This window comes from Chlorocebus sabaeus, chromosome 16, assembly GCF_047675955.1.
Source record: "Chlorocebus sabaeus isolate Y175 chromosome 16, mChlSab1.0.hap1, whole genome shotgun sequence".
NCBI lineage: Eukaryota > Metazoa > Chordata > Mammalia > Primates > Cercopithecidae > Chlorocebus > Chlorocebus sabaeus.
Window position 1 is genome coordinate 1,530,953 of NC_132919.1, and position 137,615 is coordinate 1,668,567.

At 53.2% G+C, this 137,615-nt stretch overlaps 5 protein-coding genes and 1 non-coding gene across 15 annotated transcripts in view; all 6 read right to left on the reverse strand.

Moving 5' to 3' along the window:
• Nucleotides 1-8,985: 8,985 nt before the first annotated feature.
• On the reverse strand, nucleotides 8,986-66,647 carry SLC43A2 (solute carrier family 43 member 2). 3 transcript variants are annotated; one of them, XM_008009796.3, is made up of 14 exons: nucleotides 65,400-66,647; nucleotides 64,330-64,531; nucleotides 53,611-53,818; nucleotides 51,946-52,001; nucleotides 49,721-49,797; nucleotides 31,364-31,456; nucleotides 29,614-29,747; nucleotides 29,323-29,525; nucleotides 28,848-28,994; nucleotides 22,996-23,134; nucleotides 19,208-19,340; nucleotides 14,705-14,778; nucleotides 13,072-13,195; nucleotides 8,986-12,227 (listed from the first exon to the last, which is right to left on the reverse strand). In XM_008009796.3, exons 2-14 carry the CDS (start codon nucleotides 64,487-64,489, stop codon nucleotides 12,066-12,068), a joined length of 1,710 nt encoding a protein of 569 aa, XP_008007987.1. In that variant the 5' UTR covers nucleotides 64,490-64,531; nucleotides 65,400-66,647; the 3' UTR covers nucleotides 8,986-12,065. The 3 variants fall into 3 exon arrangements, with proteins under 3 accessions (XP_008007987.1, XP_072860666.1, XP_072860667.1); XM_073004565.1 differs by lacking the exon at nucleotides 65,400-66,647 and adding an exon at nucleotides 64,724-65,378; XM_073004566.1 differs by lacking the exons at nucleotides 64,330-64,531; nucleotides 65,400-66,647 and adding an exon at nucleotides 58,137-58,359.
• On the reverse strand, nucleotides 53,238-53,341 carry LOC119620385 (small nucleolar RNA U13). Its single transcript, XR_005236917.1, has one exon. It is a non-coding gene; the product is annotated as a small nucleolar RNA U13 (small nucleolar RNA).
• A 3,954-nt stretch (nucleotides 66,648-70,601) lies between the features above and the next one.
• Nucleotides 70,602-83,000, reverse strand: SCARF1 (scavenger receptor class F member 1). 3 transcript variants are annotated; one of them, XM_008009790.3, is made up of 11 exons: nucleotides 82,569-83,000; nucleotides 82,184-82,245; nucleotides 81,842-81,943; nucleotides 80,471-80,996; nucleotides 78,210-78,428; nucleotides 77,673-77,801; nucleotides 77,402-77,505; nucleotides 76,558-76,678; nucleotides 74,841-74,962; nucleotides 74,609-74,755; nucleotides 70,602-73,487 (listed from the first exon to the last, which is right to left on the reverse strand). In XM_008009790.3, the coding sequence occupies exons 1-11, from the start codon at nucleotides 82,784-82,786 to the stop codon at nucleotides 72,628-72,630; spliced, it is 2,610 nt and encodes an 869-aa protein (XP_008007981.3). In that variant the 5' UTR covers nucleotides 82,787-83,000; the 3' UTR covers nucleotides 70,602-72,627. The 3 variants fall into 3 exon arrangements, with proteins under 3 accessions (XP_008007981.3, XP_008007982.2, XP_072860665.1); XM_008009791.3 differs by having other exon boundaries at nucleotides 73,264-73,487; nucleotides 74,609-74,718; XM_073004564.1 differs by lacking the exon at nucleotides 70,602-73,487 and adding an exon at nucleotides 73,494-74,468.
• A 123-nt stretch (nucleotides 83,001-83,123) lies between these two features.
• On the reverse strand, nucleotides 83,124-87,100 carry RILP (Rab interacting lysosomal protein). 2 transcript variants are annotated; one of them, XM_008009787.3, is made up of 8 exons: nucleotides 86,460-87,090; nucleotides 86,295-86,388; nucleotides 86,086-86,192; nucleotides 85,734-85,970; nucleotides 85,287-85,429; nucleotides 84,804-84,926; nucleotides 83,879-83,962; nucleotides 83,124-83,593 (listed from the first exon to the last, which is right to left on the reverse strand). In XM_008009787.3, exons 1-8 carry the CDS (start codon nucleotides 86,679-86,681, stop codon nucleotides 83,416-83,418), a joined length of 1,188 nt encoding a protein of 395 aa, XP_008007978.1. In that variant the 5' UTR covers nucleotides 86,682-87,090; the 3' UTR covers nucleotides 83,124-83,415. The 2 variants fall into 2 exon arrangements, with proteins under 2 accessions (XP_008007978.1, XP_008007979.1); XM_008009788.3 differs by lacking the exon at nucleotides 83,879-83,962 and having other exon boundaries at nucleotides 86,460-87,100.
• Nucleotides 87,101-87,570: 470 nt separating this feature from the next.
• On the reverse strand, nucleotides 87,571-119,881 carry PRPF8 (pre-mRNA processing factor 8). Its single transcript, XM_008009786.3, has 43 exons — nucleotides 119,758-119,881; nucleotides 119,448-119,558; nucleotides 118,515-118,683; nucleotides 117,403-117,567; nucleotides 117,096-117,314; nucleotides 116,754-116,966; nucleotides 116,213-116,338; nucleotides 116,010-116,115; nucleotides 114,895-115,085; nucleotides 114,585-114,704; nucleotides 114,312-114,501; nucleotides 114,036-114,155; nucleotides 113,789-113,923; nucleotides 112,175-112,304; nucleotides 111,585-111,781; nucleotides 111,121-111,327; nucleotides 110,823-110,986; nucleotides 110,545-110,671; nucleotides 110,239-110,431; nucleotides 109,772-109,959; nucleotides 108,750-108,988; nucleotides 108,368-108,514; nucleotides 107,978-108,188; nucleotides 107,665-107,781; nucleotides 97,905-98,152; nucleotides 97,611-97,790; nucleotides 97,268-97,403; nucleotides 96,990-97,159; nucleotides 96,695-96,824; nucleotides 96,425-96,571; nucleotides 96,081-96,241; nucleotides 95,603-95,794; nucleotides 94,769-95,006; nucleotides 94,501-94,629; nucleotides 93,547-93,660; nucleotides 93,293-93,466; nucleotides 92,259-92,452; nucleotides 90,698-90,937; nucleotides 90,461-90,602; nucleotides 88,590-88,730; nucleotides 88,351-88,490; nucleotides 88,045-88,247; nucleotides 87,571-87,893 (listed from the first exon to the last, which is right to left on the reverse strand). The coding sequence occupies exons 2-43, from the start codon at nucleotides 119,545-119,547 to the stop codon at nucleotides 87,739-87,741; spliced, it is 7,008 nt and encodes a 2,335-aa protein (XP_008007977.1). The 5' UTR covers nucleotides 119,548-119,558; nucleotides 119,758-119,881; the 3' UTR covers nucleotides 87,571-87,738.
• Nucleotides 119,882-131,085: 11,204 nt separating this feature from the next.
• TLCD2 (TLC domain containing 2) overlaps nucleotides 131,086-137,615 on the reverse strand; it is a 9,693-nt gene continuing 3,163 nt past the window's right edge. For 2 of the 5 annotated variants that reach the window (XM_073004568.1, XM_008009785.3), the window contains 5 exons: nucleotides 137,439-137,597; nucleotides 133,685-136,007; nucleotides 133,416-133,498; nucleotides 133,102-133,184; nucleotides 131,086-131,795 (listed from right to left, as the gene is read on the reverse strand). In XM_073004568.1, the coding sequence (XP_072860669.1) occupies nucleotides 131,343-131,795; nucleotides 133,102-133,184; nucleotides 133,416-133,498; nucleotides 133,685-134,007 (942 nt within the window). In that variant the 5' untranslated portion in view covers nucleotides 134,008-136,007; nucleotides 137,439-137,597 and the 3' untranslated portion in view covers nucleotides 131,086-131,342. Of the gene's footprint in view, nucleotides 131,796-133,101; nucleotides 133,185-133,415; nucleotides 133,499-133,684 lie in introns of all 5 variants that reach the window. The other 3 variants (XM_073004569.1, XM_073004570.1, XM_073004567.1) reach the window with 3 other exon arrangements.

The window sequence follows — 137,615 nt, forward strand, 5'->3', positions numbered from 1 at the left end:
AGAATAGCGTGAACTCGGGAGGCGGAGCTTGCAGTGAGCCGAGATCAAGCCACTTCACTCCAGCCTGGGCAACAGAGCAAGACTCCATCTCAGAAAAAAAAAAAAAAGTCGACCTGACATCATGTCATCTTACCCTTCCAGGTTACAGCGCACGTTCTAGAAATATGCATATTTCTTACAAATGCATAATGCCAGGGCCGGGGGCGGTGGCTCACACCTGTAATCTCAGTACTTTGGGAAGCCAAGGTGGGTAGATCACGAGGTCAGGAGATCGAGACCATCCTGGCTAACACGGTGAAACCCCGTCTCTACTAAAAACACAAAAAAAATTAGCTGGGCATGGTGGCGGGCGCCTGTAGTCCCAGCTACTCGGGAGGCTGAGGCAATAGAATGGCATGAACCCAGGAGGCGGAGCTTACAGTGAGCCAAGATCACACCACTGCACTCCAACCTGTGCGACAGAGCGAGACTCTGTCCCAGAAAAAAAAAACAAAAACAAATGCATAATGCCATTGTCATACTTAACAAAATTAATAATGATTTTCTGATGCTGTCTCATCCCCAGTTCATATTCTAATTTCCCTGCTAATCTAAAAAATGCTATAGTTGCCTTTAGAGAAGTTCAGTATCCAGGCGAGGTCTCTGTATTTTGTTTTTCATATTTTATTTTGAGTTATGTTTTTTCCATCTTTTCCAATAGCAAGTTTGCTGCAGGTGTCCATAGGGGTTAGAGGCAGGGTCACACCACTGTCCAGCTATGCCCCGCTGTAAGCCAACAGTCCCACCCAGGAGACAGACTCCCACTGCCCTGGAGTCCCAGGCCTCCACTTCCTACCTCTGTGACCTTGTGCAAGTGACTTCACCTCTCTGTGTCTCAGCATCTTCACTTGGGAAACAGGGAACATGCCGGTACCCGTGTCATGGGGCTGCTGAGCCTCCTTGGATGAGGCAATGAACATAAAGCAGCTTTGTGCAGTGAGTGGCATATTTCTTTATTATTATTATTATTATTATTATTATTGAGAAAAAGGTGTTTCGAACAAGGAGGGATGGACACTCCTGCCCCTCAGAACTACCTCTAGGCTGGTCACAGTGCCGCACACCTGTAATCCCAGCACTTTGGGAGGCCGAGGTTGGGTGGATCACTTGAGGTCAGGAGTTCGAGACCAGCCTGGCCAACATGGTGAAACCCCGTTTCTACTAAAAATACACAAATTAGCCAGGCATGGTGGTGCACGCCGGTAGTCCCAGCTCCTCGGGAGGCTGAGGCAGGAGAATCCTTTGATCCTGGGATGCAGAGGTTGCAGTAAGCCGAGATCCCACTACTGCACTCCAGCCTGGGGGATAGAGCAAGACTCTGTCTCAAAAACAAAACAAAACAAAACAAAACAAAAAAACCGACTTGTGCATTTCTGCACACTCCAGGCTTAACAGAGGAAAGAAACAAGCAGCTTTCCGGTGCTGTGGATCTCCCTCTCTCTCTGTGTCTCTCTCTCTGTGTCTGCCTCACTCCCTCTCTGTCCTGTCTCTCTCTCTCAAGCTCCCTCTCTCTTCCTGTCTCTCCTGTCCCTTTTGTATCTCTCTGTCTCTCACTTGTGTCTCTCCGTCTGTCCCAGACTGTCTCTCTCTGGACCTCTGTCTCCCTGTCTCATTCTCTCTCTGTTCTCTGTCCCTCCCTCCACATCTCTGTCTCCCTTTAAGACTGCCGTCTCACCTCTGTGGGCTCTGTGTTTCTGCCTCGCTTTACCTCCCTTCCTGTCTCTCCTCTTTGGGCCTTTCCCTCCCCCTCTCTCCCACTTCCTGTGGTCTCAGTCTTTGTTTTTCTCTTTTTTTTTTTTTTTTTTTTTTTTTGAGTCGGAGTCTACAGGCGCCCGCCACCTCACCCGCTAGTTTTTTGTATTTTTTAGTAGAGATGGGGTTTCACCATGTTAGCCAGGATGGTCTCGATCTCCTGACCTCGTGATCCGCCTGTCTCGGCCTCCCAAAGTGCTGGGATTACAGGCTTGAGCCACCGCGCCAGGCCTGTTTTTCTCTTTTTTGAGACAGAATCTCGCTCTGTTGCCCATGCTGGAGTGCAGTGGTGCAATCTCACGCGCCAGGCCTGTTTTTCTCTTTTTTGAGACAGAATCTCGCTCTGTTGCCCATGCTGGAGTGCAGTGGTGCAATCTCAGCTCACTGCAACCTTCATCTCCTGGGGTTCAAATGATTCTCTTGCCTCAGCCTCCCAAGTAGCTGGGACTACAGGCACCCGCCACCACGCCCAGCTAATTTTTGCATTTTTTGTGGAGATAGGGTTTCACCATATTGGCCAGGATGGTCTCAATCTCCTGACCTTGTGATCCTCCCGCCTCGGCCTCCCAAAGTGCTGGGATTACAGGCATGAGCCACTGTGCCTGGCCAATTTTTTTTTTTTTTTTTTTATAGAGACAAAGTCTCATTATGTTGCCCAGGCTGGTTTCAACCTCCTGGGTCCAAACAATCGTCCTGGCTTGGCCTCCCAAATTGTTGGGATTATAGATGTGAGCCACAAGGCCCTGTATTTCCTCCTATCTTTGCAGCTATCTCCTTTCCCCTGTGTCTGCTGTCTGTGTTCTATCGCAGTCTGTTTCTCTCTCTCACTCCTTCTTCTTTGTTTTTTTGTTTTTTGTTTTCTTGTTTTTTTTTTTTTTTTTTTTTTTGAGACGGAGTCTTGCTCTGTCGCCCGGGCTGGAGTGCAGTGGCCGGATCTCAGCTCACTGCAAGCTCCGCCTCCCGGGTTTACGCCATTCTCCTGCCTCAGCCTCCCGAGTAGCCGGGACTACAGGCGCCCACCACCTCGCCCGGCTAGTTTTTTGTGTTTTTAGTAGAGACGGGGTTTCACCGTGTTAGCCAGGATGGTCTCGATCTCCTGACCTCGTGATCCGCCCGTCTCGGCCTCCCAAAGTGCTGGGATTACAGGCTTGAGCCACCGCGCCCGGCCTGTTTTCTTGTTTTTTGATATGGAGTTTCACTCTTGTTCCCCAGGCTGGAGTGCAATGGCGCGATATCGGCTCACTGCAAACTCTGCCTCCCAGGTTCAAGCGATTCTCCTGCCTCAGCCTCCCGAGTAACTGGGATTACACACACCTGCCACCACGCCTGGATAATTTTTTGTATTTTTAGTAGAGATGGGATTTCGCCATGTTGGCCAGGCTGGCCTCTAACTGCTGGGCTGCAGTGATCTGCCCACCTCAGCCTCCCAAACTGCTGGGATTACAGGCATCAGCCAACACGCCTGGCCACTCTTTCATCTTTGTGTCTGTGGATCTCGCGGTTCCAGTCCCCAGCATGGTTTCTCCTGGCTGGTTGGCCCTTGTTACTGCGTCGGTTATCGCCAGCCCTGTAACCCATCTCTGGGTATCTTGGGGAGACTGTATTTCACTGTTTCCATCTTCTGTTCTGCTCTTCTCCCAGCCTCTGTCTTAGTCTATTTTAGCTTCTTTTCTGTTTATTTCTGTCTCTATCTCTTTTTACACTTCGTCCCCCAAATATTTATTGAGCAGCTATTCCATGCCAGGCACGATTCTAGGCACTGGGGGTAGAGTGGGGACCAAGGCAGAGCATGCGTCAGACTTCGAAAAATGTTTTTTCTAGTGGAGACACAGACAGCAGGCAAAACAGAGAAGCACGTGACCCTGGCTGCCCAGCTCATCCCACGGGGCAGGGAAGTGTTGGCCAGGCCAGTATGGACGACATAGCGAGACCACATCTCTACAAAAAAAATTTAAAAAAATTAGCCGGGTGTGGCCAGGCGCAGTGGCTCACGCCTGTAATCCCAGCACTTTGGGAGGCCAAGGCGGGCAGATCACGAGGTCAGGAAATCGAGACCATCCTGGCTAACAAGGTGAAACCCCATCTCTACTACAAATACAAAAAAATTAGCCGGGGGTGGTGGCGGGCGCCTGTAATCCCAGCTACACAGGAGGCTGAGGCAGGAGAATTCCGTGAACCCACGAGGCAGAGCTTGCAGTGAGCCGAGATCGCACCACTGCACTCCAGCCTGGGCGACAGAAAAAAAAAATTAGCCAGGCGTGGTGGCGTGCTCCTGTAATCCCAGCTACTCAGGAGGCTGAGGTGGGAGGGTCACCTGAGCCTGGGAGTTCTAGGTAGGGTGAGCTATGATCATGCTACTGCACCCCAGACTGGGTGACAGAGTGAGACTCTGACTCAAAAAAAAAAAAAAAAAAAGAAAAAGAAAATGGGGATATTTTATATAAAATTCAGTCCTTCCAGTTTCTTTTCTTTTCTTTTCTTTTTTTTTTTTTGAGACAGAGTCTCGCTCTGTTGCCCAGGCTGGAGTACACTGGTGTGATCTCCACTCACTGCAAGCTCTGCCTCCTGGGTTCAAGCAATTCTCTTGCCTCAGCATTGCGGGTAGCTGGGACTACAGGTGCCTGCCACCACACTTGGCTAATTTTTTGTATTGTAGTAGAGACGGAGTTTCACCATGTTGGCCAGGATAGTCTCGATCTCCTGACCTCGTGATCTGCCCACCTTGGCCTCCCAAAGTGCCAGGATTACAGGCTTGAGCCACCGCACCCGGCCTCCAGTTTCTTTTGGGAAAAAAAAAAGTCAGATCTGGCAACATTTGGCTGATTCCACATGAAAATAATCGGTTGGAGCTTTGTCACGGCTTTCCCTGTAGATGGGGTTGCAATTTCCAGGCCCCTCCAACCCCCTTAAGGTCCTTGTATGTTCCCAACATGGAGGTCAAGGTCTGACTACCCTGTGTCATTGCAGGGCTTATGCTGTGGCTCTGCTTTCTTTCTTTTTCTTAGACAGGGTCTTGCTCTGTTGCCCAGGCTGGAGTACAATGGTGCAATCTCATCTCACTGCAACCTCCGCTTCCCGGGTTCAAGCGATTCACCTGCCTCAGCCTCCTGAGTAGCTGGGACTACAGGTGCGTACCACGACGCCCGGCTACTTTTTGTGTTTTAGTAGAGACAGGGTTTCACCATGTTGGTCAGGCTGGTCTCGAACTCCTGACTTCAGGTGATCCAAGGAGGCCTTCTTTATAAGCAGAATTCACCAGCAGCCTTGGCCTTCCCACCCAATAGGCCTGTTGCTCTGCCCTCCCACACTCCTTCAAATGGCCGTGCAGATCAACCAGCAAATGCAGCCTGGGAGGGGTGAGGGTCAGGAACGCATCCCAGTCAAGGGACAGGGAACCTGGGCACCAGACAAGAGTCGAGAAATGTGTGTTTTAGGGAAAAAGAGACACAGGAGCCAAGGAGGAAGCCGCTCGCAGTCATTCTCAGCATACGTTTATTGAGTGCTTACTGTGTGCCAGGAAGTAAGCCAGGTGCTAGAAACAGCAAAGGAGCAGGGAAGAGGCGAGTCCGCCACTGGGTTGACCCTCGTTAATACAAGGTACGGATTAACCCTTCGGGCTCTCTTCCGAGGGCCTGGGCCAGGTCTTGGGGCCGCTCCTGCCTAGGTGTTCTTTCTAGCAACAGAAAGGGATTCATCGAGGTAAGACCCTTGCCCTCTCCTCCATTCAGGCAGAGGCACACAGGCAACTCCTACACACTCCTCCAAACGTGTACACATCCTGACATGCCCGGATGCATCTCGTACTTACACACACACACACACACACACACACACACACACAGAGGCACGGTCACGTGGTTGTATGAGGATGCAGCGTACAGGTGCCGCCTACGTGACCGTGCCTCAAGTTGCCCCACTCAGCAGAAACCTCACTCTGCAGAAACCTGTCTACCAGCGATTGATTATCTCGAGCAGCTATTTGGCCAAGTCTTACCAAAATGTGAAATCCACAAAAGAAAAGTGAAGAAGAGAAGAGTTTCTTAAGGCGTTGCTCAGAGAGGGCTTCGGAGAAGGGCGGGGTCAGCCGATATAGACCTTACTTTTTTTTTTGTTTTTTTTTTTTTGATATGGAATCTCGCTGTGTCCCCCAGGCTGGAGTGCAGTGGCAGGATCTCGGCTCACTGCAAGCTCCGCCTCCCAAGTTCAAGTGATTCTCCTGCCTCAGCCTCCCGATTAGCTGGGACTGCAGGCGTCCACCACCACGCCCGGCTAATTTTTGTATTTTTAGTAGAGATGAGGTGTCACCATGTTGGTTAGGCTGGTCTCAAACTCCTGACCTCGGGTGATCCACCCACTTTCGGCCTCCCAAAGCGCTGGGATTACAGGCGTGAGCCACCGCGCCCAGCCCAGACCTTACTTTCTTGACTTGGCCACAAGTCTGTCCTGCTCAGAGCTGCCTAAAGTGGCTCTCCTGTTCTATGGGCTTGGGTTCAGGGTGGTGGCCCTTTCGCGGTCCCAGCCGCCTTCTTCCTGGGCACTGAAAAGGATGCTATCATTGTTAAGTGCCAGGCGTCCCACTGTGGGGTTCTTCCCTGCGTATCCACGTAGCCACGCCACGCAGGCATTCTTTCTTCCCTTTTGCAGACGATGGCACTAAAGTTCAAGACTTGCCCAGGGCCACCAAGACAGTCCTCTAGCCTTTGGTCCTCCCTCCTTGCCTCCTCGGCGTGGGGTGGTGGAGCCTTAGTCTGAGAAGGGTCGAGGTCTGGGCGCTGCCAGTGGCCCTGGCTCAGCCTCAGAACTGCCCGGGAGGGGGAGGATGGCTAACTTAACGAGGACAGGCAGGGAGAGGGCTGAGCTGCGGCGGGCCACTCAGGTGGAGGGTGCTGCACTTCCTTCAGTGGCCTTCAGGAAGCTCTGTCCTCACCCAGGGATTGGGGTGAGTCAGGGCATGGGGAAACAGGCTTACAGAGCCCACCTGCTCACCCTGACCACCCCACCCCAGGGGGCCCCAGGCTCCTAACTCTCAGAATCCCACGGTCCATATTGGCGGAAGACGGGCTGGCACCCTTGAGTTGGGCCCCTGGTCGTTGAAGGGGAGCTGCTGCTGAAGGAGCCCTGACGGCTGATCCTGTGGAGGCTTCTCAGAGCTCCTGGCAGGAGCCCCTCACCGTAGGAGGCCACAGCACGTCCCCAGCCTCTCCCAGCTACGTATCGGCTCACATTCACGCGGCTGCCACACGAGTGCATCGGAAACTCCACTTGGCTGAACGTGTTTGTGCTGCTGTCTGGGACAGTCTTACGCACATAAGCCCAATACTGGATGTCCCACCATTTTCAGCCCTGGGGCCTACGGCAAAGTGACACCTTCCTCGGCGTACACCACACGGGGCCATGACAAGGACGGTTTAAAGGCAAGTTCTGACCAGGACGACGCTGGGTGCAAGAGGGGACGGGGACAGAACAAAACAGAAAGGATCCACGAGGGCCTGCAACTGTGTCTTTGGCCCCAATGAGGGTTGGGACCTTGTGTATAGGTCCAGGCAGCGGGAGCTGCAGACAGAGGCCTACAGGGCTTGGAGAAGGCTGACCACAAAGAAATGCCTAGACCCCAGAGTCTAGTGAGGAGAGGGGCTTGGGGCAGTGTTCCCACAGCAGATCCAGCCCCTTCCTCACTGCTCAAAACCCCAAGGGCAGGGAGCCCTTCCTGCTCCTTCCCACCGGAGCCTGGAGGATGAGGGGAGATGGGAGGCCCGGCCGCTGGTGCCTGCTCCTTTGGTCAGCTGCCGTCCCTTCCCCATCACAGGGCACTTGTCTTACTGTTGGGGTCACGAGGGAATTGCTCCCCCAAGTACCCATCAGCCTCCAGGGCCCAGATGATTCCACGCAGTAGCTCTCACCCGCCTCCTCTGAGAAAGCTCTTGGCTCCCAGAAACGGAAAGCATGCCTGGGCCTGCTCCCCTTCCTTGGGCCGTGGCCCCCCTGCCACAGAGATCCCCCCGCCACAGAGGTCCTCCCCGGCCACAGAGGCCCCCCCCGCCACAGAGGCCCCCCTGCCACAGACGTCCCCCTGCCACAGAGGTCCCCCCCCGCCACAGACATCCCCCTGCCACAGAGGCCCCCTCCACCACAGAGGCCCCCCCTGCCACAGAGGTCCCCCCTTCCACAGAGGTCCCCCCCCGCCACAGAGACCCCCCCCCGCCACATTGGTCCCCCCTGCCACAGAGGCCCCCCCGCCACAGAGGCCCCCCTTCCACAGACGTCTCCCTCGCCACAGAGGTCCCCCCACCACAGAGGTTCCCCCTGCCACAGAGGTCCCCCCCTGCCACAGACGTCCCCCCTTCCACAGAGGCCCCGCTTCCACAGAGGTGCCCCCCGCCGCAGAGATCCCCCCCTGCCACAGAGGCCCCCCCCGCCACAGAGGCACCCCCCGCCACAGAGGTCCCCCCGCCACAGACGTCCCCCCCGCCACAGAGGCCCCCCTCCACAGAGGTCCCCCCTCCACAGAGGTCCCCCTGCCACAGAGGTCCCCCCCGCCACAGAGGCCCCCCCCCGCCACAGAGGTCCCCCCTTCCACAGAGGCCCCGCCACAGAGGTCCCCCCCACCACAGAGGTCCCCCCTTCCACAGAGGCCCCCCCGCCACAGAGGTCCCCCCCCCCCGCCACAGAGGCCTGGTGGCCCCTGAGCTGCTGCTCCGAGTGAAATGTCCCGATCTAGAGGGCCCTGGCTGCTCCAGTGACTTAAGACCCATATGTGAATCCTGGCTCCATAGCTCTAGGCCTCGTTTTTCAGTTGTAAAGCAGGGATGATCGCATCTATTTAACTCCTAGATTGTTATCAAGTCAAGGGCAACAACAGGAAAACATGTCACCTGTCAGCTCCACACAAGGCAAAGTAGGATGGGTGGCCCCTGACTAGGGGCTGGGGGTGCAGGGGCCACCCGACCCATCTGGCCAGCCACAGCCTCTGTACCCTGCTCCCACTTTCAGGCCTCAGTCCCCAAGCACTGCTGGCCCTGGACTGTTTTCCTCACTCAATTGATTTCTCAGTGCCTGCTTCTTCCCAGTAAGTGCCACACCCTGAGGGTGGGTGGGAGAGTGACGCTCCAGTGCCCACTTTGGCCGGGACTGGGCACTGCTGGGGACAGCCCGGGCCACATCTTCCCCATCTCAAGAATGGCTTTTTGGCCGGGCGCGGTGGCTCATGCCTGTTATCTTTGGGAAACTGGGGTTGGAGAATTGCTTCAGCCCAGAAGTTCCAGACCAGCCTGGGCAAAATAGCAAGAACTCGTCTTTATGAAAAAGAAAGAAAAAAAAAATTAGCCAGGCCATGGTGGCACACACTTACAGTCCCAGATACTTAGGAGGCCGAGGTGGGACGATCCCTCGAGCGAGCCCATGAGTCAGAGGCTGCAGTGAGCTATCAGTGGCACCACTGCACTCCAGCCTGGGTGGCAGAGCAAGACCCCAACTCAAAAAAAAAAAAAAAGGTCAGCCTTTTCCCAGCTGGCGGCACCCTGGCTAGTTAGGGTTTCCCCGAATCTGCACTCCTGTTTGATGGCGGGTCTCAAATGCTGGGAGGCAGAAGAGTCACTGGTCAGTGGCAAGACCTGGAGTCTCCATTTGGAACCAGCACCCGGGAGCCTCTGCTGGGGGTAATGGAGGAGCCACACGTGGAGGCTGGTGGCTGTGGTGGTTTGAGCCATCCCTCAGCAGCACAGCACACCCGCTCCTGGGGAGCCACTGAGCTTATGAGTGTTTGGAAAGTGCTGTCAGTGCTGGCTGTAAGGAAACAGGCTTGACTTTAATTCAGCCTTTCCCAAATTTCACTATGACACTTTCTTGAAAATTAGAATAACCGGCCGGGCGCAGTGGTTCACGCCTGTAATCCCAGCACTTTGGGAGGCCGAGGCGGGCGGATCACGAGGTCAGGAGATCGAGACCATCCTGGCGAACACGGTGAAACCCCGTCTCTACTAAAAATACAAAAAAATTAGCCGGGCGTGGTGGCGGGCGCCTGTAATCCCAGCTACTCGGGACGCTGAGGCAGGAGAATGGTGTGAACCCAGGAGGCGGAGCTTGCAGTGAGCGGAGATCATGCCACTGCACTCCAGCCTGGGCGACAGAGCGAGACTCCGTCTCAAAAAAAAAAAAAAAAGAAAATTACAATAACCACTAACATCACAAAACGAGTGTTCTCAGCAGTGGACATGTTGATCTAGTTCTCCTTTTTTTTTTGAGACGGAGTCTTGCTCTGTTGCCCAGGTTGGAGTGCAATGATGCAATCTCAACTCACCGCAACTTCCGTCTCCCCAGTTCAAGCGATTCTCCTGCCTCAGCCTCTCAAGTAGCTGGGACTACAGGCGCACACCACTACGCCTGATTAATTTTGTATTTTTAGTAGAGATGGGGTTTATCCATGTTGGTAAAGATGGTCTCGTACTCCTGACCTCAGGTGATCCACCCGCCTCGGCCTCCCAAAGTGCTGGGATTATAGGCGTGAGCCATCGCGCCCAGCCTTTTTTTTTTAAATATTTGAGTGAACTAAAGCCTAGGAGATGTGTGTTCCAGGCACCCAAGCTGTTAATGAGGAGATTGAATGTGGCGTGGACCTGCCCTTTCCTCTCCTCCTTTCATCCCCCTTCCCCCCCCTGCCCACATCCTGAACTGCTCTGAGCCTGCAGCTCTCCTGGGCTCCCCCTACCTCCTGAACACAGCGGGAATCTTCAGGGTTGTGGAAGGGCATAGGGATGGAAAGCGACCAGGATTCGCCTGTTTGGCTGGGAAAATCGGCAGAGGAGGGTGGCTGACACTTCTAAGGTGTCTGCACGAGCCCAGTTTGTCTTGGGGTGGCGGAGTACAGTCTTTGCCTGGCCCACGGTCCCTCCCGAGTCAGCAGTCCCCCAGAGAGACGAAGAGCAGCTGGGCACGGCTGGAGCTGGTCGGTGGCAGAGAATCTTGTCCTGCCTTTTCTTCTCAAGCTCAAAATAGGCACATGCAGCTATTAACTGATATGCTAGAAGGGGCATCCCTTACCAGGAGGAAAATGGATTTATTGCTTTATAAAAAAGAAGTCTGATAAAACTGAAGAGAAAATAACTAAAAATCCAAACATCAACTCACCCCTCTAAGCACGCCCAGGAGGTCTCAAGACACACTTCTGGGGGCAGTCAAGGTGGGTGGGTTGGTGGGCCAGGCAGACAGGCCTCCCCCCCCCCGCACCGGCATCAGCTCCAGGGCCCTGCGCAGCCTGCCGGCAGGGGGTGCTGTGGGCCTGTGGCCTCGGACAAGCTCCTGGCCCTGCACCAGGATGGCTCCTCGGCGCTGGCCCAGCCTGCAGGCCTGGCGGCTCCCGCCTGGTCAGTGGGGATGAGGGCTAACTCCTAGAGCCCACCCCGACCCCATACACCCCTTGGACCCACCCACATCCCCACCCTGACCTGGACCTCCGTGTCTGCTGGCCACAGCCTTGCGTCTACCCCCACAAAAGCAGCTGTGTGTATGTAGGGGGTGCCCTGGCGGCGGTCCTCAAATTCCCTTCAGGTGGCAGACAGGAACGAGGGTGGCAGTGGAAACGTGTCCCCGGCGTAGGCCCTGGGGGAGGAGGCAAGGGGCCACTGGCGACCCTCGTCCACCCAGCCCACTAAACCCTCCCCAGGGTGTAAACCAGGTGGGGCTTCTCCACCGGCCTCCAAGGGGTGGACAGGCCCTGGACAGGCGACGGGGGGCTGGAATTACAAAGGAGTTAGCACCAACAACAGGAAGCGGGTCCTTCCTTCCTCAGGCAGCCTCAGACTGGCCGGGGAGGGGGTGAGGGGCCAGGCGCGGGCGAGACAGTGCAAGCCTTTGTCCTCAGGCAGGTGTGGCCGTGGGCATGCAGCCGAGGGGCAGGTGGCAGGCAGTGGATGGCAGCCCCCTCTGCTTTGGCAAGAGGCAGAATGCAGACACTGGCGGGAGAGCGCCTGCCTGCCGGGTGTCCCTGGCTCCTCCTGCAGGCACCACGGAGACCCCAAGCCCCGGGTCCCTGGAGGGGGCGGCAGAGCAAAGTCAGGGCAGCCCCTGCGTTCGGCATCAGAAAACTCGCAGGTCCCCAGGTCCCGGGCCCTCTCCCGTTCTTCCACCACAGAGCTCCGAGGCAGGGCCCCGGGAGGGAGCGTGAACTCCAGCACGGAGATGGCGAGGGTCCTGGGGGTGCGTGGGGTACTCTGGAGGGGCAGGACAGGGGTCAGTCACTGAAGCACAGGCAGGAGACCGCAGTTCCGAGGCAGCAGCCGCTACACGAAGGCCTCCTGGTTGGACGAGCCGTTGATCTTGAGGAAGAGTTTGTCGTCCTCCTGCCTCTGCTGCAGCTGCCGCTCCAGCTGCCGCCGGTAGCAGATCAGGTAGAGCGGGAGGCAGAAGCCCAGCAGGCTGAGGACGAGCAGCCCCACGTTCACCTGGGGAGGCAGGGAGGCCGGCATCACAGGGCTGAGGCTGCAGACCCACCCTCCTCTGGGTTTGGGAAAGGGGAGGTCACGGGGTGGAGCGGGAACGAAACAGAAAGGCCCATGAGGTCCCAGGGCCCGTCATTCTGTATTCCAGCATCCCGATGCCCAGCTCTTCACAGGCCACGTGGCCGTCCTCGGGGCCTGGGCCCCCAGGGAACACGGGCTGATCTGAACCCTCAGGCTTGGAACAAGTTGCTGGTACCTGGTGAGGAATCCTGGCCCTCGCAGGAGTGGGGCAGGAACAGGAACTCTATTTTTTTGGTTGGTTTTTTTGGTTGTTGTTGTTTTGAGACAAAGTCTCGCTCTGTCATCATCCAGGCTGGAGTGCAGTGGTGCAATCTCGGCTCACTGCAATCTCCGCCTCCCGGGTTCAAGTGATTCTCCTGTCTTAGCCTCTCGAGTAGCTGGGATTACAGGCACCTGCCACCACACCTGGCTAATTTTTGTATTTTTAGTAGAGACCTGGTTTCACCATGTTGGCCAGGCTGGTCTTGAACTCCTGACCTCAAGAGATCCTCCCGCCTCGGCCTCTCAAAGTGCTGGGATTACGGGTGTGAGCCACCGCGCCTGGCCCAGGAACTCTGTTCTGTTTACCCCCAAATCAGGTCCAGAGAGGACACATTCCTTCTCCTGCCTGGCCACCATTCACAAAGGGACTCTTAACCAATCCTAACCAATGCTCCCAAATCGCCTGTCCTCAGGGCCCTGAAGCCCCCCCAAGTGGTACCTTGCAGCTCGCAGTTAGCAGAAGGAGGCAGGTACCCATGACCCACCATCCCCCGACCCCTCTTACCCACAGAGGGTCTCCCTGGAGGGGGCCCATCATGGCCAGAAACAGCGGCTGCTGCAGGAGGGCGAAGAGCGCGCTGATCAGAGACTGCAGTCCCGTGAGGCTGCCGAACTGGGTGGAGGGGTACCTGCCGGGCAAGCAACAGCTCACAGCCATCCTCCCTCCTGGGCTCTGCTTGGCCCCAGGTGTCTGGTGACCCCGGGCTGCACCGTTGGTGCCAGAGAAGGGTGGGGTGCCAGCCCTTGGATTCCTTCCTGCTGGGCAGTTCGTTTTTTTTTTTTTTTAAATGGAGTCTTGCACTGACGCGTAGGCTGGAGGGCAGCAGTGTGATCTCGGCTCACTGCAATCTCCGCCTCCCTGGTTCAAACAATTCTCCTGCCTTAGCCTCCCTAGTAGCTAGGATTACAGGCGCCTGCCACCACACCTGGCTCATTTTTTGTATTTTTAGTAGAGACAGGGTTTCACTATGTTGGTCAGGCTAGTCTCGAACTCCTGACCTCGTGATCTGCCTGCCTTGGCCTCTCAAAGTGCTGGGATTACAGGCGTGAGCCACCGCACCCAGCCCTGCTGGGTGTTTCTCTTTGGGACCAGCCCCAGGCCCCAGACTCTGGGGAGAGCCCACCCCACTGAGCTGTGCCTGGGGCCTCTGGGTGTCTGGCTGAGCTGAGTGGAAAGCGTGGTGCCAGCAGGGACCTGCGGTTTGGGAAACAGGCCCAGAGACGAGCGTGGAGGCTGGGCTTGGCTCCTGAGTGCCCTCGTCCAGAGGAGCATTGAGTAATCACGGAAACTCAGCACCACAGAATCTGCCCCCTCCCTCAGACCCTGCCAGGGCAGCCACAGCTTCCTCCAGGCCTGGGGAGGGGCAGGTGGAGGGCAAGCGGAGCTGGGATGGCCCCAGGGGCTGTTACGGGAATCGGGAGAGAGTTCCGGGCTAAATCTTAGCACATGTCAGGCTCTGCTGGTGCAGAGGTGGGAAAGGAATCCCAGCAAGGAAGGAGCTGGACCCACGTCAGAGACTGTGGATGGTGGTGTTTGAGTTTCAGTTTTGGGGTCAAGGCCTGAGCCAGAGAAGGAGGAACCACTGTGGTTCCTTATGTTTCTGGGGCTTCTTGGAAAAAGATACAGGTTTCATTTTAACCAGGGCTGGAGAAAGCTATGGCCGGAACTGGGCGCACTGAGGCTCTGGATGGAACCCATCTGGTGCATTCTGGACTCAATGACCCCTGTTGCTGCCCGTGATGAGGGCCATTGGAACTTCAGCATTTAGTTTCAGGCAGCTAGAACCTACCCGTCCTTCCCAGTGAGCAGCCAGGGCCAGCCGCAGGACTCGGCTGTAGTGGCCCCTGAGGCCATAATGAGCTGCACAGGTGCCTGACCCTGGCTGGGGGAACTGACTTCGTGTTGAATGCCAAGGCTTGTGGGCACCCAACTGTCTGCCCACTGACCCGCCTCCCACGAGGTATGGCCTTTCCCCGACACACCCAGCAGAAACCCTGGTTACCTGTCCCCTGATGCAGGAAGATGAGCCCTTCTGGGACAGGCTGACCCTGCCTCAGAGTCTCAGTCCCACCAGCAGCCTCCCCCGGCCATTCCCACACCCTCGCCCACCAGGCCACCTGCAGCTTCCAGGACTTACACGGCGGCGTACAGGCCCCCGACAGCGGAGTGGATGAAGCCTCGCACGACTGTGTGCAGGATGAAGGAGAGGATCTGGGAGAGGGAAAGGAGGCTGTGAGCAGAAGGCCTTAAGGGACGCTCACCTCAGCCCCCACCCTCCAATTCCTGGGGGCCCTCACCCCAGCAGTGTCAGCTTGGAGCTGGATCAACCCACCCTCCAGAGCCAATCGTGAATTTTCAGAAATTTTGCAAAAGCCAGTCGTTAACACATTTTTTGTTTGTTTTGTTTTGTTTTGAGAAGTCTTGCTCTATCACCCAGGCTGAAGTGTGGTGATGTGATCTTGGCTCACTGCAAGCTCTGCCTCCTGGGTTCAAGCGATTCTCCCGCCTCAGCCTCCCGAGTAGCTGGGATTACAGGCACCCGCCACCACGTCCGGCTAATTTTTGTATTTTTTAAGTAGAGACGGAGTTTCACCATGTTGGCCCAGCTGGTCTCAAATTCATGACCTTGTCATCCACCTGCCTCAGCCTCCCAAAGTGCTGGGACACCGCGCCTGGCCTAACACAGTCATTATTAAAAATTAAATTATAGGCTGGGCAACGTGGCTCATGCCTGTAATCCCAGCACTTTGGGAGGCTGAGGAGGTGGATCACCTGAGGTCAGGAGTTCGAAACCAGCCTAGCCAACATGGCGAAACACTGTCTCTACTAAAAATACAAAAAATTAGCTGGGCGTGGTGGCAGGCACCTGTAATCTCAGCTACTTAGGAAGCTGAGGCAGGAGAATTGCTTGAACCAAGACGTGGAGGTTGCAGTGAGCTGAGATCACGGCATTGCACTCCAGCCTGGGTGACAGAGCAAGACTCTGTCTCAAAAAACAAATAATAATAATAAATAATAAAAATTACATTATAAGCCAAGAGCAGTGGCTCACACCTGTAATCCCAGCACTTTAGGAGGCCGAGACGGGTGGATCATTTGAGGTCAGGAGTTCAAGATCAGCCTGGCCAACACGGTGAAACCGCATCTCTACTAAAAATACAAAAATTAGCCAGGTGTGGTGCCAGACACCTGTATTCCCAGCTACTCGGGAGGCTGAGACAAGAGAATTGCTTGAACCCAGGAGGTGGAAGTTGTGGTGAGCTGAGATCATGCCACTGCACTCCAGCCTGGGCGACAGAGATAGACTCTGTCTCAAAACAAACAAACAAACCAAAAAAAAAATTAAATTACATAAATTTATGACTAAATAAATTATATTAAAATAAAGGTAATGAATATCCAAAACTCTGAAAACTCATCACTTCTTGGCCTGGTGCGATGGCTCACGCCTGTAATCCCCACACTTTGGGAGACCTGGGAGGATTGCTTGAGCCCAGGAGTTCCAGACCATTTGGTTTTGTTTTGAGATAGAGTCTTGCTCTATACCCCAGGCTGGAGTGAAGTGGCGTGATCTCAGCTCATTGCAACCTCCATCTCCCGAGTTCAAACGATTCTCCTGCCTCAGCCTCCCGAGTAGCTGGGACTACAGGCGCCGCCACCTCGCCTGGCTAGTTTTTTGTATTTTTTAGTAGAGACGGGGTTTCACCGTGTTAGCCAGGATGGTCTCGATCTCCTGACCTCGTGATCCGCCCGCCTCGGCCTCCCAAAGTGCTGGGATTACAGGCTTGAGCCACCGCGCCCGGCCTTTTTTTTTTTTTTTTGAGACAAAGTCTCACCCCAGTTACCCAGGCTGGAGTCTGGAGTGCACGGGTGCAATCTCAGTTCACTGCAGTCTCAACCTCCCAGGGTGTAGTGAGTGAGCCGAGATTCTCCCACCTCAGCCTCCTGAGTAGCTGGGACTACAGATGCACGTCCCAACACCTGGCTAATTTTTATTTTTAGTAGAGACAGGGTGTCGCCATATTGCCCAGGCTGGTCCCTAGTAAAGTTCCGTCACTGTGGGAGGGTCCCTGCCCAGGAAGGCTGCTGCTGGCAGGCTTTGCAAGCTCTGAGAGGCACTTTTTAATGATCCCTGGCCGGCACAAGAGCCGTCCTCTTGGCCACCAGGTCCCTGTGGTTGCCTTGTCTTCTGTACACGGCCCTGCCATCCCGCTCAGCAGCCAGGACCTGTTCCCAGGAATGTGGGTGGTGGAGGGGCAGGGACTGCTCTCTGCAGTGTTGAAAGAGGGCTGTGCCCAGTGTGGGGGCACACACACACACACACAAACACACGCTGTGCAGGCCTCTCCACCTCAAATGCCTTGTTGCCTTTTTACAACTTTTCTTTCAGCGAGAACTAAGTAAAACAAAAAGGTGACTGTCCCCACTGAGCACCGCCCCTTGATTGGACAAGGTGGTTAGGGCAAAGGTCTGCCAGTCTTGCAGAAAAAGCAGCCCAGGAGGCCAGGGAGGGGCCGGAGGGATGCAGCACCCCCGGGGACGGCACGAACGTTGCATGGCCCGCTGCGCTCTGCACACCCAGTGTCAGCACGTACACACAACCGTTCCCACGGTGGGGCACACCTGGGTGTTCAGCGTGCCTTGAGGCCACCTGTAAAAAGGGAGGGACTCTTACTTTCCTCCTGGACTTGACCTGAGATACCATCTGGACTCAGGCTACACCTCTCTGGAAGCAAGAGCATCCCTGGCGTCCCTCCACCATTTGTATATTGAGGGATTTGGCCAAAACCTGCTGCTGGACCACTTTCACAGACCAGTGGCTGGAGCCAGGCAGGTGACAAGGTCCACCTTCCTCAAAATCTCTGTCAAAAATCAGGTTTCAGAAGCCTCAAAAGTTTGGCAAAGAAATTCAGATTCTTTTTTTTTTTTTGAGACAAGAGTCTCACTCTGTCACCCAGGCTGGAGTGCTGTGGCGCAATCTTGACTCACTGCAAGCTCCACTTCCCAGATTCAAGCAATTCTTCTGCCTCAGCCTCCTGAGTACCTGGTATTACAGGCATGTGCTACCACGCCCGGCTAATTTTTGTAATTTTAGTAGAGATGGGGTTTCACTGTGTTGGCCAGGATGGTCTCGAACTCCTCACCTCGTGATCTGCCCACTTCGGCCTCCCAAAGTGTTTTGTTTTTTTTTTTTTTGAGACGGAGTCTCGTTGTGTCGCCCAGGCTGGAGTGCAGTGGCCGGATCTCAGCTCACTGCAAGCTCCGCCTCCCAGGTTTACGCCATTCTCCTGCCTCAGCCTCCCGAGTAGCTGGGACTACAGGCACCCGCCACCTCGCCCGGCTAGTTTTTTGTATTTTTTAGTAGAGACGAGGTTTCACCGTGTTAGCCAGGATGGTCTCGATCTCCTGACCCCGTGATCCACCTGTCTCGGCCTCCAAAGTGCTGGGATTACAGGCTTGAGCCACCACATCCGGCCTTTTTTTTTTTTTTTTTTTTTTGAGACAGAGTCTTGCTCTGTCATCCAGGCTGGAGGGCAATGGCGCGATCTCAGCTCACTGCAACCTCCACCTCCCGGGTTCAAGTGATTCTTCTGCCTCAGCCTCCCAAGTTGCTGGGATTACAGGAGTGCACCACCACGCCCGGCTAATTTTTGTATTTTTTGTAGAGATAGGGTTTCACCAAGTTGCCCAGGCTGGTCTCAAACTCCTGAGCTCAGGCAATCCACCTGCCTCCGCCTACCAAAGTGCTGGGATTACAGGCATGAGCCACCGCACCCTGCCTGGAATGAAGCTTTTGAATCCAGATACGAAGCCACTACCAAGGTCTTCCTCCACTCTGTTCAGTGTAGAAACCCCATGAGACTCTCTGGTGACAGGGGAGCAGATGTTCCCAACAACACCACAGATTGGCCAGACCTCTTTGGATGTCAGATTCCAGCTGTTTGAGCTGATACAAAACAAGTAACCATACAGTGACCCCACACACTTCCAGGAAATGGTATGATGGTGGTATCCATGGTTAAGAAAGATGTCCCCAAAACCAAGATTGACATGCCTTCCTGGGGAGGAGTCCCCTTTGCAGAAGACAATCCAGGTGTCCAGCTCACCCCAGCGGCAAGCACAGAGTCTGGCAGGGAACAGGCCCTCCGCAGAGGACAAAGGGCTGCTGGGCTGCTCGGGTGAATGAAATGAATGAAAGTCACCATCTGAGCCAGGTGGTGCCTCACGCCTGTAATCCCAGAACTTTGGGAGACCGAGGCGGGTGGATCGCCTGAGGTCAGGAGTTTGAGACTAGCCTGGCCAACATGGCAGCACCCTGTCTCCACTGAAAATACAAAAATTAGCTGGACGTGGTGGTGCACACCTGTAATCCCAGCTACTCGGGAGGCTGAGGCAGGAGAACCGCTTGAAGCCAGGAGGCGGAGGTTACAGTGAGCCAAGATCGTACCACTGCACTCCAGCCTGAGCGACAGTTTGACCCTGTCTCAAAAAAAAAAAAAAAAAAAAAAGAAAGTAAAAAAAAGAAAGTCACCACCCGCTTTGTTGATGGCTTCCATGAAACATTACACACTTTGGAGCCTTTACGTGTCCCTTCTTACTGCCTCACGCCCCACCAGCCTCTCTCATGCCCCACACCCACCTGGAGCGGCAGGTTGGGAATGAGGCAGGTCACCCCAAAGCCCACAAGCAGCAGGTTGGTGAAGGCGAAGGCCCGCATGGCATTAGTGATCTTCTGGATCTGCCGGTCCCGCTTCTTCTTTTTCTTCTCGCCTCTGTGGAGACAGAACGTGCAGGGGTGGGAGGCCTCCCTGGAGGAAGCCGGGTGCTTCTGAGAAGTCAGGTCTCAAGAGACAGCACATGAACTGGCTCAAGACTCAGAAGCCACCAGGCACATTTTAGGGACTGTGTTGGGGCTGGACCAGCACTACGGACACTACCCCGGCCCTTCTCGATGGAGCGCTGAGTGTGAATCTCAGAGGGGGGTCTCGGGTGCGAGAAGATGGCTGTCCATACGCTGCAATGCTCCGTGAAGGCTAAGATGACGCGGAGAGAAGTAGCAGCGTGCGCCTGAGCTGACACATGGCAAAGCCCCACTTCACCATTGGCTTCAAGTTCTCCCAAATCTTGCAGGACGCTGATAATAAGCCAGATATAAGCCAAATAGGGGAGTGAATGGATTTCCCCTTGTGGGGACAGGAGAGGGTAGAGGGGAAGCGAGCAGGCAGCAGATGGACCCAGAGCGGACACAAATAACCTCTTGGCTGCAGGACCTGACCTAGATAGCAGAGCACTCTCCGTTTTTGTTGTTGTTGTTGTTTTGTTTTGTTTTGTCCTTTGTTTTTTTTTTTTTTGAGATGGAGTCTCGCTCCGTCACCCAGGCTGGAGTACAGTGGCGCGATCTCAGCTTACTGGAACCTCTGCCTCCTGGGTTCAAGCAATTCTCCTGCCTCAGCCTCCCAAGTAGCTGGGATTACAGGCGCCCGCCACCATGCCCAGCTAATTTTTGCATTTTTAGTAGAGACGGGGTTTCACCATGTTGGCCAGGATGGTCTCGATCTCCTGACCTTGTGATCTGCCCGCCTCGGCCTCCCAAAGTGCTGGGATTACAGGCGCCCGCCACCACGCCCAGCTAATTTTTGCATTTTTAGTAGAGATGGGGTTTCACCATGTTAGCCAGGATGGTCTCGATCTCCTAACCTTGTGATCTGCCCGCCTCGGCCTCCCAAAGTGCTGGGATTACAGGCATGAGCCACTGCACCCAGCCAAGCACCCTCTGTAATTATCTCTTGTGAATGAATGATTGCCGATCCCAGCCTCACACCCACGCAGACACCCCGGATGATCCAAGAACAGACCCCAGGTGCTCACAGATGTGCAGGGAGTCCCAGGCCCACCACGTCCTAACTGTGCGGCCCTAGGCAAACTACTGCAACTCCCAGTTTCAGCTCCTTCATCTGTGAAATGGGTATAACACTGGTCCCCCCTTGGCCGTGCTGTTAGGAGGCTTCACTGAGATACTGTGCATGGAGTGCTCAGCAGAGGGTCTCATGCAATAAACCGTAGCTGATTACATTAAGGTGAGCCATAGAAAACAGCATTTGGCCGGGCACGGTGGCTCACACCGGAATCCCAGCACTTTGGGAGGCTGAGGCAGGCAGATCACAAGGTCAGGAGATCGAGACCATCCTGGCTAACACGGTGAAACCCCGTCTCTACTGAAAAATACAAAAAACTAGCCAGGCGAGGTGGCGGGCGCCTGTAGTCCCAGCTACTCGGGAGGCTGAGGCAGGAGAATGGTGTAAACCCGGAAGGCAGAACTTGCAGTGAGCTGAGATCCGGCCACTGCACTCCAGCCCGGGCGACAGAGTGAGACTCCGTCTCAAAAAAAAAAAAAAAATTAAAAAAAAAAAATTAGCCTGGCGTGGTGGCAGGCGCCTGTAGTCCCAGCTATGCAGGAGGCTGAGGCAGGAGAATGGTGTGAACCCAGAAGGCGGAGCTTACAGTGAGCCAAGATCCTGCCACTGCACTCTAGCCTGGGTGACAGAGTGAGACTCCGTCTCAAAAAAAAAAAAGAAAGAAAGAAAAAAAGAAAATAGAGTTTATCTCATCCTCTGATCTTGGAGCCCAACCCTTACATAAAGTAGGACTCCAGTACCTTGTTTAATCTTCGCAATCATGAACAACTCTATTAACACATAATATGGTTACAGCAACTGACTACTCAAGCTGACTGGGATAAACCTTGCAGGCAGAGAACAAAGGGCTGCTGGGCTGCTCAGTTGAATGGAATGAATGAAAGTCACCATCTGAGCTGGGTGCAGTGCCTCAGGCCTGTAATCCCAGCACTTTAGGAGGCTTTAAGATGGTGTAGCCACTGCCAAGGGGTGGAGGGAAGGCAGTCTTAGGAGCAAAATGGTCTGCTATCCATTGTCCGCACATTTTCACCTGTGTCTCTTTTTCTTCCATCTTACTCGATGCATTTTTTTTTTTCTTTTTGAGACAGAGTCTCGCTCTGTCGCCCAGGCTGGAGTGCAGTGGCGCCATCTCAGCTCACTGCAAGCTCCGCCTCCTGGGTTCAAGCAATTCTCCTGTCTCAGCCTCCCGAGTAGCTGGGACCACAGGCGCCCACCACCACACCTAGCTAATTTTTTGTATTTTTAGTAGAGACGGGTTTTTACCATGTTGGCCAGGCTGGTCTTGAACTCCTGACCTCAGGTGATCCACCCACCTCGGCCTCCCAAAGTGCTGGGATGACAAGTGTGAGCTGCTGTACTCGGCCCTCAATGCTTCTTAAACTTTTTTAAAGAGGCATGGTCTTGCTTTGCCACCCAGACTGGAGTGCAGCCGCACGATCATGGCTCACTGAAGCCTCAAACTGGGCTCAAGCAGTCCTGCTGCCTCTGCCACCTGAAGAGCTGGGACAACAGACACATGCCACCATGCTCAGCTGATTTTTAAAGTTTTTTTTTTTTTTTTTTTTTTTTTTGAGACGGAGTCTCACTCTGTCGCCCAGGCTGGAGTGCAGTGGCCGGATCTCAGCTCACTGCAAGCTCCGCCTCCCGGGTTCATGCCATTCTCCTGCCTCAGCCTCCCGAGTAGCTGGGACTACAGGCGCCTGCCACCTCGCCCGGCTAGTTTTTTTGTAGTTTTAGTAGAGACGGGGTTTCACCGTGTTAGCCAGGATGGTCTCGATCTTCTGACCTCGTGATCTGCCCGTCTCGGCCTCCCAAAGTGCTGGGATTACAGGCTTGAGCCACCGCGCCTGGCCTAAAGTTTTTTTTTTTGAGACACCGTCTCACTTTGTCGCCCAGGCTGGAGTGCAATGGTGCAATCACAGCTCACTGCAGCCTCGACCTCCCCAGGCTCAGGCGATCCTCTCACATCAGCCTCCCGAGTGGCTGGGACTCCAGGTGCGCACCACCACACCTGGCTCATTTTTGTATTTTTTGGTGGAAACGGGGTTTCACCATGTTGTCCAGGCTGGTCACTAACTCCTGGGCTCAAGCAATTCACTCACCTCAACCTTCCAAAGTGTTGGTATTATAGGCATAAACCACCATCCCTGGTCAATTTTTAAATTTTATGTATAGACGGGAGGCTGGCCACGTTTCCCAGGCTGGTCTCGAACTCCTGGCCTCAAGTGATCTTCTACCCCTGCCTTTCAAAGTGCTGGGATTACAGGCATGAGTCACCGCACCTGGCCTCAAACTTTAGCATTTCCATAGAATTCCAAAGAATTTCCATAAAGAGGGGAGCAGTTTAAACGCACGCTGAGCTGAATGAGTGAATCTCTGGAAGGACTCGGGGAGGAGCTGGAGTGCATCCTCTCTCCCTCTGACCCACCCACCCTGTGCCTGACATGCAGTTCTGGGGTCTTTCTGCAGGGGCTGCGGGCTGGGAGCCAGGGCACCGGCCCTGCCTACGCACTGGTTGGCGTCTTTCTCCTCGGGTTCCTCGGAAGTGTCTTCACACTCCTTCAGCCTCCAGTCCATGATGTAGCCAATGACAGGGGCCGTCAGCAGGCACAGCAGCTGGAGCACGCCAAAGATGGAGGTGTAGAGGCCAACTGCGGAAGAAGGCGCTGCGTCACAGGGATGCCCGGCAGACAGCCCTGGGGCAGGGACTGGGCACCGGCTGGGAAGGGGCTGGTACCCACAGGCTCTTCTGGGGTCTGCCCCAGAACCCCCTTCACTGTGGGTCTTGCGGGGAGCCCAGAGACCTTAACTCTGAAGTCGAGGCTGGAGCACGGGGTAGGTCACCTTCTTCTCAGCTCCAAATCCCCTGCTTGTTTCTAAGAAACAGCTAATGAAACCCAGAGTGTCACAATGGCCTTCCCAGAGCTCCCGGAAGTCGCTATGACTTGGGAACTACTGTGACGGAGGCTTTCTAAGTGATGGGCTGTCAGTTTCTGCCTCTAGAAATAGCCCAGAATGGCCGGGCATGGTGGCTCACGCCTGTAATCCCAGCACTTTGGGAGGCCGAGACAGGTGGATCACGAGGTCAGGAGTTCAAGACCAGCCTGGCCAACATGGTGAAACCCCGTCTCTACTAAAAATATAAAAATTAGCTGGGCATGGTGGCGCATGTCTGTAACCCCAGCTACTCAGGAGGCTGAGGCAGGAGAATCGCTTGAACCTGGGAGGTGGAGGTTGCAGTGAACCAAGATCGCGCCTCTGCACTCCACCCTGGGCAACAGAGCAAGACTCCATCTCAAACAGAAAGAGAAAAAGAGAGAGAGAGAGAGAAAGAAAGAAACAAAGAAAGAAAGAAATAAAGAAAGAAAGAAAGAGGGAAGGAAGGAAGGAAAGAGGGAAGGAAGGAAGGAAGGAGAAAGAAAGAAAGAAAGAAAGAAAGAAAGAAAGAAAGAAAGAAAGAAAGAAAGAAAGAAAGAAAGAAAGAAAGAAGAAAGAAGAAAGAAGAAAGAGAAAGAAAGAAAGAAAGAAAGAAAGAAAGAAAGAAAGAAAGAAAGAAAGAAAGAGAAAGAAAGAAAGAGGGAAGGAAGGAAGGAAAGAGGGAAGGAAGGAAGGAGAAGGAAAGAAAGAAGAAAGAGAAAGAGAAAGAAAGAAAGAAAGAAAGAGAAAGAAAGAAAGAAAGAGGGAAGGAAGGAAGGAAAGAGGGAAGGAAGGAAGGAGAAGGAAAGAAAGAAGAAAGAGAAAGAGAAAGAAAGAAAGAAAGAGAAAGAAAGAAAGAAAGAGGGAAGGAAGGAAAGAGGGAAGGAAGGAAGGAAGGAGAAAAAGAAAGAAAGAAAGAAAAAGAAAGAAAGAAAGAAAGAAAGAGAAAGAGAGAGAAAGAAAGTGAAAGAAAGAAAGAGGGAAGGAAGGAAAGAGGGAAGGAAGGAAGGAAGGAGAAAGAAAGAAGAAAGAGAAAGAGAAAGAGAAAGAAAGAAAGAGAGAGAAAGAAAGAAAGAGAAAGAGAAAGAAAGAAAGAGAAAGAAAGAAAGAAAGAGGGAAGGAAGGAAGGAAAGAGGGAAGGAAGGAAGGAAAGAGGGAAGGAAGGAAGGAGAAAGAAAGAAAGAAGAAAGAGAAAGAGAAAGAAAGAAAGAAAGAGAAAGAAAAGAAAGAAAGAAAGAAAAAGAAAGAAAGAAAAAGAAAGAAAGAAAGAAAGAAAAGAAAGAAAGAAAGAGAAAGAAAGAAAGAAAAGAAAGAAAAGAAAGAAAGAAAGATTGATTGCAGAAAGGCACCACTCACGGGGCTCTGACGTCAGAGCTTCCATATTCAAAGACTTAAAATTATGGTGGATTTTCCAGGGAAACAGATGGGGAATGTTGATTACCCCACCTTTACCCCCGTGGCTCTAGCCAGGAGGCATGTTTGGAGCTTGAGGCGAGGAGCTTCTGGGTTGAACAGAGACTGGCTAGGAAGGGACATCACAGCATTTCCTGATTCCCTGACAATCCCCACCTCCACCCCGTGCTTACCTGTGGCCATCACTGCATCAAGAAAGCAAAAGTGAAAAAGCAGAAAGAAGAGAGGTTAGTGGCAGAAATCTCAGTGCTACAGAGAGATGGAGAGAGGAGACAGGCTCACTCTACGCCCAGCACGCACTGCATCTCCCGCACTGCATTTCCCGCACTGCGTTTCCCACACTGCATCTCCCGCACTGCATGTCCCACACTGCGTTTCCCACCAAGCATGACTCAGGGTGCTCAGGGGAGGCAGAGCTGCAGCTAGGCCTCTGGAAGTGGACTCAGGACAGGGCCCAGCCCGGGCCCCTGCTGACATTCTCCTGTCTGCTGGTGCCAAATCACAGGTAGGCTGGTGAATCAGGCCTGTGACGTTGGCAGGTAGCGTGACAGGGAAGTGGCGGGCGTGCGGAAGGCCTGGTGCAATCAGGGTCCCCGCCACCACACTGCCTGCGGGAAGTGGCTGTGTCACAGCCACCTCCTGCTGTGCTCAGAGAGAGGGAAAGGTCAAAGAACTCGCCCCAGACACCCAGCCAAGGCATCTGACACCATGGGTCTTCTCCAGATGGCCAGAGCTGGTCTCCCTTCCACTCCAAGAAGCAGGGACCATGCCTGGGTCTGCTCCCCTTCCTTGGGCCATGGCCCCCCTTCCACAGAGGCTTGGTGGCCCCTGAGCTGCTGCTCTGAGTGGAATGTCTAGAGGCCCTTGGCTGATCCAGTGACTTAAGACCCATATGTGAGTCCTGGCTCTGACCCTGAACAAGTTAATCCATCATTCTAGGCCTCATTTTTCAGTTGTATCTGACGACAGTATCTATCATAAATGATGATGTAAACAGATGATCGTATCTATTTAACTCCTAGATTGTTATCAAGTCAAGGACAACAACAGGAAAACATGTCACCTGTCAACTCTGTACAAAGGGAGGGTAGGATGGGTGGCCCCTGACTAGAGGATAGGGGTGCAGGGGGCACCCAATCCATCTGGCCAGCCACAGCCTCTGTACCCTGCTCCCATTTTCAGGCCTCAGTCCCCAAGAACTATTGGCCCTGGACTGTTCACCTCTCAGTTCTGGTTTCTCAATGCTTCTTCCCAGTAAGTGCTACACTCTGAGGGTGGGTGGGAGAGTGAGGCAGCATTGCCTACTTTGGCTGGGCCTGGGCACTGCTGGGGACAGCACAGGCCACGTCTTCCCCATCTCAAGACTGCATTTTTGGCCAGGTGCGGTGGCTCAGGCCTACAATCCCAGCTCTTTGGGAGGCTGAGGCAGGTGGATCACTTGAGGTCAGGACTTTGAGACCAGCCTGACCAACATGGTGAAACCCTGTCTCTACTAAAAATACAAAAATTAGCTGGGCATGGTGGTGCATGCCTGTAACCCCAGCGACTTGGGAGGCTGAGGCAGGAGAATCACTTGAACCCAGGAGGCGGAGGTTGCAGTGAGCCTAGATCGTACTACTGTGCTCCAGCCTGGGTGACAAGAGTGAAAATCTGTCTCAAAAACAAAAACAAACAAAAAAAAAACCTGTATTTTTGGCTGGGCCTTGTGGCTCATACCTATAATCTCAGTACTTTGGGAGGCTGAGGTGGGACAATTGCTTGAGCCCAGGAGTTTGAGATCAGCTTGGGCAAAATACTGAGACTTTGTCTTTATGAAAAAAAAAATTAGCCAGGCATGGTGGCACACACAGACACTTAGGAGGCCGAGGTGGGACGATCCCTCAAGTCCATGAGTCGGAGGCTGCAGTGAGCTATCAGTGGCACCACTGCACTCCAGCCTGGGTGGCAGAGCAAGACCCTAAATCAAAAAAAAAGAAAAAAGAAAAGGCGGCCTTTTCCCAGCTGGAGGCACCCTGGCTAGTTAGGGTTTCCCCGAATCTGCACTCCTGTTTGATGGCGGGTCTCAAACGCCCGGAGGCGGCAGAGTCACCGCTGCTCAGCAGCAAGACCTGGAGTCTCCATTTGGAACCAGCACCCGGGAGCCTCTGCTGCAGGTGGCCGTGGGGCCACCACGGAGGTGATGGCTCTGGTGGTTCGAGCCGTCCCTCAGCGGCATGGCACACTCGTTCCTGGGGAGCCGCACAGTTCCTGAGTGTGCGGAAAGTGACTCGGACTCTGCGGCCGCCTCTTGGCCACAGCTGGGGCTATGGGTGTTGGGTTTAACAGGTCACAGAAGGAGGATGGGGAAAACCAGTGCTTCATCTGCCACAGACCGATCTGCCTGGCCTGACTTCCTCTACTTCTCGAAATTGACTTTTTGAACATGGGAAGCAGTTGGAAAAATTCCCCTTGGGCAGCAAAAGATTTCTCAGCGATCTTGAGTGAAAGACGCTGCAGCAGCAGGGAGAGGCGCCTTTCGAGGGCCAGGGACCGGCTCTCTCTCGGCACTCCGGGGTTTCCACACTCCAGAGCTGAGTGTTTGTCAGGCCGGGCGTGGGGGTTTCGCCTGTAATCCCAGCACTTTGTGGGGACAAGGGGGGAGGATCCCTTGAGCCCAGGAGTTCAAGACCAACCTGGGCAACAGAGCAAGACCCATCTCTGCAAAAAATTTAAAAATTAGCTGGGCGCGGTAGCACGCACCTGGGAAGCCCTAAGAGGCCAAGGCTGCAGTGTTCGCACCACTGCCCTCCAGCCGAAGCAACGCAGGAAGAGACCCTGTCTCAAAAAGACAAGGAAGAAAAAGACATGATAGATTAGGGTTCCCCAAAGTGTGTTCCACAGATTTTTTTTTTTTTTTTTGAGACGGAGTCTCACTCTGTCGCCCAGGCTGGAGTGCAGTGGTGCAATCTCAGCTCACTGGCTCACTGCAGCCTCCGCCTCCCCGGTTCAAGCGATTCTCCTGCCTCAGCCTCCTGAGTGGCTGGGATTGCAGATGCCCCCCACCATGCCTGGCTAATTTTTGTATTTTTAGTAGAGACGGGGATTCACCATATTGGCCAGCCTGGTCTTGAACTCCTGACCTCATGATCCACTTGCCTCAGCCTCCAAAAGTGCTAAGATTACAGGCGTGAGCCACCACACCCGGCCGAGACTCCCATTTTCACAGTAGAACCGGCCCTTATCTGGTTCCCTTTGCTATCTTTTCCTTTTGTTAAAGCTGGATTTCTCATCTCCTAAAAACCTGATAACTGCTTCTTCACCAGGCCTAGGGGATCTTCACCTTGATAAAAACAAGTAAACCCTCGGGAAAAGTTGCACGCCAGGGAGGCTGGGGATGACTAAGGCTGACTCAGCTCAGGCCGTGGGGGGAAGTCCTGACTTTCTCTGTAGAATCAAAACCTCTCATCAGCTGAAGACCTGTGTTGTTTGGAAAAGTGGAGTGTGGGTTATCAGCTGTGTTTGCTGGAGCTGACGAGCCTCAACCGACCACAGGCTCCGAGGAAACCTCTGCCCCGCCCTGCTTCACGGCGAGGGATGCAGAGTCCAGCGTGGGCCCGTTGCCCCATCGTCTCCCCCACGTCCTGACCTCAACGTCCAGGGTGTCCATGCACCCACCGTGCCACTTTCTGGGAGGACTTCGGGCTTGACCTGCCGTCTTTCAGCCACGCTCAGGTGGAGGGCTCTGTTCTGTTTTCGTTTACAGACACACACGGCAACCCTCCCCCTCAGGCGCAGGAAAACACACCCCCCACCCCCCACACCCAGGCAGCTATTTTGGTCCTTCCCTCCCTCCTGGACCAGGAAACCCTGATGGGGACACGAAGGAACAGTTGGGGCTGGCTGTGATGAAACAGCTCTGACAGGCAGACGGTGCCTGGGATGTGGCCTTTCTGTGGCCCTACTGGCCTGGCTCAGCTGAACACATTCTGGCCGGTGGCCAGTGGGCTGGGCTCAGGCCGGGGAGGGACAGTGACCGAGGCTGCCCGGGGCGCCCACCTGTCTTCTGGTCGCCGCTGACCAGGAACTTGAGGATGTTGTTCATGGCGCCCATGTAGAAGATGAGCCGCAGCTGCGTGACGCACATGGTGACGAGGCTGAGCAGCAGGATAGGGCTGAACACGCTGTGCATGAAGGAGGGGGCCGCTGCGGGGAGAGGGTGCGGGGCTCAGGGCCGGGGCTCACTGTCCCCGCCACGGGGGCTGTGCAGGTCCCTCCACACTGGAGGCCCGGAGGGGGCCCCTCGGGATGGGCCGGGCCTGGTGAGGGTGACGGGGTTGGTGCTGCAGTTGGGTTGCCTTGTGTGTGAAATCGGTTAGGCAAATCCCTTTCCCTCCCCCAAGCCTTCCGGAGCACCTCTGCAGGACAGGGCGGGTGGGGCCGCCTCCCCTTTTGGGGTGAGGTGGGAACGGGGTGAGCCGACACCCACGGAGCACTCCCTGCCCGTCGCCCGGCTGTGGTCTCAGGAGGGTACCTGCGGCGTCCGGCTGGCACTTCACCTCCAGGTCGACGGTGGACAGGCACAGCTTGTGGCCCTCCTGCAGCGCCACCTGCTCCTTGGCACTCCTCATGGAGCTGCCCACGCTCAGGCGCCGGCCCACCGTGGTCACCTGCTTGTAGAACTGCTTCCCTGTGATCTTGTGGTCAAAGCCCAGCCAGCTGAACTTGATCTTCACCCTGGGGTCCCAGGAGAGTGTCTGAGGGTGCTGCCCGGAGCCCCGGCTGGGGGGCAGGGGGCAGGCGGGATGGGGGCACCTCTACTTACGAGTAGTCCATGTCCTCCGGGCCCGGGAAGGGCTCCAGGGGCCAGTTAAAGAAGCAGTTGAGGAAAACCAGCCCGGAACAGCCGGCCCAGACCACGAGGATGATGATGAAGGAGACACCAGCATCGTAGATGAGCTAACGGGGCACCGCAGGGACAGGGTGGGGTCGGGGAGGGGCAGAGTTAGCTCAGGGAGGCCAGAGCCACGGCAGGCAGGAGCATCTGGCCGCCCCTGCTGTCCCTGCGCTGAGCCGTGTGAGGAGACACAGCCCTGCCAGCCTGGGCGTTGGGGCATCAGGCACCCGCCTTCCAGTCCTCCCACTGTGCCTGCCCTGCTGGTTATCTGGGCCTGGTGTGTCATTAGCCCCCCAACGTGGAGGCCTTCCTGACCCCCTCACCACCATCACAGCACGTCTCGCAGGCTCAGAGTGATCGGCCTGGCAGAGGGGATGGTGCTTCTGGTCCATCAGCTTGTCTGGCGTTAGTGGGTGGGGCTCCCTGAAGGCAAGAGCCTTCCAGAAGCATCCACTGACACTTCCCCAGTGCCCTTGAGAGCTCACATGGCAGAGGCCAAAGAAATGCTCAAGGAGGCCAGGCGAGGTGGCTCACACCTGTCATCCCAGCACTTTGGGAGGCTGAGGTAGGCGGATCATGAGGTCAAGAGTTCGAGACCAGCCTGACCACCACGGCGAAACCCCGTCTCTACTAAAAATACAAAAATTAGTCACGCACGGTGGCTCACACCTGTAATCCCAGCACTTTGGGAGGCCAAGGTGGGTGGATGATGAGGTCAAGAGTTCGAGACCAGCCTGACCAACGTGGCAAAACCCCGTCTCTACTAAAAATACAAAAATTAGCCAGGTGTGGTGGTGGGCGCCTGTAGTCCCAGCTCCTTGGGAGGCTGAGGCAGGAGAATCACTTGAACCTGGAAGGCGGAGGTTGCAATGAGCCGAGATTGCGCCACTGCACTCCAGCCCGGGCGACAGAGCGAGACTCTGTCCCCCCACAAAAAAAGGAGGAGGAGGAGGAACTTTCGGGATCCTCCCCGCTCCAGGGGCGTGAGAATCTCTGCAAGTCTATAAGATGGCTGGCCCCAGAGTCCCAGCGCCCACCGCTTCAATGCCCAGGTGGCCAGCCCACACCGTGACCCCCTCTCCTACCAGCAGCATTCCCACACACACCCCTGAGGAACGGGGCTTTTACTGAGTGTGAGGGTCAGAGGTGGGAGAAGCCCCTACGGGGCCCTGGCAGAGCCACAGGGTCTGGGGAACTCGGGCTGATGGACTGTGAGGTGTTTGCTTCGTCCTGACCCTATGTGACTTCCACAGGCTCAAAATCCTGCCTAGGAGGGAAACAGCTGAACCACTTGGCCAAGAGCAGTGCTTTGGCTGGCGGGGAGTAATGGCACAATAACAGCAAGCTGGGGGCGAGGGAGCCAGGGGAGACGAGGAAGATGGAGACGGGGGCTGGACTCACAACTGGAGACAAACTCACCCACTGCCCTTTCCCTGCCCCAGCCCAGAAGTGCAAAGGCACCTGCGGCAGATCCTGCAGCCACATGCATGAATCCTGTCCCCTGAGACCCTGCGGTTTTCAGCTCTCGCTCCTGTGACGCCCAGGTGCATCCTGCCCGAGTGGGGGTGGTGAAGAGGGGCCACCCCCGGTGCCCACAATTGCCTCTCTCTTCAGAGAGGGCGGAATTAGCCTGGAGCAGGCCTCTGCACAGACACCAGTGCAAATGACACGTGCTCACCTTGATTCCTGGAAAGGTGACTGCCGAGGAAGCGTAGGACCCAATCATCAAGGCTATAAACGTGGACCGAAGGTCGCCGAACATGTTGGGCAACTGAGAGATAAAAAGCAGACAAACCTCAGTGGGGAGGATGCACTGGGGAAGGGGAGGAGGAGGGGACAGAGAACTAGGCCCCATCAGGCCTCTTCTTCACCTGCCCCTTCCTGTGTGACTCACAGGGGCATTAGTTCAGGGGCAATGATCGCTCACTAAAGGTTTCTCTTTCCTGGACTGAGGCTGATGAGGGCAAGGAGGGAGGTAACGCAGAATACAAGCAGTTGTCTGACTTTCCGGCTGCCAACCCGCCCCATCTCGCTGCTCCTGGCAGAGCCCAGGAGCCTTCCTGTCTTTTCAGGGTAACACAGAGATGCCAGAGAACAAAGTTATGAGCCTCAGGCAGGCCTCAAAGAGAGAAAGCCTGTTAAAAATAAGAATCTATTTGGGGATAATAGCGTCATTTTATAAATAAAAATATCAGCATCCCAGAAAGACCAGATGTCAGCAAAAACTGCTTTTGGTTTGGAGAGGGTAGGTTTTTGGAAGATGTCAATCAGAATTCTACAGTTCTCTTCGGTCTGAGGATGAAGCTGGCCCAGGATTCCTGCTTCTGAATTTCTTTTCTTTTCTTTGTTCTGAGATGGGGTTTCGTTCTTGTCGCCCAGGCTGGAGTGCAGTGGCGTGAGCTCGGCTCATTGCAACCTCCGCCTCCCTGGTTCAAGCGATTCTCCTGCCTCAGCCTCCCGAATAGCTGAGATTAGAGATGCCCACCCCCATACCTGGCTAATTTTTGTATTTTTAGTAGAGACGGGGTTTCACCATGTTGGCCAGGCTGGTCTCAAGTGATCCACCCACCTCGGCCTCCCAAAATGCTGGGACTACAGGTGTGAGCCACCGTGCCCGGCCTCCTGCTTCTGAATTTCTCTGCAAGCAGGGGATTCTCTTCCCACAGGATGTTTTGCCCTAGCAGTTAGCATCCGAGAAGGCCAACGGGAAGAAAGGCCCGCGCTCTCTTCCCAGTGAAGCCACTCTCAGCATCTCACATCAGCTCATTCTGGGTACAGGGCAAGAGGGGGCCCATCTGAATAGGACTTCAAGGCTAACTCTTGCTGATTCTACACAAATCCAGGCCGAGGGCAAACCACATCCTCCCAAAGAGGCACAGCCCCGCTAACGTCAGGAGAGAGCACACTGTGTAGCAAAGCTTTCCTGTCCGCACCCAGCGTCCCTGGGAGCTGCTCTCTGGATAGCTACGCAACCTATTCCACTGAATTCAGGCTGCTTATGGGGACTTAATCTACGTCTCCCCCAACCCTCCCCACTACTCCCCATTTGTCTTGAATCTTTTTTCTTTCTTTTTTTTTTTTTTTGAGACAGAATCTCACTCTGTCGCCCATGCTGGAGTGCAGTGGCGCTATCTCCTCTCGCTGCAAGCTCTGCCTCCCGGGTTCAAGCAATTCTCTTGCCTCAGCCTCCTGAGTTGCTGGGACTACAGGCGTGAGACACCATGTCCAGCTAATTTTTTTTTTTTTTTTTTTGAGACGGAGTCTCACTCTGTCGCCCAGGCTAGAGTGCAGTGGCGCCATCTCCTCTCGCTGCAAGCTCCGCCTCCCGTGTTTACGCCATTCTCCTGCTTCAGCCTCCCGAGTAGCTGGGACTATGGGCGCCCGCCACTGTGCCTGGCTAATTTTTCTGCATTTTCAGTAGAGCCGGGGTTTCACCATGTTAGCCAGGATGGTCTCGATCTCCTGACCTGGTGATCCGCCCACCTCGGCCTCCCAAAGTGCTGGGATTACAGGCTTGAGTCACTGCGCCCACCCACCGATTTTTTTTTGGATGCAGTCTCGCTCTGTCTCCCAAGCTGGGGTGCAGTGGCGCGATCTCAGCTCACTGCAACCTCTGTCTCCAGGGTTCATGCGATTCTCCTGCCTCAGCCTCCCAAGCGGCACCTCCCATTGCAGGTATGAGACACCATGCTCAGCTAATTTTTGAAATAACCAATTTTTTAAATGGGCAAAGGGACTGAATAGACATTTCTCCAAAGAAGATATACAAATGGCCAATAAGCATATGAAAAGATGCTCAACACCATTAATCATAGTGAAATGCAAATCAAAGCCACAATGAGACACCACTTGATACCCATTAGGGTATGAAAAGTCACAGTGAGGCCGGCGCCGAGGCTCACGCCTGTCATCCCAGCACCGGGCGGCCAAGGCGGGCGGATCACAGGGTCAGGAGTTCCAGACCAGCCTGGGGAACATAGTGAGACCCCGTCTCTACCAAAAATACAAAAACTTAGCGAGGTGGAACATGCCTGTAATCCCAGCTACTCGAGAGGCTGAGGCAGGAGAATCGCTTGAACCTGGATGGTAGAGGTTGCAGTGAGCCGAGATCGCGCCACTGCACTCCAGCCTGAGCGACACAGCAAGACTCCGTTTAAAAAAAAAGAGGCCGGGGGCCGGGCGCTGTGGCTCACGCCTGTAATCCCAGCACTTTGGGAGGCCGAGGCGGGCGGATCACGAGATCAGGAGATCGAGACCACCCTGGCTAACACAGTGAAACCCCATCTCTACTAAAAATACAAAAAATTAGCCGGGCGTGGTGGTGGGCGCCTGTAGTCCCAGCTACTCAGGAGGCTGAGGCAGGAGAATGGCGTGAACCCAGGAGGCGGAGCTTGCAGTGAGCCGAGATTGCGCCACTGCACTCCAGTCTGGGTGACAGAGCGAGGCTCCGTCCCCTCCTCCCAAAACAAAAACAAAAACAAAAACAAAAGAGGCCGGGCACAGTGACTCACACCTGTAATCCCAGCACTTTGGGAGGCCGAGGCTGGCGGATCACGAGGTCAGGAGTTCCAGACCAGCCTGGCCAACACGGTGAAACCCCGTCTCTATTAAAACAATACAAAAATTATCCAGGAATGGTGACGGGCGCCTGTAGTCCTAGCTACTTGGGAGGCTGAGGTGGGAGAATTGCTTGAACCCGGGTGGTGGAGGTCGCAGTGAGCCAAGATTGTGCCACTGCACTCCAGCCTGGGCGACAGAGCAAGACTCAAAAAAAACAAAAAAAGAAAAAGAAATCAGGCCGGGCGTGGTGGCTCATGCTTGTAATCTCAGCACTTTGGGAGGCCGAGGTGGGTGGATCACATGTCAGGAGTTCAAGACCAGCCTGGCCAACATGGTGAAACCCCATCTCTACAAAAATGCAAAAATTAGCTGGGCATCATGGCGGGCACCTGTAATCCCAGCTACTTGGGAGGTTGACGCAGGAGAATCATTTGAACCTGGGAGGCGGAATTTGCAGTAAGTCAAGATCTTGCCACTGCACTCTACCCGGGCAACAGAGTGAGACTACGTTTCAAAGAAAAAAAAAAAAAAAAGAAATGAAAAGAAATCCCTTCCAACAGAAGACAAAAGAAATGTGATGTGCTCACATGTGCCCAGGCAGACCTGGGTAAGCAATCTTACTCTCGGTACCGGCTTCCCAGGTATGCTGCGGTTCAAAGGCCATGCCTCAGTTCCCGAGCTCACATATTTGGGCTGCTTCGTTACAAATTCAGCGAGGCAGCAGCGTAGCAAAGGCATCTCCGTGGCCATATCTACCCCAGAGAGAATCCAGATATTTGTTCTGCTTATGTGGAAGGAGAGAAGTGTTCCTGCCTGGCATCCACCCCAGCCGGGGCAAAGAAAGAAAAGAAAGAAAAGAAAGAGAGAAAGAAAGAGAAAGAGGAAGGAAGTAAGGAAGGGAAAGAGAGAGAGAGAGAAAGAAAGAAAAAGAAAGAAAGAAAGAAAAAGAAAGAAAGAAAAGAAAGAAAAAGAAAGAAAGAAAAGAAAGAAAGAAAGAGAGAGAGAGAAAGAAAGAAAGAGAGAGAGGCCGGGCGTGGTGGCTCACGCCTGTAATCCCAGCACTCTGGGAGGCCGAGGCAGGCGGATCTTGAGGTCAGGAGTTCGAGAGCAGCTTGGCCAACACAGTGAAACCCTGTCTCTGCTAGAAATACAAAAATGAGCCGGCATGGTGGTGGGTGCCTGTATTCCCAGCTACTCAGGAGGAGGCTGAGACAGGAGAATCGCTTGAACTCAGGAGGAGGAGGTTGCAGCGAGCCAAGATCGCGCCACTGCACTCCAGCCTGGGTGACAGAACGAGATTCTGTCTCCAAAAAAGAAAGAGAAGGGCCCAAAGAAGGCTTGGAACCCAACCAGAAGGGCAGACGGAAGCCCAGAGCCTGGCTCCCTTGGTGCAGGGTCAGGTGAGGTTAACATGTGGGTTGCTGCAGTCACCTTTGGGCAAAAAGAGTGTCTCAAACTTTTCAACAGAGCTGGAGAATGTTCTGGAAAAGCAGAGAGCTTGCTAGCTAGGCATTTTCCTTCTACCTTTTTAATCTCAAGCCTGCCTTAACCCTAACCTAGGCTACAGACCAACAGAGCCACAGGGGACTGGGGTGACAATGTGGCCCCGCCTGGTCTTCTGGAGTCTTCTCTCTAGCACTAGATCCAGGATGGGGAAGAGCAGGACCTGGGGAAGAGGCCGACTCTCCACCTGTCCATGGATGAGGCCCTTGCCCTCAGTCCTGGACAGGGCAGGGGCCTCCCAGCTGTTCCCTTTGATGCCCTGCCTCTTGCCGCCTGGAACATTCTTACCAGCACCAAGAAAATTCTTCCCAACATGTTATTCTGGTCAGCAGGGCCATTCCTTAGGGGAGTAGAGTGCCTAGGGGAACCATACTAGGTAGCCTTCAAACCAACACCAACATCTTGTATTTTTAATTATGATCTTTTCCTTAGAACAGCAATGCCCGGGCTGGATGCGGTGGCTCACGCCTGTAATCTCAACACTTTGGAAGGCCGAGGTGGGCGGCCTGATTGCCGAGGTGGGCGGTGAGATCGAGACCATCTGGCCAACATTGTATTTTTTCTATTTAAAATACAAAAAATTAGCTGGGTGTGGTGGCGGGCGCCTGTAGTCCCAGGTACTCGGGAGGTTGAAGCAGGAGGATTGCTTAAACCCAGGAGGTGGAGGTTGCAGTGAGTTAAGATCGTGGATGGTGCCACTGCACTCCAGCCTGGTGACAGAGCGAGACTCTGTCTCAAAAAAAAAAAAAAAAAAAAGAAAGAAAGAAGGAAAAGAAAATAAAAGAAAAAGAAAGGAAAAGTAATGCATGTCCATTGCAAAATGTTTGGAGCAAAGTATAAAAAGAATAAAGTAAAAATCACCCTGAGGTCAGACGCAGTGGCTCACATCTATAATCCCAGCACTTTAGGAGGCAGGTGGATCACTTGAGGCCAGGAGTTCAAGACCAGCCTTGCCCAACATGGTGAAACCCCGTCTCTACCAAAAATACAGAAAATTAGCCGGGCGTGGTGGTGCATGCCTGTAATCCCAGCTACTCCAGAGGCTGAGGCAGCAGAACTGCTTGAACCTGGGAGATAGAGTTTGCAATGAGCAGAGATTGAGCCACTGCACTCCAGCCTGGGCAACACAGTTAGATTCCGTCTCAAAAAAACAAAAAGCTTTTACTAATGATTTTCAACATTTTCCTACAACTTAAAAAATCATTTGACTGGGCGTGGTGGCTCACGCCTGTAATCCCAGCACTTTAGGAGGCCAAGGCGGGTGGATCACGAGGTCAGGAGATCGAGACCATCCTGGCTAACACGGTGAAACCCCGTCTCTACTAAAATACAAAAAATTAGCTGGGTGTGTGGCGGGCACCTGTAGTCCCAGCTACTGGGAAGGCTGAGGCAGGAGAATGGCGTGAACCCAGGAGATGGAGCTTGTAGTGAGCCGAGATTGTGCCATTGCACTCTAGCCCGGGCGACAGAGCGGGACTCCGTCTCAAAAAAAAAAAAAAAGAGGCCAGGCACGGTGGCTCAAGCCTGTAATCCCAGCACTTTGGGAGGCCGAGACGGGTGGATCACGAGGTCAGGAGATCAAGACCATCCTGGCTAACATGGTGAAACCCCGTCTCTACTAAAAAATACAAAAAAACTAGCTGGGCAAGGTAGCGGGCGCCTGTAGTCCCAGATACTCGGGAGGCTGAGGCAGGAGAATGGCGTAAACCCGGGAGGCGGAGCTTGCAGAGCGAGACTCCGTCTCAAAAAAAAAAAAAAAAAAAAAAGGAAAGAAAGAACATTATTTATATTTGTCCTTTATTTCTATGGCGATGTTAATCTTTCTTTGCTTTTTTTTTTTTTTTTAGAGTAAACTATATATTAATTGAATATATACATATATATTTTTTGAGATGGAGTCTCACTCTGTCACCCAGGCTGGAGTGCTATGGCACTATCTTGGCTCACTGCAATCTCCACCTCCCAGGTTCAAGCGATTCTCTTGCCTCAGCCTCCCGAGTAGCTGGGACTACAGGTGCCTGCCACGACACCTGGCTAATTTTTGTATTTTTAGTAGAGACAGGGTTTAGCCATGTTGGCCAGGCTGGTCTCAAACTCTTGACCTCAAGTGATCTGCCCGCCTTGGCCTCCCAAAATGCTGGGATTACAGGCGTGAGCCACCGTGCCCTTCCAATATTTCATTTAACATAATTTCAAAGTAGGTTTGTGCTCTAAGATGAGCAAAAGAACAGACATTCTAAATCTCATAAGAGATTTTTTTTTCTTTCCTTTTTTTTTTGAGACAGGGACTGGCTCTGTCATCCAGGCTGGAGTGCAATAGTGTGATTTTGGCTCACTGCAACCTCTGCCTCCCAGGTTCAAGTGATTCTCCTGCCTCAGCCTCCCAGCAGCTGGGATGGATTACAGGTGCCTGCCATGACACCCAGCTAATTTTTGTATTTTTAGTAGAGACGGGGTTTCACCATGTTGGTCAGGCTGGTCTCGAACTTCTGACCTCAAGCAATCTGCCCTCCTCGGCCTCCCAAAGTGCTGGGATAACAGGCGTGAGCCACCACGTGCAGACCTTTTTTTTTTTTTTCCCCACACTGTTCCTCTGAGTGAGGAATGAGGTTTCAGGGCCCTCAATGTTGACAACTAACATTTTACCCTTGAGATTTTACATAGAGATAAAGAAAGAAAAGATAACATCAGTATACAAGAATCGCGTTGCATATTTGCTGCCTCTGTAGGGTGGTTGTGGTAATGACTGATTTTCCACCTCTCCCAGTTTGGTGGTTTTATTTATTTATTTATTTTTTTAAGTAAAATGTCAGAAATGCAAAAATGCTACACTTATTTCTCTTAAGACATTGAAAATAGTGGAAGCTTGCAGATTTTTAATTCTTCTTAGGTCCAAGCTGGCACTAGACTGCTACCAAAGGGGTCTGTTCAACATGCTAATTCCAGGCTTGGGGACCATCAGCAAACTGCAATTAAACCTGCGGGCATGCATCTTCCAGAGTGGCAGAATCTCATTCCCATATGCCCGCCAAGGCTCCAGCTGTAGCTGTGAAAACCCAAATGTTCCCTGGATCCCGAGACAGCTAATAAGCACTCAGGCCTGCTGCGCTGCCGAAGAGAGCTCCACAGCCAGAGAGGCACACGGCCTGCGTCACACAGCCGACAACCCCACCGGAAACAACCAGTGCTGGCAGCCAAGGCCAAACCAGTGCAAAGCCGCTACTGAGCCAGAGTCCTGCACCGACACTACCCCAGACGTGACCACCCTACCGAAGGTCCAAACCAGTGCAAAGCCGCTACTGAGCCAGGGTCCTGCACCGAGACTACCCCAGACGTGACCGCCCTCCTGAAGGTCCAAACCAGTGCAAAGCCGCTACTGAGACAGGGTCCTGCACTGACACTACCCCAGGCGTCACCGCCCTACCAAAGGTCCAAACCAGTGCAAAGGCGCTACTGAGCCAGAGTCCTGCACCGACACTACCCCAGACGTGACCGCCCTCCTGAAGGTCCAAACCAGTGCAAAGGTGCTACTGAGCCAGAGTCCTGCACTGACACTACCCCAGGTGTCACCGCCCTCCTGAAGGTCCAAACCAGTACAAAGGTGCTGTGGAGCCAGAGTCCTGCACCTAGAGTACCCCAGGCATGCGCCGCCCTCCTGAAGGTCTGCGCGGGTCGACGAGGGTGCACAAGTTGCGGAGGGCTGCGCAACAAGGTCTCCTTCAGCTTTCTTTGTTTTAATTCTTTTATTTTTATAGAGACAGGGTCTCACTCTATTGCCCAGGCTGGTCGTGAACTGGACTCAAGCAATCCTTCCACCTCAGCTTCCCAAAGTGCGACGATTATTGGCACGAGCCACTGCACCCGGCCAATCTTTGTATATTGATTTTGTGAAAGCTCTTTATGTATTAAAGACATTCACAGGCAAGGCGCAATGGCTCCCACCTGTAATCCCAGCACTTTGAGAGGCCGAGGCGGGTGGATCACCTGAGGTCAGGGGTTCGAGACCAGCCTGGCCAACATGGTGAAACCTCGTCTTTACTAAAAACAAAAAAATTAGCTGGGCGTGGTGGCAGGTGCCCGTAGTCCCAGCTACCTGGGAGGCCGAGGCAGAAAAATCATTGAACCCCAGAGGCAGAAGTTGCAGTGAGCCGAGATCGTGCCACTGCACTCCAACCTAGGTGACAGAGCAAGACTCTGTCTCAAAAAATAATAAAAATAAATTAAAGATATTCGCAGTTCTCTATACTATGAATACATTTTCCTAGTTTGTGATTTAACTTCTTAATTCATGGTATTTTGTTTTGTTTTGTTTTTTGAGATGGAGTTTCGCTCTTGTTGCCGAGGCTGGAGTGCAATGACGCAAACTCAGCTCACTGCAACCTCCACCTCCTGGGTTCACGTGATTCTCCTGCCTCAGCCTGCCGAGTAGCTGGGATTACAGGCACGTGCCACCACGTCTGGCTAATTTTTGTATTTTTAGTAGAGACAGGGTTTCACCATGTTGGCCAGGCTGGTCTCAAACTCCTGACCTCAGGTGATCCACCTGCCGTGGCCTCCCAAAGTGCTGGGATTATAGGCGTGAGCCACCGTGCCTGGCCGAGGGTTTTAAAGATCATAAATAGGGTATTAACAATAGTTGCTATTATATGTGTTATGACTTAATCATAAGGAAAATCTTCTGATCAGGCTGCCCCTGGGCACAGTCAATGAGGGAAGTGTCCTCTGGCAGGCACCACAGCTTTGGGAGGAAGAAAAGGAAGCCAACTACAGGATAAAACACAAATTAGTATTCCCCTTTAAATAAATAATTAGTGTCCACAGAGACAGCCTTCCTTCTCCCGTACTTGTTATTCTATTGTGGCCACACATTGACTGCTGTCAGGATGTTTATGCTTTGGGTTTCACTGGTCAAGGTCATCCTTCAGGTTCTCTTCAGAGAGATTTCATTTGACACAAATGCTAGGTACTCCCTAAAAGCTGAAACACACTTTTGACCACCTATTTAAAAACTTTTATTGGTCAAAAAACACCATGAGGCCGGGCACGGTGGCTCACACCTGTAATCCCAGCACTTTGGGAGGTCAAGGCAGGTGGATCACCTGAGGTCAGGAGTTCGAGACCAGCCTGGCCAACATGGTGAAACCCCGTCTCTACTAAAAATACAAAAATTAGCCAGGCGTGGTGGCGGGCGCCTGTATTCCCAGCTACTCGGCAGGCTGAGGCAGGAGAATGGCTTGAACCCGGGAGGCGGAGCTTGCAGTGAGTTGAGATCGCGTCACTGCACTCCAGCCTGGGCAGCAAGAGTGAAATTCTGCCTCAAAAACAAAAACAAAAACAAAAACAACTTAAAGATTAGAAAAGTCAAGGGACTCCCCCAGGCTAGTAATGGTCAAACTGGGGATTCAAGCAAGGCCAAGTCTCTGTGCGTAGCCCCAGACCACACTGCGTCTCTGGAGCCTCCTGTGGCCCCGACCAATACACACTTCAGTTTGGATCCCACGGCTTTCACATGTGCCTTATTAAGATCCAGTCTGTACCCTTCAACTAGAGGTTTATTTTTCTTTTATTTATTTATTTATTTATTTATTTATTTGAGACAGAGTCTCGCTCTGTCACCCAGGCTGCAGTGCAGTGGCGTGATCTTGGCTCACTGCAAGCTCCGCCTCCTGGGTTCCCGCCATTCTCCTGCCTCAGCCTCCCGAGTAGCTGGGACTACAGGCGCCCGCCACCGTGCCCAGCTAATTTTTTTGTATTTTTAGTAGAGATGGGGTTTCACCATGTTAGCCAGGATGGTCTCGATCTCCTGACCTCATGATCCGCCCGTCTCGGTCTCCCAAAGGGCTGGGATTACAGACGTGAGCCACCGTGGCCAGCCTCTTTATTTATTTTTTGAGACAGAGTCTTGCTCTGTCGCCCAGGCTAGAGTGCAGTGGCACGATCTCAGCTCACTGCAAACTCCACCTCCCTGGTTCAAGCGATTCTCCTGCCTCAGCCTCCCAAGTAGCTGGGATTACAGGCACCTGCCACCATGCCCAGCTAATTTTTTCTGTGTTTTTAGTAGAGACGGGGTTTCGCCATGTTGGCCAGGCTAGTCTCGAACTCCTGACTTCAGGTGATCCACCCACCTCGGCCTCCCAAAGTGCTGGGATTACAGGCATGAGCCACCGCGCCAGTCATTTTTTAAAATTTGTTTTTAAAGATGAGGTCGTGCTATATTGCCCAGGCTGGAATGCAGTGGCTCTTCACAAGCGTGATCCCTCTACTGAACAGCAGGACACTTTTGACCTGCTCTGTTTCTGACCTGGGCCAGTTCAGCCCTCCTTAGGCAACCTGGTGGTCCCCCACCCCCCAGAGGTCACCATATTGATGCTGAACTTAGCAGAGACATCTCATCAACACAGCACAGAACTCCTCAGCTCAACTGATCTGCCCACCTCATCCTCCTGAGTAGCTGAGACGACGGGGGATGCCACCATGCCCAGATCTGCCCACCTCATCCTCCTGAGTAGCTGAGACGACAGGGGATGCCACCGTGCCCAGATCTGCCCACCTCATCCTCCTGAGAGTAGCTGAGATGACGGAGGAATACAACCATGCCCAGATCTGCCCACCTCATCCTCCTGAGTAGCTGAGACGACAGGGGATGCCACCGTGCCCAGATCTGCCCACCTCATCCTCCTGAGTAGCTGAGACGACGGAGGGATGCCACCGTGCCGAGATCTGCCCACGTCATCCACTTGAGTAGCTGAGATGACGGGGGGATGCCACCGTGCCCAGATCTGCCCACCTCATCCTCCTGAGTAGCTGAGATGACGGAGGGATGCCACCGTGCCCAGTCCCCAACTAGAGATTTCTTACATTCCTTCTGAAGCTCCTTTTACACCCATCTGCCCCCTGCCCTCACCTCCTGCTGGCTGCCTTCGGCTGACCTCCCCATGGTCCAGCGCCACAGTATCGAGTGGGCTGGCATTTCCTGTGGACTCCCGTGGGTCATCCTCACATCTGGATCACTCCCCACATTTCCCCTCTCGCTCACTTGCTCCCCAGCTTCCCTGCCTCTGCCGGTCTCAGCTGCGCATAATGGCTATTCGGAAGCTGGAAGCTGCGGTGCCAGAGGGAGGGCTGAGTGCTGAGCAGAGCGCTAGTGCGGGCCTCGAGGGCTGGCGGAGGGGAAGCGGGAAGCCAGAGCTGTGCTGCAGTGAGATGCCGGGGAAGACACGCAGCAGACGCTGTTTCCTGACTCACCACCACATTCACAGGTGGGAGTGCAAGCCCCGCTTCCAGCCCTTGGGTGCTTCCCACTGCCCCCTTGCCATCTCCGTGCGGGTCAGAGCTGGAGTGGGCGGCACCTGTCCTGCCGGCCCGGGCTGTGCGGCCTCCATGTGGCCTCACTCACACAGGGAAGCCCCTGACTCTCTCTCAGCCCCCTGGCTGCAGCATAAACAGGCTGGACTGTGTGACCTTCCCAGACAGGAAAACAGCAGCTGCAGGCAGCCCCTCCCCTGGCATTCTGGCCATAGAGCATGGCCACCGGACAGGAGTGCCCGGAGGGCCAAGGCCCTGGGACAGTGTGGACGGGGGAGCTTCTCTAAGATGCTGGACGTATGTGCCTTTTGGCCCAGGGCAGGCCATGGCATTGCAGGCAGGCAGAAACAAGGGGCCACGGTGGCACCCCAGGCCCTGACTTTCCACATCCACGGCCTCCCAAGTCCTCCCTGGCCTGCAGGAGGCTGGGGGGCTGAGCGGTGGGTGGGGGCTGGCATTCTGGCCCTTGGGTCCCTTCCAGAGGGAGCCTTGCCCTCAGGTGGCTGGGATACATACCCAGAGTTCTGTACAACCTGCACAGGCCAGGATCCCGGAACAGGTGGACTCGGCCAGGCTGGGCTGTTTCCTACCCATAGCAACCAGGCACCTCCAAGCACACGCTGCCCAGAAGGTCCTTGTGCTCACCTTTCTGCTTCAGTGCTGAAGGGAGAGGAAGGGCATATGCTCCCCTCCCCCCGCCACCTCCCGTGCCTTCCCAGCCAGGTCCAGCCCTGCCAGTGCCACTGGCCTTTCTGTCCAGCCCTGAACGTGGTCACATGCTGCAGCAAATTCATGAAACAGAACCCTCAGATGGCAAATTCTCCCCAAACCAACGGCAAGCAGCTGACTGCCTGAGCTTCCCTAAGGCACGGGCCAGAAACAGAGGAAGGTGGGGAGGCAGAACAGGCACTGGGCACCGCCAAGTCCGGCTCCCCAGGCACCTAGACCCTCCAGAGCTGGCCGGGGGGCACCGCGGGACCCTCTCCTGGCTGCAGAAGCGGGATCTACTGAGCCGGGGCGCTAAACTCCTGTCCCCTCTCTGGGGGCACCTGCCGCCCTGCCCTCCTTGCCAGGATCTGAAGAGGGTAGTGCATCCTCTTCACTTCCCTCAGATCCCAACTCCCGTGAAATCATGTCTTCCTCAGGTTTAAAGTCAGACTTGAAGGAATCAAAAGGGAAAAGCCACAGAGAAATGTTTCATCAGGGAGCCTGGCAACATTTTGAAACCTCCTTTTCTGTGTGGCTTCTGCTCAGAACTCCCTGTCCCACCCACGGGGACAGGGGTCAGCGTAATGGAGTGGAAACGGCAGGTTCACAATTTTGGCCGCAGCTGCTGCCATCTCTAAGCAACCCAGGCTCCGGGTTGGAGGGTGGCAACCCAAAGATGCGGCCTCAGCCGCCGGCCGTGTTTGTGCTGCAGCCGATGAAGCGAGCGCAAAGGGCTGTACGAACGTGAGGCGTTGAGCAAACATGGAGCGTGCCATCCAGATGTCCCGCGGGAGGCTGCGGCTCCACACCATGGGGAGTGCTCTGCCCCCGTGCAGTGACCTGGCGTCCGCCCTCCACGGATGCTACATGGTGGCCCAGGCCCTGTGCCACAGGGCCCTGGGAGAGCCCGCACTGGCTACTGGGCAGCCCACGGACATGAGAGCCACCCTTGCCCCTTGGAGCCTCCACTTGGGAAGGAAAAGCCACCCACGGGTGCCGACCTCTCGGGCCCTGGAAGGAAGGCTCACGGCCGTCTCCTCCTGGACTACAAGGAAAAGGTGTGTGCCCACTTGGAGCCCCCTCTCCACCAGCGGGGGTAACAGCTCGCAGCCCCTGGTCATCGGTATTTAGACCAGAGCCCATGCAGCACAGAGCCCCCTGGGACCCAGGAAGTCCCCAAATTAAGGCTTCCATGGCAATGCCATCCCCCAGATTCTTAGGTTATCACAGAGCTATTATCCACGGCCCCAACATGGTTGTTGAAGATTGGAGGTAGAAATTCCTTTGTTGTTGTTGTTGTTGTTGAGACGGAGTCTCGCTCTGTCGCCCAGGCTGGAGTGCATTGGTGGGATCTCGGCTTACTGCAAGCTCCGCCTCCCGGGTTCACACCATTCTCCTGCCTTAGCCGCCAGAGTAGCTGGGACGACAGGCGCCCGCCACCGCGCCTGGCTAATTTTTTCTGTGTTTTTAGTAGAGACGGGGTTTCACCAGGTTAGCCAGGATGGTCTCGATCCCCTGACCTCGTGATCCGCCCGCCTCAGCCTCCCAAAGTGCTGGGATTACAGGCTTGAGCCGCCGCGCCCGGCCGGAGTTAGAAATTCCTAAAGGCGACCCTGGAGACTCCTTTGTCCCCAAAATTAGAACATGGGTGGGAGACCCACACAGAAAATGCCATTGTGCCCCGAGCTTGGCGTCTCCGGGAGCCGATCCTGACAGTTCTGCTTTCCAAAGGCCTGGGTTGTCTCGGAATGAGATTCCGCTCTGCTCAGCAGAAGCCCTGCTCAGCCCAACGGTGTTGCTCAACAGTTTCGCCCTGTCCTCCCTGACCTCATTTCCCTCTCGGGGTCTGTTCTCAAGGAGCCAGCACTGGAGCCCTCATCAGAGGCCTCATGGGACAGGGGAATGCCCACGGAGCTCCCTCCAGCCCTGGGGGAGGGGGAAAGAGACGGCTTAGAAGGAGGGCTGGCCCCGCAGCCAGAGGGTGTGGGTGTGAAGGGTGGGTGTCAGCACATGCCCTCAGATGAGGAACAGTGACGTAGCAGCTTCTTGGGGCCTCTAGACCGAGGGTTGGCAAACTTTTTCCATAAAGGGCCAGACAGTAGACTTTTTTTTTTTTTGAGTCAGAGTCTCGCTCTGTCACCCAGGCTGGAGTGCAGTGGCACAATCTCAGCTCCCTGCAACCTCCGCCTCCCGGGTTCAAGCGATGCTCCTGCCTCAGCCTCCTGAGTAGCTGGGACTACAGGCACCCGTGACCACATCTGGCTAATTTTCGCATTTTTAGTCGAGACGAGGTTTCACCATGTTGGCCAGGCTGGTCTCAAACTCATGAGCTCAGGTGATCCACCCGCCTCGGCCTCCCAAAGTGCTGGGATTACAGGCGTGAGCCACTGTGCCTGGCCTTTACAAGCCATATGGTCTCTGTCACAGCTGCGTAACTCTCCCACTATAGCACAAAAGCAACCACAGACAGGAGCAAACAGGCACAGCCCTGCCCCATGAAGCTTTGTTTACAAAAACAGGCGGTGGTCTGGGTTTGGCCTGGCAATGGTGGTTTGCTGACCCCTGCTCTAGATCAGAAAATGAAAACCCTGAAGAACAAACCAGCAGCCTCCCTTAGACAGACCTCTCATAGCCAAACACTTTCAATGGTGATCAGGTCACTCTCTTGTCTGGTCACTGTCTATAGCCTGTGTAACTTTTTGCGTCCAGTGGGAGAGCGAAGAGTGAACAGAAACGCTCCTGCCGCAGTGGTCTGTGTGTTTTTTTTTCTTTTTGAGATGGAATCTCGCTCTGCCACCCAGGCTGGAGTGCAGTGGTGCGATCTCAGCTCACAGCAACCTGCGCCTCCCGGGTTCAAGCAATTCTCCCACCTCAGCCTCCTGAGTAGCTGGAATTACAGGTGCCCGCCACCATCCCAGGCTAATTTTTATATGTTTAGTACAGATGGGGTTTCACCATGTTGGCCAGGCTGGTCTTGAACTCCTGGCCTCAGGTGATCCACCCGCCTCGGCCTCCCAAAGTGCTGGGATTACAGGCGTGAGTCACCACAGCAGTTTTTAGCCTTCACACAGACCTGCCAGAGGCCAGTGAAAGTAATGGACCCTCCCCTCCAGAAAGACACAGCTGAGAGTAGCACCTACACACGATTTGTTGGCACCGAATTTCAAGGGTGTGCACGGCCCTCCTGAAACTTACTCATGGACCATGTAGAGACCTGAAAACCCCAGGGTAAGATCTCTTGCTCACTCGGGAACAACACTAGTTTCTCTGTATTTGAAAGAGCTCTTACAAGTCACTAAATACTAATAATAATAAAATCAAGAGCAATGTAGAAAAACACAAATGACACAAAGAAGCAATTCACAGAAGAAATGCAAATGACCAATGAAGAGGAGAAAAGATGCTCCGTCTGTCTCACTAATCATGAAATAAATTTTAAAAACGGTATATCATGTTTCATCGGATCAGAGTGGCTATGTTTGAAAGATGAATGACATGGCACTGGAAGGAACATGGAGGAAAAGGCACTCGTGTGCACACTGGTGGGCTTGGGGTGGCAGGCAGCCTTTTTTTTTTTGAGACGGAGTTTCACTCTTGTTGCCCAGGCTGGAGGGCAATGGCGCAATCTCGACTCGCTGCAACCTCTGCCTCCTGGGTTCAAGCAATTCTCCTGCCTCAGCCTCCAGAGTAGCTGGGATTACAGGCACCTGCCACCACGCCTGGCTAATTTTTGTATTTTTAGTAGAGACGGGGTTTCGCCTTGTTGACCGGACTGGTCTCGAATTCCTGACCCCAAGTGATCCGCCTGCCTCAGCCTCCCAAAGTGCTGGGATTACAGGCGTGAGCCACAGTGCCCAGCCAGATGACCTTTTTAGAAGGCTATTTAACAGTACATATTAAATTTTAAAACATGCTAATCCTGTGGCCCAGCACTGCCACTGCCAGGAACTTATTTTACAGAAATACATATACAGGGATGTTAACTTCAGCAGCATTCATAAATTGGAAAAATTGGAACCCAAGCCAAAAGTCCATTAGTAGGAAACTGATTGAATAAATGATGGTCCATCTATGTTAAAGAATAATACAGAACTGCTTAATAATAAGGCAGATCTCTAAGTACTGACAGGAAAGGATGTAAAAGATACATTAAGGGAGGTTGGGTGCGGTGGCTCACGCCTGTAATCCCAGCACTTTGGGAGGCTGAGGCAGGCGGATCACGAGGTCAGGAGATCGAGACCATCCTGGCTAACATGGTGAAACCCCGTCTCTACAAAAAATACAAAAAATTAGCCAGGCGTGGTGGTGGCGCCTGTAGTCCCAGCTACTCGGGAGGCTGAGGCAGGAAAATGGCGTGAACCCGGGAGGCAGAGCCTGCAGTGAGCCGAGATCCCGCCACCGCACTCCAGCCTGGGAGACAGAGGGAGACTCCGTCTCAAAAACAAAAAAAAAAAGATACATTAAGAGAAAAGGCAAGTTACCACAGTTCTTTTTTTTTTTTTTTTTTTTTGAGACGGAGTCTTGCTCTGTCGCCCAGGCTGGAGTGCAGTGGCCGGATCTCAGCTCACTGCAAGCTCCGCCTCCCGGGTTCCCGCCATTCTCCTGCCTCAGCCTCCCATGTAGCTGGGAATACAGGCATCCGCCACCTCGCCCGGCTAGTTTTTTGTATTTTTTAGTAGAGACGGGGTTTCACCGTGTTAGCCAGGATGGTCTCGATCTCCTGACCTCGTGATCCACCCGTCTCCGCCTCCCAAAGTGCTGGGATTACAGGCTTGAGCCACCGCGCCCGGCCTTTTTTTTTTTTTAACAAAAAGAATAACACTGGTATATGCAGATATTTTAAATACTGAAGAAATATATTTCAAACTGAAGACAGGCTTATAGAATTTTTTTTTTTTTTTAGCGGAGTTTTGATTTTATTGCCCAGGCTGGGGTGCAATGCCGCGGTCTCGGCTCACCGCAACCTCCACCGTCCAGGTTCAAGCGATTCTCCTGCCTCAGTCTCGCCCCTTTTTTGACTTTCTTTCTTTCAACCCCACCTTCCTTCTGCCTCCCCCACATCAAGAAGCAGCACATTTTGTGATTTCCGGAGGCTTCCAACAAGGGGGTGCTCGGTACCCCGAGGAAACATCTCGCCCAGGCGACTGTCTGTGCCTGGGCACGGAGGAAAACAAGAGGAGGAGAAGCCCAGGTGTTCCCCTGAGTTTTCCATCTGGCTCTGGACAAAGGCAAAGTTTGGGGCAGTTCCATGGGAGGCGGGTGTTCAGGCCGCCACGAGCCGAAGCTCCCAGAGACCCTGATGACAGCTGCCGAGGAAAACAGGAAAAGAAAGTGGGCGGCAGTGTTTTGTCTTCCTGCCTCTGCCTTCCTTGGGCATATGGCTAGTGAGCTGCTTCCTCAGCGTCAAAGCCCAGGTCAGAAGGCAGGGAATGTCGGCCGGGCGCGGTGGCTCACGCCTGTCATCCTGGCACTTTGGGAGGCCGAGGCGGGTGGATCACCTGAGGTCAGCACATCGAGACCAGCCTGACCAACATGGAGAAACCCCATCTGTACTAAAAATACAAAAATTAGCCGGGCGTGGTGGCGGGCGCCTGTAATCCCAGCTACTCCGGAGGCTGAGGCAGGAGAATCGCTTGAACGTGGGAGGCAGAGGTTGCAGTGAGCCGAGATCGTGCTACTGCACTCCAGCCTGGGCAACAGAGCAAGACTTCGTCTCAGAAAAAAAAAAAAAAAAAGGCAAGGGATTGTGAGAGCCACGCCCTGCTGCCTGTAGGGACCTCAGCTGAGGAGGCCCTGCCAGGCTGTGCTGCCAGGACACCTCATCCATAGCCCCTTTACAGTTTGGGACACCCAGGCACACGCAGGCACATGGAAGGCAAGGACATAGAAACCAATCAAAGCAGCCTCAAATTTAGAAGCGGATTACCGAACTGCAGAGCTTTAAAAAGTCCGTACTCACTGTTAATGAGGTGAAGGTCATACACATCCCACCAAAGCCATTCAGAGCCAGGGCGATGAAGATGAGCACGGAGAGAGCTGTAGGGAAATGGAAAGCTCGTGAGTGGAAACCCCAGCCAAGCTCCTGGGAAGCCAAGACCGACCCACAGTCCTGGGCGGTGCAGGCTCCCAGTAAATCCAGTAAATGCAGGCCAGGGTTAGTACCTGACATCTGGGGAGTGGAAGTGACCCTTTCACACCCCCTCCTCTAGCCTACTTCTTTTTCTTTTTTCTTTTTTAATTGAGATGGAGTTTTGCTCTTGTCACCCAGGCTGGAGTGTAGTGGCACCATCTTGGCTCACTGCAACCTCTGACTCCCGGGTTCAAGTGATTCTCCTGCCTCAGCCTCCCAAGTAGCTGGGATTACAGGCATGTGCCACCACGCCCGGCTAATTTTTGTATGTCACGCCATGTTGGCCAGGCTGGTCTTGAACTCCTGGCCTCAGGTGATCTCCCCGTCTTAGCCTCCCAAAGTGCTAAGATTACAGGTGTGAGCCAGTGCGCCCGGCCTCCTCTTGCCTATTTCACAGAGCTTGGGCTCTTGCAAAAGGTGCACACCCATCGTCTTTTCTCCAATTAATAGTAGCAGTGTCCAGGCAGTGACTCACGCCTAGAAATCCAACACTTTGGGAGGCTGAAGCAGGAGAACTGCTTGAGCCCAGGGGTTCAAGAACAGCCAGGAGGCCGGGCACAGTGGCTCATGCCTGTAATCCCAGAACTTTGGGAGGCCAAGGCAGGCGTATCACCTGAGGTCAGGAGTTCAAGACCAGCCTGACCAACATGGAGAAACCCCATCTCTACTAAAAATACAAAATTAGCCAGGCGTGGTGGCGCATGCCTGTAATCCCAGCTACTCCAGAGGCTGAGGCAGGAGAATGGCTTGAACCTGGGAGGCGGAGGTTGCTGTGAGCCGAGATGGCGTCATTGCACTCCAGCCTGGGAAACAAAAGCAAAACTCGCTTCAAAAAAAAAAAAGAACAGCCCAGGCAACAAAGTGAGACCTCGCCTCTAAAAAAAAAAAAATTAAAAATTAGCCAGGTGTGGGTGTTCGTGCCTGTAGTCCCAGCTACTCTGGAGGCTGAAGTGGGACGATCACTTGAACCCGGGAGGTCCAGGGTGCAGTAAGCTGTGACTGCACCACTGCACTCCAGCCTGGGTGACAGAGAGAGACCCTGTCTCTAAAACAAAACAAAACAACAACAACAACAACAACAAAAACAAACATTAGCAGCAAGCAGGAGGCCTAAAGAAGCTACTTCACCAAAATCAAAAGTATAGGTTCCTGAAAATCAGTAGATGAGCCTGGCTAAGATTTTGGTGAAACTCAAGTCCTTTTTTGGTGTTTGCGCTACAAGTCCTTAAAACAATGGCTCCACCGGAACAGGGTTGTGGACCAGGTGGCTTCTAAGCCATCCTTCATGCTTTGGCCCGTGCTGCCTGGAGGGGACTCAGCTCGTGACTTCTGCACACACTGAGGACCGTGCCCCTGCAGCCGACCTGCTTCTTAGAACTTGCCTCGGCCGGGCGCGGTGGCTCAAGCCTGTAATCTCAGCACTTTGGGAGGCCGAGACGGGCGGATCACGAGGTCAGGAGATCGAGACCATCCTGGCTAACACGGTGAAACCCCGTCTCTACTAAAAATACAAAAAAATAAGCCGGGCGAGGTGGCGGGCGCCTGTAGTCCCAGCTGCTTGGGAGGCTGAGACAGGAGAATTGCGCGAACCCGGGAGGCAGAGCTTGCAGTGAGCAGAGATCCGGCCACTGCACTCCAGCCTGGGCGACAGAGCGAGACTCTGTCTCAAAAAAAAAAAAAAAAAGAACTTGCCTCTCGGGTTGGCATCAGTGAGGGACTGGCTTGGTTTCTTAGAACTTGCCTCTCGGGTTGGCATCAGTGAGGGACTGGCTTGGTTTCTTAGAACTTGTCTCTTGGGTTGGCATCAGTGAGGGACTGGCTTGGTTTGGTGATGAAGTGGAAGTTGCTCATACCCTGGATTCCTGTCCACGGTGGCTGCTCTCTGATCCCCCCGTCCATTTGAGATAAGTAACTGAGTAGAGGCCTAACAGGTGTCCCCTCTAACTTGAGCAGCGAACAGCAGGCCCAGGACAGTGTCCAAGAGCAGGTGGGCCTGGGAGCAGCTCAGGGCACTCTCTCCCCAGTCCCTGACGAAAGATGAAGGGCACACTCACTGTTTGGGTTACTGGCTCCATATGCAATCAGCAAGCAGGAAACCGCGAAGCAGGCGCTAAAACCAAGCAGAAACGGAATGTTATTGACCATTATGACTTTATTCCGTGTTATTGTTTTTTTGTTGTTGTTTTTGGTTTTTCTTGAGACGGAGCCACTCGCTCTGTCTCCCAGGCTGTAGTGCAGTGGCGCGATCTCGGCTCACTGCAAGCTCCGCCTCCCAGGTTCACGCCATTCTCCCGCCTCAGCCTCCTAAGTATCTGGGACTACAGGTGCCCGCCACCACACCTGGCTAACTTTTGTATTTTTAGTAGAGATGGGGTTTCACCCTGTTAGCCAGGATGGTCTCGATCTCCTGACCTTGTGATTCGCCCGCCTCGGCCTCCCAAAGTGCTGGGATTACAGGTGTAAGCCACTGCGCCTGGCCTTTTTCTGGTTTTTCTTGAGACGGAGCCTCGCTCTGTCGCCCAGGCTGGAGTGCAATGGCACAATCTTGGCTCACTGCAAGCTCTGCCTCCCAGGTTCAAGCATTTCTCCTGCTTTAGTCTCCCGAGTAGCTGGGATATTACAGGTGCGTGCCACCACGCCTGGCTAATTTTTGTATTTTTAGTGGAGACGGAGTTTTGCCATGTTGGCCAGGCTGGTCTCGAACTCCTGGCCTCAGGTGATCCGTCCACCTCTGCCTCCCAAAATGCTGGGATTATAGGCATAAGCCACCATGGCCAGCCCATTTTCATTTTTGTATATGTATTATAAAGCACATTAAGAATGCCATAGGGGGCTGGGAGCCACTGCACTCCAGCTGCAGTTGCTTGAGCAACAAGAGCAAAACTCCATCTCAAAAGAAAAAAAAAAAGAATGGCATAGGGGCCGGGCACAATGGTTCACGCCTATAATCCCAGCGCTTTGGGAGGCCGAGACGGGTGGATCACCTGAGGCCAGGAGTTCGAAACCAGCCTGGCCAACATGGTAAAACCCTGTCTCTACTAAAAATACAAAAATTAGCTGGGTATGGTGGCAGGCACCTGTAATCCCAGCTACTTGAGAGGGTGAGACAGGAGAATTGCTTGAACTGGGGAGGCAGAGGTTGCGGTGAGCCAAGATCATGCTGCTACACCCCAGCCTGGGTGACAGAGCAAGACTCTGTCTTGAAAAAAAAAAAAAAAAAAGGCACAGATATACATCATTTAGAATTTGATGTGCTTATTATATTGGGGGTACGTGTTGAAAATATTTTTTCTGGTGGAGGTATAAGGTCAAACAGGCTGTGGAAACCAGTGTTTTTTTTTTTTCTCATCAGATGAATACTGTGCCAACCTTGTAAGAAGGTTTGAGGGAAGCATGTCTCACACATGAGAGTGAAACCCCAATTATTACGCTTATGAACTACAAAGGGATCAGAAACCCATGTTCTTAGTGACAAGCAACTCCAGATCCCCCGGGCGGCCCGGAGCCTGGTGCTTTTCTTATTGAGTACTGGAGCGTGGCGAGGACCACAGTACCTGCTGATTCGGTGGCGGATGGGGAAGGAACTCCATTCTGGATGGGCCTTCAGGGAGCTCCACAGTACACCTGATAGCGGGTATGACCAGGATACCCTTCCAGGGGGAACTCAGCCCAGAGGGTCCACCTGCCCACTCCCTGCCCCCCAAGGGACCCGCACTGACCTGCCCAGCAGCCTGAGCTTCCTCGGGCCATACTTGTCCATGACGATACCCAGGGGCAGGGTGATGGCACTGAGCAGAAAGGAGCCCACGGTGAAGGCCAAATTTAGCATCTCGTCCTGGGCCTGGCAGCTGAGCCAGCCGTTCATCCAGCTCACCTCCTCGTGCCCCGGCTCTGCTGTGCTGCCCGCTGTGCCATTGGTGACATTCTCTGTGTGAAGAGGGAAGGAAACCCTGACCTCGGGGTCAAGATAGGGATTCCCAAAGATCAGAGGGGCAGGTGCCCATTCGGAGTGCCCGACTGGGAATGCCAGGGCTGGCTGGGGGCCTCTCAAGGACTCAGGTTACCCCACAGCGGGCTTGGAGGGCCATTTGGCTCAAGTCCCCTGGAGTGAAAAGAGGTTCTTAACTTTTGAGGGGTAACTTTTGTGGACCCTTTGAAGAACCCAATAAAGACCTCCCCAGAAAATGCACACCAAGGTTTCCACAGTTTCAGGAGTTTCACGTGTCCCTTGAAGAGCAACGAAGCCCAGGCTGAGAGTCCCATTCCAGAGCATCTGCCACCCCAGAACAGCAGACCTCAGGGTCCCGCCCTGGCTGTGCGGCCCCAGGCTGGTGAGAACCCGCTCACGGCAGCTGTGTCCACGGGGACAGACTGAAGCCAGTATGGATGCAGACCCCAGACCGCTTGGGAAGGACAAGCACCGGCCTCACCCCGATAGCCTAGTTCTCGTCTGTCAGTGTGCGGAGACCGGGCGCCTCCTTCAATGGGAAGTCCAGCTGCCTTCTCAAACGTGGAACGGATGCCACCGTCTCGCCTTCTCCCCCTGATATTTTCTTTGTCTTTCTTTTTTTTGTCTTTTCTTTTTTTTTGAGACGGAGTCTCACTCTGTTGCCCAGGCTGGAGTGTAGTAGCAGGACCTCGGCTCACTGCAACCTCCGCCTCCTGGGTTCAAGCAATTCTCTTGCCTCAACCTCCCGAGCAGCTGGGACTACAGGCGCCCAACACCACGCCCCGCTAATTTTTTTGTATTTTTTTAGTAGAGATGGGGTTTCACCGTGTTAGCCAGGATGGTCTCGATCTCCTGACCTCGTGATCTGCCTGCCTCAGCCTCCCAAAGTGCTGGGATTACAGGCATGAACCATCGCGCCCAGCCTCTTTTTTTTTTTTTTTTGAGATGGAGTCTCACTCTGTTGCCCAGGCTGGAGTATAGTAGCATGATCTCGGCTCACTGTAACCTCCGCCTCCTGGGTTCAAGCAATTCTCTTGCCTCAGCCTCCTGAGTAGCTGAGACTACAGGCACCTGCCACCACACCTGGCTAATTTTTGTATTTTTAGTAGAGACTGGGTTTCACCATGTTGCCCAGGCTGGTCTCAAACTCCTGACCTCAGGTGATCTTCCCACCTCTGCCTCCCAAAGTGCTGGGATTACAGGTGTGAGCTGCCATGCCCGGCCGAGATGCACCTTTCTTATTTTCCTTGCCGGGGTCATTGTGATGCCATCCCGTGACCATGCCCAGACCTCGCTGGGTGCCGCGTCTGGTGTGTCTGCCACACCCAGCCCTTAATGGCCCCTCCAAAGTCCACCCAGCACCAAAACAACACAAAAAGGCAGAGAAAAGTGCTGTGGCAGCTGAAGACGGGAGGGTGGAGGACTGGCTGGGAACGTGGCTGAGGACCTGGCCGGGACTGCTAGTTAAGAGATGCTGACTAATCCTGCAGAAAACAGGAGCCGACTTTGATTAGATGCGAGGTCACACTGGGAGAGTCAAGGAAATGCTTTTCTTCCGATAACTGCCTGCCTTTCAATTGCAGCCCTCTGGCGCCAGGGCTGTAGAGCTGAGGTTTGCAAAGGCTTGCTCAGGCCTCTCGGGGCTCCTCCAAGGTCACTGGAAAGGATGCACATGGGTGGAATCATGCCTCATGCCAACGTGTGACCAGGGAGGCTCGCCAGGGCCGTGTGGATGAAGAGCGTGGAACTGGAATCTGGCTTCGAGCTTCCTGTTTTGGTTCCTCCACTTTCTACCTGCATAACCTTGCTCTAGCTCAGTTTCCTTGTCTATAAAATGGACATCATAGAATAATAAGATCCACCTCCTAGAGTTTGGGGGAAGATCAATGAGAAAATCCAGAAAACTTTCTGGAGCTCACCCAGGCATAGAAAGCACTCAATAATGAATCGCTTCAAGTTGCTGCTGTTCTCGTGGCTATTATGATCATGGCTGCTACCGGAGGCTCCGGATGGGAATCAGGGCACAACCAGCTGGCACAGAGCCGGACGCAGTGGCTGCACACGGGGAGCACAGTCCCGTCAGCGTGTGTGGAAGCGCAAAGACACATCTAATCCCCCACTGGGCTGTGAGCCCTGAAAGGCAGGGCCTGCATTGTGGTCACTTCTGTGTCCCCAGTATCTCACCCAGGTCTTGGCCTACAATAGCTGTTTACTGAATGAATAGAAACAACAGGGCCAGGTGTGGTGGCTCACGCCTGTAATCCCAACACTTTGGGAGGCAGAGGCGGGTGGATCGCCTGAGATCAGGAGTTCAAGACCAGCCTGGCCAACATGGTGAAGCCCCATCTCTACTAAAAATACAAAAATTACAAATATTAAAAATACAAAAATTAGCCGGGCGTGGTGGTACATGCCTGTAATCCCAGCTAGTCAGGAGGCTGAGGCAAGAGAATCATTGAACCTGGGGGACAGAGGTTGCAGTGAGCCAAGATCACACCATTGCACTCCAGCCTGGGCAAAAGAGTGAGACTCTGTCTCAAAAAACAACAACAACAAACAAACAAAAAACCAGAATCAGGCCAGGTGCAGTGGCTCAGTCTGTAACCCCAGCCCTTTGGGAGGCCAAGACGTGTGGATCACCTGAGGTCAGTAGTTTGAGACCAGCCTGGCCAACACGGTGAAACCCTGTCTCTACTAAAAATACAAAAATTAGCCGGGCGTGGTGGCGGGCGCCTGTAATCTCAGGTACTCGGGAGGCTGAGGCAGGAGAATCGCTTGAACCCAGGAGGCGGAGGTTGCGGTGAGCCGAGATCATGCCATTGCACTCCAGCCCGGGCCACAGAGTGAGACTCTGTCTCCAAACAAACAAACAACAACCAAAAAGTCTTAAATTGATTAGAGATCTGGTCACCCCTTTAACTACAGAGGGGAGAGGCAACGGTGTCTGTCCTTCCCATCTTTTACCCTGCAGCCACGACACACAGGGGCAAGGACCTTGCACTCTAGACCAACAGCCTTCTCCCCTTAAACAAATCCCTGCCGCTGGGGCCACCAGGCCCTCTGCCCGGCCGCTTGCCTCCAGGCAGTCCTGTCCAGCAACGGATGCGCCTGGAGCGGGGGAGGTGAGCAGCTTCCCCTTCTGCTTGGGGAGAGTCTCCCTGCTGCTGGAGGGAACGAAGCCCTTGGTGAGCCCAGAAGCTCTGTTGACAGTAAACAGCAGCACCACCGTCACCGTCACCGCTCCAGCAGATGCCCAAACACAGACACACCCAGGCTGTTCCCCTCCCTCTGCTCCCACCTGGGCCACTGTGGGCCAGGAGAGAGACAAACAGATTAAGCACCCAGGAAGTGCCAAGGCGTGGTGCGGTCCTCTGCTCCCAGCCTAGAGCTTGACCCCGGGCCAGCCTGCTCTTCTCATTCCCGGCCAGCCTGCTCTGCTCCTCACCTGCACCTGTTTATGAAACGGACGCCTCCTCAGGGGCGGCCAGAAGTGGCCCAGCCCAGGCCGGACAGAGAAGGTGAACAGAGAAGACAGGCAAGAGTTGGTGTGGCCAGTGAGTGCCCAGAACAGGAACAGGGCTGCTTAGGAGGAGACCCAGGGCCAGGGCGGAGGAACCCTGTTCAGCCCCGCTCACAGAAGACGCACAAGATCTTTACAGAGGAATCAGGGAGAAAAGAGGGTGCTGTGGCCCTCTCGGGCTCCCCCAAGTCAAAGAGGAGTCTCCCCACACCCCGGGAGACAAAGGGAGGGGCCTCCAAGATGATGCTTGAGGGGGCCAAGGAGTACCTGGCTTGAGGTTCCTTCTAAATTCCTGAGCTTCCCCCTTCCCTGACTGGCTGCTTTCTGAGCCCCCCGCTCCAGGGTGCGGGCCCCTGGACAGCCCACCGATGGCCCCTGCCCAGGATCTCCCGGCTCTTAAATCCTTAGTCTATCCGGCAACAGGAAGCAGCATCTCAGTCCTCAGTGCGGCAGGGGAGATATAGGTGAGAGGTCAATTCAGACACAGAGCAAACAACAGACAGGAGGGCACGGACAGGCAGAGGCCGTCCTGGGCTGACCAGAGCCTGGCCCCCGAGCAGTGGGCCCAGCAGCGGCTGCCATGTGCACAGTGCCAGTGTGTGCCAGCTGCCACGCTCAGTGCCCACGCCCACCCCATATTCCCCATGAGGATACTGTGAGAGTATCCCTGAGGGATGCTCAGAGCAGGGAAGTCAACTTGCCGAAGGTCTCATGGGGGTCTCTGGGGAAGCTGGGCTTGACTCCAGGCTGTCAGACCCCGAAGCTCCCGCTCTTACCCTTCGAGCTATGCCGAGGCTGGTCTACCTGGGTTAGAGGCTCATATCCCAGGGAGGAAATGCCGAGAGAACAGAGCCAGGAAAAGGCTGCCCATGGTGTCGGCAACACTAGGAGGCCCTGAATATCGCTTGGTGAGAACGGAACTAAGACTCTCCCACGAGGTCCCTGAGAGCCAGCCTAAGCTGGATGGACCTTCACGGACACCAGAAGCCAGGGGTGGCCAGCGGATGTCTGTGAGGGAAATGAGGTCACGAACCAAGGAGGGAGGCTGGGGCGGCGGGAAGAGCCAAGGCCGCCAGCTCTTCTCTGAGACGCATCCTGAGGCTGCCGGCTCCAGCCTTTAAACCTTCTTACCCATTGCTATGGAATTTTTAAAATTCCAAATAAACTGGGGGAAAAGTTTAAAAGTCACATTTACAGCAATAAACGTGAAAGGTTGGATTTATGAAAGCTATCTGGTGGGTACAGTGGCTCACACCTATAATCCCAGCACTTTGGGAGGCCGAGGCGGGCGGATCACCTGAGGTCAGGAGTTCGAGACCAGCCTGGCCAACATGGTGAAACCCCGTCTCTACTAAAAATACAAAAATTATCCAGGCGTGGTGGTGGCTGCCTGTAATCTCAGCTATTTGGGAGGCTGAGGCAGGAGAATCACTTGAACCTGGGAGATGGAGGTTTCAGTGAGCTGAGATCGCGCCATTGCCCTCCAGCTGGGGCGACAGAGTAAGACTCCATCTCAAAAAAATAAAATAAAATGAAATACAAATACAAAAAACTAGCCGGGCATGGTGGCGGGCACCTGTAATCCCAGCTACTTGGGAGGCTGAGGCAGGAGAATTGCTTTAATTCTGCCGAGAGGCAGAGGTTGCATGAGCTGAGACTGCGCCACTGCACTCCAGCCTGGCGACAAGAGTGAAACTCCATCCCCAACTCCCTGTCCCCCAAGAAAAAAGAGGGGTCCTCGAGGCAGCAGAGAAGTCTCCTGTCCACGTCTGCAGCTTCACTCAGCCCATGGGGACCAAGCCTGGCCCTGCTTCCCCAAGGTGGGCGGCAGCCCCTCTGCCGTCGCAGCAACCTGTATGCCAGGGTGAGCTCGCGGCGACCTCGGTGCCAGGGTGAGAGGCTGTCTCCCACCACCACAGGCGGAGCAACCGCAGCAGTCAGGAGCATACAACTGGGGTCAGCCTTCATGCCCATGGTCAGACCGTGCGTGACTTCCTCGGGCAGAGGCCGTGACGACTTCTGGTTTCTATGCCATCCAAACATACCCAGCATGGGGCAAGCCCTCAACGATTCACACGAGGCTCTAACAGGGGAACTGGATCGTCGCCCTCCTCTACCTCCCTGATTTCCTCCTGCCTTGGGAATAAAATTCACTTTCCCCAAATGGACTCCCAGGCCCTGCAGGCCCGGCCCCTTCCCACTTCTCTCCTCTCCTCCAGGGTGTATCCTCCTTTCCTGACTCACCCCTCTTCAACCTCCAGGCTTCAGCCTGAACCCCAGAGAGCCCCTCCCACCCAGTAGGAGCCAGATCTCCGTGGCTATTCTGGCTCTTTCTTGGGGGCCCGGCTATACACAGGGCTTTGGAATTACACAGGTTACACCAGTGTGCGTGTGATGACTTGTTTGCTCTGAGTCCCCAGCACCACACCTTCATCAATGTTTACTGAATGTTTAGGTTACAAGAAAGAGGGGATTAACTATGCACATGTAGGCCTGGAGCAGTGGCTCACGCCTATAATCCCAGCAATGTGGGAGCCTGAGGCGGGTGGATCAACTGAGCCCAGGAGTTTAAGACTAGCCTGGGCAACATGGTGAAACCCCCATCTCTACAAAACATTTAAAAATTAACTGGATATGGTGGCTCACACCTGTAGTCCCAGCACTTTGGGAGGCTGAGGTCGGCAGGTCACTTGAGCCCAGGAGTTTTGAGACCAGCCTGAGCAACATGGTGAAACACTTATCTCTACAAAAAATTTGACCAGGCACAGTGGCTCACACCTGTAATCCCAGCAATCTGGGAGGCCAAGGCGGGTGGATCACCTGAGGTCAGGAGTTCGAGAACAGCCTGACCAATATAGTAAAACCATATCTCTACGAAAAAATACAAAAATTAGCCAGGTGTGGTGGCAGTCACCTGTAGTCCCAGCTACTTGGGAGGCTGAGACAGGAGAATTGCTTGAAACTGTGAGGCAGAGGTTGGAGTGAGCCAAGATCGCGCCACTGCACTCCAGCCTGGCAACAGAGTGAGACTCTGTCTCAAAAAAATAATAATAGGCCGGGCGCGGTGGCTCACGCCTGTAATCCCAGCACTTTGGGAGGCCGAGGCGGGCGGATCACAAGGTCAGGAGATCGAGACCATGGTGAAACCCCGTCTCTACTAAAAAATAGAAAAAAATTAGCCGGGCGCAGTGGCGGGCGCCTGTAGTCCCAGCTACTCGGGAGGCTGAGGCAGGAGAATGGCGTGAACCCGGGAGGCGGAGCTTGCAGTGAGCTGAGATCGGCCACTGCACTCCAGCCTGGGTGACAGAGCGATACTCCATCTCAAAAAAAAAAAAATTAAAAAAAAAAAATAATAATAATAATAAATAAATAAAAAACTAAGCAGGGCTGGGCGTGGTGGTTCACACCTGTCATCCCAGCACTTTGGGAGGCTGAGGTGAGTGGATCACCTGAGGTCAGGAGTCCGAGACCAGCCTGGTCAACATGGTGAAACCCCATCTCTACTAAAAATACAAAAATTAGCTGGGCGTGGTGGCGGGCACCTGTAGTCCCAGAAACAAAAACAAAATCTAACTGGGTATGATGGCTCACGCATGTAGGCCCAGCACTTTGGAAGGCTGGGGCAGGAGGATCGCTTGAGCCCGGGAGTTTGAGATCAGCCTAGGCAACATGGCGAGACCCTCTCTCTACAAAAAAATACAAAAATTAGCTGAGTAGGGTGGCGCACACTTGTAGTCCCAGCTACTCAGGAGGCTGAGGTGGGAGGATTGCTTGAGCCCAGGAGTTAAGGCTGCAGTGAGCTGTGATCGCACCACTACATTCCGGCTAGGGCAACAGAGCAAGACTCTGTCTCAGATAACAAATCCATCCACAGGTAGCTGCAGCCCCCCAAGCTGACCCTGACCCTGTTGAAGTGGGGGCTACTGGATAACAGAGAAAATGAAGAAAGAGCCCAGGTGTGGGCGGTCACACTGCCATCCGAGAGGCCAAGAGGACACAGCTCTGGGAAGCCCCATGCTTCTTGGACTGAACACCCAATTGGTCTCCTGCCCTCACCAGGGGGACGAGGGAGGCATCCGGCAGCCAACACCTGGAGAATATTGTGCAAAACCCGTCACCAGCTTCCTGCACCCAGGTCCCCAAACCCAGCCTGCCACCTCTCCCAGTGGGCAAGGAAGAACAAGCTGAGGGGCAGCCGAGAAATGAGCCATTTCCTTCCCTCTGCCACCTCCCCAGGCTGGAACCCAACACCACGTCTGTGGCCAGATTCTGGCTGGAGTCCTGAGAAAGAGTTCTAAGAATCTTTCAACAGGTTCAGGCAAATTTTCTTTAGAGAACAAACCAAAGCATCGTCCTAGAGCGACACAAAGCTGACAAATTTGCATCTCATCAGCCGGACACGGCTCAGCCTTTCACAAGTCTAATTCAACACATTCAAAAAATGGCCTCACTGCTTCTCTGTAATTCAGCCATGCACCAAGTTTGAAAATATCAGACCGAAGCCGAAACCTTCACCCTAACTTCACCAGGCACTCCCAGACAAGCAACGTGTGGAGATTTCTGGCCTGAAAGAAAACTGGTTATGTGGACTCCAAGAATCAAGGAGCAGTGCGGCCAGAGACAGAAGCTGTGTGGAATCAGCAGGCTTCCCGCCCGGGACGCGGGCTCAGCAGGTTTGCCAGATAATCAGAAAAACCAAAATTGGAGGCAGGAGCAAAAGCATGGATAAGAAGTTGATGTTCAACCCACAATCCTGACCCTTCACCTTCACTTTGGTTTAGGGGAGCAACTTGTCAAGTCTGCCCAGGGCTTAAAACACCAACTCAGCACCACACTGGCACAGTCTCTGGGAGTCCTCCCACTTAGACAGAGGAGGAAGCCAAGGTTGAGGCAGGAATGAAGGGACCAGACCCAACTCTGCCAAAACCATACTATCAATTAAATCCGTAGACGGTCTATGAAAAAAAAAAAAAAACACCTAGAATCTGACCTTCCCGACACCATAGTGGGTGGAAAAAAAAAAAAAAAAAAAAACACCTGCTCACAACAGTTCTCTGGTCTGGGTGAGACACTAAAAGCTTTCTCTGAGGCCAGGTGCGGCGGCTCACGCCTGGAATCCCAGCACTTTGAGAGGCTGAGGCGGGTGGATCACGAGGTCAAGAGATCAAGATCATCCTGGCGAACACAGTGAAACCCCATCTCTACTAAAAATACAAAAAAAATTAGCCGGGCGAGGTGGCGGGCGCCTGTAGTCCCAGCTACTCGGGAGGCTGAGACAGGAGAATGGCGTGAACCCGGGAGGCAGAGCTTGCAGTGAGCCAAGACTGCACCACTGCACTCCAGCCTGGACGACAGAGCGAGACTCCACTCAAAAAAAAAAAAAAAAGAAAAGCTTTATCTGGGGATGATGACTTTTTTTTCTGCTTTTTTTGTTTGTTTGTTTCAACCCTGTGTCCAGCCTGAAAGAGCCCACAAGAGAGGCAAGCAGGCAGGGTCACGATCTCTTAAGGGAGGAGAGGAAAGGAGAAGCAGCAGCAAACACTCCAGCCTGTGCCTTTCCGGGACAGGCATTAATCTCCTAACATCTCTCGGGCAAAGCAGAAAGCTTGTTCAGGGAACAAGGTCTGACTCTTCCCAACTCCCAGGATTTCTTGCTGATGTGGGGAAAGGCCTGCCAAGAACCCTTAGGCTGTTAGGAAATATTTTTGAGTGGCTAAAGGCTAAAGGTTAGTTATTAATGATATACTTTCTGTCCTCTCCCCGCGGCCTCTGCATTCTCCTGCTTTCTCCTGCCCTGAACCTCTCCAGCTAAGCCTCCCTCCCTAGAGACTGGGACACACAGGAATCTCCGGGGCAGATCGGAGAAGGGAAACAGGGAGGCTTCCACAAAGGATTACACCCAGCATGAGCTGGTCCAAAGCTTTCTCTTCCTGCAAAGAGCTCTAGGAAGAAAAGGCCTGCTGCTGGGGACTCAGGAAGTCAAACCTGGGCTACCTCCATCTATGGGCACTCGAGCACTGGCGAGAGAGATTATGTGAGCTCAGCTATTATCAGTTACCGTTAGGATCAAGGAGAAGACAGAGGGAAACATTGCCTGTTAAGGTTGCCTAGGAAGGAGGATAGGAAGCTAGAGGCTGGGGGCTGCTGTGGCCCTCCTGTGGGGCTGAACCTACTGCCCTGTAGTAATCAGGATCCTCCAACAAGGTATGAAGGTGTGAAGGTGTGTGCGTGTTGGATGGTGCAGACGTCATGCAGAGAAGCATCCTCAGCCTGCCTTCGCAATTCCAGTGGCGAGGCAAAGAGGAGAGGACAAGCCTAGCATCACTTCCATAAACGTTCCCTTCTCCTCTTCCCCTTCATCCTCACGGGGTTGGAAAGCCACGGAGATGTCCTCAGAGCCCGTGTCGGGAAATGCCCTTTGGAGAATCACAAGGCAGCAAAAATAGACAAGAAATTGTGTCCAGCAAGCACTTAGGAGATTCCACAACGGCCTGAGGAACGTCTAGATTCTAGATGAACCCTCCCTGGACTGGAGGCAAGGCCACTTCCTCTCCTGCTGCACCCCAGCCCCTAAATCAGGAGTTCCTCTTTCTCACAAGCAGAGAGCAACATGTTTACTACCAGCCAAGCTATGTTCCAGGAGCGGGGAGGAGAGGAGAGGAGTCCAGCAATGTTCCTAGGGGATGGAAGGAACACCCTGGACAGCAGGTGGGGCTCTGGGTGGATGGCAGGCCCAGGCTCTGTGGCCTTGCGCAAGACAGAAGATGGCTCTGAACCTCGATGTCTTCATCCACAAAATCCACAATGACAAGTACCCGGCAGGGCTGGGTGAGGATCACATGGGCCTTTGGATACCCGAGCGGCACTGGGCAATGCAGTGCTGTGGCATGCGAGGTCTTCACCCCCATCCCGCCCCCTCCCAAAGCCCCGGCTCCAGGAGCCCCCCGCAGCCCCAGGCGCCTGTCTCACCTGGCTTGGTACACAGGTAGGAGTAAAAGCCCTCCGACTTGAGCATGATGAGCAGCGAGCCCCAGCCCAGGAGGACTGCCGAGAAGAGGAGGTTCTCCAGCACGGCCGTGCAGGCCATCCACCAGCGGCGGCGATGGGCAGTGGCCAGGGTGGGCGCCATGGTGCGCCGCGGCTCCGGGCTCCGACTCCGGCTCTGCACCACCTGCGCACAGACCTCGGCGTCAGCGGCCGGCCCTGCCCAGCCCCTGCGGTCGCCCCCCAGCTGCCCCGGCCGCTGCCGCAGGGCTCCGGACTGTCACTCCTCCCCGGCCGCGGGGCCGGTGCGCGCTGCGGAGGCGGCGAACCCCAGCCCTGCCCGGACCTGGGCCACCCCGACCCCGCGGCCGGCTCGTACCGCTGCCCTCCGCTACGACAGAGCCGCCCTGGCCAGGCAGGGAGACGTCTCCCGCAGCTCACTCCGAGGTAAACTGAGGCATGGAGGCAAGAAGAGGCTAACGCATGCTGAGGGCCGTGGAACTAGTCCTGGCCTGCAGCAGGACTGACATCGCCTGGGGCCACCATGGAACGCTGCGTGAGGTGGGCAGGGGCAGATCCGGGGGCTGCCTCTCCCAGGGACCCTGACAGGTGCCCTCCCGCCCGCGCCCGAGACCCTTCCCCGGAGCTGGTTTCTTCAACCACAAGATCAGCGCCCAGAGCTAGGGAACGGCCCGCCCCGGCGCGCTCATTGGCCGGACGGCGCAGGAACTGCCGCGCCATTGGACGCCGTCTAGGTCGCTAGGCGCTGCGGCCACGCGAACCCGGCGTGGGAGACGAGAAGCCGGTTCAAACCGGCGGCGCGAGCCAGCCCGCGACCCCCATCCCGGGCGTTCCCCCGGCAACCCGCCCGTTTCCATGGCTTTGGAGCCCCGCGCCTCCATCCCCAGCCCGCATCTGTTCGTCATCTCTTTCTTGGAGGCCCCTCATCGCTCCGTCTCTCTCCTCTTATTCCCACGTTTTCTCCCTGCGCCCCTTCGGCGGGCGCTTCTGCCCGCGCGCCCTCGCCCCGACCGCGACCCCCGGCTCCAGCTCACCCGGCTCCTCCGGCGTGTGTCGGGCCCGCCCGGCGCCTTTTCTGCCCTCTTTTATTCCAGCCCTTTTATTCCGACCCCAAGAAGAAAACACTGCCGCCCGCTGATTGGCTGAGCGGGGCTGGAAACAGGCGTCGACCAATCAGCAGCCAGCCCCCCGCCCGCCCCGCCGCGAGCAGAAGCCGGTTCCGGCCGGACTCGGAGACAAACAAGAGAGATGGGGGGCGGGAGGGGCCGGGGCGCTGCGGGCTCTGCCGCCTTCAACTTGACCGAGTCACAGCGCGGCCGGGAATCCCCGGCGACATCGCCCTGCGACCTCTCCAGCGCCCTGACCCTGCGAGGCTGGGGCTCCGGCTCCGCGTCCCGGACCCCCGCGGACTCCCCCGCGAAGCCGCCGGGCCACCAGCGCCCCCAGCTGGGCTCTCCCGCGGCCGCCCCGCCGTCCCCAGCTGCCCCCTCCGCGCGGGTCACCACGCCCAGATGCGCCGGCTCCGCACTGTGGTTCCGCTCTCGAATCCCCACCCCGCTTTCTCCCCACGAAGCGCCGCCGTCCCCGTCGCCTCGGGCTTTGGGTCCTGGTTCCTCGCTCCCCTGCCCCGGTGGTTCCCGTCCCGGCGTATTCGGGGTCTGGGATCCCGGACCCGGTCCAGCCGTGGCGCCCCCTGCTGAAGCACCCACCGGGTGCCGTCTGCCCGGTCCCTGGAAGTTGGCCCTTGGAAACCTGCAAGGGGATTTGGGGCGGGTCTGTCCCGTCCTAGGATGGGGTATCCTGAGGTCCCCCCATCAGACTGACCTTTCTCCGCCCGTGTTCACGCACTGCTCGGTCCCCTGGGGACCTTTCACCCTTGATGGTCATCTGGGAGCTCCCTGCCAGCGGTGAGCCCCACCCCCCACCTTCACCCCGTTCCACCCACGTCCACCGGCTCGTACAAGCCTGCGAGGGTTCGAGGGGGCTCCGGGTCCCCGTCTGATAAGCCCGGGCTCCGAAAGCTCAGCTGCCCGTCTTCGTCCCCCAGATCCGAGGCGCTAGCCCCAGCTCGGAAGACCGTCTGACTGCCCCAGAATCTGCTTGATCTCCCTAGCTCGTTCCGGGGGTCTGGCTTAGCATCCCAGGGCTGCGGCGGCGCGGTGTTCTCATCTGGAATCCCAGCGGTTTGGGAGGCTAAGGTCGGAGGGCCACTTAGGGCTAGGAGTTCGAGACCAGCCCGGGCAGCATGGCGGGACCCGTCTCTACCAAAATAAAAAAATAACCAAAAATAGCCGGGCACGGTTGTTCACGCCTGTGATCCTAGCACTTTGGGAGGCCGAGGCGGGTGGATCACGAGGTCAGGAGTTCGAGACCAGCCTGGCCAACATGGTGAAACTGGGTCTCTACTGAAATGCAAAAACTAGCTGGGTGTGGTGGTGCACGCCTGTAATCCTGCTACTGGGGAGGCTGAGGCAGGAGAATGGCTTGAACCCAGGAGACGGAGGTTGCAGTGAGCCGATTGTGCCACTGCACTCCAACCTGGGTGACAGAGCAAGACTCCGTCTCAAAAAAAAAAAAATAAAATAAAAATAAATAAAACCCCACCACCACCCCAAGGCTGTGGGAGCCCCAGACGCCTCTTGCTCTACTTGCCCCAGTCCGAGTGTGCCCCTACTGTCCAGAATCCGCCCAGGCCACCTGGCGAGGGCAGCTCCCCCAGACAAGGCTTGGTGCTGTCAGCCTGCTGGGGAGCGGCTGCAGCTGGTAACCTACCCCGTTCCTCACCCTGAACCCTTCCCACTCACAAGGTTTCACCTGCCATCCGAAAAATCTCTTCCTTCACCCTTTCCTCCTCTTTGAGCAGCCTGAGGGCGCTCCAGGGCTCAAACACATCTCAAATATCCCCCAGAACTGTCCTCCCCATTTTCTCTCAGATAACCACACTACTGTCTACTAAAGTTAGATACCAAGAACCATCTCTTTTTTTCTTTTTCTTTTTTTTGAGACAGGATCTTAGGCACCCAGACTGCTGGAGTGTGGTGGCGTGATCATAGCTCACTGCAGCCTTGACCTCCTGGGCTTAGGTGATCCTCCTGCCTCAGCCTCCCAAGTAGCTGGGACCACAGGTGCGTGCTACCACGCTTGGCTAACTTTTGCATTTTTTGTAGAGATGGGGTCTTGCCCTGTTGCCCAGGCTGGTCTCAAAGTCCTGGGCTCAAGTGATCCTCCCACCTCGGCCTCCCAAAGTGCGGGGATTACAGGCATGACTCACAGCGCCCTGCTGAGAACCATCCTTTCAACAGACATTGCTTAGGCAGTCGCTGTGATTCTGCCTCTCCCTCAAACCATCCCCATCGCGCTGATACAGCTGTATCTCCTACATATTTACCTAATCGGTCCATCTGTGCCCTTAGGCCCGGAACTGCTGTTGTTGAGCCACCTTCAAATTTCAGCTCCTCAAATCCAGCCCCCATCTCATCCCAGGGCACTAAGGGAAATGTAAATGTGACCTCTGCCAAAATTCTTCAGAAACTATTATTTGTAAAACAGGATAAAGTTCCAGTTCCTGGCTGGGCACGGTGGTTCACACCTGTAATTCCAGCATTTTGGGAAGCTGAGGTCAGAAGTTAAAGACCAGCCTGGCCAACATGGTGAAACCTTGTCTCTACTAAAAGTACAAAAATGGCTGGGCGCGGTGGCTCACACCTGTAATCCCAGCACTTTGGGAGGCCGAGGCGGGTGGATCACAAGGTCAGGAGTTCAAGACCAGCATGGCCAGGCTGGGCGCAGTGGCTCATGCCTGTAATCCTAGCATTTTGGGAGGCCGAGGTGGGTGGATCACGAGGTCAGGAGTTCAAGATCAGCATGGCCAGGCTGGGCGTAGTGGCTAATGCCTGTAATCCTAGCACTTTGGGAGGCTGAGGCGGGTGGATCACAAGGTCAGGAGATCGAGACCATCCTGGCTAACACGGTGAAACCCTGTCTCTACTAAAGATACAAAAAATTAGGTGGGCGTGGTGGTGCACACCTGTAGTTGCAGCTACTCTGGAGGCTGAGGCAGGAGAATCACTTGAACCCGGGAGGTGGAGGTTGCAGTGAGCCAAGATTGTGCCATTGCACTCCAGCCTGGGCAACAAGAGCGAAACTTCATCTAAAAAAAAAAAAAAAAAGATCTGGGTGATGTGGCACCCGCCTGTAACCCCAGCTACCCAGGAGGCTGAGGCAGGAGAACTGCTTGAGCCAGGGAGACAGAGGTTGCAGTGAGCAGAGATTGCGCCACTGCACTCCAGCATGGGCAACAAAGCGAGACTCCGTCTCAAAAAAATAAATAAACAAAATTTAAAAGTTCCAGTTCCCCAATTTGACCCACGCAGGCTCCTCTGTCTCCCTGTCCTGGAGGACATCTGACCTGCCTGGTCCCAGATGCTCCAATCACACGGCCTGTGGTTTCTGCACCTGCTGTTCTCCTCTAGCTCTCGACAAAGCCTCATTTTGGACAGCACCTCCTCTGGGAAGCCTTCCCTAACCACTCCTCATTAATAATGTTCACTTTATTTGTCCACTGCTGGCACTGTTTTATAATTAATTATTCATCTGTTTGTCTTCCTTTCCAGTTGACTATGAACTCTTTGGGGGCAGAACGGTGTCTTCTTCAACTTTGTATAACCAGCCCTTGATAGAAAAGCAAGCACAAAGCAGGTGCACAATATGAGTTTGTGGAATGAAAACATGAACTCATGAAAAGGGGCAAGAGGCCAGGCGTGGTGGCTCACACCTGGAATCCCAGCACTTTGGGAGGCCGAGGCGGGTGGATCACCTGAGGTCAGGAGTTCGAGACCAGCCTGGCCAACATGGTGAAGCCCTATCTCTATAAAAAGTACAAAAATTAGCTGGGCGTGATGGTGGGTGCCTATAATCCCAGCTACTCAGGAGGCTGAGGCACAAGAATGGCTTGAATCTGGGAGGCGGAGGTTGCAGTGAGCCAAGACACAAAAGAAACTCAACCTTAGAATACGCATAGAAATTTAAATTGTAATGAGATATAATTGTTGATGGTTAAACACAAAAACAAATTTTTTTTTGAGAGAGTCTCACTCTGTCGCCCAGGCTGCAGTGCAGTGGCACGATCTCGGCTCATTGCAAGCTCCACCTCCCGGGTTCACGCCATTCTCCTGCCTCAGCCTCCGGAGTAGCTGGGACTACAGGCACGCACCACCACGCCCAGCTAATTTTTTTGTATTTTTAGTAGAGACAGGTTTCACCGTGTTCGCCAGGATGGTCTCAATCTCCTGACCTCGTGATCCACCCGCCTCAGCCTTCCGGGCGTGAGCCACCGCGCCTGGCCAAAAAAAATTTACATATACTTTTTAGAAGCTTTAGTGGCTGGGCACAGTGGCTCACGCCTGTCATCCCAGCACTTTGGGAAGCCAAGGTGGGCAGATTTTCTGAGGTCAGAAAGACCAACCTGGCCAACATGGCAAAACCCCATCTCTACTAAAAATACAAAAAATTAACTGGACGTGGTGGCACACACCTGTAGTCCTGGCTACTTGAGAGGCTGAGGCAGGATAATTGCTTGAACCCGGGAGGCGGAGGTTGCAGTGAGCCGAGATTGTGCCATTGTACTTGTACTCCAGCCTGGGCAACAGAAAGAGACTTCATCTCAAAAGAAAAAAAAAGAAGCTTTAGCATGTGTTACTTTATTTTTACCAAGGTGGAATAAGGAGATACCCTTTTTTATCTGATCAGATTGAGTGTAGGGACATGGATTCCCCCATAATTTGTGAGAATATATAAATCCAGGCAACATTTTTGGAGATAATTTGGAGCGAGTACAGAAGTGTCTAACTCCCTTACCCTACAACTCAACAACCCTGCTTCTAGGAATCCATTTGATAGAAAAACTTGCACAAATGTAAAAATAAATATGGGGCCGGGCGCGGTGGCTCACGCCTGTAATCCCAGCACTTTGGGAGGCCGAGGTGGGTGGATCAGCTGAGGTCGGGAGTTCGAGACCAGCCTGACCAACATGGAGAAACCCCATCTCTACTGAAAATACAAAATTAACTGGGCGTGGTGTCAGGTGCCTGTAATCCCAGCTACTCAGGAGGCTGAAGCAGGAGAATCGCTTGAACCCAGGAGGCAGAGGTTGCAATGAGCTGAGATTGTGCCATGCACTCCAGCCTGGGCAACAAGATTGAAACTCCGTCTCAAAAAATAAATAAATATGAACAAAGTTGTATGCTATGTCATTGTTTATTGTATCAGAACATATCAGAACAACCCAACCATCCACTGGCAGGGGAATGATTTAAATAGTTGTGCTAAATGGAATCTCATGTAGTCATTTTTTTTAATAAAGAGGTAGCTTTATTTTATGGACATTGAACTATATCCAGGATATATTGTTAAGTAGAAAAGCAAGTTGAGGCCGGCCGCGGTGGCTCACGCCTGTAATCCCAGCACTTCGGGAGACCAAGGTGGGTCAGGAGTTCGAGACCTACCTGGCCAACATGGTGAAACCCCATCTCTACTAAGAATACAAAAATTAGCCAGGCGTGGTGACACGCACCTGTAATCACAGCTACTCAGGAGACTGAGGCAAGAGAATCACTTGAACCTGGGAGGCAGAGGTTGCAGTGAGCCGAGATTGTACCATTGCACTCTAGCCTGGGCAACAGAGCAAGACCCCATCTCTAAAAAAAAAAAAAAAAAAAAAGCAGCTGAGAACAGTATGCTAAGTATGCTAAAATTTTGTTTTTGTTTAAAATATTTGTTGACAGGTACACAGAAAAACATCTGAAAGAAAGCACCCAATTGTTGATGAGATTCTCTGAGCACTGGGATAAAAGGAGCTGCCCCTGGCCAGGCGTGGTGGCTCATGCCTATAATTCCAACACTCTGGGAGGCCCAGGCGGTGGAGCCCTTGAGGTTGGGAGTTCAAGACCAGCCTGGCCAACATGGTGAAACCCTGTCTCCACCAAAAAATACAAAAATTAGCCAGGCGTGCTGGCGGGTGCTTGTAATCCCAGCTACTCCGGAGGCTGAGGCAGGAGAATTGCTTGAACCCGGGAGGCAGAGGTTGCAGTGAGCCGAGATCATGCCACTGCACTCCAGTCTGGGTGACAGAGTAAGACTCCATCTTAAAGAAATAAATAAAGCATGGGGGGAGCTGCCCCTTTTCTTTTCTGACTAGGTAATATGTGAGCAAAGAATTCAAACAAGACCAAAAAGCTGCCAGGCAAAAGCAGATTCTACCTCTCTCCTTTAGATTCAGACCCACAGATGCCTCTGGGGAGAAGGGAAATCTCCGGTTTACTTTATACATGTCTGTAATGTTAGTACTTTTTATTTTTTTAACAAAGATCATTGCTTTTTTATTATACTTTATTAAATTCTATCTACTAACAAAAGTAAAAAAGAATGTTCACTGTAGAAAATTTGCAAACCATACAAAAGTTTCAGAAGAAAATAAATATCACCTACAATCTCACCTTCCAGAGGAAAATACCATTTAGTGCCTTTCCCTTGAATCTGTTTTTATGCATATACATCCTTTTTACAAAGTTCATAGGCCGGGCACAGTGGCTCATGCCTGTCATCCCAGCACTTTGGGAGGCCGAGGCAGGTGGATCACGAGGTCAGGAGATCGAGACCATCCTGGCTAACATGGTGAAACCCCATCTCTACTAAAAATAAAAAAAAAAAAATTAGCCGGGCGAGGTGGCGGGCGCCTGTAGTCCCAGCTACTCGGGAGGCTGAGGCAGGAGAACCGTGTGAACCCGGCAGGCGGAGCTTACAGTGAGCCAAGATTGTGCCACTGCACTCCAACCTGGGGGACAGAGCGAGACTCTGTCTCAAAAAAACAAAACAAGACAAACAACAACAACAAAAAGAAATATTTGTTTAGCCAATCTTTTATCAGCAAACATGTAGGTTGTCATTTCAGAAAAATGTTTTGCACATGAAAGAAAGAATAGCCCTTATGAGGCACACAGGGTCCAGGACAGCAGAGAAGTCCCTGCAGTTAACCCTTCCTGACCCCATCCTGCAGGGTCTCTGCCCAGGCCTTCCAGGCCGCCTCTGGGAGCACCACCAGGGCCCTGGGCCACCTGGCCCGGAAGCCTTGCCTTTTCCCTGTGGAGGGGCAGAGGCTCTGGTCTGTCTGTCCGGGCCCTGGGATCATTTTCCAGCACACAGCACAGTCCAGTCCATGGCAACTCTGATCCCATCCAGTCTCCTCACTCCCCAAATTCAAGGTCATCAGGGTTCCGGTGGCCTGGAGATGGGTACAACATTCTCATACTCAGGTTCCTCCTGCCTTTCCTCTTCAGCCTGCTTCTGGGGATCCTGTTTCGGGAAGCCAGCCCCAGAGATTGGCTCCTCGGCGCTCCCTGAACTCTCCGTGCCAGCCCCCAGCCCCCGGGCCACTTCCTCTGGTCTGACTGCCATAGGCCCTGTGGCCCCAGGAAGCCCAGCTTTTGGGGCTGAGTTGGGGCTCTGGATGACAGAGCCAGAGGCCAGGCCAGGGCTGCCCTTTTTCCGATTCAGGGCCTGACGTGGAGGCTTAGGGATGGCCCTCTTGACCTTGGGTTCTGCCTGGCCTTTCTGAAAGCCACCAAAATGGCGGAAGACAGAGCGGACAGGGCCTTCAGATCCCCGGGGCGTCCCCACCAGCATGTAGACTGTGGTCACAGGGCCTGAGCTCTCCTGGACACTGCCCTCAATGGCTTCCACGTGCTCAGCCACTGTCCGGCCACCAAGTAGGGGCCGTCGGTGGCCAGTGGCTGAATCTCCTGGACTGGCAGCCGCAGGAAGGGACTCATCTGTTTCTGCTTCCTCCAGGCCTGTGGACTCTTCGGCTTCCCGGCCCTCAGGACCTGATTGTGCCCCCCGGGAGAGCCTCTTGGGCTTTCGGAGCGGGCTGGAGAGCTCCCCTGAGCCTCGGCGACTCTGTGGCGCAAACTTGGTACCTTCAGCAAAGGAGACCGATGGCCGCTTGGCCCGAGCTAGACTGGAGGTGCGCGGGATGGCGAATGGCGTGGAGGCGTCCTCAGGGGGCGGGAAAGCACCTCCAGCCAGGCTGGCCTCTGACGACTCTGCCTGGGCCACAGGGACCATCCCTGGCAGAGGAGACAGAAGAGCTTGGCTGGAGCTGAACTGGCCACCCCAATGCATCCTACCCACAGCTCAGTATCTTCCAGGAGGCCTCAAAAATAGGGCAAGGAAGAGGAGAGAGGCAGAAGGACCAATTCAGCTAGACACTGTTACTTCTACACTCTTTTTTTTTTTTTTTAATTTTTGTAGAGATGGGGTCTCACGATGTTGGCCAGGCTGGTATCAAACCCCTGGCCTCCGGCAATCCTCCCGCCTCAGCCTCCCAAAGTGCTGGGATCACAGGTGTGAATCACCACACCTGGTTTCTATATTCTTTTCTCACCACTTCTCCCTACTTTGAAATACTGTCACACTCTAACCAAGCTAAAACTATTTTGATGTCACCGAGCCATATCCCTCTCACCTCTGGGCCTTCGTGTATGCTGTTCCATCTTCCTAAAACACTATTCCCTCCCCTCCCTGACTTTCACTTGGTTAACTCTTACTGATTCTGCTAGATTCGACTGGGATACCACACACATCTTCCCTGACCCCAGTCACCCCAACATGGCTAGCGAATGAGCCCCTACTTGTATGTCCCCCATGGAGACACCTATCACTGTGTCCTGTCATTGTCTGATGACTGCCCATCTGACTCTAAGCTTGGTGAGGATAGGAATCTGTCTTGTTATCTCTTGCATCTCCGGAGCCAAGAACAGTGAGTAACACAGAATGGGCCCTTAATAACTGTTTGCCGGCCGGGCGCGGAGGCTCACGCCTATAATCCCAGCACTTCCGGAGGCTGAGGCGGGCGGATCACGAGGTCAGGAGATCAAGATCATTTTGGCCAACGTGGTGAAACCCGGTCTCTACTAAAATAGAAAAATTAGCCAGACGTGGTGGTGGGCACCTGTAATCCCAGCTACTTGGGAGGCTGAGGCAGGGGAATCGCTTGAACCCGGGAGGCGGAGGTTGCAGTGAGCTGAGATTGCACACTGGACTCCAGTCTGGCAACAGAGCAAGACCCAGTTTCAATCAGTCAATCAATCAATCAATCAATCAATCAATAACTGTTTGCTGGGGGACTATAGAGGGGGTTGTGGTGGGCAGGGCTGCTCAGGGGCTATGTGGGCTGTCGGGGGGCTACCTTCGTGGGGTGGCACACAGTAGGCAGGAACCTCGTCTGCCTCTGCAGACTCAGGATCGGATGAGAAGGAGTCATCAGAGGCCCAGCCGGCAGAGGGTGGCTCGATGAAGCTGTGGTTGAAGGGGACCTCCGGGTCGTGATGTGAAACTGTAGAGACTCCAGATCAGGCGCCTGCAGGACCTGATGCAAAGCCTTGTCCAATCCCAGACCGCGGCCCCCAGCGCCCACTGACCTGTCACCCAGGGTAGCTTGTGGGAGCTGAGGGAACCGCAGGGCAGTGTGGAGCCTAAGCTGGTCAGTGTTCCCCAGACCTGCATCTTCATCCTGGACACGGTAGCTCTATCTCTTGCTGGCCTGAGTGAGGAGGGCAGGGACAGTGGTCAGTACATAAGACCCAAGGTGACCCGGGTCACCTTGGCAGGGTGTGACAGGGTGACGACCTCTACTTCAGTGACTGTTGACTGCAGAATAAAATCCAAATGATTGAGCCCAAGATTCAGGCCTGCCACAGAACCAAGTGTGACTCTAGAGTCAGACGGCCCTGAGTAACAACCCTGGCTCAGACTTCACCTCCCTGGGCCTCAGTTTCCACATCTGTAAAACAGATCCTGTCTGTCTATCTATCTATCTATCCATCCATCCATCCATCCATCCATCTATCTGCAGGACCTGGCAGGGTACCAAGTATTTTGTGGGGGCTTTTCCAAAATGCAGCTCTTTGTTATTATCATCCTAGCTGAACCCCAGCTCACCTGTCTCTCTCTCTCTCTCTCTACTTTTGAGACAGAGTCTAGCTTTTGTTGCCCAGGCTGGAGTGCAATGGTGCAATCTTGGCTCACTGCAACCTCCGCCTCCCAGATTCTCCTGCCTTAGCCTGCTGAGTAGCCACCGTGGGCTCTATGCCCTGGGCCAGTGGCAACTGTATCTGCTCATCTGTGAATGCCACACAAGCACAGAGGAGGACGTGCTGGAGGACTAGGACAGGAACTAGCAAGAGAGCACCAGACAAAGAGTCCAAAAAGGCGGAGAGGGGCTTCCTGTGTGCCAGTAACCAACTGGATCACCTCAGGCCTCAGTGTCCTCTGGGAATTGAGGACAATAATCCTCCTGGCCCCACATTCCCTGTTCCAAACCTCCAGGCTGTTGTGAGTCTCAAAGAAGCCTGGAGTGTGAAGAGGTTTCATAAAGGAACAAAGCTCTGTGTAAGCCCCGCTGCGGTGGGCCCCCCCAGCCCAACCCTCCCTCCCCTCTCCGTCTCCCAGGAAGCTACATTCTCTGCTAACCCACTGCACAGACATTCATGTCACTTTCCTTTGCGGGGCATCTGAGGCCTGGTCTCTTTCCCTCCTGGCTCCTGCCGTGGTCCCAGTCCTCCTCCTCTGGTCCCTGCGGGTACCAGCTCTCTGCCTCCCACTGCAGGCTCCAGTTCGCCAGCCTGGTGCCCGTGTAACTCAGAAACTTACTCATCGAAAGCTTCCAAGGAGGGCAGGCAACTGACCCGGTGTCTCCAGTGTCTCCAGGCCACAGTCACTGCCAACTACCTCCATCACCTCTGACCCACGTGGGCAACAAGGGCCAGCCCTCCCCACCCCCTTCACCTCTGACCTATGTGAGTGACAAGGCCAGCCCTCCCCACCCCCATCACCTCTGACCTATGTGGGTGACAAGGCCAGCCCTCCCCACCCCCATCACCTCTGACCTATGTGAGTGACAAGGTCAGCTCTCCCCACCCCCATCACCTCTGACCTATGTGAGTGACAAGGTCAGCCCTCCCCACCCCCTTCACCTCTGACCTATGTGGGTGACAAGGTCAGCTCTCCCCACCCCCTTCACCTCTGACCTATGTGGGTGACGAGGTCAGCCCTCCCCACCCAGAAAGGAAACCAGATGCCTCCCTGCTCCCACCCCATGGCCTGAGCTGTGTGGGGAAGGGACGGGCTAGTGTTCACCTGTCCTTGAGGTCTGACCGGGTGCCCCAGCAGCAGCAGGCACAGCAGGCGAGGCCCAGGAACAGCAGCAGCAGAGGCACAAGGCTGCTTGCGATAAGGGTGGCGTCCCGACTGCGAGAGCCTGGGGGAGCCGGAGATGGGGGATATTCAGGCCTTCCTGTCTCCTACACATCCTGTCTTTGCTCTGAGTTGCCTGCTACCCAGAAGCTTCTTCATGGGGGTCTCTCCTGCCTCCGGGCAGCCTCTCTGCTGGCGTGTCCCCTCCGCAGGGTCTGTGGCCCATTCCACAGATTCTTGCCCCTGAGGCCATGTCAGTGTCCAACCACCCTGCTGTGCATTTCATGGCTCTAGCCTGGTTTCGCAGGGGGCCGGGGCTCTGTCACACCTTCAGGGAGCCCCAGGGCATCCACACAGAGCTCAGGTATGAAGAATGTCTCTGGGCCGGGCGCGGTGGCTCACGCCTGTGATCCCAGCACTTTGGGTGGCAGAGGCAGGCAGACCACCTGAGGTCAGGAGTTCGAGACCAGCCTGGCCAACATGGTGAAACCCTGTCTCTACTAAAAATACAAAAATTAACCCGGCATGGTGGCGGGCACCTGTAATCCCAGCTACTCAAGAGGCTGAGGTGGGAGAATGGCTTGAACCTGTGAGGTGGAGGTTGCAGTGAGCTGAGATCGTGCCATTGCACTCCAGCCTGGGGGACAGAGCAAGACTCCATCTCAAGAAAAAAAAAAAATGTCTCTGAAGTGGGCCCAGACTCCCTGGTGAGGAACTGGCCCTGAAGCCCATGTGAAAGGCCCGCCTTTCCCTGGCTACTGCACCCTGCAGCCTTCTTCCACCTTACCCGGCTGGCAGGACCCGGAGACAGGGTGGCAGGGTCCCTCTGGGCATTCACAGGGAACTGAGCAGTTGTTTCCATGGAAGCCGGCTGGGCAGGAGGTGTTGCAGCTGTGGAGTGACATGGAGAGGCGGGCTGAGGGCTGGGTGAAGGGAGGGGCAGGCAGGAGACAGGCAGGGAGATTTCCGGGCACTGTCCAGGCAAGTTGAGGAAAGGCTGCACAGAGGCCTGACCTAGGCCCCTGGTACTCTCCCGCCCCCAGGACCCCCGTCCTCACCTGGGCCCCCAGTAGCCGGCACTGCAGACACATTCCCCTGTCACAGCGTCACAAGCCCCCTGAACACAGGGGGGGCAGGTAGAGCCGCAGTCTTCCCCAAAGGTGCCAGTGGGGCAGGGGTCTTCACACCTGGCGTGAGGCAAGACTCGGGGAAGGGGAGAGCAAGGCAGGCCTGGTCCCTACCGTGGGGCCACACCTGTCCGCTCCGGGCTCCTGGACTCAAGGACCCAACTGGCCACTCCTTAGCAGTGAAGCTCAGGTGTAAATAGGGCCTTGAACTTGGGGCCGAATCCAGCAGCTGACAGACTACAAGTCCCCAGAGCGGGAGGCGGGCAGGAAGCCTCAGAGGGGAGGGAGCTGGGATCCTGCCCAGGTCCCCCCAGAACTCATTGCTCTCCCCAACTCTTCAACAGGAGGGAGGCCCCTGGGACTGCATGAACCTGTGTGTCAGGGAGGGGTGGTGCTCTCAGAGAGAGCCACTGAGGTGAGGGTCCTGGGGGGAGGTGCACCCCACCCTGAACAGAATGGTGAGCTCACCTGGGCCCCAGCCAGCCAGGGTCACAGCGCTGACAGTGGCCAGTATCTGGCTGACAGGCCTCCCCACGTCGGCAGTGAGAGCACTGCTGTCCGCAGCTCTCGCCAAAGGTGCCAGGCAGGCAGGGCTGTTGGCACTGGGTTCCGTTCCAGCCGGGCTCGCAGGACTCACAGCTGCCTGTGTCTGGAGAGCACGGCTCATTGTGCTTGCAGTGGCCACAGCTGGGGAGAAAAGGGCTTTGTGGGAGCAGTGGGGGTGGATGGATGGAGCGCCCACCCCTTCCAACCCCTGTACTCCACGCAGGCCTTCGGGGGCCCTGGAGAGTGTTCAGGTCCCACCTGGGTTACTCAGGCAGGTTTGCACCTCAGTTTCTCCACATTGTACAATGAAGACAAATGAGGGCTCTTACAGGATCCCATCCCTTTCCTTCGAAGCGTCTACTCTGTGACCATCTTTCCCTGGGTCCCAGGCTCAGCGGGAGGCAGCAGCCCAGCCAGGGCAGCCGCATCACCACCAAGCTCTGAGTCCCATCTGCCAGGTCTGCCAGGCCTTCCCTCCTGCCCTTTCCCTTTCCTTCCTTTCACACCAAGCGACCCCGAGGTCTGGCATGAATGGAACTCAGTAGTGTCTTCTACTCCATCACATGAAATAAAAAAATGTAAAGTGTTTTCACCCAGGGGTCCCCATACCCTGGGCCATGGACTGGTACTAGTCCATGGCCTGTTAGGAACCAGGCGGCCGCATAGAGATGAGCGGCGGGGGAGCCTGACCGCCTGAACTCTGCTGCCAGCCAGATCAGCGGCAGCCTTAGATTCTCATAGGAGCGCCAATCCTATTGTGAACTGATCACAGCAGGGTCCTGGTTCCACGCTCTTTATGAGGATCTAATGCCTGGTAATCTGTCACTGTCTCCCATCACCCCCAGATGGGACCATCTAGCTGTGGGAGAATAAGCTCAGGGCTCCCACTGATTCTATATTATGGTGGGTCATATAATTATTTCATTATAGATTACAGTATAATAATAGAAAAATTGCCACGAAACCAGTCCCTGGTGCCAAAAGGTTGGAGACCACTGTTGTCACCAATATAATTTCACATTCGCCATATCTTAATTTCCCATTGATGCCTAACAGTTACTTGAAGCTTCTCCCTCAGATGCTCAACTATCTGGGATCATATACTTGGGTCAGATCCATTAGTAGGGGAGAAGAAGGGGAGTTTATAAAAGTCATTTAGCTGATCTGGACCAGCATTTTTATTTTATCATTATTTTCTTTGAGACGGAGTCTCGCCGTGTCGCCCAGGCTGGAGTGCGATGGTGTGATCTCGGCTCACTGCAACCTTCTCCTCTGGGGTTCAAGTGATTCTCCTGCCTCAGCCTCCCAAGTAGCTGGGATTACAGGCGCCCACCACCACGCCCAGCTAATTTTTGTATTTTTACTAGAGATGGAGTTTCACCAGGTTGGTCAGGCTGGTCTCAAACTCCTGACCTCGGGTGATCCGCCCGCCTCAGCCTCCCAAAGTGCTGGGATTACAGGCGTGGGCCACTGCGCCCATCCAAGGATGAAATTTCTTATGGTGAGTGCAGCTGGTCAAAGTTTGAAAGCCACTGAGTCCTAAAGGGACCTTGCCCAGGACCTTTGGTCATTCAATCCACTCATCTATACATATAGCTTGCTAGCAGTGCTAGTATTTTTTGCACAGCAGTAAACGATGAAATGAGCAGGCGGGGCTGGACCTGGGCAACAAAGGGTTTTTAAAGTTCTTGTTTCGTTTTGTTTGAGACGGAGTCTCATACCCTGTGGAGTGCAGTGGTGCGACCTCGGCTCACTGCAACCTCCGCCTCCCCGGCTCAGGCGATTCTCCTGCCTCAGCCTACCGAGTACCTGGGACTACAGGCGTGGCCAGGCTAATTTTTGTGTTTTTAGTAGAGACGAGGTTTTACCATGTTGGCCAGGATGGTCTCAAACTCCTGACCTCAGGTGATGCGCCCCCCTCAGCCTCTCAGAAGTGCTGGGATTACAGGTGTGAGCCACCGCGCCTAGACGTCTTTTCCCCTTTCTCGTCCCTCTGCTTCGTATGTTTTTTGAGGGGAGCACCGCAAAGCCCTGACCCCTCCTCCCGGCGCCCGGCCAGGTCCGGCACCTGTCTCAGCCCTGCCCTCGCACCTGACTCCGCCCCACCCCGCCCACCTGTGTGCACCCCGCCCCCGCCCTGCCCACTCACCTGTGTGCGCCCCGCCCCCGCCCCGCCCGCTCACCTCTGTGCGCACTGCACCCCGTGGCTACCAGCCGGGCAAGGCAGCTCGCAGCGCGCTCCGCGGAAGCCGGGCGGGCAGGTGCACTGGCCGGAGGCGGCGCTGCAGCGGCCCCGCACACACTCGCACTGCTGCCGGCACTCGGGACCCCACCAGCCCGGCCGGCAGGCGCAGCGGCCCGAGTCCTGGTCGCACGGGGAGCCGTGGCAGGTGCAGCGGAAGCTGCAGCGGCGCCCCCACCAGCCCGGCTTGCACACGCAGGCGCCCGTGGCCTGCTCGCAGCGCGCCGCCTCGGGGTTGCACTGGCACGGGCGGCGGCACGTGGGCGACCACCAGCCCGGCTCGCAGCGGCACACGCCGGTCGCGGGGTCGCAGCGCCCGTGGGGGCCGCAGGTGCACGGGAACTCGCAGTGGGCGCCCCAGCGTTGGGCCTGGCACTGGCACGCGCCCGTGGCTGGCTCACACTGGCCGTGCGGGTGGCAGGGGCAGTTCTCACGGCAGTCGGGGCCCCAGTACTGGCCCGGGCAGCCTGCAGGGGTGGGTACGGGAGGGGTCAGCGGGCTCAGGGCCGCGCGCGGACCCCTACCCTGCGTCCCCTTAGGCAAGGAAAAGGGGCACGGGGCCCATCCTCCAAGAGCCAGGGACAGACCCTCTGAACAGCCGGCAGCCTGTCCTGGGCAACACTCACTTCCTGCTCCGCTCTGACCTACAGAAAACCCTTAGCCATTAGTGGGAGGCCCAGCCTCCCATTTCACATTCAGAGATCCTGAGTGGGCAGTGGACTTGCCCAGAGCGCGGCACCGAGGTGGGTGGGCCTTCCTCCATGCCTGCTCCTCCCTGCTGAGGTGGATCCCTGCTGGGCTGGAGCAGAGACGGCTTCCTCCCGATCTCAGTCCTGGATGCTGCCCGCCAGGGTGGCAGGATAAGCCACCTTCCCCTAGTGATTCCTTGATTCCTGGTGCCCATCCTCTGGCTTCCCAACGCCTTTCCCTTCCCTCTCTTTCTGCCAGAAAGGGCAGACAGCTGAGCCAGGGGCCTCCTTCCATCCACTGCCCATGTATAAGGCGTATGTGGGAAAGAGAAGGAATATACTCATTTCGCCAGGAACGGGAATCACAGGTTTTCTGAGAAGTGGAAGAGGAAGATGCGCAGGTGGGCAGGGCTTTGTGAATACGGGTGAAAACCCAGTGACTCAGGCCATCTCCTAGGAGTGTGTGTCACTTCCTGTCTCTGGACCGCGATTCCTCAGTGAAGCTGGGAGGGTTCCTGGCCCTGCTGTCCTGAGGCTACATGGCTACCTGCCTTGCCCGCCCCCACACCACTGTCCCCGTACCCAGCTCTGCCCAGCAACTTCATCCGGCCCTTGAGACTCACGGGAGCTGCAGTAGGCCCCAAAGAATCCAGGTTTGCATCGACAGAGGCCTGGCTTCACACACACCTCATCTTTCTGGCAGGCATCCGGCCCCTCACAGATGGCTGAAAGACACCCCACCCAGGTTGGAAAGACAGGAGCAGGACCAGGGGACACCCCTGCCCTCTCACTGGCTCCTGGGGCCATGCCTCCTCAAGAGGTGCCCCTTCAGGCCTGGGGGGCGCCACAGGAGAAACCCTGGCTCCTGGTGTCAGGAAGGGCAGGCCCGGGAGGGTAGGAAGGAAGGGTTATCGCTGGGCTACGGCTTCCCTTCTCCTTGGCTGAGGGTCTGTCCGGCTACTCACGGATGGTGCATTCTTGATCCTTCTGCCTCCAGCCTGCGCAGCACTGCAGCTCAGCAGAGGGGCTGTGAGGCAAAAAGGGGTCAGCTGGACAAGGCGGGGGGGTGCAGCCTAGCCCTGAGCAAGGTGGATCACTGTCTCTGGCTGAGGTGGGGCAGGCTGGTTTAGCCTTAGCTAGGGAGGCCTATCAGATCTTTACGGCTCGGGTCCCCAGCCCCTCCTCTCTCCTTCCCTGGCCCTTCCACCATCTGCCCTGGCTAGCCACTACCTGCCAGGCCGCCATCAGCAGCCCTTCCTTCCAGCCCAAGTCCCCTTCCTAGTCTCCTCCTTCCCCTAAAGGCCTCAACACTGGTTCAACCACCCGCCATCAGACTCCCACGAGACCCACCTGCTGGCCACACAGACGTGTTGCCCATTGGGGTCCAGCTCAGACCCCTGAGTCCCCCGAGTCCAGAGCAGCAGCAGCGGGAGCAGCAGCCCCAGCCCCATGGCAGCCGGCGCGGTGGGAGGGCTCGGGTTCATCTGGCCCCCACAGCTCCCAACCCCCTCCTTGCTTCCTCTCAGGGCTTTTCCTGAGGAAACCAGGCCGGAGGGGCGGGCTGCCATGAGGCACCTCCCTGAGAGGGAGGGGGTGGCTGGAAAGACTGACACTCAAAAAAAGAAAGGAAAAAGAAGGCAATGGCAGGGCTGAGTGGCCTCGGCCTGGAAGGGCCAGAAGGATGAAGTTGCAGGTCTCTGGGTGCCTGGGCCAGGGAAGCGGGTGGAGCGAGGGTGGGAGCCAGGGCTTCCATCAAGCCACACTCCCAAAGCAAGGCCCGAGCTTCCAGAAGCCACCCCCGCTCTAAGTGACTGAGCAAGGAGACCCGCGAGGACCGCTCAGCCTGCCTCTGCTCCCGGCAGGGTTGGGAGGCGGGACAGACATGGACAGACAGGCGAGGAACAGTTTCTGCATATTACGGGCAGTTCTTTATTACATGAGCTCAGGCTGTCTGCACAAAGCCCTGGGAGCTAGGCAGTCAGCTCTCATTTCATGGATGGGGAAACTGAGACTCAGAGAGGCACTCTTATATCTGGCCCCAGAGGCTTGGTACAGAGACGTAGAGAGGGAGGTAGGCTGAGCCCCCATCCTGCCCTGGTACAGGCCAGGATTGGGGCAGACCCCTGGCGAGGGCTGCGAAGGCGGGAGCCCTGTCCTCATTTGAGGCCACACATCCATCCACAGCTAGACCCCTAAGTCAGGCCTCTGGGGCGGCTGAGGCCCCCAGACAAAGGTGTTCATGGAGGGCAGAACAGGGCGGATCAGGAGCTGGAGACTGTGGTTGGGCCTCCTCTTCTCCCCCTAGCTTGCTGGGTGCGGGGCTGTCGGTCTCATCCTCAGGGGATTCGGCTTTACCCCGATACCATAGGCCAAAGCTGGAGAGAGACAGCCAGAGGTACTTTCAGCCAGGAAGCCAGAGAGGTCAAGGATATGGATGAGGGCAGGGGGTGGTGAGAAAAGGGGAGAGGGGGAAGAAAGGGCAGCCTGAGGGAGTGGGAAGGTGTTGGGGGCCAGGGCCAGAGAAGCAGGAGGGGAGGGTGTGCTTAGAGCCAAGGACAGCAGGGTGACAGGCAGAGAAGAAGGAAAGGGGATCCTGAGAAGAACCATCCAGGCCCTTCCTCCCTCCCTATACTCTTGTCCTTCCCCTTCCCCCAACATACAAACTCTGTATTTTGGACTCCGGGGGTGGGGGATGGTCTCCCTTATCATCGGAGAGCAGGAGCCATGAGCCATCCTCATCGTCACTGAGACAGAGGAGAGAGGAGACGTGAGGGCCATTGATCAAGGCCCTGAGGGACAACAGGAATCCAGCAGGGGGGACGGAGGGACTGCAGGGCCCCCGGGGCTGGAGAGAAGGCAACCCTGGGGAGATGCAGGATATTGGGGTTTTAATTTTAATTTTAATTTTTTTAGACAGGGTCTCACTCTGTCACAGGCTGGAGTACAGTGGCGTGATCTCAGCTCCCTGCAACCTCTGCCTCCCAGGTTCAAGTGATTCTCCTGCCTCAGCCTCCTGAGTAGCTGGGATTACAGGCACCTGCCACCATGCCTGGCTAATTTTTGTATTTTTAGTAGAGACGAGGTTTCACCATGTTGTCCAGGCTGGTCTCGAATTCCTGACCTCAGGTGATCTGCCTGCCTCAGCCTCTCAAAGTGCTGGGATTACAGGCGTGAGCCACCGTGCCCGGCCGAGGCTTTATTTTAGAACTTGACACACAGCAGGCCCTGACACAGCCACGGCTACCATTTCACCCCCGTAAGAACAAACAGACCCAACCAAGGCAGGAACCTGAAGAATGAATGTGGAGAGGCAGCACTGGCAGGCAGAATGGACGGCAGGCAAGGTAAGGGGAATGGTGAAATCCAGGGAGAAGGGCACAGGCCGGACAGTGGCCACGGGACACAACCAGACCAGGTCAGCAGGTCCTAGAAGCGGCCAGGCTAGGGAGGCTCAAGGGGTGACCAGGTTGGGGTGATAGCCTCAGTCTGAGACAGTGGGCTCAGAGGGTGCCCAGGCTGAGTCATCAGGCTCAGCAGAATGAGGGAGGGAGGCCTGGCTCAGTAGGAATTCAGGCAGGGACCTACCTGCTCTCTGCTTCCTCTGGTGTCCCTAACATCTTGGCCTTGATTTTCTTCCGCTGCTTCCGGACAGCCACCTTCATGGCCTCAAGCAGAAGGCTGGGGACCCGGTGGTCTGTGAGCAGCTCCCTACAGAAGAGGGCAGGAAGGGAGAAAGCTGTGGGGATGGCAGCCATGGGGATGCCAGCCGCAGGCCTCACTCCTGGTACCTGTGCCTGTGGCTCCTCCCTGAACACCTGAAGCGCTCTGCCTTGCTGGCACCCTCAGACACCCCATGGCCCCTCCTAGGAGAGTCTCCCTGTCTGCTGCACTGCGACCCTTTGCACTGTCCCTCTCCCCTGTCTGGATGATATTGCAGAGGGCAGGGGCTGTGCAATTCATGTCCTCCCAGTTCCCAGCGCAGGCCTGGCACATGTCATTGTGGACATGTCAATGACTGGAGAATGAGGTGGGGTGATCGGAGGCCCCCCGGCTTCCCAGCGCTCTCACCGCTGGAAGTAGGCCAGCTCCTCCTTGAGCAGGAACACTTTGGCTTTGAGTTCATTCCGCTCCTGAAGGATCTGCTCAAACTCCTCCCGACTGAAGCACTGCCCTGCCTCCGAGGGGCGCCCCAGCTGCTGCGCAGCCTCCGCCTTTGGAAAGACAGGCATGGTCAGAGGGTCGCCTCTGCTGGCGTTCCCCCCTCCCCAGGGCCATCATGGGTATGCTAGAGGAAGTGACGGGCAGGGAGACTTGGGGGACAAGGGTGCCCCAACAGATAACAGAGCAGTGCTCCTGCTGAGAGCGGGGGCCGAGGCTGGCTGGGGGCGCAGATCTGTCTGCCACCTCCCCGCTTCCTGGCGGACCTGCTGTGCAGCATGCAAACCTTGCCCGAGCGCCCACCGAGCGCTGGACGCTGAGTCCTGGGCTGGGTCCTTGCCCTCATGCGGCACTCACCGGGTCCTCAGATGCGCCTGCGCCGGCGGTCATCCATTCGGGCTCCTGCACGTGCTGGTGCCCGGGAGTCCCGGCCTGGCCCCGCGCTCGCTCTTTAGCCGGCGGGGTCGCAGCTTCGCCAAGCTGCTGGCGCTCCCTCTCGCGGTCCTGCGCGGCGCGCAGCTGGATCTGCACGGCCGCCAGCTTGTGCCGCAGCTCAGCATTCACCAGCAGGAGGCGCTGCAGCTGCTCCTGCAACTGGGAGCGGAGCAAACGGTGGGGTGGGCGGGGCACCGAGGGCCCCCAGAGCCCCGCCCCGTGCCTGCCTCGCTCCGCCCCCGGAGCCCCCGCCCCGCCCACGTCTTGCCCTCACCGCCTCGGTCTCCTGGCCTCGCTGCCGCAGGTCGCGGTTGTGCGCACGGAGTTCGTCCCGCTGTCGGTCCGTCACCTCCTTGAGCTGCCGCAGCAGCGCGCGCTCCTCTGAGGAAGGGGCGTTCTTAGCGGCGGCACGAGGCCCGCGGGACGGAGAGGAGGACCCGAGCCGGTCGCCACCCGCCCTGCCCTGGCCGGAGCTGCGCTCACCCTGTGGCGCCGCGCGCAGCTCCCTGCGGAGGCGCTCGTTCTCCTCCCGCAGCCGCCGCAGCTCCTGCTCCGCCTGCTGCGCCGACACCTGCAGCTGGGGAGACCCGGGTCTCAGGCTTCGGCCCTGCGGGCCCCGCGGGTGGCGAGGGGAGCGCCGTGACTCACCGAGTCTGGGGCGGGCCCCACGGCAGCCTGTTCCAAGAGCTCCAGCGCCCGCACCACTAGCGGCACCAGCCCGGCCGCCGCCTCCGGCCCGAAACGGCGCGCCAGCTCCTGCAGCTCAGTGCCCAGGGCCCCGGCTAGATGGTACACAAGCTCCGCGGCCGTTCCCGACCCCGCGGTCTCCCGAGACCCCCAGCCAGGCGCCACTGCCCTTCTGGGCTCCATGTCCCCCAAAGGCTTAGGGCTGCGACCCCTCCACCCTCAACTGAGGCGGGGAAAAGCCAACCAGTTCCGCCCCAGGAAGCCTTTAGGGCTGTGTGGGCGGGGTAGAAGCGAGAAGGGTGGGGAGGAACGAGGGAGAAGGCGTGGGGAAGGGAGATAGTGTCTTAGGTCCCCTGGGCCCTGTCCTTTCCATGCCCAAGGTCACAGGAAACAGGACAGCCAACTTCCAGCCAGACGTCCAAGAGCTGAGGCTCAGAGCTGCAAGTGGTCACTTTAGTGGAGCCCTCCCCACAGGCCCAGTCCAGGCTCCGCCCCGCTGTGTGGAGTCATGGGGCCAACTTGGCAGCGGGGCACTCCAGGCGAGAGGTGACAGGTAGGCAGCCGATCACTGGCCTCCGCCCAGCTGTACACCAGCTGTCTGCCTGTGTACTTGTTTTCCTGACCAGGAGTGACACAGAAAGCTTAAAGGGCTGGGCTGGACACCACAGCCGCTCAGCCCAAGCCAGAGTTCCTAGACCGGGAAAGGTCAACTGCTCCCAGAACTGTGGAAAGGAGGCGAGGGCTTCCAAGTACTGTTTTGTAGAGAAAGCAGCAAATATGGTCAAGACAGCGGAGTGTGAAAGCCCAGCCCCGCCTCAGGTCTCCACTGAGTCCAGGGGCTATCTACCCCAAAGCCCTGAATAGGAAGGCGGCCTCATACTCCCCCTTCACAGCTGAGCCCAGCATCTTGCTGTAAACCGCTCCAGTCCAGTCATACCTGGGGCCTGGCTGGCTTGGAGGCAGCGCAGGCTGCATGAGGCAGGAGCCCTGTTAACTTTGGCTGTTTCCTTCTCCTGTTAGACCTAAATCCAGAATTTGGGTTCGGGGGGAAAAAAACAAACAGCCCCTGAACTCCTATTTATACAAAATTTATTATATTTTATTCAGGATGACAAGCCATCAGGAGGTCAACAACACAAGCACAGACAGAGGGAGAGGCCAAGCTGCTGAATGTCAGCGGCCTGTCTGGAGGGGCTGAGGCTCCGGCCTCAGGAGGCTGAAGCTGGAGGCAGGGAAACAGCTAGGCATACAGGTCCTCCCGGTCCGCAGAGTAAACCTCCCCCTCCTGCAGGAGGGCGAAGTTGAGGAAGTGGGAAGGCCTGTGCACCTCGTGGTAGAACTCTTTGGGGTTCGCCAGCTGCAGCTCATATTTCATGTTGGGGTCATGCCGAACACCTTCGGGGAGAAGGAAACAGCCAGCGTCAACAGGGCTCCCGCCTCATGCAGCCTGCACCACCTCCAAGCCAGCCAGGCCCCAAGTGTGACGGGCGATGGCCTCACCTTATCCCTACTGCGATCCCCACGTCCCCAGGCTCCTCCCACTTACCCATAAAGTTGTAGTTCCACGAGGACTGGGCAGGGACCATGAAGAAGCCAAGGAAGCGGTCTGACAGCAACATCTGGACCCTCTCATAGTGTGAAGGCAGGTAGCCCTTGGGGTTGTTGCCCTTGTCTGTGTTCTGGCGGCCCCATTCGTAGCCACTGGGGGTCAGCTTGTAGGCCGTCAGTGTACAGGAGCCTGGTGTGAAGCTGGGGGACGGACGAGGACGGAGTAACAGCTCAGGTCACTATTCTGCACCCTGGCCTGCAATCCCTGCCCCACCATACTTCCTCCCAAGGAGCCCAGGCCCACCTGCATGTGATGATAATGGTCTTCTCGCCATCCCAAGATGGGTTGTCAGCCATGATCTTGGCATGGGTGGTGACATCCTGGGGTGATAACTGTGGGGACTCATTGGGCTGAGTGTGGATCCAACCTAAGGGTTCCATCTCCTATAGGTAAAGAGGAGTACAGAGCTCTTCAGAATCCCATTTGCAGACAGGAATCGCACCAGCTTTTCCACACTCCCAGGCTCCATCACTTCCCATTACCTTGAGGTACTCATGCTGGGGCAGCTGGCCAGGCAGGTGCACGGTCTGGTGAGTGCCCCACTGTGGCACCATCACGATGCAGCGTATCTCCTTCACCTGGGGGTTATCTGGTGGGCTCACCCCGTACAGGTATCCTGCAATCTGGAGACAAAGGGGTCAGGAACCAAAACTCTTCTTAGTACCAGCTCAGAGTTGGAGCTGCCAGCCCTCTGTTTTCCTTCCTTCCCCCAAGAACGAGGACAGTTTCTTAAAACCTGATCAGAACCCCTGTATCAGAATTGGCTGGGGTGCTTGTTCAAAATGTTAAACATGGACCTCATCTCGGACTCCCCACATCAGGACCTCCTGAGTGGGGTCCAGGAATCTGCACTGCTCACAAGCCCCCCAGCTGATTATGAAGTATAGTATTCATAAGCAAATGAGGATACAAACCTCCAGCTCAATGTATTTTCACAAGCTGTGAACATCTGGAAATCCAGCACTTTGTGCTATTTTAAATTTTACATTATCACCAAGTAAGAGGATCTGTTTACTCTAAACTCACCCACACAGGATATTAACAGTATTCTCAAATTTGCCAACCTGACAGCCACTAATAGTGGGTTTTTTTTGAGATGGAGTCTCACTCTGTTGGCAAGGCGGGAGTGCAGTGGTGTGATCTCAGCTCACTACAACCTCCACCTCCTGGGTTCAAGCAATTCTGCGTCAGCCTCCTGCGTAGCTGGGACTACAGGCACATGCCACCACGCCCCGCTAATTTTCATATATTTCATAGAGACAGGGTTCTGCCATGTTGGCCACGCTGGTCTTGAACTCCTGACCTCAAGTGATCCACCCGCCTCGGCCCAAAATGATGTTTCATAAACTATGACTATCCCTGATACACTAGTAAAGTTATGCATCTTTTCTCTTTTTTGAAGCAGGGTATCACTCTGTCACCCAGGTTAGCATGCAGTGACATGATCTCAGCTCACTACACTCACCACTCTCCAGGATCAGGTGATCTTCCCACCTCAGGTTCCTGAGTAGCTGAGATTACAGGTGTGGGCCACCATGCCTAGCTAGTTTTTTAATTTTTTTGTAGAGACAGCATTTCGTCATGTTACCCAGGCTGGTCTTGAACTCCTGGGCTCAAAAGATCTGCCCACTTCAGCCTCCCACAATGTTGGGATTAGTCATGAGCCAGTGCGCCTCGCCTGGAGTGCAGTGGTCATCAAAGCTCACTGCTTGGGTTCAAGCAGCCTCAGCCTCCTGAGTAGATGGGACTACAGGCACATGGTTTTTTTTTTTTTTTTTTAGACGGAGTCTTCCTCTGTTGCCCAGGCTGGAGTGCAGTGATGCGATCTTGGCTCACTGCAATCTCCCCCACCTGGGTTCAAGCAATTCTCCTGTCTCAGCCTCCCTAGTAGCTGCAACTACAGGCGCATGCCACCATGCCTGGCTAATTTTTTGTATTTTTAGTAGAGACGGGGTTTCACCATATTGGTCAGGCTGGTCTTGAGCTCTCAGGTGATCCACCCACCTCGGCCTCCCAAAGTGCTGGGATTACAGACATTAGCCACTGCGCCCAGTCTAGTGTTGGGATTACAAGCGTGAGCCACCACGCACATCTGGTCAGGAATTTGTTTCTGACCATATCTATTCTCTTCCAAATACTATCAGGTTAATAGTACATTTACTACCTTCTCTCAGCTGCCACAGCTTCTGCTATCTCATGGGGCCAAAACCCGCCTTGTTGTTTTGGCTATCCTTGCGTAATTACTCATCCATGAATCTTGAAACCAGCATCTCAAGTTCTAGACAATCTCAGGTCGGCGTTTTAGGCACAAAATGTGTTGGGCACACACTGTGGCCTGAGTCCACTTACTCACTTGGGCCCGAAGGTCAGATATGCAGATGAACTTCTTAAGCACATTCTTGGGAAGGATGTAGGTGTAGCCAGTCTCCTTGATGTCGTCAGATGAAACATAGATGTGATTGGTCCTTAGGTGCAGGTTGGCAGCAGAGATGGCCCTAAAAACGGGTAGGGAGTGTCAGCATCACTCAGCCCAGCACCTTAGGTAGTGCAGCCGGCCTTTCCATCCCCACCCTCTTGCCCCTCACAGTACCTGACCCTCCACTCAGTCTTGGATGAGAAAGTCTGGGTCTCATAGTTGCTGGTGGTGGAGGTGATGATCTCATCGCCATGCTTGTTGACAGTGCGAGTCTGTGTTGCCGTGAGCTGCGACTGTTCCTTGGTCTGCTTCTCGATCTCAGCAATCTGCTGCCGCTGCTGTGACGGTGCCGAGATCTCCATACCCAGGATGATGTCTCGAATTTCCGATTGGGTCAGTGATGCCACATTCACACTGTGGGGATGGTGTGGGTTATATTAAAAGGATCCCTTCCCCTTGGTCACTTCTGCCTCAATGGAAAGGGTGTAACTTGGTAGGACAGGGCAGCCTATACTCATGCCCCAGACAATCCACAAGAGCTGCTTCTACAGGAAGTGTGAAACAGAGGCGCACTAACACTTCCAAGATTCGTCAGATCCAAGCGGGACAGCACACGGCGTGTGCACCTTGCCACTGTTTAGCATCCATACACCCCACGCTTCCCTGACCAAAACAATGCTCTGGCACGGAACAGTTCTCAGAAATGGAAACCCCAGAAACCCTACAATACTGGTTCTAAATCAGAGGTGGTATTGTCAGTCACCCTATGAATAGTTTGGGTTGCCACGATGACGGGGGGGAGACGAGGAGAGGAAGGTGTGTGTTTTGGTAGCAGTGTCAGACACTTAGGGTCTCGGATGTTCAAACTTCTTACCATGTATGGACAGTAAAGAAATGCCCTGTTCAAAATGGCAACAGTGAGAAACAACGGCCAAGAGTCAGACTGAAGCCCTAAAACACAGACGCTTCCCATACTATTGAAAGACACTGCTGTATCTCTCTTCTATGAGACTCTGTCAGGTAATTTCTTTGCTTGTTTTCAAGATAGGGTCTTGCTCTGTCACCCAGGCAGGAGTACAGTGGCATAATCATGGCTCACTGCAGCGTCAAACTCCCGGGCTCAAGCAAGCCTCCTGCCTCAGCCTCCATGAAGCTGGGACTACAGGCGTGCACCACCACACCTGTTTTAAATTTTTTCTTTTGTGGAGATGGGGTCAGTCTCTTTTGTTGATCAGGCTGGTTTTAACTCCTGGCTCATGCAATCCTCCCACCTTGGCCTCCCAAAGTGCTGGTATTACTAGCATGAGCACTCAAGCCCGGCCAAGACAAGATAATTTATTGATAAACTTTTCTTTTTTTTTTTGAGACAGAGTCTCACTCTTGTCACCCAGGCTGGAGTGCAGTGGCGCGATCTTGGCTCACTGCAACATCTGCCCTCAAGGTTCAAGCAATTCTCCTCCCTCAGCCTCCCGAGTAGCTGGGATCACAGGCGAGCGCCACCACACCTGGCTAATTTTTGAAATTTTAGTAGAGACGGGGTTTCACCATGTTGGTCAGGATGGTTTCAAACTCCTGACCTCAAATGATCTACCCACCTCAGCCTCCCAAAGTGCTGGGATTACAGGCATGCGCCACTGTACCTGGCCTTCTTGAGAAACTTGTAAGCCTAAATGCTTCCAAACCCCAGAAAACCATATACAGACCTCCTATCTGTCTCCCCACCAGCACTGCTCACTTGTTTTTCTTGCCGTAGTCAGCCAAGATCAGATCCTTGAGCTGCACCTCGACCTTGATCCACTCTTCATCAGTCAGAGTGGGCCAGATGTGGTGTGGTTCTGTAATAGTAGTCTTGTCTGGCTTCAGGATCACTTTTGCCCGGTCATTGTTCACATGTAGGGCACGCAGAATCAGGATGAGACGGGAGAAGGCCTAGGAAAAGATTTGGAAGAGTGGGGTAGGTCAGCTGCTTGAGGCTCTCCCACTTTAATCCTAACCTTTCATGAAACCCAAGATTTTTTTTTTTTTTTTTGAGACGGAGTCTCGCTCTGTCGCCCAGGCTGGGGTGCAGTGGCACAATCTCAGCTCACTGCAAGCTCCATCTCCCAGGTTCACGCCATTCTCCTGCCTCAGCCTTTGGAGTAGCTGGGATTACAGGCACCTGCCAGCACGCCTGGCTAATTTTTTGTATTTTTAGTAGAGACGGGGTTTCACCCTGTTAGCCAGGATGGTCTCAATCTCCTGACCTCGTGACCCACCCGCCTGGGCCTCCCAAAGTGTTGGGATTATAGGCGTGAGCCACCGCGCCTGGCCTTTTTTATTTATTTATTTTTCTTGAGACAGTCTCACTCTGTCGCCCAGGCTGGAGTACAATGGTGCCATCTCGACTCACTGCAACCTCTGCCTCCTGGGTTCCGGTGATTCTGGTGCCTCAGCCTCCCAAGTAGCTGGGACTACAGGCATGTCCCACCACACCTGGCTAATTTTTTTTGTATTTTTAGTAGAGATGGGATCTCGTTATGTTGGCCAGCCTGGTCTCAAACTCCTGACCTCAGGTGATTCACCCCACCTCAGCCTCCCAAAGTGCTGGGATTACAGGTGTGAGCCACTGCGCCCGGCCCCAAGAGTTGATTTAAACCCTCATGACAGTCAAGAGTTCCCACCCGATCTATAGGCTAAAATGTGAAAATGGAAAAAACCTAAGACACAGGATCTTCTCCTGACCCTAAACCTGCTCCTCCTCCAGCGATCTTCTCTTTCCGAGGTTCATACCGTGTAAGATGAAATAGTCTTGAGCCAGTCATCGTAGAGGTTGAAGAGAACCATCTGGGGCTCAGTGGCTTTAAGGATGAGATCCCCAAACTTTTCCACCTTGAGACACGCCTGGAAAGGGAGTTGGAGCTCCGATCCTTTGATGACAATATTGGGGAAGTCCAGTAAGTGCACCTAAGACAAGATCAAGTCCAAGATGAGAAACGGCCTAAAGGTCTCAGTTTCTTTTTTTTCTACCCCACCCACCCTCTTACCTCCAGTGGGTCCAGCATGCCCTTCCTGGTAACAATAATCTGCTTGGGCTGTTCCTCCACAGGCAGAGATCGGATCAGGGCGGCCACCTCCTCAGCTGTCTTCCACTTAGCCAACTTAAAAGCAAGAGAGAAGAAAATGGAAATTTAGTCTCTACCCTCCTAGATCAACTAGAACAGAATATCCTAGTTTTGAAATAATCCAACTATGTTTCTACTGAACGCTGGTGTTAAATGTTAGGCACTTAGAAGGTAGAAGAGTATCAAACAGCCGTGTCCAATGACCAGGCTGACAGCCCCTTTCAACAAGACAATACCACATGCTGACACATGAGTATGTGCTAAACCATATACTGCATTACAGAGTTTAGGAGCAAAAGAAATTAAGGCTACTAGGATCAGAAAAAAGCTGCAAAAAAAAAAGTGTCTTAAGGAGGGACTGTGATTAACAGGGGAGTTCATTCTAGAAAGAAATACGAGCAAAACACAGATGTGGAGATGAGCATCAGGGTTTGGGCTACTAAGATCCTGGACTGACTGTAAGATGAAACATGCTATAAATGTAAAGGAAGAGAAACTGGCTGGACACATACAGCCCAGCCAGATGTTGAATGTCTAGGAAGCTAAAGAAGAGTTAACTCAGCAAGAGTTCTGAGGTACAGAAGAGATTGAGTCAAAGTGGACGTTTCAAGAATAAGTGTTGCCTTTGGAAAAATGACTTTTGAGAGCCCTGTTCAAGAAAGGTTAGAAATTCAGGAAACAGACCAGCTAGAAGGGAACAAAGCACCTCATACACTCTTGGACCTCCCACAGAATACTTCCCAAGGAATTCAGGGGATAAGTCCAAACGAGATGTTCTCAGCCTTTCATCTAACAAACCAGTAAATACTACCCAGTCCACCCCAAGAATAAGAGGCAACATGGTTCTATGGCCTCTTCATCTTTAAACCTGCTCACCTGCCCCAAACGCTTCTGTCCCGCCCACACAGATGTGTGGATTATCTTGAGGAACAGCTGCCCTGTGCGTGGGTTGAAGATGAAGATGGCTCCGTTGATGGGCTTGGTTGTCAAATTCCCTTCAAAGGTCTAGAGAAAGACTGCATTCGTTAGCATGGCCTACACATCACCACCCTGCCTTCTTCCCAGCATGTGTACACACTGAGCCCATTACGCTCCCACAGCCCTGTACAGAGTCCCGCACCCGTTCACTGCTGGTAACACTCACCTTGTGAATAGTCACTCTGTAGACGTTGGTGTCATCCACAAACCAGATAATCTGGTTGGAGAAGAGCTCACCATAGTTCTGAGAAGATAAGTAAGGCTCAGTGGGCTCAGATGAATAGAGCTGTAGCCCCTTGCGGATCCGTTCACGTAACACGTACAGGGCAGGGTTTGCCTTCATGATCTTGGCCATGGCCTGCTGGATGAGAGGCTTGCTGCCTGGGAACCAGTTTCCATAGGCACTGGGAAGGTCAAAGGTCAAGAAAAGTTAAGATCAGGCTGATATCCCCAGAAACAAGACAAACTGCAACTCTACAGAGGAAGAAAGACTGCTGGCCAGGCTGACAACACTCTGCTCATGTGCACATACAGGCTGGAGAAGAGAATCAGTGACCCACAGGAGGAATGGGCCACTTCCTCTCACTCAGGTAAAGTAAAAAAGTATGACTACATTAAAGTATGGGGCTAATGGAAAATACATGGATTGTGTGTGTGTGTGTGTGTGTGTGTGTGTGTGTGTGTGAGTGACAAGAGTCTCGCTCTGTCACACAGGCTGGAGTGCAGCGGCACAATCTCGGTTCACTGCAACCTCCACTTCCTGGGTTCAAGCAATTCTCCCAGCTCAGCCTTCTGAGTAGCTGGGACTACAGGCGTGGACCACCACGTCTAGCTAATTTTTTGTATTTTAGTAGAGATGGGATTTCACCATGTTGCCCAGACTGCTCTCAAACTCCCAAGCTCAGGCAATCTGCCCACCTCGGCCTCCCAAAATGCTGGTATCATAGGTGTGAGCCACTGCGCCTGGCCTGAAAATACATGGTTCTGAGCCTCAACTCACCTGTGCAAGTTATAGGCCAGGTCGATGGCAATGAGTACACCTGTGGGCGAAGGGTAGATACTCATGTTGTCCGTGGTGTAGTCCAGGAACTTGGCCCGGGCGTAGCGCTCAATGTCGTGGGAATCATAGTCCCCCCAGCGCAACTGGATGTCAATCCAGTATTTCTGGGTGGTGGTGCTGTCCATCACATCCCTGAAGATAAAGAGGGTTCAAGCTTCTAGGAAACCATGGGCATAACCAATGCCCCCAGAACCACTTAAATCCCACCACCATCCCAACCACTCCACCAACTTGTTCCAGATCAGCAAGACCCCAGAGAGTCAGCAGCTCTGACGAAGGGTGTTGATAGGCTCCAGGGGTAGCACTGGCTCCACGTTTGAAACAAAGGCAGACAGGGACAATTCCTAAAGTTGTAGTGCTAGAAGAACAGGAAAACTAAAGCTCCTGGCTGCCCAGGGCTGGGTCCTGAGGCACTTACTTGGAGTCAGCCAGCAATGAGGGCCGGGAGACGTTCCACTTATAGGAGGCAAAGAGCAGGATATCTGCACAGGAAGAGTTCATCTTATACGACTTTCGGGGATGGATTGTCTCCTTTTGTACTGTCTCAATTTCCAGTGCATCGAGTTCCTGGTCAAACACCTGAAGGAAAAGATGGAGACATTAAGACTTGCTAAGGAAGCCCAATTAAAATCAGAGTTTGTAGAATAAGATAATGAGGCAATAGGAGTCTCATCCTCAGAGCTTCCAGGGTGGATTTCCCATATGCAAAAGAGCAAGCTGAGCCGACTCTCTATAGCACCCTCTCCCTCGATTCCAGCCCACCTGACACAAGTCCATAACGATGCTCTCATGGATCTTCTGCCACAAGTGAGCTCGGAAGATCTGGATGAGAGAGATCTTCAGCGTGGGGATCTTGCCGTGCATGAAGATACCCGTCAGGTCTAGCTGCACCTGAAAGCCTACGTATACCTGCCAGGAAAACGACAATGGGACATTAGAGATCGAGAGACTCGGGTGCTTATGACATAACCAAGGCAAGAAGAAACAACTATTTTCAGCTTCCTATCTCCAGTGTCTATCAATCACACTCACATTGGCTCGATTGATGGTTGGGGACCACCAGAGGGTGAATCTACGATTGGGAATCTGGTTCAATCCTGATCGCTGAGCATTAGTTAGCTTCTTCCACTTCATAGACTCCTCAAAGCCACTGGCCTTCTCCCTGGGGAGCAAGAGATACAGGTGAGGTGATATCCTGCCATCTCCCAGCACACTGCTGACCTCCTGGAGGTGGCTATCTGGGGAACACCACAGGAAATCACAGAGGTACACAAGAGATGAGCTCAAAGGGTTGTGACAGGTCCTTCTAAGAGAGGAGAATCCTCACCAGAAAAGCCCCTCCCAGGTAGGGAAGTAAGTGCCCTTAAAGAGTGTGTGTTCCAGAATGCCTTCCACACCGCCCAGGGCCTGGATCATGTCTGTACGGTAGTTGTTCAGGTTCCAGAGCTTCCCATCATGCCGCTGGTGTGTCCACCAGAATGGATTCTGCTTCAAAACCTAGATAGGAAGGCAGGCACGGTCAAGCTTCTGGGTGCCTACTGCCCCAAGTTTCTGGGATAGTCATGGGTTTTCCTGATTCAGGGAAAATCTCCTCCCTCCACATACCTGATACTGCTTAAAGTCAGTTCTGACACGCCAGCCCTTATCATAAGCCAGTGTGTGCCGGTCCTTCTGGAAGAGGGTATTGATTCGTGGAATGCCACGATCCCATGAATCTTCTAGGTCTTCCAAAGTCAAGCGTCTTCCAAAAAAAGAAAGATTCAAGTCAAAACGCAATCTCACATGAGAAGCTCAGCACTCCTTCCTGGCCAAAAATAATTAGGGTCAGTAGAACCAGCCTTCTCACCTCCATAAAACCATGGCATGCTCTGACCCTGAACTCCACACACAGTCCAAAGGCCACCACCTGCCCCTGCCCCCGGGTTGGCATGCCCTCCTAGATGCCCACCTGTTCTGAGCAATGGCCTCTTGCCTCTTGAGTGCGTATTCAGCCCAGACCCGCTGAGAATCAATGAACTCGCTCTCCCATGGCTGTATGTAGCGGTACAAGTTGGGAATCAGCTGGTCTTCTTCATGGCTCATTCCTGAACGAAAGTGTGTGATACCTACATCTGTCTGCTTGGACCACCTGTTTGGGGTACAACCAAGATTAGAGAAAAAATAAAGCCTAAAACTAAAGAAATACCCACTTCCCTCAGGGCCTAAGCAACAGGCTTTAGAAATATGTTTAACCGGGCTGTACCTGAGGTCAGACTGGGGGATGAGCACATGGCCCATTGAGAGCATGCCGAGTCCACCCAGCTCCTTAGGGGTGTAGAACACAACCGGGGGGAACCGACTTGGCATCTTGGAGTTGAGTCCGATCTTGATGCGTGTCTGGATCTTGTTCTCACACTTTACCAGTAAGTCCAAGAGCTCCTGGGTGTTCACCACAGCCTCCCGAAAGTATGTCATAAGGCCAATGAGAGCTGTATTCCACTTATTCACAATCTAAAGACAGTAGGAAAAAAAGTCAATTACAGATGAGCCAGGGCGGGGAGGGTGGAGACTACTTACTTGATCCAGTTATTTTATCTCTACTACTCAAGAAAGATTTGAGTTCAACATCATTAGTCACTAGGGAAATAGAAAGCAAAATCACAATGAGGCTGGGCGCAGTGGCTCACGTCTATAATCCCAGCACTTTGGGAGGTCAAGGTGGGAGGACTGCTTGAGCCCAGGAGTTGGGAGACCAGCCTGGCCAACATGGCAAAACCCCGTCTCTACTAAAAATACAAAAATTAGCCGGGTGTGGTGGCAGGTGCCTGTAATCCCAGCTACTCAGGAGGCTGAGGCAGGAGAATCATTTGAACCCAGGAGGGCAGAGGTTGCAGTGAGCTGAGATCGCACCACTGCACTCCAGCCTGGGAGACAGAGCGAGACTCTGTCTCAAAAAAAAAAGAAAAGAAAAAGCACACCAGATGGAGCTATACAAAGTAGTGAACACCACCAGAAATAGAAATAGTATGTGGGTAAAATGCAAAAAATATTTTTTCTCATTTTGCAATTTCTATAAAAGATAAAGGCTGTTCAAAGCAAAAAGAGTAACAAAGTATTATAGCACTTATAATACATGTACAACTAAAATGTTATGACAAAAATACTACTAAGAGTGGGAGTGGAAGTTAAAGTGTATTATTCTAAGGTTCTTGTACTATATGTTAAGTGATCCGTAGTAGACTAATGGTCACAGTAGATCATGATAAGTAAGGGATGTATACTGTAAATCTTAGAGCAAATAAGAAGAAAAAAACCATGTAGCCAAATAAGTGAAGAGTGGAGATAAAGTCATAAAACAACTAAATTCAGAAGAAGGCATGACAAGAGAAAAACAGAAAAAAAAAAAAAAAAAAAAAAAAAGATGATAGATTTTTTTTTTTTTTTTTTTTTGAGAGGGAGTCTCGCGCTGTCGCCCAGACTGGAGTGCAGTGGCCGGATCTCAGCTCACTGCAAGCTCCGCCTCCCGGGTTTACGCCATTCTCCCGCCTCAGCCTCCCGAGTAGCTGGGACTACAGGCGCCGCCACCTCGCCCGGCTAGTTTTTTGTATTTTTTAGTAGAGACGGGGTTTCACTGTGTTAGCCAGGATGGTCTCGATCTCCTGACCTCGTGATCCGCCCGTCTCGGCCTCCCAAAGTGCTGGGATTACAGGCTTGAGCCACGGCACCCGGCCAAGATGATAGATTTAAACTGACCTAATTGCCACATTGATGGTTACATTAACCTTAATTGAGGTATTCAGACCATTTGTAAAGCAAACATTGTCAAACTGGATTTAAATAAAAACGCCGGGCTCGGTGGTTCACACCTGTAATCCCAGCACTTTGGGAGACCAAGGAGGGCCTCGGGGTCAGGAGTTCGAAACCAGCCTGGCCAGCATGGTGAAACCCCGTCTCTACTAAAAATACGAAAATTAGCTGGGCATGGTGGCACGCGCCTGTAGACTCAGTTACTTGGGAGGCTGAGGTAGGAGAATCACTTGAACTTGGGAGGCAGAGGTTGCAGTGAGCCAAGATCACGCCACTACACTCCAGCCTGGGCAACAAAGGGAGGGACTCCATCTCAAAAACAACAACAACAACAAAAAGATCCAACTATATGCTGTTGATAGGAAATAAACTTTAATTACAAAGACAAAGATTAATAGTAAAAAGATGGAAAAATACACCCATGCAAACACAAAACAAAGCTGGAGTGGCACTACTGATGTTCAAAGACTTCAGACCATGGAATACTATCAGGAATACAGAGGGATATTTGATATGATAAAGTAGTCAACTCGTTCAGAAGACCTAATAATCCTAAATACATTATATAACTAATAAGAGAATCTCAAAAATGATGGACCTGAAAGAAAATAAACTCACAGCTGTAACTGGAGCTTTCTCTCTGTTTTTGGAGACAGGGTCTTGCTCTGTTGCCCAGGCTGGAGTGCAATGGCACCATCTCCACTCATTGCAGCCTCCACCTCCCAGGCTCAAGAGACTCTCCCACCTCAGCCTCCCAAGTAGCTGGGACTACAGGCATGTACCACCACACCAGCTAATTTTTGTATTTTTTTTGTAGAGATGGGGTTTCACTATGTTGCCCAGGCTGGTCTCGATCGAACGCCTGTGCTCAAGCAATCCACCAGCCTCAGCCTCCCAAACTGCTGAGATTACTAGAGATTTCTAATACTCCTCAGTAACCGATAGAAGTATACAAAAAATATCACTAAGAATATAGAAGACCTGAGCAATGTAACCAATTGACTGAACCTAACATTTGTACAATACTCAACCTAACAATAGCAGAATACAGATTAACAGATCTTTTCCAGCACACATGGGACAGGCACCACGATAGACTGTATGCTAGGACATCAAAAAGTCAGCCTCGGCCGGGCACGGTGACTCACGCCTGTAATCCCAGCACTTTGGGAGGCCGAGGCGGGAGGATCACAAGGTCAGGAGATCGAGACTATCCTGGCTAATAGTGAAACCCCATCCAAAAAAAAAAAAAAAAAAAAAAGCCGGGTGTGGTGGCGGCGCCTGTAGTCTCAGCTACTCGGGAGGCTGAGGCAGGACAATGGCCTGAACCCAGGAGGCGGAGCTTGCAGTGAGCTGAGATCACTCCGTCTCAAAAAAAAAGGAGGGCCAGGGGCCAGGATGGGCTAGATATTGGGGTAAAGGCAAGTGGACAATTCCCATTAGGTTTAGTAAATTCCCTGACTGCATTTGGAATTGCTATGTGTGTAACGGAACACAGTACTTCTGTTGTAGTTAACAGTGCTCTATCCCAGAACGGAAGGAAGCATAAATTCCTAAGGAGTCCAGTGTTCCTTTACTAAATAGCAGAAATTCCTGGCGGATAAGAGGCAGGAAGGAAAATAATATTTACTCAGGTCTACATGTACTAGGTACTATGGTAAGAAATTTATATACATTATACCTCTGAAGTCTTCATAAAAAAAAAAGTTATAGAACTTGCCCATGACATAGCTTTTTTTTTTTTTTTGAGACGGAGTCTCGCTCTGTCGCCCAGGCTGGAGTGCAGTTGCGCGATCTCGGCTCACTGCAAGTTCCGCCTCCCGGGTTTACCCCATTCTCCTGCCTCAGCCTCCCGAGTAGCCGGGACTACAGGCGCCCGCCACCTCGCCCGGCTAGTTTTTTTGTGTTTTTTAGTAGAGACGGGGTTTCACCGTGTTAGCCGGGATGGTCTTGATCTCCTGACCTCGTGATCCGCCCGTCTCGGCCTCCCAAAGTGCTGGGATTACAGGCTTGAGCCACCGCGCCCCGCCTCTTTTTTTTTTTTTGAGATGGAGTCTCACTTTGTCACCCAGGCTGGAGTGCAGTGGCACGATCTCAGCTCACTACAACCTCCACCTCCGGGGTTCTAGTTATTCTCCTGCCTCAGCCTCCCGAGTAGCTGGGATTACAGGCACCTGCCACCACGCCCAGCTAATTTTTGTATTTTTAGTAGAGATGGGGTTTCACCATATTGGTCAGGCTTGTCTTGAATTCCTGACCTCATGATCCGCCTGCCTCGGCCTCCCAAAGTGCTGGGATTACATGCATGAGCCACCGTGCATTGCCAATATAGCTTTTGAAACATATTTTTAAAATCTATCTTAATTTATATTATTTATTTATTTATTTATTTTGAGACAGTCTCTCTCTGTTGCCCAGGCGGGAGTGCAGTGGCATGTTCTTGGCTCACTGCAATCTCTGTCTCCCAGGTTCAAGCAATTCTTCTGCCTCAGCCTCTCAAGTAGCTGGGACTATAGGCGCACACCACTACACCATGCTAATTTTTATATTTTTAGTAGAGACGCACTTTCACCATATTGGCCAGGCTGGTCTCGAACTCCTGACCTCGTGATCCACCCACCTCGGCCTCCCAAAGTGCTGGGATTACAGACTGGAGCCACCACGCCCAGCCTATTTATTTATTTTTATATATAAACAGGATCTTGCTATGTTGCCTAAGCTGGTCTCGAATTCCTGAGCTCAAGCAGTCCTCCCACCTCGGCCTCCAAAAGTGCTGGGATTGCCGGCATAAGCCACCGTGCCCAGCTTTATCAAGCAATTTATCAAGTAATATGGTTTACTAAATACCCTATTTCATTTAATTCTCACAAAAGCCATCTGAGCTAGGTCTTATCAGTATCCCTATTTTACAGATGAGGGAATTGAGGCCCAACATGGGCAATTGTCCCAAGATCCCAACTAGTAACATGACAAAGGTATGATGTGAACCCTATCTGACTCCAGAGCCTGTGCTAGAGTCAACTGCTTCCCCACCCTCTCAGCACTCCTCCACTCCTCAGCCTCTAACTTCTTATATCCAGTTCCCTGATCCCTGCAGTTCTTTCCAGGCCAATGGCCTCTTCTGCTCTCTCTTCTCTCCCCTCTTCCAGGATCCCAGTGGGGTCCAGCACTCTTTTTTTTTTTTTTTGAGACGGAGTCTCGCTCTGTCGCCCAGGCTGGAGTGCAGTGTCACGATCTCAGTTCACTGCAAGCTCCGCCTCCCGGGATCACGCCATTCTCCTGCCTCAGCCTCCCAGGCTCCCGCCACCACACTTGGCTAATTTTTTGTATTTTTAGTAAAGACAGGATTTCACCACGTTAGCCAGGATGGTCTTGATCTCCTGATCTTGTGATCCACCCGCCTCGGCCTCCCAAAGTGCTGGGATCCCAGGCGTGAGCCACCGCGCCCAGCTGGGTCCTGCACTCTTGATTCCCTTGCACCCAATCCCTTACTCCACAACTGTCTTCTAACAAAACTCTATTCCTTAATCACCAGTATAATCTACCCACCTTCTCCATCCCTGTCACTGCGTAACTGAGTGATTCTGGGAAAAACAAATGCTCACTTAGAGCTGTCTGCCCAAAACCCACCTGAGTTCTCAGCACGCCTTCCAGTCTCTCTCAGTTTCTTCAGCGATCATCATACCCTAACACCATCAAATTCACAACACACAACTCTCCCCTCACTCCAGCCCAACTCAAGCTGAAAAACTCCAAATCCTGTTACAGCTTCCCACTAACCTCATCTACATCCACATTTCTCCAGACCTCTTTCCTGTTAGGTTCAGAGGATTTGTCCTCTGCTTGCTCTTCATTCTATCCCTAGTGAGACCCTCTGCACCTCTGCGCATCAATTACCTACTTTTCTTTTTTTTTTTTCCTCGAGACGGAGTCTTGCTCTGTTGCCGAGGCTGGAGTGCAGTGGCACGATCTTGGCTCACTGTAACCTCCACCTCTCAGGTTCAAGCAATTCTCCTGCCTCAGCCTCCCACGTAGCTGAGATTACAGGCACCCGCCACCACGCCCGGCTAATTTTTTTATTTTTAGTAGAGATGGGGTTTCACCATATTGGCCAGGCTGGTCTTGAACTCCTTACTTAGTGATCCGCCCACCTCGGCCTCCCAAAGTGCTGGGATTACAGGTGGGAGCCACTGCGTCCAGCCAGTTACCACACTTTTCTATTGTACACTGAACTGCTACTGGGCTCCTTAATTAAAACATACTCAGGTCACTGCCATTCAAACACCTGCATTGACTTACAGCTCCCGCTAGGTGGCATCTGATGTCCTTCCTTCTCTTCAACTGGCAAACAGACTGTCCTTGCTGTCTCCACTCACTCACTTTCCATGAAGCCTCACCCACTGCCATCTGGCTTCCATCCCTACTATTTCTGTAACAGCTCCTGCTAAGGTCACCAATGACGTCCTAACTGCCAAATCCAATGGCTACTTTTCAGTTCTTATCTAACTGCCAAATCCAATGGCTACTTTTCAGTCCTTATCTAACCCAATGCTCTTAGGCAACTGACACTGCTAAGCATCCACCCCACTTCTGGACACATGTTCCTGAAGGCCTTGGTTCCAAGACCCAGCACTCTCCCACAGGTTCTGGCCACACTGAATCTCGGTATTCCCCACAGTTCCAAATCTGTCCCTCTCCTCTTCTCACTCTACACTGTCCCTGGGTGATGTCACTCGTTCTTGAGCTTTCAACCTTTTGCTGATAGACTCCCAAATCTACATCTTTGATCCAGACCTATCCTCCATGTTTCTTCAGATTGCTACTCACCTCGGACCCCCTAAGTTATCCCTGACTGCTGTTCCCTTTCTAGTTTCATTTCTCTCTGGAATGTCAAACTCATATTTTTTAAATCAAATCTCACAGATCATCAATTAAAGAGGCACCACTAAGGGAGTAGGGGGAATCTACACATACGTGTATACATGTACTTAAATACATATCTTGGAACTGAAGAAATATGGTATAAACAAACGCCTGCTGGACACCTCCATCTGAATGTTCTCAGAACTTCAAACTTTATATATCCTAAACTAGATTTTTCTATCTTCCGTCCTAAACCTGCTCTTGTTCATGTAGTCTTCCAGTTGGTGGCACTAACATCCACCTAGTCACCCATGCCAACATCTGCACGTCATTTTTGACTTTTCTTTCAGCATCCCATGACCACAAAGTTCTGCTGATTTTACCTGCTAACTTCTTATCAAACCTGTTCCCCTCTTCCTACCTCTACTTTCACTGCTCTCATCATTTTTACTGATTTATATATTTTTCTGGAGACAGAGTCTCACCCCATTGTCAGGCTGGAGTGCAGTGGTAGGATCTCAGCTCACTGCAACCTGTCTCCTGGGTTCAAGCTATTCTCCTGCCTCAGCCTCCTGTGTAGCTGGGATTACAGGCATGCACCACAACGCCCGGCTAATTTTCTTATTTTAAGTAGAGACGGGGTTTCCCCATGTTGGTCAGGCTGGTCTCAAACTCCTGACCTCAGGTGATCCAACCCCCTGGGCCTCCCAAAGTGCTGGGATTACAGGCGTGAGCCCCTCCACCCGGCCTGCTCTCATCTTTTTTTTTTTTTTTTGAGATGGAGTCTTGCTGTCTCACCCAGGCTGGAGTACAGTGGCGTGATCTCAGCTCACTATAAGCTCCGCCTCCTGGGTTCACACCATTCTCCTGCCTCAGCCTCCTGAGGAGCTGGGACTACAGGTGCCCGCCACCACGCCCAGCTAATTTTTCGTATTTTTTAGTAGAGACGGGGTTTCACCGTGTTAGCCAGGATGGTCTCAATCTCCTGACCTCAGGTGATCCGCCCACCTTGGCCTCCCAAAGTGCTGGGATTACAGGCACGACCATGGCGCCTGGCTGCTCTCATCATTTTTATCTGGACTTCTTCAGTGGTCCCCAAACCTGGTCACCCATCCTATCCTTTCAGGTCCATCTTTCTCACAGCTGCAAGAGTGAATCATCTAACACAGAAATTGGACAAAGTCTACATCTGTAATGTGGGAAGTTAAAAAAAAAAAGGAAAACAAATCTGACAAAGTCACTCTGTGTTTAAGACCCTTACATAATTCTTCCTAAGGTGTGCAATGCCCTCTATGATATGGTTCTCCACTATTTATCCAGCATCATCTCTTAACATTCCCAATTCCACAGTTTACTCCAACAAACCTTGAACTTTCCATAGTCCCATGTACACCAAGCTAGTTACATCGCCACACTTCTGGCTAAAGGAACGCCCTCCCTCACCTGCCTCATCACATGCTACTTCTTTCAGGAATCCTTTCCTCCTCCACTTCCAAGCTGGGCTAGAGCAATCATTAACTCTGGTGCTCTCAGATTCCCAGACACAGGTTAATCTAAAACCCAAAATGCTCAAAAAGCTGAAACTTTTTGAGTACCAACATTCTGAGCACAAACATGATGCTCAAGGAAAATGCTCTTTGGTGCATTTCAGATTTTGGATTAGGGACGCTGAACCTGTAAATATAATGAAAATATTTCGAGGCTGGGCACGGCGGCTCACACCTATAAGCCAGCACTATGAGAGGCTAAGGCAGGAGGACTGCTTGAACCCAAGGAGTTTGAGACCAGCCTGGACAAGAGAGTGAGATCCCAGCTCTACAAAAAATTTAAAAATCAGGCCGGGCGCGGTGGCTCACGCCTGTAATCCCAGTACTTTGGGAGGCTGAGGCGGGCGGATCACAAGGTCACCAGACAGAGACCATCCTGGCTAACAAGGTGAAACCCCATCTCTACTAAAAAAAATACAAAAAATTAGCTGGGCGTGGTGTAAGGCACCTGTAGTCCCAGCTACTTGGGAGGCTGAGGCAGGAGAATGGCGTGAACCTGGGAGGCGGAGCTTGCAGTGAGCCGAGATTGCACCACTGCACTCCAGCCTAGGTGACAGAGCAAGACTCCGTCTCAAAAAAAAAAAAAAAAAAGTTTAAATTAGCCAGGCATGGTGGAGTATGCACCTGTGGTCCCAGATACTCGGGAAGCTGAGGTGTGACAATCACTTGAGCTGTAGTGAGCTATGATAGCGCCACTGCACTTCAGCCTAAGTGACAGAGTGAGACCCTATCTGTAATAATAATAATGAAAATCTTAAAAAAAAAAAAACCCTGAAATCCAAAACATTTCTGGTCCTAAGAATTTTGGATAAAGGAAACTCAACCGTAATGCAATAGTTCTAAAACAAAATAGAACGTATCCTTAACAGAAAACTTACTAAAAAACAGAAAACATTCTGCGCATGTAAATGCTGCACATTTTGAGATGTGAACGTTCGAATGCAACAAAAATGTTATAGTTAACAGTTACTCTAATGGAAACCAGAGTGAGGTAACTTTTTTTTTTTTTTTTTTTTTTTTTGGAGATACAGTTCTTGCTCTGTTGCCCAGGCTGGAGTGCAATGGTAAGATCTCCGCTCACAGCAACCTTCGCCTCCTGGATTCAAGCGATTCTCCTGCCTCAGCCTCCGAAGTAGCTGGGATTACAGGTACCTGCCACCAGGTCAGGCTAATTTTTGTATTCTTAGCAGAGCTAATTTTTGTATTTTCACCACGTCAGCCAGGCTGGTCTCAAACTCTTGACCTCAGGTGATCCACCAGCCTCAGCCTCCCAAAGTGCTGGGATTACAGGCGTGAGCCACTGTGCCTGGCCAAGGTAACTTTTTAAATCTTGTGAAAACTTCAATATACATAGTTCGAAATTTTTCAGATTTTTCTTTCTCAATTCCAGTTGCCTTCAGCTGGGCCTCTAAAGGTGAAGAAACAAACTCTGAGATGCCTACGAGAGCTGCTTTTTCACAGGTTCTCTATGCCACTGGTTAATATAATTTAGACAAATAAGCCCCTGAGAAAATGCAAAAATAATGCTTTTCTGTTCAAAATAATAAATCCAACTTTTACTGTTGCCTTAATTTAGAATCATCACAACTCCGTAAGAAGGAGACTGCAGAATTCCTACAAGGAATTCTCAGAAAATAACTATAAAGTGACCTGACACTGTAAGCTGCTACTGCACAGAGCATGGAAACTGGCACACTAAGCAAAGTGGAGAAGGAAGGAGAAGCCGTCGGGGAAGTGAAAGGGATGTGAGACGAGCAGAGGACAGCAGAGGACAAGAGGGAAGCTCCAAGAGATGGCGGCATGTACCTTGGTGAAGGTGGTGGAGCCGGAGGCCATGAGAATTTGGCGCACACGGTTGTGGAAGCGCTGCATTGACTCATCGTCCACACGCAGGAAACACTGAGCTGTGCGCTCCTTAGTAACCTAAACCACAAAGTCAAGGTTACTTTGTCTGAGGAACTCCCAGAGAAGCAAGAGCCAACTGTGTTCACCACTAAGCCTTTCCACCCAACAAGGCTCTGGTGACTGACAAGGACAAGGGATGCCCGTGTTCCCGGCTCCCACTCACCCAGGAAGTGCAGGTGCGCTCATGTCACTCCCAGCCCCTCCCAGGCTGTACCTCATTCTGCAGGTTCCAGACCCCGTCCTTGTGGGTGAACTCCTCATAGCTGGTGCGGCACTTAGGCAGGATGCGGCATTCGAAGCCACACATGTTGAATAGCAGGTTGGGGTTGTCCTTACTGTACACAGACACGAAGCTGTTCTCCCACTGAACTGTAGTCACTGACCGTGGCAAGCGGTTCTTGATGTCCCAGAATACTGCCCGGCCTCTGCCCACAGAGAACCATATGGTCACATCAGTTTCTTGGAAGGAACTTCCCTTCAAAGGCCAACTGATGATATCCTGCCACAGCCACACGTCTCCCACCCGGGACACAGCCTCAGGTATGCCCTCTCTGGGCCCTTAGCCTATGTCCTTCCAGCTCACACAGCCCCAACCTAGACTCACAAGTTAACATCATGTTTCATGAGGCGCATGCGGGCATCTCGGGGCCAGCACTTCTTGTTGTTATAGCCAACGATGTTTTCATTGTTGGGGTCAGGGTGCTCTGTCAGGTAACGTTGAATCAGGTCCCGAGCTTCATCTGCTGTGAACCTACACCAGACCAAGTACACTGCTGAGGCCCCAATACACTTGAGATCTGGGACCCCACGGGTCCTCCAGCTCCACAGACGGAGACCCCACCCCATCCTACCCCCACCCTCCCCGGGCTTCATTCCATTTTAAAGCCCCAACAGCAGTTAAGTCAACTCAGCTACGATAGCTGATTTCAGAGGCAAAGCATATGCCTCAGTACCCTGCAAGGCTAGGAATCCAGGCAAGCCCGCACCTGAAAAAAATATGGATGCGGTCAATGTATCTGCAGAAGAGACGGATGGGGTGGGCAGCCTCCGTGGCTATGTCCTGGAAACTGAGAAAGTCATTTGGCATCTGAGGGGGCCCAGCCATCTCACTGGCCCGGTGCAGGCCCAACACAAGCAAGTCCATCACCAGGCCATAATACTGCACGATGAACGAGGCAAACTGCAGGCCTCTGATAATCCCGTATGAATTCGTATGGTTCATGTCCTAGAAAGAACGACAATTCATTTTTTTTTTTTTTTTTTGAGACGGAGTTTCACTTTGTCGCCCAGGCTGGAGTGCAGTGGCCGGATCTCAGCTCACTGCAAGCTCCGCCTCCTGGGTTCACGCCATTCTCCTGCCTCAGCCTCCCGAGTAGCTGCGACTACAGGTGCCCGCCACCTCGCCCGGCTAGTTTTTTTTGTATTTTTTAGTAGAGACGGGGTTTCACCGTGTTAGCCAGGATAGTCTCGATCTCCTGACCTCGTGATCCACCTGTCTCGGCCTCCCAAAGTGCTGGGATTACAGGCTTGAGCCACCGCGCCCGGCCAAGAACGACAATTCTTAACAACCTGAGCCATGTCCCAGGATTCTCCAGGGTCAACCTCTTTTGTTCTCCCCTTGGCAAATTCTATTTCCCCGGCTCCCCTCCAAGGTGGAGTTCTGCTCAGTCCCTCAGGCTGGAGTGCAGTGGTGCAATCTCAGCTCACTGCAACCTCCGCCTCCTGGGTTCAAGTGATTCTCCCGCCTCAGTCTCCCAAGTAGCTGGGATTACAGGTGCCCACCACACCCAACTAATTTTTGTATTTTTTTAAGTAGAAACAGGGTTTCACCATGTTGGCCAGACTGGTCTCCAACTTCTGACCTTGTGATCCAACCGCCTCAGCCTCCCAAAGTGCTGGGATTACAGGCGTGAGCCATTGCACTCAGCCTCCCCCGCAGCAAATTTTGAGTCAGTGGGCCAGACAGCCATTCCACACACAATTTCGTGCTACTGTGCCTGAGACATACCTTATAGTTGATGACGACATTGTTCTTGGCTGTCATGTAGTCAGCTATGTTGTGGTCCACGATGAGGCGCAGCAGCCTATTGAGCAGGGTCAAGTCGATCTTCTCATACATCTTCTCAAAGCGGGACTCCAGCATGACATTGCACTCGCCTTCACTTGTCTCCCACACGTCCTGCAGGTTATTGATGCCTGAGGAGTAGCAAGGCAGGTCTCCAGCAGGTTAGAAATCCTCTTTCAGGACTAGCCCCACAGTAACTATCATCACCTTCCATAACCAATCTCGCTACCATTCCACGTAGTCATCCGGATTGCTTTGACTATGGGCTTTCCTAAGTTTAACAGGAACACTACTTCCTTTTACTACCAGGCATCAGGAGAGTAAACCACTCATGCTGCCCAGATGAGAATTTTGACATAGAACTAAATTCATCCCCCATTCCTCACAGGGCAATCTCAGGAAAGTTCTACCTTGGCACCACTTGTAAACAAGCAGTGGAGGTGGTTCTGTGTCAGCAGGCTTAATCCAGGGTGGGAAGAGGCGGCGCTTGTCGGCTTCATACCACAGGTATTGGTCCAGGTAGGCATCAGTTATCTTCTCCAGTGGCTCTACGTCGTATACTGGAACCAGGTGGCTATAGAGATCCATGAACTCAATGCCCACCTGTGGGACAAGGAGGCTGGTTCACACCAATCACCTGAGGCAACCTGCTACTTTTGGTTCTACCAAGAATGAAAGGCAGAACCAAAAGGAAAACTTGGGAGGCTCTCACTCACCTCTTTGAAGGCTCTCTGTGTGAGGAGGTGACGCTTGATGCGGGACAGCGCCTCGTGGGGGTTATCGTAGGCCTGCTCGATCAGACCTAGCTCCTCCCTCTGAGACTGGTTCAACCGAGACTTCACACTGATAAGGCAATGGGAACGGTGAATGGGAAAACCAGGAGGAAGTAAAACCAGAAGAGACTGGGGCTACACCTTCTTTCTTTGGACTCTGAGGGTGATGCTATTCCCTGCTGTCACCTTCCCAGCAGGAACCTATCTACCCTAATACTCACCTATAAGCTTCCTTGAGCCGCTCCAATGCCAAGATGAGCAACTTGGTGTCATGCTTATAGGAGAGTGGGGGGAATGGGATGGGTGAGAACCTGCGGCTTTCCAACCAATGCACTGTGGTGGTATATACTGCCACTGCTTCCTCCGCTGTGATGTAAGGCCCGTCCTGCAAGGTGGACATGAAATTAGCCTCCTGCTCTAGCCCGATCCCCCCAGAACAAGGTTCAGTCGCAACTTTGCAGTCCTCCCTCATGCCCACTCCCCCACCACTCACAGCCAGCCCAGCCTACTCTGCCCAACCTTCAGGTAGTTGTGCTGCCGCTCCTGTTCTGCCTTCAGATAGAGCCGGGTGAGGCGGCCCAGGTTCTTTTTACACACAGTCTTGTCCACAGTGGCCCCTCGGCGGATCCGTTCTCGGTTGTAGTGGGCAGTGTTGGTCCACCAGTCAGCCTTGGCCTTCACATATCGAAGGATCATATTCTCTATGGGCGTTGGCAGTCCAGGGACCTAAAAGTCCAAAAAGCACAATCAAGCCGGGATAAAGCAGGTGCTGTGGTGCACACCTGTAGTCCCGGCTACTCAGGAGGCTGAGGAGGACTGCTCAAGCTCAGGAGCTTGAGGCCAGCCTAAGCAACACAGCAAGCACCTCTCTAAAAGAGAAAAGAAAAGAGATGGGAGCCAGATAGGCCCCTCATGAGTCTCAAAGTGGTGATCCTAACCTAAAGACAATGTTTACCCCTCCAAGTAAATGGAGAGACACCCACCTTCCAGGGAATGTTGGCTTTCCAGCAGCGCCAGGCTTCACTGAGGTGCTGCAGGATTGTCCGGGCCTTGTTCTGTTTGATCCCCTCAGGCATCATGTCCAGAATATCATGCATCACAGCTGCCCGCAGCTCAAGGTCGAAATGTGACTCCACTCTCTGTTTTGTTACTGTCTTTGCCACCCCCTTTGAGTGTCGACCTAGAAGTAGAGTATCCCAAGGGGATTACAAGCATGATTCCTTGCTTTTAGTAAGGGTCTCTACCTTCATGCCCCTCACTCATTATGGTCACAATAAAATTAGGTATTAACAAAGCGTCCATGTGCCCAGCATATGCAAAAAGATGAGCTACCTTAAACATTCACAACTACGCTTCTGAAGAATGTCCACTCCTGCAAGTGCATGATTGCCTCTCGAGGCCCCAGAAGGAAGCCCAAGAAATAGAAAACTAGGTCAGATTCATTTTGAGAACTGAACCTAAAGGCAATCCAGTAGCAAGGGGTGCTCATACAAGAGCAGGGAACAGACTCAAACAACGAGAGGTAGCTTTGAAGCAGTAACAGGAGAAGTTGGACACAGAGAAAACCACTCACCTTCAAACTGCCGGGCCAGGAGGTTGCCCAGCCATCGCTCCAACAAAGGGGTAATGCCACGCATGAAAAACAGCCAGACTCGCCAACCGGCAGCCCAGAAGCCACAGCCAGGACCCTTCCCTACAGGGCCCTATAATCCCAAGCAGAAGTTAAGAACACAAGTTAGCAATGCATTTAAATAGCAACAGAGGCCGGGCGCGGTGGCTCAAGCCTGTAATCCCAGCACTTTGGGAGGCCAAGACGGGCGGATCACAAGGTCAGGAGATCGAGACCATCCTGGCTATCACGGTGAAACCCCGTCTCTACTAAAAATACAAAAAATTAGCCGGGCGCGGTGGTGGGCGCCTGTAGTCCCAGCTACTCGGGAGGCTGAGGCAGGAGAATGGCGTGAACCCGGGAGGCGGAGCTTGCAGTGAGCTGAGATCCGGCCACTGCACTCCAGCCTGGGCGGCAGAGCGAGACTCCTCAAAAAAAAAAAAAAAAAAAAAAAAATAGCAACAGAAACCTGGGCAGAGGTGGGGCATATATGTATAATATACATAGAGACGAATATATGGATGGCAGTAGAGGAGTAAAAAGAAAAAAACAACTCTGGGTCCTCAACATCTAAACAACATCTAAAACAAAAGGGTAAATGAGAGGCCGGGCGCGGTGGCTCAAGCCTGTAATCCCAGCACTTTGGGAGGCCGAGACGGGCGGATCACGAGGTCAGGAGATCGAGACCATCCTGGCTAACTAACATGGTGAAACCCCGTCTCTACTAAAAAAATACAAAAAACTAGCCGGGCGTGGTGGCGGCGCCTGTAGTCCCAGCTACTCGGGAGGCTGAGGCAGGAGAATGGCGTAAACCCAGGAGGCGGAGCTTGCAGTGAGCTGAGATCCGGCCACTGCACTCCAGCCTGGGCGACAGAGCCAGACTCCGTCTCAAAAAAAAAAAAAAAAAAAAAAAAGGGTAAATGAGAAACCTTAAGGCAAAAACCAGGAACTAAGATTGCCCATGTGAATTTAAAGGGGCAGTAAGGATACACTCATAGCTGGTCTCCAAACAGGTCCCTGGAAAGAGCCCTGTCTACATGTATAAATGAAAAAAGATGTGAGAAAGTAAGTCCAGTGAGGCTGGGTACAGTGGCTCACGCTGGTAATCCCAGCACTTTGGGAGACCAAGGAGGGTGGATCACCTGAGGTCCAGAGTTCAAGACCAGCCTGGCTAACATAGTGAAACCCCACCTCTACTAAAAATTCAAAAATTAGCCAAGCATGGTGGTGCGCGCCTGTAGTCCCAGCTACTCAGGAGGCTGAAGCAGGAGAATCGCTTGAACCGGGAGGCGGAGATTGTGGTGAGCTGAGATCGTGCCACTGCATTCCCCCGGGGCAACAGAGCAAGACAGTCTCAAAAAAAGAAATAGATAAATAAAAATTAAAAAAAAAAAAAAAGCTAGATTACAGGTGGCAGGCACCTGTAATCCCAGCTGCTTGGGAGGCTGATAGGAGAATTGCTTGAACCCAGGAGGCAGAGGCTACAGTGAGCTGCGATCGTGCCATTGCACTCCAGCCTGAGCGACAAGAGTAAGACTCTGTCTCAAAGAAAGAAAGTCAGTAGAGTCAGGGTCTCACCGTGTTGAAACGATAATAGATGAGATGCTTCAGGTCCTTGCACATGCGAATCTGTCTCATCAGCTTGTATTTGTATCGATACATGCCCGTCAACTGCCCAACATGGGCAAATATATACTGCAATCCATCCGCCAGCTGCAAGACAATTGCCCTGTCAGACCTGGAGCTTAAACCAGCTCCACGGTCGGCACGGGCTTCCTCCTCCAGCCTCCTCACCCAGGCAGGGGTTGGGAATACCTAACCTCACCTGGAAGGCATCCACATTGCCCAGCCGATACTGCACGTGACTATCCACCACCAGCTTAGTCAAACGCAGAACTTCCCGACACAGGTGGAAAGCATTCCCAAAACGTGATTTCTTTCTTTCCTGGAGAAGATGCAAAAAAAAAAACAAAAAACAAAAAAACAGAAAGAACATGAATGAGCAACGGACCCAACTGGATGTCTGCCTTCGTCAGCAGCCAGAGCAAAACCAGCTGTCCGTCCCTGACACCCCAGAGGCCCTTGGGACCAATGCAGGCACCTTGGTGGTGAGCGTTTTCACGGGCTTGAGGTTGAAGTTGTAGTCCAGGTGCAGGTAGTTGAGGTTTTTGCGGTGAATGAGGAGGTTGAGCATGTTATAGCCCTGGCGGCAAACCTGGAGCCCAACCTCCACCCAGTCCAGCTTTGTGGACTGAAAGAATTTGGTGGCTTTGAAGGAGCGGAACAGATACCTGAGGTGGGAACATGGAGAGTGAGAGTCAGCCTACTAATATCTCTGGAACCAAAGTCTACACAGGGCCCTGGGGCACCTCACCTCTTCTTCTGAGCCTTCGGAGGCCGGTGCTTCAGGGCATTCAGCACATAGTACTTAAGCAGCTTCTGGTAGGAGACCCTCACTTTCACAGGCTGCCCGGCAGGACAGTGCTCCCGATACCTGGGAAAATAAGCCCACCAGAGTTCAGCCATCGCTTCTTCCAGCCACTCTGCTAAAGAATGCAAGCCTTGGGTTGTCTGCCACTTTTATGAAAACAAGAATTTTTAAGAAAGGCTACACGCCCACCTAGTTGGAGTCTTTTCTCCTATATATCCACTATTGTTCCCCCTGCCCCAGGGAGAAACCTTACCAGTTCTTGACAAGCGGTATGTCCAGGGCCCGACGGGTGCGACCAGAGCGTAGGTTGAAGGGCCGTGGGGCCCAGAGCAGGGCAATGCCATTGGCTGTATTGTCTGTATAGAGGGGTGTGTCCTTCAGGAAGGGCTCCACAAACTCCGGGAGCTCAAATTCCTCATCATCATCCGGCAACGGTTCCTGGCTCTGAAAAAGGAATCCCTCTAAGGGTTTAGTTCCTGCTGAACTAGGCACAGACTTAAGAGGGAAATTATCTGGGGCCAAGCACAAAGCCTGTATCTGCCATGGAAACTGGGCTGTCTGACTGAAGCAGCCCTGAAGTGCCAGCGCAAAGGAGACCAAGGGAGCAAAGAACAAGACAGGGCCACCAGGAAAGCAGGTGTCACTTCTCACACCTCAACTGGCTCACCAACAGAAAGCCTCCCAACGGAGCCCCAACACCACAGCAGCCAACACGGCAATCACCTCCCACCCAAGCTCCAAACACTGGGCTTGGACACAACGGAACACAAATGAACATCGAAAACATTATGGTGAGCTTAAGAAGCCAGTCACTGAAGACTACATAGTGTATGATTCTGTTTCATTCTATCGTATGAAATGTGTAGAATAGGCAAATCTACAGACAGAAAGTAGATTAATGGTTGCGTAAGAAAGTTGGGGAGAAATGGAGAGTAACTGCTAAGGGTTTCTTTCTCAAGTAATGAAAATATTCTCAAATTGCATGTCATGGCAGTTGGGACAACTCTAAGAATAAGCTAAACACCACCAAATTACACACTTTAAATGGTTAACTTGTATAGTATGTTAACTACATCTCAATATAAAGACTAAAACAAACAAATACAATAGAGACAGACCAGGACAGATTATCTAGAGCACCCAACAGGAGAACCATAAAGTCCAGAAGGATAATCACATAAACCAGGATTATACCAATGACATGTTTTAAGGCAAATGCTAAATTCTCAAATTCGCTTATAGCTCAAGGGGAATACTTAGCAAGACGGAAAACACGTCTCCCTCCACTTGAGTGTTCAGTAACATTTCAGCCAACCTCAGGCATTTCTCCTAGAATTGCTGAGGGAAAGTGTCCCTTCCCTTCCTCACCTTGACCGAGTGCCTGTGGGAGATTGGGTTGATCAAAGGGTCAAAGTAGAAAGCTGGCAAATCAGGATCCTCAGTTTTGATGAATACAACGTTGGGAGTATGGTACCTAAAACGAAAGGAAGAGTCAGCCAAAGTTTTCCTGCCCTGGCCCAACCTAAACACCAGCCTTCTCCTTTCCAACTGTTGTGTTCCAGGTCTCTTACCAGGTGAGGTGGACATGGTGTGGAAGATTGTTGTACAGGTAAGGAAAAGCAATCTTGTATTCAGTGCGGATAGGCTGCCGGATGATAATCTTGTTAATATCATTGAATTCATTCCAGTCTTCATCCCTAGGGTACAATATCAAGAATAAGCAGACTTTTTTGTTTTGAGACAGGGTCTCGCTCTATCACCCAAGCTGGAATGCAATGGCATGATCATAGTTCACCGCAGCTGCGACCTCCTGGGCTCAGACAATCCTCCCACAGCTCAGCCTCCCAAGTAACTGAGACTACAGGAAGCTGCGAGTGCCACAACACCCAGCAAAACTTTGGTAAAGATAGGGTTCTGTCATGTTGCCCAGGTTGGGCTCAAACTTCTGGGCTCAAGCAATCCTCCTGCCTCAGCTTCCCAATGTGCTGGGATTACAGCGTGAGCCACTGCACCTGGCGCAGACTAACTTGGAAGTTATATCAGGACTTTAAGGATCAAGATTACATTTTATCCAACTCAAAATGTCTAAAATCCCTAATCTCTCCAACTCACTGTAGGTTGATGTCTCGAACAAGAGGTTCAAATTTGGGGCCTCCAGGAATGGCCATATTGAGTGCCTTGGATGTAAAGAAGGCCTTCAAATCAAACAGGTAGAAGTAGTTGTCATCCACCAAGTCTGTCAGGAGCTGATTAGCTAGGCGGTAGAGAGTCGACATCATAGGTAGTGTGAACTGCCAGCGCTGGTAAGTGGAGCCATTTACATACCTAGGGTAGAAAATGAAAGGCCCACCTCAAGTAAGCAGCTAGACAAACCATACCACCTACTGATCTCCCAGGACTCCCTCTGGGTTTCCGGAACTCCTCCCAGGAGTAGCATCTCCATCTATCACTCACTTCCTGCTGTCCCTCAATGGCTGGTGGTCATAGAACCAGTCCAACACAGGGGCGTCCTCCTCAGGGTCCAGTTCTAGCTGAATGGCCTCCAGTGGCTCAACATCTAGGATGTTGTCAGCATAGTCCAAGGGCGGCTCCTCATCATCAAAAGGGGGAAAACGCATCCTCTTGAAATGTCTCCTATCTCTTTTTTCTCGGCGCATCATAATCCACATTGACCTGGAAGGCAAGAACATCACACGACCATTTCTACCCACTGCCCCCCAACCACCACCACCACCGCCCACCATATTTCAGCCTTTCTCACCCCCACTGGGAGATGTAGACAGGTTCAATAACCCAGGGAATCTCATTGACGAACGAAATGGCTCCAGTGATGTGGTACAGCACAGGCACATCCCGAATCTGCTCCCAAGGCATAGGCATGTTCTCCAGGAGTTTGAGGACTGCATGGGGCATGTACTTTAGGGCACTGGCACATTAGAAAAAGAGAAGGCTATTAGAAATGACGAGGTGTTCTGCCACCTGTCCCATGCAGAGAAGCCACACGTTCATGTTCCACAGTAAATCCTACCTTACAATCCAAGCTCCCAGACTTAGCCCATAGGCCCTTCCTAACCAGAAACCCTGCCTCTCCCTCTCCAACTTCACCTTGCACCACTCTTCTTAAATGTCATAGTCCCACAGTGCTGGTATCGGCTCCTCTAAATCAACGGTTATCCCTCTGGAGACAACTTTGCGGCTGTCTCACATCCTATTCCCTCAGTATCTTCTCATAAATCATAATAAAGTATTCACCATATTTCACTATCACCAGTTGTCTCACGTCTGTGATGCCACTAGACTGCACACTGCAGAAAGGCAGAGATTGTTACCCTCTGCTCGCTACTATACCCCTAGCAGCCAGCACAGTTCTCAAACTACTTTTTGAAATAAACAAAACTTCCAGTTCATTACACGGCAAACATTCTTGTGTCCAAATAGAACAAGAATCTGCTAAGACATCTGTACCTGTACCCACCCAGTTTACAGCCAGAGAAAAACAGCAGTAGGGATACCTCTGAAATCAAATACCCTAAACACAGAATTCAGGTCCCTGAGGAGTGACAGGTTGCCACTATGCACAGTATCCCACTCTGGGCTTCAACCAGCTCAATGACAGGGACATCTTATAATAGCATCAACAGGACAAATTAAAGTCCCAGTCCCAGATCAGGAACAGAAGAGAAACAGACTGCCTAAGTGGAAGATGTAGAAATTATCAGAGACTCCTACTGGTTTTCTCCTTTCTCTTACATCCACCAAGATGAGCTGTCAAAGCAGCGTCCTGTTCCAAAATGACAGAGCATCTATCCAAGACTGTGGGACAGGGAAAAAAGGGCCAAATTCCAAATGAAATTATTTCAGGATGTTCCTTACCCCAAGTAAACCCTTTTGTCATGGCGGAACTTTCTGTTGGTCATGTCTCCATGGTCTCGAATGATCTTCCTGACATGTTCCGGGGGCATGTCTTCCTTCTGGGCATCCACAAACCCGAACTTCCGCTTTTCTGCATAGCGCTTCGCCTGCAATTGCTGCCATTTTCGAGCTACAAAGGCACCTCAGTTTAAAGGACTGTACACCCTCAGCCTAATCCTCTTCACCTCTTGCCCTAGGGTAAGCTCCTGTCAGTGAGTGTGACAGAGGAGCAGGCACCCAGCAGGAAGAAGCACTCCTTGCCAATTCCACTTTACTATATTTTTCCCTTCATCACATGTATTACTACCTGGGTTTGTTTGTTTGTTTCTTTGTTTGTTTTGAGACGCTGTTTCGCTCTGTTACCCAGGTTGGAGGGCAATGGAGCGATCTCGGCTCACTACAACCTCCGCCTCCCGGGTTCAAGCCATTCTCCTGCCTCAGCCTCCCCAGTAGCTGGGATTATAGACACGCGCCACCACACACGACTAATTTTTGTATTTTTAGTAGAGATGGGGTTTCACCATGTTGGCCAGGCTGGTCTCGAACTCCTGACCTCAGGTGATCCGCCCGCCTGGGTCTCCCAAAGTGCTGGGATCACAGGTGTGAGCCACTGCGCCCGGCCTGACATTTTTATTACAGATCCTCAAGGTTTTGTTACTGTCTATCTCTCCCGCTGTAATTTAAACCCCGTAAGGACAGGAATTCTGTCTCTATCACTACTGGATCAGCGCTTGCAGATAACACGCGCTTAAAATGACTTGATACAAAGTTAAATGGGGCTAACAAGGGAGTTGTCACTTCGGGAGCTGCCCAAACGGGGAGGGTTCCCAGCCACCTGCGCGCGCGAACACCCGCCCCGCCTACGGCCCGCGCGCCGCTCCACACTCGACTCACCTTTCTCCTGCAGCTTCTCCTCCGACATGTAGTCCGGTAGCGGGGCCAGAGGGCCGGGCACCGGGTTACCCGGCCCTCGGTAAGGAAATACTCCGGCCATGCCCGGAGAATCTGGACAGCGGCGGGACAGAAAAATTCACTAATCACAGGCCCGGGCCCACAAGAAGCGCAGCAGAAAGGCGTCCGGGGACCCCGGCCTGCAATCCCGCCACACTGAGTGCATCCAGCCCCGCCCGGCCTAACCCCTTGGGTCACTCAGCCCGACCCGACCACGCCTCCCGCAGCCCGGCCTTAAACGCCTGCCACGCACCCTATAGCCCCTCACACAGGAGGCCACTTTCGCCGCAGCGCAATGGCGGCCACTCTGCGTCCGCTCCGCGTTCCGAGCGCCGGAAAGTGCGCAACCCGACTTCAGCAGTTGATCCAATCGGCGCCGAGGTGCTCAGATGGATTGGTAAGGTGGCCAATTAGAGTGGCACACTGCGCCGAGGAGGCGGGCCCACAGGCGGAAAGGCTTTGAATACAAGGGGGTGCGGTCGGGGAAGCCCCGCCTCCCACGTTTCCGAGGCTGTTTCTGGGGCCCCCGGCAGACCTCAGCGTGTGATAGGCTCCCGGCGTCGCCGAGACCGAAGTCTGGAGGCTTTTAATAAATTTGCCAAGATTGCGCATTGTACGATGTCTGTTGTCATCAATGTATACGTGCAATGCAGTACTAGCTAGCTCCAGGACGGTCATTTGTTCATGCATTCATTCATTTAACCATCCTTTATTGAGTGCTCACTGTCTACCGAGGACGAGGGATAAAGCAGGAAAAAAGACAACCAGTAGAGCTCACAGGGGAGCAGAAAGAATCAAGCCCTTGGCGGGGGGCGGTAGCTCACGCCTGGAATCGCAGCCCTTTGGGAGGCCGAGGCGGGCGGATTGCTTAAGGCCAGGAGTCCAAGGCCAGCCTGGCCAACATGGTGAAACCCCGTCTCTACTAAAAATACAAAAATTAGCTGGGCATGGTGGTGGGCGCCTGTAATCCCAGCTGCTTGGGAGGCCGAGGCAGGAGGATCGCTTGAACCTGGGAGGTAGAGGTTGCAGTGAGCCGAGATCATGCCACTGCACTCCAGCCTGGGTTACAGAGCGAGACTCGGTCTCGTGGGAAAAAAAAAAAAAAAGTCTGAAATTCCCACCAAGTTTATTGTGGAGGATGCAGAGGAATTGTAACCCATACAGCCCTTCAATCTAGTTGAGAATTTACAAATCAAAGTGAAATAATTAGAAAAAAATGCAAAGGATGTCAATGTGCTTTCAGAACGGTAAAAATTTAAAAACAATTCCTTTTGTTTTTTTTTTGAGACAGGGTCTCACTCTGTTGCCCAGACTGGAGTGCAATGGCGCGATCTCAGTTCACCACAACCTCCACCTCCCAGGCCCAAGCGATTCCCCTGCCTCAGCCTCCAGAGTAGCTGGATTACAGGCAGGTGCCACTACTGCCAGCTAATTTTTGTATTTTTAGTAGAGACAGCGTTTCACTATGTTGGCCAGGCTGGTCTCAAACTCCTGACCTCACGAAATCCTTCTGCCTCGGCCCTCCCAAAGTGCCGGGATTACAGGCGTGAGCCACCATGCCCGGCCTAAAAACTATTTTTAATGCAATGGGGAGTTTGGGCAAGGGCTGGCTAAGTGACTTATCCAGGCATACATACTCAGCTAGTCTGTAGCACAGCCAGAATCAGAATCACGGTCTTTGGTTTGGTTCAGGGCACTTTCCTATACACTATTTTGCCTCCTTCTTTATAGACAGGCCACAGAATGGAGAAATTTCAAGGTAGAAAGGTAGGAGTCGGCTGACGACTAAACATCAAGTCAGATACATTGCCTCTGGAGTGATATTTATAAGTCAGGCTTTTTCCGTTTGAAAGGCAGACTTCTATTTGTCAAGTATTGATTTCTGCACTCTTCAGGAATGCAGTAATTGTGGAGGGCAGAGGTGCATTTCAGCTTTCCTCTGTAGACACGAACATCACTTAGCTTGGTACTGTGGAACATATTCTGCTTTTTTTTTTTGACACGGAATCTCACTCTGTTGCCCAGGCTGGAGTGCACTGGCACGATCTCGGCTCTCTGCAACCTCCACCTCCCAGGTTCAAGTGATTCTCTTGCCTCAGCCTCCTGAGTAGCTGGGATTACAGGCACGTGCCACCACGCCCAGCTAATTTTTTGTATTTTTAGTAGAGATAGGGTTTTACCGTGTTAGCCAGGTTGGTCTCCATCCCCTGACCTCATGATCTGCCCAGCTCGGCCTCCCAAAGTGCTGGGATTACAGGCGTGAGCCACTGCGCCCAGTTGGTAGTAAATACTTTCTTTGGCTGAAGCCTTGCCCCTCACTCTGGCCTGCCAATCTGTGCCCTTAAGAGGACTCCCTCATCTCCCAAACCTTCACTGGTTGGCATTGCTAATCCTGGGGCCTGACAGGCTGGCACGGAAGCTCTCTCTGCCCCAGATCCCAGGTCAGGGCACTGCTAGAAGAGGACAGAGAAGCCTGCAGCACTGGACTACCACAAATTCCTGCTGCACTGACGCAGGCCAGTCCTGCTACCTATTCGCTCGCTCCCCTTAGCAGCTTGTCCATTGTTTTTTTCAAACTCCTGCCCTTCCTTCCCCAACCCCAACTGTGTGGAATCCAAATATTTCCACCTTAACAGCAAACAGGAGTGGGGTGCTGGGGAGATGGAGGGGATGGGGGAGGGAAACAGGGAAACCGTCTAGGGCCGCTGCCGTAGTATTTCTTTTTTTTTTTTTTTTTTTTTTTTTTGAGACGGAGTCTCACTCTCGCCCAGGCTGGAGTGCAGTGGCGCAATCTCGGCTCACTGCAAGCTCCACCTCCCGGGTTCACGCCATTCTCCTGCCTCAGCCTCCCCAGTAGCTGGGACTACAGGCGCCCGCCACCACGCCCGGCTAATTTTTTTGTATTTTTAGTAGAGACGGGGTTTCACCATGTTCGTCAGGATGGTCTCGATCTCCTGACCTCGTGATCCACCCGCCTCGGCCTCCCAAAGTGCTGCGATTACAGGCGTGAGCCACCGCGCCCGGCCATGCCGTAGTATTTCATTGAAATATATTGAATCTAAAAATTCATATGAGGTCGGCTGCAGTGGGTTCACGCCATTCTCCTGCCTCAGCCTCCTGAGTAGCTGGGATTACAGGTGTCTGCCACCACGCCCGTCTAATTTTTTGTATTTTTAGTAGAGATGGGGTTTCACCTGACCTTGCAATCTGCTCGCCTTGGCCTCCCAAAGTGCTGGGATTACAGGCATGAGCCACCACGCCCAGCCTCCTGTCTCTATTTTTTTTTTAAATTTATCTGGGTGTTGTGATGCATGTCTGTAATCCCACCTACTCAGGAGGCTAAGGCAGGAGGATCGCCTGAGCCCAAGAGCCAGGAGTTGGAGGCTGCAGTGAGCTATGATTGCACTACTGTACTCCAGCCTGCGTGACAGGGTGAGACCCTGTCTCAAAAACTATAAATAAAAACAAAAGATAAGATGAATCTCTGTTGTGTGAGGTTAAATGGGATAATATATACAAGGTGCCTGATGGCCAGGTGTGGTGGCTCACACCTGTAATCCCAGCACTTTGTGAGGCCAAGTAAGGCGGATCACGAGGTCAGGAGTTCGAGACCAGCCTGGTCAACATGGTGAAACCATCTCCACTGAAAACACAAAAAATTAGCCAGACATGGCTAGGCACAGTGGCTCATGCTGTAATTCCAGCACTTTGGGAGGCCGAGGAGGGCGGATCATGAGGTCAGGAGATCGAGACCATCCTGTTGAACACAGTGAAACCCCGTCTCTACTAAAAATACAAAAAATTAGCTGGGCATGGTGGCGGGCACCTGTAGTCCCAGCTACTTGGGAGGGTGAGGCCGGAGAATGGTGTGAACCCGGGAGGCGGAGCTTGCAGTGAGCTGAGATTGCACCACTGCACTCCAGCCTGGGTGACAAAGCAAGACTCCTCTCAAAAAAAAAAAAAAAAATTAGCTGGGCGTGGTGGTGGGTGCCTGTAATCCCAGTTACATGGGAGACTGAGGCAGGAGAATCGCTTGAAACCGTAAGGCAGAGGTTGCAGTGAGCTGAGATTGTGCCACTGCACTTCAGCCTGAGGGACAAGATGCAAGACTCCGTCTCATAAATAAATAAATAAATAAATAAATAAATAAATGGTGCCTGACATGGGGAAGGGGCACAACAAATGTTCAGCCAGGGATGCTCCTAAATAAACATTTCATTTCAACACAAGAGCTCCTCTCAAAAGAGTAACTTCCCTTATGTAGCTTCTTGTAAAATGAGGACTTCTAATTTTCAGCCCAACAAAATCCAGATTTTATGTGATAAAGTTTTGGCAGTTCAGTTATGAAGTTTTCTGTTTAATTTTCTTGTTGACTCAGGATTAATTTGGCTACAAGATTCTTTTGGTTTCAACCTTTGGCACTGAAAATCATTCTAAACCCTCTGAATCCGACTGGATGTAATGGCTCACGCCTGTAATCCCAGCATTTTGGGAGGCTAAGGTGGGCGGATCACTTGAGGTCAGCAGTTCAAGACCAGCCTGGCCAACACAGTGAAACCCTGTCTCTACTAAAAATACAAAACTTAGCCAGGTGTGGCGGCACATGCCTGTAGTCCTAGCTACTCGGAAGGCTGAGGCAGGAGCATCTCCTGAACTTGGGAGGTGGAGGCTGCAGCGAGCTGAGATCGACCCACTGCACTCTACCCTGGGCGAAAGAGTGACAGCTTGTCTCAAAAAAAAAAAAAAAAAAAAAACAGCCAGGTGCGGTGGTTCACGCCTGTAATCCCAGCACTCTGGGAGGGTGAGGAGGGCAGATCACAAGGTCAGGAAATCAAGACCATCCTGGCTAACACGGTGAAACTCATCTCTACTAAAAATACAAAAAATTAGCCGGGCGTGGTAGCGGGTGCCTGTAGTCCCAGCTACTCGGGAGGCTGAGGCAGGAGAATGATGTGAACCTGGGAGGCAGAGCTTGCAGTGAGCCGAGATCGCGCCACTACCCTCCAGCCTGGGCGACAGAGCGAGATTCTGTCTCAAAAAAACAAAACAAAACAAATAAAAACAAAAGCAAACAAAAAAAACCACAACAACAAAAAACACCTGTCTGAATCCACTCTCTTGCTCTAAGTCCATTCTACTGAATACATTGTATTTGCTTATTTATTTATTTATGTATTTTTATTTTAGAGAAAGGGTCTTGTTCTGTCACCCAGGCTGGAATGCAGTGGCCCGATTATGGCTCACTGCAGCCTTGACCACCTGGGTTCAAGTGATCATATCACTTCAGCCTCCAAAATAGCTGGTACTATAGGCTTGTGCTACCACACCTGGCTAATTTTAAAAGAAATTTTGTAAAGATGAGGTTTTGCTATGTTACCCAGGCCAGTCTTGAACTCCTAAGCCCAAGCCTCAGCCTCCCTGGAATTAGAGGAATGAACCACCTCGCCTGACCCTGGATTTGCTTTTTTTTTTTTTTTTTCGAGACAGAGTCTTGCTCTGTTGCCCAGGCTAGAGTGCAGTGGCATGATCTCGGCTCACTGTAACCTCCACCTCCTGAGTTCAAATGATTCTCCTGCCTCAGCCTCCCAAGTAGCTGGCATTACAGGCGCCTGCCACCATGCCCAGCTAATTTTTGTATTTTTAGTAGAGATGGGGTTTTGCCATGTCGGCCAGGCTGGTCTCGAACTCCTGATCTCAAGTGATCCGCCAGCCTCAGCCTCCCACAGTGCTGGGATTACAGGCGTGAGCCACTGCGCCCGGCCAGGATTTGCTTTTTGATTGTAGAGGGTATCTTTCCCAAGGCAAAGCTTCCATAGTCTAGCATTAAATTGTAAATCAGGACACCACTGGAGCCAAAAAGTAACTCCAAGTAACCAGACTCAGAAGAGATTGATACGATTAATGCAATTACTTGCATAGCAATTTATTAATTTATAATCAGGGTAGTGTTTCAAGGCCATAAAATATCAATGTATCCCATCCAGAAAAAACCCTTCCCTGTCCTGGAGGACAAAGAAATCATTAGCAAGTCGCTTGGTAGGCGTGGAGTCTGTCTTGAGGACCATTTTCCTGGGCCACGGTGAGGTCTGACAAAGCACCATTCTGCTAGCCAGGCTCCTACCAAATGTAGCATCTGGCAACCTCTGCATTTTTGAACTTCCTTTTCTTAGGGTCTTAATTGACCATTCTTCTTTGATTGACATCATTTTTATGTAGCCCACACTCCAATTCTCTGCCTACTTACTTCATTGTGATCACAAATCCAGTCCTGCCTTCCTCACGTTTCACTGGTAGGAATCTGTGTGTGGTCCTAAATTCTTCCTGCCTGCCCCAACTGGGAGCTCATCTCACTCTTCCTGTACGGGCTTGACTAGTTAATCCGCAGAAACAGCCATGTTTCCCTAATGGTCAAGTTCTTGGGCGCCCTTTGTAGATACTACCAAGTATTACCAAGAGGGACACTCGCTCAAACCATCGCGAATGGATACCAGTGGCCAAAGAAAAGGTGTATGACTTAGAATCAATTCATATCAACCTCAACACGTATTTAAAGAATAGATTCCTCACATGAGTTCGTCACATTTATTTTTCTTTAAAAACTCAAGGCAGGCCGGGCGTGGTGGCTCACGACTGTAATCCCGGCACTTTGGGAGCCGAGGCGGGCGGATCACAAGGTCAGGAGATCAAGACCATCCTGGCTAACAAGGTGAAACCCCGTCTCTACTAAAAAAAATACAAAAAATTAGCCAGGTGTGGTGTCAGGCGCCTGTAGTCCCAGCTACTCGGGAGGCTGAGGCAGAAGAATGGTGTGAACCTGGGAGGCGGAGCTTGCAGTGAGCTGAGATCACGCCACTGCACTCCAGCCTGGGCGGTGAGATTCCATCCAAAAAAAAAAAACTCAAGGCAGATAACATTTTTGTTCATCAAGGCATTCAGTTAAGATGGCAAATTGAGTTTTGTAGATATTACTTTTTTTTTTACTTAAAAATTTTTTTTTGACCGGGCATGTTGGCTCACACCTATAACCCCAGTAGTTTGGGAGCCCAAGGCAGGCGGATCACCTGAGGTCAGGAGTTTGAGACCAGCCTGGCCAATATGGTGAAACCCTGTCTCTACTAAAAATACAAAAACTGGCCAGGTGTGGTGATGGGTACCTATAATCCCAGCTCCTAGGGAGGCTGAGGCAGGAGAATCGCTTGAGTCCAGGAGGCGGAGTTTGCAGTAAGCCAGGATGTGCCACTGCATTCCAGCCTGGGCGACAAGAATGAAACTCTGTCTCAAAAAAAAAAAAAAAGGAAAAGAAAGAAAAAAGAAAGTAACTTTTTTTTTTTTGTAGAGAGGAGGTCTCAATATGTTGCCCAGACTGGACTTGAACTCCTCAGCTCAATCACTCCTCCTACCTCGGCCTCCCAATGTGCTGGGATTACAGGCGTGAGCCACCATGTCCAGCCAGCAAAGATATGACTTCTAAAAGTACAGACTCTGACAAAATTCTACATTGTTTCTCTAGCTCACTATCTATACCTTCGCCTCTTGGGTTTTTATCTAACTATATTTAAATGCTCTGCTCTTATTTTCTGCTTGTGTTTAGCTCCTTCTGACTGTATTTTCCTCAGTCTTGATTCATTATTTTCATCCTTTGCGCCTGTTTTTACAACTCTATGATGGAGACTTCTCACAATCCCTCTCATTTTTTTTTCACACCTGTATTTCTTTTTCTTCTCTCTTCATCTCTGGGTTCCTGCCTCTTCTTTGTTCTTCCTTTGGATATTCAATTTTTTTTTTTTTTTTTTTTTTTTTGACACGGAGTCTCACTGTCACCCCTGCTAGAGTGCAATGGCACGATCTCGGCTCACAACAACCTCGGCCTCCCAGGTTCAAACGATTCTCCTGCCTCAGCCTCCTAAGTAGCTGGGATTACAGGCACCTGCCACCACGCCCGGCTAATTTTTATACTTTTAGTAGAGACGAGGTTTCACTATGTTGGCCAGGCTGGTCTTGAACTCCTGACCTCAGGTGATCCGCCCGCCTCAGCCTCCCAAAGTGCGGGGATGACAGGCGTGAGCCACCGCACCCAGCCTGGATATTTAAATCGTTCTGCACTCTCCTCCATTTTTTTCTCTCTGTGATTCTGTCAGCTCCTTTGCCTATATTTGCATCTCAGTTGACACTCCGATTCTGACTCGTCCTTACCTTCCTACCAGTCTCTGCCGACCGGTTACTGTCAGCCTCTGTCTTTAGGTTTGCATTGCAGCTGTTTGTCCTCTGTCTTTCTGCCTGCCTCCAAGTCCCCGTATCTCCTGGTCTCTTCCGTCGGTGAATCTTCCCACTGACTGCCTCCTCCGCCTTCTGCTCTTCTGCTTCTCAGCTCCCCGGACTCATCCCCCCTCTTCTCTGTCCCCACCTCTCCTCTTACTCTTCTGATCTCTCTATCTGCCAGTATTTCCTCCATCGCTCCTGAGCCTGGGTGTTCCTCCTTGTCACTCTATTTCTTTTATTTTCTTTTGAGACGGAGTCTCGCTCTGTCACCCAGGCTGGAGTGCGGTGGCGCTATCTCGGCTCACTGCAAGCTCCGCCTCCCGGGTTTACGCCATTCTCCTGTCTCAGCCTCCCAAGTAGCTGGGACTACAGGCGCCTACCACCACGCCCTGCTAATTTTTTGTATTTTTGTAAAGACTGGGTCTCACCGTGTTAGCCAGGATGGTCTCGATCTCCTGACCTCGTGATCCGCCCGCCTCAGCCTCCCAAAGTTCTGGGATTACAGGCATGAGCCACCGGGCCCGGCCCCTTTTTTTTTTTTTGAGACGGAGTCTCGCTCTGTCGCCCAGGCTGGAGTGCAGTGGCTGGATCTCAGCTCACTGCAAGCTCCGCTTCCCAGGTTCATGCCTTTCTTCTGCCTCAGCCTCCCCAGTAGCTGGGACTACAGGCACCTGCCAGCACGCCCAGCTAATTTTTTGCATTTTCAGTAGAGACAGGGTTTCACCGTGTTAGTCAGGATGGTCTGGATCTCCTGACCTCGTGATCCGCCCGCCTCGGCCTCCCAAAGTGTTGGGATTACAGGCATGAGCCACCGTACCGGGCTGACTCACTCTAGTTCACTGTCTAGACTCTGGGTGCCTTTCAGCCTTGCAGTCTCTTCTTGTTGGCCTTTATTTCTATTTTTCTGGTCCTTTTTGTTTATAACCATTTTATCAGTTCTGTGACTTTGGTGTCTCTCAGGATCTATGACAGCCTTTCTCCATATTTCTGCTAAGGCCTATCTCTTTTGACCTCCATCCCTTTTTGCTTCTGTCACCTCTATGCGAATAATCCTTCTGTCTTTCTATCTGTCGCTCAATCTATGTATGTCTGTCTCTGTCATTCTTTGTGTCTTTCTGTACTTCCGCTTCTTAGCAAGGTTTTTTTGAAGACAATCTTCCTGTCTCTTGCTTTTGCTCATGTACCTTTTCTTTTTTTTTTTTTTTTTTTTTTTTTTTTTGAGGCGGAGTGTAGCTCTGTCGCCCAGGCTGGAGTGCAGTGGCCGGATCTCAGCTCACTGCAAGCTCCGCCTCCCGGGTTCACGCCATTCTCCGGCCTCAGCCTCCCGAGTAGCTGGGACTACAGGCGCCTGCCACCTCGCCCGGCTGGTTTTTTGTATTTTTTTTTTTTTTTTTAGTAGAGACGGGGTTCCACCGTGTGAACCAGGATGGTCTCGATCTCCTGACCTCGTGATCCGCCCGTCTCGGCCTCCCAAAGTGCTGGGATTACAGGCTTGAGCCACCGCACCCGGCCTTTTTTGTATTTTTTTTTTTTTAGTAGATCATGTACCTTTTCTGTGGATGGCTAAGGGTTGCCTCTCTCAGTCCATTGTTTAGTAGAACAGCAGCCTTAATCTGCTCGGCACTTCCCATCACCTGGATGTTCTGGGAAGGAAGGGGTCTTGTTCAACAGAAAAAAAACACAGCAGAAGCAGCAGGGAGGAAGAGCTTATGAATGAATCTCAGAAAAGGTCCAGCTCTTCCTTTTTTTTTTTTTTCTTTTGAGATGGAGTCTCACTCTGTTGCCCAGGCTGGAGTGTAGTGGCACGATCTCGGCTCACTGCAACCTCTGCCTCCTGGATTCAAGCGATTCTCCTGCCTCAGCCTCCTGAGTAGCTGGGATTACAGGCACCTGGCTAATTTTTGTATTTTTAGTAGAGACAGGGTTTCATCATGTTGACCAGGCTGGTCTTGAACTCCTGACCTCAGGTGATCCTCCCATCTTGGCCTCCCAAAGTGCTGGGATTACAGGCGTGAGCCACGGCGCCCAGCCAGAAGGCCAGCTATTCCTTTATCCTCCTGCAGCCTTCTCTCACACACTCTGCCTCTGCCCTCATTCTTCCACGAAAGCCTGGGCCTGGGAAGACTCTGTACTGGGCACCCAAGTGGGTGCTTGAGTTCCTTCTGTGATTCTGGACTTCAGTGCCATCCTAAGAAGACAGACCTAGCCCTGTGTTCATTCCTCTAAGAATCCGAATTGTCTTTGAAAAGTCAAAAGAGGCCAGGTACGGTGGCTCACGTCTGTAATCTCAGCATTTTGGGAGGCTGAGGTGGGTGGATCACTTGAGTGCAAAAGTTTGAGACCAGCCTGGGCAACATGGCAAAATCTGGTCTCTACAAGAAAATACCAAAATTAGCCTGGTGCAGTGGCATGCACCTGTAGTCCCAGCTACTTGGGAGGCTAAGCTGGGAGGCAGAGATTCCAGTGAGCCAAGATCAAGCCACTACATGCCATCCTGGGCGACAGAGCAAGAACTCGTCCCCCCAAAAAAAAGAAAAAAGAAAAGAAAAAACCCCCAAAAAGTCAAAAGATACCAAAAAAATTAAAAAGATTTAAAAAATTAAAAGGACACAGTAGGACCAGAGTTAAGTAGAAAAACAGGAGTGTGTGTCAGGCGTAGTGGCTCACATCTATAATCCCAGCACTCTGGGAGGCTGAGGCGGGTGGATCACTTGAGGTCAGGAGTTCAAGACCAGCCTGGGCAACATGGTGAAACCTCTCCACCAAAAAATACAAAAATTAGCTGGGCTTGGTGGTGCATGCCTGTAGTCCCAGCTACTTGGGAGGCTAAGGCAGGAGAATCACTTGAACACAGGAGGCTGAGGTTGCAGTGAGCTGGAATCGTGCCACTACACTCCAGCCTGGGTGACAGAGTGAGATGCTATCTCATAAAAAAAGAAAGAAAGAAAGAAAGAAAGAAAGAAAGAAAGAAAGAAAGAAAGAAAGAAAGAAAGAAAGAAAGAAAAGAAAGAAAAACAGGAGTGTGGCTTTGAGAACCAGAAATATTAGCAGCAATTGCTGTGGCCCAGGTTCTGTCTCTTGGCAACTATCACATCCATCTCTGCCGGTACAGACAGCACCTCTTCTACCTTCCTCCCCCTGCCAGAATTTGGTTATAGGTGAGATCTCTTTTCTCTGTCCCTACTCGCCCCATACCAGATCTCTCTGATCCTAGTGGGACTTCACCTTCCCCGATATGTCCCTGGGTTAAAGCAAAGAGCTTCTCTCTCCACTGGCAGTTTCTTCCAGCTGCATGCCTCCTGCCACCCTTTACTGACAGATCTGGCTGTACTTCTTGAGTTTATTTGCTGGAAAGGGCACTCATCTGATGACGGATTTCAGTGAACAGAAACCCAGGTTCCCACCCATCCAACATCAGCACTTCTTCTTAGATCCTAGCAAGGGGAAGGGATGTGAGTTAGCTCGAAGAGAAACTGAGATGTTGATGAGCCAGTCTGGCCCTCACCCCGATGGGGGACTGTGCATGGAAGACCCTCATCTCCTTATCCTGGCCCCACCTCCCCCCCCCATGGCTTCTCTCTAGTCTTTCAGGCTGAGAGTGGAATTGTCCCTGGTGACAGGTCCATCGTCATGACGTGTCCTGGTCCCCCTGGTTTTCTCGTGCCCGGGGCCGGGTGGATGGGTTCGAGACTGCAGGACATCATTGACCAGAATGCGGATCCCTAATATGATGCTCATGACGCCCACAGTGACCAGCCCAATTCCACCCAGGGTGACCAGAGCAAGAGGAACCTGGTGGCGCTGCTGGAATAGCCACAGACTCATCCACCCCAGCGGGACCAGGCGGAAGAGGGCCAGGGTGGCCAAGGAGGCCCAGCTGGTCATGCTGAAGGCCAGGGATGGGGCCTGGCGAGAGAGCAACAGCAGCTTCCGCAGGTGCAAGCAGGCAGAGTTCAACTCCAGGAGCAGAGACACCATGGAGAAACCCACGTAGTGGCCAGACAGAACAGCGGTGCTGAGGCAGCTCACTACCTGGGAGCCAGGGTTACAGGTCAGAGGACTCCCCGTGACCTGCCAGCCATCATGTCCCAATAACCCAGGCCTTAAGAGAGGCTTCCACGCATTCTGTGGGACTCCCCAAACACCTGACCTTTATGCTTTTACCTTTATCCTGGGGCCCTGAGCAGCCTTGAAACAACCCTTCCACAGATGGAGCCAGGATTGGCCCAGGGAGGGGCTGTCTCATCCCCTAACACCCCTTTAACTTCCCATTCCTGGGCTTTCTTTTCTTTCTTTCTTCTTTTTTTTTGAGACAGAGTCTCACTCTGTCACTAGGATGGAGTGCAGTGGCGTGATCTTGGCTCACTGCAACCTCTGCTTCCCTGGTTCAAGAGATTCTCTTGCCTCAGCTTCCCGAGTAGCTGGGACCACAGGCGCCTGCCACCACACCCAGCTAATTTTTGTATTTTTAGTAGAGACAGGGTTTCACTGTATTAGTCAGGATGGTCTCGATCTCCTGACCTCGTGATCCACCTGCCTCGGCCTCCCAAAGTTCTGGGATTACAGGCGTGAGCCACCACACCTGGCCTAGGGCTTTCATACCGCATACCCACACCCTATACTAGGACACCCCCTTCTCAGAAAAGCTCCATATTCCACATTTCCGTGATCAACTGGACACCTGTGGGGGGACCCAAACTCCTTAGGCTCACATGGTGGGTGCCCTGGCATGGTGGGTGCCCTTGTATGGTGGGTGCCCTGGCATGGTGGGTGCCCTGGCATGGTGGGTGCCCTTGGATGGTGGGTGCCCTGGCATGGTGCGTGCTCTTGGATGGTGGGTGTCTGGACTCCCCAGCTGTGGCCAGCAGCCACCTCCTCCCCCTAACTCAGCCTAAGACTGGGGAGCCAAGCACCAGCTGGGGGCAGAGACTCTGTGGGAAATGATAGGATAGAAAAATGAAGAGAGGGCGGGGGGTGGTGGCTCATGCCTGTAACCCCATCACTTTTGTAGGCCTAAGTGGGCGGATCACCTGAGGTCAGAATTTCCAGACCAGCCTGGCCAACATAGAGAAACCCCATCTTTACTAAAAATTTAAAAATTACTCCGGCGTGGTGGTGGGTGCCTGTAATCCCAGCTACGTGGGAGGCTGAGGGAGGAGAATTGCTTGAACCCCGGAGGCTAAGGTTGCAGTGAGCCGAGGCGGAACCACTGGACTCCGAATTGGGTGACAGAGTGAGACTCCGTCTCAAAAAAAAGAAGAATGAGGAGAGACTGGGAAGCTCAGGTTGGACAGGGCTCCCCTCCTCCCTCCTGTCTGGCTTCTCCCCTCAATCTCACCACCAAATGATGACAGAGAAGATCCCAGGTCTTGCCGAAGGTCTGGTTCTGCAGCAGGTCAGCTCCGTCTGCCAGGAAGTAACCTGTGGGCATGGGGGTAGGGGTTAGGCTGCTCCAGAGCCTGGGCAGCTTAGAGAGGATTTCCAGCTCCCCCCTCCCCGCCCCGCCCCTCTCCCAGTTCTTAGGTTTCCCTTGGTAAAAGCTTCAGGAACGTTTAACCCCCACGGGGGAGGGGAATGGACCTCGAAGGACAGCAGAAGCTGCACCCCGAACCCTCCATCGCCCCACCGGCCCAGCCTTCCCTGCAGACTTACCCACAGACACGGCCACCAGCACCAGGGCCCAGCGCGGGTGGCCATGGATGGGGTCGGCGGCCATCTGAGGGTACAGTGACAGGCTGGGGTATGGAGGGGGAAGGGAGGGGCATGGTTAGCCTCTCCACGCCCTGACCCCGCTCTCTCTGTGCTCTCTCTGTGCGCGCCCCCACCCCAGTCTCAGCTCTGGAGACGCCCGCCGGGTCTCCCGGCCTCAGCCTCCCACTCCTCGCCCTCGCCCGGTGCGCCTCGAACCCCCAAGCCCGCACCCGAGCAGCGCCCCGGCCCCCGAGAGCAGGCTGTGCGCCAGGGAGACGCAGAGGTTCCGCCACTGCCAGCGGTCCCGAGCGGCCAATTCCGGCGTGGGCAGCCACCGCAGCCCCCAGTGCAGCCCTCGGAACGCGAGGAAGGAGGCGCCGGCCACCAGGAGCCCCGGGGGCGCCATGGCCCCGCGGCGGTTGGGGGGGCAGGGGGTCCAGGTCTGTCCGCTCGGTGCCCGCGCTCTCTTTCCTGCAGGACTGGGCCCCCGGCTCCCCTCCCCGCCCCGCCTTCGAGATCCGCAGGAACTTTTCCCTTCTCGTCCACGCCCCATCCCTCGGCTGCGCGGTGATTGGAGCAGCCGCGGGGCCGCCACCCCCGGAGCCTTGGCCACCCATCGCGTCCCGCCCCAGCCAGGGGAGCGGTTCGGGGGCTCCGGACCCTGGAGCTCGGGGGGCCTCCGGGATGTTCGCCAATAGGGGTCCTCCCCAGCTCCAGGCGTCCTGAAGCGCTGGAGTTGCAGACCTCGGTCTCCAGTCTAACCTCACCTGACACTCCCGGGCCCCGCCCGCGAACCCTGACCTCCTCCTCCCGGCTCCCGCGCCTTTCACCTACTGAGCGTCACCGCCACACCCTGGAAGGCAGAGGCCAGCGCAGCCCACACTTGCCTGCCCGAGTCTGGTCGCTGCCCCCACTTCCTTCCCAGCGTCCGTGGTGGGGAGGGGGCGCCCCACTTTCTTGGAGCCACCCCTTCTGCCTCCTGAAGTTTCCAGGCCTTTAACAGATCCCAGAAAACCTGTAATTCCAGCAGTTCTGCTCCCCGCCTCCACAACCCCCAGGAGCCCCCATGTTGGAGAAGCGACGCACTGGGCCCCGCCCTGACCCCCAGCATTGTTCTTGGCCCTACAGAGGAGCCTCATTAGGAAGATGAGGCAAAAGGGAATCGCTGGCCGCTGGTCTTGAAAAGCACCGCCCTTCCCCAAGGGCCTGGTATCTGTTGGGTGGGTAGAGTATCTAACAATCCAAGGGCAAGAAAAGGTAACACAGGGTCCCTTCAAGGCTGGGACAGAGTCAGAAGAGAAAAACAGACCTGTCCTGCTCTCAGTAGCAGGGCTGTTAAGATTCTAGAACCCTCCAGCCTTAAGAGGAAAAGTCTCCCCCAGTCCCTCACCCCCTGAAGAGCCCCAGGTTTGTACTGCTTTCCTTCCACCTTACTCCACTCCACACCTCTTCAGCTAGCAGTCAGTCAGCAATTCAGAGCTGTTTCCTGCAGGCTGAGAGGAAGGATTCCAGCTACTTCAAAGAATTAAGTTCATAGACAAAGAGGCGCCCCAACCAAACCTTCTCACCAAAAAGCTGAGGTCTTCCCTTCATTCTTCTACCCCCACTTCTCCAAAGGTTTAAATAATAACACCAATCTCTTAAATTATATTTATTATAGGAAAGCAATACACAATTAATGTAGAAAATTTGGAAATTACAGAAAAACTAAAGATGAAAATTTCAGTGACTTTGTTCCACCATCCAAAGATAACCACTAAACATTTTTTAGCATGCCTTTCGTCTTTTTTATCTGCTCTCTGTATACAAGTATACACCCATACTTTAAAAGACAAAATTGAGATCACATAACATGCACTATTTTTACAACCTTTTAATATTCAAGGAGTATTTTTCTTTCAGTCAGATGTTCTTTTACATGACTTTTAATGTCTGTGCAGTACCCCACCATCTGGATGGAGATACAATAATTTCCCTAAGCAAAATCCCCTACTGCAAACTTTCATTACAGCAGAAAAGGAATGAATTCCCAACCAAACCATTGCTTCTCATTTTTCTCCGTTGCAAAGCTGGGATGAACATCTTATCACTAACTAAATCCTTAATAATTTTCTTAGGATAAATTCCCAAAGATAGAATTCATAGGTCAAAGGACGTGGAGCTTTTAGGCTACATGACACATATTACCCAACTGCCATCCAGGAAGCCTGCACCGATGTATACGACGTATACTCCCACACGCAATATATGGCAATGTCATTTCGGTAGTCTCTTTGCCAATATTGGGTCTTATTTTTTTCTGTTATGGTTTGCTAAGGGAAAAATGCTTTCAGCTCTATTTGCCTTTCTTTAATTACTAATGAAGCATACATTTTTTTCATAGTTTTATCCATTCCGATTTCTTTTATGAATTTCCTGTGTATGTCCTTTCGCAGATGGCTCTTGGTCCTTGAGGCTGCTTTACATAAACACTGCAGGCTGGGCGGAGGTGGAAGTAGGGCGGTGAAGCCACAGGGCGCTGCACTATGGCGCCACATCTTGGAGGCAGAAAGCCTGGAGAGAAATGGTGATCAGAGGAGGAGAGGGCTGGAGGCTTGCCGTCGATGGAGGCCGGCTGTCCTCCCTCCTTTTGGGGTGCTCCTGGCCTTTATGGGCTCCTCTGTTGGATGCCCAGGTAGGACCCTGTGCTCTCCAGGCCTGGTCCTTCACTGCTCTCCGCATTCCCAGGCTCCCTTTCCTCACCTCTGCTCCATGATGGGTGAAGATGGCAGAGGCACATGCCAGGGCTGGAGGGAGACGCTGTGGCCAGTGAAGCAAGAAGAAGAAAGGACAGAGGCAGTGTCCAGGAACAGAGTGACCTTTGTTGCAGCCTATGCGTTTATCCCCTCCTCTCTACCACTGTCCCACTCAGCTTGGCTGCAGAAGGGCAGGGTTCCAGTCTACTCTTCTCCACATCCTTGAGTTTTTCACAAGCGGAGGGTAGGATACAGCTCCCTGCACATCTCCTCCCACCAAATCGAACAGACAGCTTCCTGTAGCCGCTGGGTGAGAATGGATCTGGGCTGGAGGGGGCAGATTTACACTGCCTGATATCCAGAAGGAGGTCACATCCCACAACCCACCTCCCCTGCTTGCTGCAGGGGAGAATTTCCTGTCTGCACAGGCCTGAGCTGGGGATCACATACCACCTTGGAAAGCAAAGTGAGGAAAGAAACAGGGCAGCGGCAGTTAGAATCCCACCAAGGGGCTGCTGTCCTGCTTTGGGTATCAGGGGAAGCCTTGGGCCACCCTTGCATGGGGGGACATCGTGGAGAGGCGAGCTCCTAGCTCCTTGCATTGGTCTAACTCTAACCCCTTCCTCCAGCTTCCCATTACCCCGCCCAGCTCCTGGGTGATGGTGTCAGGGATGGGGAAGGGACAACAGCTTATGTGAAAAGGTGTGTGTTCCCACCCTTAGCGGCGGGAGAGCCCAGGTTCTGAATCGACCAGGTGGGCTTCTGACTCCCTCATGTACACTCATCTGTCTGGCTGCCCATCTCATAGGTGGAGAAACTGAGACAGGAGGTCTAAGGGTCTCAGACACAGGTAAGTGGCCAGGAATTGACAGTCGGGGCCAGCCTGAGCAAATGCAGGGAAAAATAAGAGCAGAAGGATGACTCCTCACCCCGGGTTTAGTGTCACTTTTCCTTGAAGAGTGAGCTTACTTTCGGACCTCATCTGGAAAGGCCAGTGGGGAAGAATGAGAGATACGGAAGGAGGGTCAAGAAGGAAGTCCGGGAGACAGAGTGTTCTCTCCACTTCTTCCCACTGTCACACAAAGACCAACTAACCTGGGGTTGTTTGAGCCCTTCTACTCCTCAATTCAGCCAGTGTCTCTAATCTAAAACCGCTCCTTGCTGGGCCAATCTGGGCAAAGGCTCTCCAGCTTTCCCAAAACGTATCATCAACCCTGCTGTTCGGACCTTCCCAGCCCATTTCTGTCACCTTCCAGATGACGGGGAAAGCGGCTCCTCCTCCTCCTCGAAGCCAGGGGCAGAGGGCAACAGTTCTTCAACTGGCAGCTTTAGCTGGGTCAGGACATAAAGCTTGCCACTGAAGAACTACTGCGGCTCAGCCAGGTGAGGGTGTGAGAGGAACAGGCTCCTAGGGGAAAGGGAGGGA

What these genes read in the sequence shown, in the direction of transcription:
- SLC43A2 (XM_008009796.3), bottom strand. Translation starts at nt 64,489, where the DNA reads ATGGCGCCCACCCTGGCCACTGCCCATCGCCGCCGCTGGTGGATGGCC. An exon ending in TGACCTTCACCTCATTAACA is followed by an intron (nt 31,457 to 49,720) that starts GTGAGTACGGAC and finishes TTTATCTCTCAG; the next exon opens with TTGCCCAACATGTTCGGCGA. An exon ending in GGGGGCCTGTACGCCGCCGT is followed by an intron (nt 13,196 to 14,704) that starts GTAAGTCCTGGA and finishes CTTGCCCGGCAG; the next exon opens with GTACCCCTCCACCCAGTTCG.
- SCARF1 (XM_008009790.3), bottom strand. Translation starts at nt 82,786, where the DNA reads ATGGCAGCCCGCCCCTCCGGCCTGGTTTCCTCAGGAAAAGCCCTGAGA. An exon ending in TGGGGCCTACTGCAGCTCCC is followed by an intron (nt 80,997 to 81,841) that starts GTGAGTCTCAAG and finishes CCACCCCTGCAG; the next exon opens with GCTGCCCGGGCCAGTACTGG. An exon ending in CAAGCTACCCTGGGTGACAG is followed by an intron (nt 74,756 to 74,840) that starts GTCAGTGGGCGC and finishes GAGTCTCTACAG; the next exon opens with TTTCACATCACGACCCGGAG.
- RILP (XM_008009787.3), bottom strand. Translation starts at nt 86,681, where the DNA reads ATGGAGCCCAGAAGGGCAGTGGCGCCTGGCTGGGGGTCTCGGGAGACC. An exon ending in TGGGGCCCGCCCCAGACTCG is followed by an intron (nt 86,389 to 86,459) that starts GTGAGTCACGGC and finishes GGGTCTCCCCAG; the next exon opens with CTGCAGGTGTCGGCGCAGCA. An exon ending in CCAGAGGAAGCAGAGAGCAG is followed by an intron (nt 83,963 to 84,803) that starts GTAGGTCCCTGC and finishes CCTCTGTCTCAG; the next exon opens with TGACGATGAGGATGGCTCAT.
- PRPF8 (XM_008009786.3), bottom strand. Translation starts at nt 119,547, where the DNA reads ATGGCCGGAGTATTTCCTTACCGAGGGCCGGGTAACCCGGTGCCCGGC. An exon ending in AAGCCAACATTCCCTGGAAG is followed by an intron (nt 111,328 to 111,584) that starts GTGGGTGTCTCT and finishes TTGGACTTTTAG; the next exon opens with GTCCCTGGACTGCCAACGCC. An exon ending in CTGACTTTAAGCAGTATCAG is followed by an intron (nt 97,160 to 97,267) that starts GTATGTGGAGGG and finishes CTTCCTATCTAG; the next exon opens with GTTTTGAAGCAGAATCCATT.